The sequence below is a fragment of the Accipiter gentilis genome, chromosome 1, assembly GCF_929443795.1.
Source record: "Accipiter gentilis chromosome 1, bAccGen1.1, whole genome shotgun sequence".
Taxonomy (NCBI): Eukaryota; Metazoa; Chordata; class Aves; order Accipitriformes; family Accipitridae; genus Astur; species Astur gentilis.
Window position 1 is genome coordinate 38920624 of NC_064880.1, and position 143259 is coordinate 39063882.

The 143259-nt window shown below is 45.2% G+C and overlaps 1 protein-coding gene across 1 annotated transcript; it reads left to right on the plus strand.

Moving 5' to 3' along the window:
• The first annotated feature begins 451 nt into the window (after positions 1 to 451).
• BIN1 (bridging integrator 1) lies at positions 452 to 104506 on the plus strand. Its single transcript, XM_049802371.1, has 18 exons — positions 452 to 749; positions 45262 to 45342; positions 52966 to 53020; positions 53480 to 53574; positions 55469 to 55564; positions 60119 to 60226; positions 62909 to 63001; positions 68264 to 68349; positions 70179 to 70254; positions 72269 to 72351; positions 80010 to 80160; positions 84227 to 84355; positions 87218 to 87325; positions 89164 to 89187; positions 92787 to 92879; positions 93665 to 93775; positions 95200 to 95301; positions 98790 to 104506. The coding sequence occupies exons 1-18, from the start codon at positions 666 to 668 to the stop codon at positions 98895 to 98897; spliced, it is 1683 nt and encodes a 560-aa protein (XP_049658328.1). The 5' UTR covers positions 452 to 665; the 3' UTR covers positions 98898 to 104506.
• The last annotated feature ends 38753 nt before the right edge of the window (positions 104507 to 143259 follow it).

A 143259-nucleotide genomic window follows, 5' to 3' on the forward strand; every position in this document is an offset into this window, starting at 1 on the left:
TAATTTGAAGAGTACCTGTGTTGTATAAACTTAGGAGCATGGACAATTGGTGATAGCAATTAGTAGTACAAATCTCTTAAAACACGGAAGAATGCTACTTTGCTGCAGGATGAAAGACCTCTAAGTAATGTTCCTCATTCAGCTGTTTTTTGTGTTTTTTTATTTTTTTATTTTTTTTTTAGCGTGTGGAAGGCACAGCTCCTTTTCACCGGGAGGCTCCTGGTTATCTCTCCCTCCATCCCATCTCCCTCCTTGCAACGCTTCCCAACTTTTCCCACCTTGCCCGGTTCCTCTGGGCCAGGCTGCGGCGGGGGGTACCCCCCGCCGCAGCCTGGCCCAGAGGAACCGGGCAAGGTGGGGGAAATTTAGCAAACGCCCGCCTCCCCCGCAACCAGCATCGCAGACGAGATGCCCAACTGTGCTGCTGCTGCTGCTACTACTGCTGCCCCCTCCCGGGGCGAGGCGCGGCCCCTTTAAGGCGGCGCGGGGCGCACTGTCCCTTTAAAAGGCGGCGGGCAGGAGGAAGGCGGGAGGCGGCGGCGGCGGCGGTCGGGGCCATCGCCTGCCCGCCGGCTTTTACCCCCCCCCCCCCCAACCCCCCTCCTTTTTTTTTTTTTTCTTGCCGGCCCGTCGTTCGTAGCTGCCCGTTAAAAAGAGGACGCAAGATGGCCGAGCTGGGGAGCAAGGGGGTTACCGCCGGGAAAATCGCCAGCAACGTCCAGAAGAAGCTGACCCGGGCGCAGGAGAAGGTAAGGGGGGGGGGCTGGGGGTTGCTGCTGTCGCCGCCGTTTCGCCGGGATGCGGGGGGCGATGCGGGTACCGGGAATGACACCCCTTCCCAAAGCAGAGACGCGTCTCGCAATGGGTGCAGCGGCGACCCTGCCCCTCCCTACCCCCCCCCCCCCCGCCACCCGGGGGGGGGCTGTCAGCTGCCTTCTCTGCCTGCGGATTTAGGGCCCCTCTGCATCCTGAGAATGCAAAATATCGCCGATGTGAGCTGTAAGGGTTTACCATCCGTCTGCACGCTCAGGATAAGCAGAAAGATGGCATCGGATTCAGCTGGGAGAGGGGAGGGAGGCACGTTTGTGTTTGTTTTTTTTTTTTTTTTTAATATGTAGATGCTTATCGTTTCAGCAGGAGGAGACCTTTCTATGGTATTTAGGTTGTGCTTCATGCGACGATTTCAAGAGCCGTACCGTGTTTTGCGGTAGCGCTAAATACGTAACCTCAAAGGTTGTGAGGAAGAGGAGATAGGTACTGGCTTCCTTATCTCCTAACAGCATAGCGTGATAGCTGCTACTTGCTTTACTGACCTTGAGCTCCAGATTTTGAAATGGTGGTAAAGCAAAAGCCATACGGTCTTTAAAGATTGTGCCGACGTCTGCTGAGAGAGGGGTGGGTTTTGAGTCCCGGGAGCCCTTTCGCTGCTCTCCACCCACCCCTGTGCCAGCAAAAGGTGCCAGGAATATGCAATGGATACTTTTCGTGTTCATCTCTCTGGCATGCTGCATCTGATGCCAGCTGCCTGCTCTGTGTAGGGATTATCGGACATTTTATGCAGGGACATTGATCAGCTGCTTTTCATCTCAGGCACGCTCGTCTTGGTTTTCAGTGATTTGCTGTGAGATGACATTGACTGAATAAGGACTGATGCATCTTCGAGGGAGGGAGGGTGAACAGATCTGCCCACTGCTGCTCTTGTTCCCTGGGAGTTATCTTTAGCAGCTAGATTTAATCTAGGAGGTTTGGGATTGGATGCAGTGCTGGCCTCAGCCTTGTACCAATCGCCGACACTGTTACAAAATGCTGCTGGGTCAGAAGGGCAACCCAAACCTGTTGGGCCTAATGTTGCACGTGCTGCTTCCACTAGTTTAAGATCACTTACTCAGACTAGAAGCATGATTTGTACTTGCCTGACTGCTTGGAAAAAACCCCAAGCGAATAGCAGATCCAGCATGGAACTGGCTGCAGCAACAAGGTCCCGGCTTCGCTCCGTACATGAGAGGGAGCATGGCCGCGTCTGTGGTTTTTCCCCTTACTGCGGTTTCAGGAGTGGACAGGGCAGGGAATCTGTCTCCTGGTATCTGGCCCACCCTGAACTCATCATAGATGCTAAATTCATTCTGTGTTAGCCACCAGATGGCAAGCATATTTTTAGTTAGTATTAAGGTAGGTGGTAAAGTCTGAGCTCCTTGGCCTGCTGATGAAGTTATTGTATTTATCGGTGCAGCCTGGTGCCAAGCGTGGCCTGCCAGGCCCTTTCCCGAGGGCTTCTTATCTGAACGCATGCAGGTTCTTTTCCTAGGGAGAGTTTTCCACAAATTCCTCTCAACTGGAGATCCAGTTCACTTCCTTGCTTATTCCCTGGTGGGTACTGGGGACGTGGGAATGATGACAACAATAATAATCAAGATTTTAGCTGCATATTGCAGGTGATTTGCACAATCTGAAATAAGTTGTTTGTCTCTTTACACAAAAAAAGCACAGATCGTTTCCTTCTAAGGAGAAAAGGAAAACAAAATGCGGAGCACTTGTTTAATAAGTTAACACAAATTCTAGGCCCTTCAGCTGTTTTTATCCGAAAGCAAACAAAATAACTTTGCTCTCTGGGCTCTCAAAAAGGAAAAAAAAAAAAAAGTCATTGCTTGCTTCATCATCTGACTTGCCCCTTCATACTGCTGCAGCTTCATCTCTAACAGTGGAGTGTTAGGTATTTTAAACTTGTCTCTAAGGGATAAACGTTCACTGAGGCAAACATGTGAATGTTACCTTTCAGCTGGTGAGGAAAGATACAGCTGAATAAAAAGTGATGAGGAAGGCACCACAGGTTATGGCACTATATTGGTGTTAGTCTTGTGGTATTTAAACTGTGATACTATGTTTAGCAGGAAGGGTAAACCACAAGTCTGGAGATAAGGACCAGGTGTTTAAAAAACAATAATAAAAAAAAGAGTAAGCAGGAGTGTGCAGGGGTACATCTGGGTATACAACAGACCAAGCTCTTAAAAATGTATTAGATTTTTGTGAAGGGATGTTGACTGGTGTTGAACTTTCCTTTTTGAGGCTTAAACAAGCTGACAGTGTTCCTTTTAGGTATCTTCCTTCGATTTGAATCTAGGATAAAAATTCTTCCCTTCAGAGTCATATCTCCCTCCCAACTTGAGCCCTGAGGCTTTGACTTCAGCAGTTTCCTTCATGGTGAATTTAAGCCTTATGTTAAGTAAAGAATGATGTCTTTTTGTTCAATGCAGAATTCACACTGAAACCCTGTACACATCCTTTTTTCCCTTCTGAGATGGCTATTATGTAAAGTATGTAAGATATTCCTTCAAAAGTACTGTTTGTTTTAAGCCTTTCAGCAAAACTATTGGCTATTTTTGGAAGATACTTTCTCAATTCCACAGGAAATGTGGGGCAGAATGGTTGACTATGCTGTTTGCAAATGGGCTGTGCACCGTTCTAACCTCTCTTTCTATTCAAAGGTAGCCTCAAGTACAACACTTGGCAATAATTTGCCCATTGTCCAGTGAAATGTATTCAAGTAAGTTGATGCCTCTGTCCAGAGGAGCCCACCTAGCAGAAAGGACCCATGCAACCATTGCTTACTCGATATATCATCCTTTGCAACTAACAATTAGGAGATTTAGGCTGGAAGTCGTGCTTTGTTCATCCTGTAGTTAGCTGAAGGATTTTCAGACCGAGACGTTGAGCTCTGAACCTTTCATAATTCTAAACTTCTTAAAATGGAGTAAAATTGTAATGCCTCCAATGTCATGGTGTCTTGGAGAGTTTGCAAGCTCTTTTAAACTGCCAATAAGGATTTGAAGTGTTTCTTTTTCTTTATGTCTGTAATCCATCAACTTGGTTAAAGTTTATGTTTCTGCTATGTGATCAAATTTTGTCAACTTTTGAAACTTTTAAAAACCTCTGCAATTTCCACAATTCTCATTTTTCTCAAAGAGTGTCCTGTTTCTGGATGTGTCAGACTGCACGTGCACAAACATTTCTGCTTTAAACAAAATAAAACAGCATCTTGGTGACTTGATGCAATCCTGCTGCAAGGGTAACTCCTCTGCAAGGTTCCAGGAAGGGGGTTGAGCTTGAGGAGCAAATGGATGGGGGTTTTGTTGCTTGGCTGGCAGTGAGGGTCCTTGTCACAGGATCAAGCTCTTTGCTTTCCTCCAGCAGCTTAGGGAGAGATTCAGGGTGGAAGGATGATACTGGCTGTGCGGGCACTGACTGACGATTTAAATTACATACAGATTAATAGGCATGTCTGAGGAGATGAATTGTAAAGTTGACATCGGAAAGAGAGGGTTTTTGTCAGGAGCTTTTTTGCGTGGAGAAGAGTAGAAAGGGATGAACTTATTTTTCCCTTTCTAGACTTAGTCTGAGAGTGGGAAGTTCCTATCCTATAAGAGTGGTGGTCTCTTGCTCTCTTTTCATTACAAAGCTGGGCAAAATGAGGAGTCTGTGTTCCATGACATGAATAGGCTGTCATATTTTTTTCATGTTTTTACTCTGATGCACCAACAAACCAAGGCATCCCCTTTTCTCCATCTCTGTCCCTAATCAAAGGGGAAAGCTTTGTTCTAGGACCTGGCAAAGTTTAGTCTGGACATCCCAACTTCCTTGCATTAGGGGGTATCATTTAGGTCGTAGAGTCTGCCACTGACTTTCCATGTTGCCATGAGGTGTCACTTCTGCTTTCTGTTCTTGGCTTGCTTTATTTATCACACCGATGTTTACCCACATCTGTATTTGCAAAGTTTCCCTGATTAAACCTTCTGTCAGAGCAAAGTTCTGCTCTCCTGTGGTTGCACAGTCCAAGGAGGTTAGGCAGTAGTCCTGGTTTCACAGGGCTAGCGTGACCACAGCTGTTGGTAGCCAGGCTTGCTGATGCTTATTGCCTGCCTGCTACAGTGCAAAAAAAATTTATGTGCTAGTAAACCAAAGGAAGGAACTTGCAGTCCAGCAAGGAGAAATAACCAAGGACAGTGGCCCTGAAAAGGAAGGGGGAGGATTGCTTTTGGCAAGCCTCTGTGGCATGATGTCTCAATGCTTTTTCCAATTTGTCTCACGTAACAATTGTAGTAGCACAGACTGTGTCCAGAAAGGATCTTTTCCTTTTCCAGAACCTTAAGTTTTGTTTCTTTCCCCTTGTAATCCTTTGCTGGATGTGAGGAGGTTGTGATTTGGGTGGAAAGGGGTTTGCAGGAAGTGTGTCTTGCATTTTGAGTTTGCCCTGACAAGACTCCCCCCCCCCCCCCCGCCATGTGCCAATAGGTGGGGTATGGCATGTGAGAACACCTAGAATGAAATCTCAGCCCCGTTGAAGCAGGTGGGAGTCTATATGAATAAGCAGCACCCAGGAACCTTAAACCAAATTTAAATACAGCTGTCTCCAGGATTCAGCTGTTAGAGGCTGCCTTATCTGTAGAACCTCTGCAGGTGGGGAGGGAGGCTTTACATAAAAAAAGGTAGATGCAGAAGGCTCTGTTATTGAGAAGTAAGTATCACATCTACCTACTTGGGAGAAGTTCCATACTGGTTTTCCTTCGGGATCCTTCTGTCTCTTCAAAGCTTCCATGGTTTTTGCTTGTCTTTGCGACCAAACCATCCTACCCTACGCAATCTGCCTTGTTATGCCAGTGAAGTACAAATAGCCTGAAGAGCTACAAGAGTTGCTGTCTTGCTGATGTGGCAGGAAACTTCCTTTTTTTTTCCTGGAGGACTCCCCAGATGACAAGTAAAGGGCTTTTTACTTTGTATCTGTTAGCTTGCTTTCTCAAGAATGCAGGGCTTAGGTGACAGGTAGAGTCTCAAAGGTACTTTCTGCCTAAAGGTTGCTGGAAACCAGGCCCTGGATAGAGATCTGAATTAATGCCCCTAATGTACAGATGATTCCAGTATGAGCTCAGATTGTATTGCTGGGTATCAGATAATCTGCATGGGGCAGGGAGGAGGTGAAATAGGAAACCAGGCTCCACATGGTTCCTTGCCCATGGAATGGTTTGATTGGCAGGGTGCTTACAGTGCCCTGCTGAAGGTGCCCGTCTGGGTATTGGCAACAGGTTTCTTTTAAGCAGCAGAATCTCACAGATAGATGAATTTTCTGATTGGAGAAGGCTCAGCTCTATTCCTGGTCACTTTATCTTCCCTATAAGTTCTAGTCTTACAGCCAGTCCCTTTCAGTGCAGTTCTTGTGAGATCAGGTTCATAAAGTAGGATCTGGAAGATCTCTTGTCATTGAAGACTTCTGGTGAGGCTCTAGGCACAATGGAGTTAGTGTTACAGAACTCATCTGTCAGGGGGGCTGCCATCAAACTTTTCTGTCCTCTCCCTCCATCGTGCATGCTGATTGATAAGCAAGGTTTTGTGTTTCCAGGCACAAACGTTTTTTGCAACATCACGAATGATCTTGGCATGTGACTAGCAAATGACATGGCTGGTGGCCAAGCCATTGAGGAAAGCTGTGTGCAGCCTGAAGTGTTCAGCATCTAGCTGGACTGGGGGCTTCAGGAATAATACAAGTTTTCCTTTGTTCCTGGCTCTTTGGACAGACAGACAAGACCCTGTTGCTTGCGACCAAATGTTTTATAATGTTCTGGTTCTAGAAACTTTTGGAGTGACAAGAGGGTGGCTTAGGTTGACAGGTATTAAAAGTGGGTTTTTTTTCCGCTGTTGTGATGGTGACCGGACACCTGAGCTGCCTGCTGTGCGAGTTGTGCAGCTTTGAAAGGATCATCTTACAGTCCTGGCTGTCCACCTGTAAATGCAGGGATCAGACTGTCTTCCCAGAAGTGCTGTACTGGCAACTTGATGTTACCATGAAGAGAGACTCAGTTTGCCCAAGCAGAACAGACTTGCAGCCCTGTCTTCTTCAACTGGCCACAGCACAGCTCAGCTGCCTAAGTGGGCCAGGAGACTGTGCATTCTCCAATCCATGTTCTCATGAGGTGATAACAAATATTAAAATGTGACTAAAGCCTCGCCGGAGAGCTGCTGGCAGGTGGAATAGTGCATTAAGGTCCATTTTGACATCAGCCTGTGTTTTAGCCTCCTGTTGAGGGACTGTATATTTGCTTTTCTCCAGCAACTGCAATATTGAATGCACGAGTGCCAGCAAACCTGTACCATTCTGGCATTCCTACTGCTGAGGTAAAAGGGGACATCTCTCACAGGAAGGGGTTGGAAGAGAGAAGAAAGTCATTTACATTGTCTTGCTAGTTAAAATAAATTTTAAATATGGTGTTAATTGACTGTTTAATACTGTGAGAACAGGAGCAAGGAACTTCTGCAGATTTGCCTGAACTATTTGCAGTGCTGCAAGGGATGAATAAATCTTGGCAGGTGTTTTTTCAGCAGGTGCATGCAAGTGAATGATGGACAGTTCAGGTTTCCCTTGGAACATTTCCTGGCTTTGCTAGCCTCTGAAGCTGCTTGATCTTCACAAAGCTGGCAAGTACTGCAGGGTAGGTCTCATCCACATTCCTGGAGAAAAATTGGAAATACAGTTATTAGCAGAAAATAGGATTAATGATTTTTTTGTTGTTGTTTTAGGTTACATTTTCATTATGCCAAGTTGTTTGCCTAGTTTTGTTTCTTAGCTGCTACTCAGAAAATACCTCTCTTTACATTTGTAGTTCTGTGGTCTGAAGGAACAGCCCCGGTAGATGGGAATACAAACTCTCCAACCTGAATAGGTTGTACAGTTGTTTAATTAATTTTTTCCCTCCACTCTTTTTTCTAAGTTTCTACTTGATTATGTTGGGAGCTTGCATTCAGGAAGGGTTTGGACACTAGTTATATTTTGAGGAAGACGTGGAAGCCAGAGCTTGGGGCACTACACAGACCTAGACAGAGGTCTCACAGAATCACTATGAAGCAGCTTTACGAAATAAGGAATATGTACTGTGTTTGCTCAGACGTCTGCAAGTACACATGTATGACGTAGATTTTTCTATTATTTAGGCTGTGCTGGAGTAAAAATTTGCTCAGACCTGTGGCTGGCAGATTAAAGTTTTTCACAGTCAGCATTTCCAGAGGGGTGCAGTTACGGGAGTCATAATGGCCAGACAATGTTGTGTTTCTTTTTGTCCCTTTCTTTAGAAGAAAGGAGAAGTCTGGGTGGCAGTTTGTTCTTAATATAGGCTGCCAGGCAGGATGGAAAGTGCAAACTTTACCAATAAGGAGGAAAGCAGTACTTAACAACAATTAATCCCTCTGTGAAAACCACAGGCCACATTTAATCTCTTGATGATACACAGATATCAAAGTCTGAAGTACTGGCCTCTCTGCAAGGATTTGACATGCAGATTCAGAAAGCTGGTAACCTCTTCTGAAATAATTTATTTTTTGGTAATTCTTCATTGATCATGTTTGGTTTGTCTCTTTTAAGTAGCTTTAGAACGTTTTGTTAAACTCGCTTTAAGAGCCATGCTAGTTTCTCAATTTTTTTCAAAGTTACCTTTTCAGGAGGGAGATTAGAAGTTGATGTAGCTGAAGTACAAACATTTTTCACTGGGCAATTGTTAATACCCTGCTTTGAAACTGTGTTAGACAGAACTGCAATGCTTGTTTGCCAGCAGAGATCGAAAGGGAACTTCAATGGTACAGTAACTACAGTGTTTGAAAACACAGCTAAAAGTGTTCATGCTTTTTGGGTTTTTTGCCTTTATGCTACGTGGCCTGATTGCACATTTTATCAGGCCAGAAACAATAATGTGTGACTTATGTTCAAACTCAGCTGAGTTGGTTATTTGCAGAGTGAATTAGCAACTCTATCCCATTGGACTTATTTGGAATGGTGCCAGCGACAGACGTGAACATACACCGAATGAGGTATAAAGAGGTATATTTGAAGATAAAGTAGATCTCTGCATCTTTTTCCTTAACAGAAATGCTAGTCCGGTAGCTCTCTAGTACCCTTGTAGGTAATGCTACCCATTCCTGTAAATTATAGTAAGTCTTGATCCTACGAGCTCTGGGAGTCTTGAATGTGGAAGGACCAACCTTATTTCCATTCCTACTTTCTCAGCCATTGTGGGGAAAAAAAGGGCAAAAACTTGAGGGGAAAGAATACTATATTTCAAAAATGCAGGGAATTCCTTTCCTGTAATTTGAATGTTCAGCTCATTAATTTTGAATTTTCAGGCAGTCAAGCACTGTCTTGGGGAGATACTTTCTTCCCCCTCTGTCTGTGGGTGCAACATGACGCCTCTGGTCCAAATGTTGATTCTGGCACAAGAGACCAAAAAGGGGATTGAGTTACTGTGGCAGGGGACAGCATGTTTCAAAGGTTGCTTTGAAAATATATTTTGGAAGAATTCTGGTGGGAGGAATGTCAGGCTCTGAGAGAAATAGTGGTCATGAAAAGTTTAAATTTGTTCAGAAGGAGAAATATACTTGGGATTCTGCATTGAAACGCTCTTTAAGGTGTAGGTTCCTCAGTGGAGGAATGAAATGACTATTCTGTGTATTGAACTGACTTCTACAGTAGGAGAATACTAGGGATTTTTCTCTTTTCTGTCTGTTTAGACTGAACAGTCATTTCAAAAGGCCAAGCCTAGCTGTGTGTTAATAAACTTGAGCCATTCAAAGAATGTACCCACTCTGATAAGGTTTCCCTCGTCATGCATACACACAGTATGATTATTTGTTAGTATCTGCAGTGTGATTGTATTTATAGATTACCAAAAAAGGCCATTCCCTGTCCTGAAACAATTCCAACGTAAATACTGGACAGTCTCAGTTCATTAAGATACTTCTGGTTTGTTTCAGTAAAATTCTGTATTCCAGAAAACTTAAAAGGGTTTTCAGATATTTTTGGAGAGGTTTAGTGAGGATGGTTTTGTAGGCAAGGGTGCAGGGGTGGTTTTGTACAGCAAAATTTTTATGAAATACATCAGCTGAAGAAATTGGAAAAAGAGATTGGCTTGCTTTGGAGAGGAAGAGCAGCTGTATGTGCAGGGCTAGGAGAAGAGGGTTTGGAGCCTGACTGTGGTGTAGTGGTGGTGGGGGTCAGAGAAAGTCAGAGGGGTGATGTGATCAGTCGATCATAGTGCCCTGTAGTGGTACACTACATCCATTTCCTCATGGTCTGGGACTTGCAAGTGAATCAGTATCAGAGCCAGTTGGTAGACTAGAACTTTTTGCCAAGCTGGAGGCTTTTGCTCTCCTTATTCCCTGACCCTTGGTGAACGTAAATAGTTCGGGGAGGAAGTGTACATTTTCAGGGCTGGATGTCCTTACAATGAGGCTGTGGGTATATTAGGAGAAAAGAGCTGTGTTGCTCTGCTGGAGGAAGGTGATCGACTTAAAGCTAGGGTGGTTTTAGGTGGAATGTCTTCTAAGTTGTCAATCCCAAGTCTCCAGTTGAGGCCTTAACTTTTGAGGAGGCTCTTTGGGGGTGCATTGTGGTGCTTTTCCTCTCCAAAGACAAGGTGGCCTAGATTCTCAGCAACTACTCTGGCAAAAAAGCTGGTGAGCTTACATCCATTCAAAGCTGGAGAACTTGCCCTACCAAGCCCAGTTTTCAAATCTGCTGTTACTCATCCTTCAGCTCTTCTGAAGTAGAAGTAGTTCTCTCAGGTGGAAAGGAAGAAGAGCGGTTCAAAAGCCACCTGGGGAGAGCCAACAAGAGCTGATTGTCTGTGTTGTTCCCTCTTTGATGGGACAAGCCACACTGTAACCCAGCCTGGCAGTGGAGGGCACGGTTCCTAAATCTTTCCCCCACGTCTGATCTCTTACAACTAGTGCCTTCTGGCTCAGGGAGTCCCAACAGCTGATCCAAATGTCTGTGTCTTTTCCCTTTGCCCCATCATGCATGTTACTTGTCCAGCTCTGTCCTGCCTTTGAGAAACTCCCATTCTTGTTCAGTAAGGTGGTTGTGAACCCATACAGGAGCTTTCCTAGCCTCTTATGGGCTCTGCATCCAGCCTGTCCTTTCCAGAGCCTCCCCTCTCACGTTGTTCTGCCTTATAAGACCACTTCTGCCCCTCTCCGTCCTTCCTAGCACACACCTGCTCCTTTATCTCTTTCTCCAGCTCAGGCATAGCCCCAGATGCCTTTTATGTTTTGACCCGATTTGGTTGCTTCATTTTGCATTAGGGCCTGCATAAAAATAAAAATACTTCTTGCAAATATATCAACATATAACATGAGTGTTGCAGAGGAGGAGGCGGAGGACTTGAGAAGGGGGATTTGTACAAACAGCACTATTTATGCTATCTATTCCTCTTACTAGTGTTACTGTTGGCTATAGATAGGGTTTAATTAAGCTATGCTAAATGCCTACCCAAGTAATAGACATTGATGTTGCTGAAGTACTGTTGCCTGGAATGTCACATTAATGCCAGCTGAATAAGTGATGCCATTTGGCCTTATTAACTACAGAGCTATGATGTAGCTACTATCCAGCTCCACAGTTGTGCCCACTTTTTTTTGTCTCTGATTTGGTGTCTGCTTAAGACTGGGACAGATAAAAGGTAGGGTGGAAATTTACCTGCTTTCTTGGAAACTGTTTGACATTTCCTGCTTCTTTATTTTCAAGTTATTGATAGATACATATTTGTCCCAGTCTCTGGTTTGCTGAAAAGCAGGAAGTCTGGGGAATTCAGTGTTTTTACCCACCTGCTTTGAATAAGAGCAAACCAAGTGGAAAAAAATTGCCCTGAAAGTTATGAATTAGGCACACAACCGCATATGGCCAAGATGGCTTGGTTGCACAAGCACACCTAACAGCTGTGTGTTCAGTGGTCTGTCTCTTGGACAGTGATGTGGTAGAGTGGTAGATGTGCAGCTTTTGCACCCCAGACTCAACAAACCAAGGCTGACTGGTCCAGAGGACCATAATGGAGCCTGTGTGTCTTCTGGTGAAGCTGTGAGTTTTCACAGGCAACCTGCTTAGGCTGTCAAGGTTGAAGCTTCAAAGTCTGAAAACTCTGGCTTAAGCTCTTAAGATTCTTAATCTCTCACACTTCTCGAGGTAGGTGTCTGCTTCTGGCTCTGGGTTTGTTCTAGTGGAAGAAGTCACCGCTTCTGAATGGTTATCCCGCTGCCCTGTTTCCTGCTCCGTGCACCTGCCGCTGGAGCACTTTGTGTGAGTCTCCATCTGCTCGCCTGTAGATAAAATCTTGTCTTCGTCAGACCAACAGTTTCAACTGACCTAGCTACTCCCACTGGGGCAACAGTTTCACGTCACTTTTAAACCACATCTACCACAGAGATGTGTCATCTTCAGCTGCTTCTTTTCTCATCCTTTCTGCTGCTCCATTACCGTCCCTCTGGTTGTGCTGCATTACCCGTTTTTCTTTCAAGCCTCTCCTCACAAATAGGTGCATTTGACAGTAAGTTCTGGATGGCGGACTAGAGGGACAGCAACAAGTACAGGTACAGGGGATAGAATAGCAATCCAGGGTGCTCAAGAGAGGATCTGCCCTTAGGTGAGGGCAAAATGGAAGTAATCCCAAGTTTGACCTGGTGCAGGTATGCCTGAATCAAGCAGGACCATGGGGCAGTGGGGTGGTACCTGAGCCTGGGGTGTTGGCCTTTCTCGCAGGACATTTCCATATCCTTCTTAAAGATAAATAGGGGACTGAAGAGTAAAGGGTAGGAGAGGGAGACATCTATGCTTTCTTTTTAACTGCTAAAATCTGTCAAGCAAATGAAGAGATAAATGAATAAAACCCAGTATGTTTTCGTAATAAACTTTCATAAAGCAAGGCAAGATCAAGCATTTATAGAAGGGGGGGGGGGGGGGGGGGAAGTCCACAAAACAACACGATGAGTTAGACCTGGAGGGAAGATGATGTATCAGTCGAATGTTTGGGGGTTGGTGAGGGGGTGGGAAGATAGATATATCTGAGGAAGAAAAAAAGCAAGAAATAATTCTTGTTTCACTTTCTTGTATACTGTTGGTTATAGCTGAGAACCAACCCTTGAATTTATGCTAGGGTACAAGCTTAGTGTGTGGGTTGTACCTATCATATAGGGCAGGTTGGTACCTATCGTACAGAGTAACATAACAAGACTAAATCAGCTAATGTAGCAGAAGCCTTTAAAAGGAATGTGGTTTTGAAGGTGCTTGGATGGCCTAGGGGTAGGCAGACACTGAACTACATGCGAGTGTGTGAGCCTAGCACGTGGCTGCAGAGACCAAGCTATGATGTCATGTCAGTGAGAAGAGAAATTGCTTTTCTATAATGTCTGTCACAACACAACTCCTGCTGTATGTATCATGACTTAATTTAGACTTGAATGATGCTAGAAGCTGAACTGCAAAAACTGTGGGTGGAGGGGGAGGGAGAAACAACCTACAATGTTGAAAACCGTCAAGAGGCTAAAATCATATGAAAAATCCTGGAACGTCAGGATTTGGGTCAGTGCTGTATGTACACCGGGGGGGCCCAGTGAGTTCAGCAGCTCAAGACTTGTCCCTCTTCTAAGTGCCTTGCGTGGGAGAAGAGATGGTTTGGTTTGAGCCCATGGTTACATATGTAAGAGAACTTTTCTGCTTGACTGATTTACCATGTGCAAAGATAGTGAAAGATAATGCTTGCAAAACATCCGGAGAACCGAGGATTTATTTATGTGTTTTTGTAAACATGCTGTAGAGTTGCCTTGAGGAAAATAGCTCTTGCATGGTGGAGATGTACTCTGTATTTTCCTAAACTGCCAGGATGGCTGTTTTCTTGTGGAAAGCAGTCCTTCTAAAGGCTGATGTTAGAAATATAGAAGGTGTATTAATTTTCTTTTGCAACAATGAATACAGATTTTTTAAGCTAGAGCTTTGCTGCTACTCAGATTTCAGTTTAGATCAAACAATTAATATTAACCTATTTCCACAGCCAGCTTTTTGTTGCTGTGGTGTTGGGGCCAGTCTCCCACTTGTACTGGCCTTTTCATTGTTGTGAGAGCAGTTTCAAAGAGGTTTGTGCTACATCTTGGTCATTTCTGAAAGTCACTTGAGGGATTTAAGTATTTATCTAAGTAACCACATCTTTAATGTTAGTAGCCTGTCTGAACAGGAAAGGCTCTCCCATCACCCCTATTTCATTTTGTTTCATTCTTAATGTAACAGGCAGCACAAATCAGTTGTTACTGTCAAATGAAAAAACTTTGTCTTTACTGTTGATTGTCAGACTCCTGGCTGAATTCACAGTAAATCTCAGAGCTTGGGCTGGCAGGCATGGGTGAAAAATCTCTCCCCCCCTCCCAGCCCGTTCATGCGCATGGTAAGTTGACCGTGACTTACTGCACGTAAAGGGGAATGAGGAGTGAGGCTATGGCTGCACAGATTAATGAAATTTAACGGATTCTCTTTCTGGGACAAAAGAGAAAGCAAAATGATGTTGCGGTTCCTTGCTACCTTAATTTAATTTCATGGTATTTGATGGATGCTAACAGCAGCTTTCCTTTCCTACTAGTTCATGTTGCACCAATGTGCCTTCTCCTGCAATGGGTGCCAAAGCCTCTTTTTCAGTTCCTGCTCAAAGGTGAATGCTACCGGAGAGTGATTAATGTTCAGAAAAGCTGCTGTGATAGTAAAGAGTCTGAGTGGCTTCTCTTTCAGTATCCCAATGTATCAGCTCTGATAACTGCAGTGCAGTATGGATGCCAATGAGCTGAACAACTTACCAGAGAAGGAGGGGAAAATGATGCTGCTAGCACTTCTCAAGATAATTTTCTTCCACACAGGGATAAATGATTCATCGGAAGTCACTCTTAAATTAGGTGAGAAGATGCCCAGGGTGGTGGGAGAGGGGAGGAAACCCTTCAATTCAGGACTGCAGTAAGTTGCTATCCAGCTGGGTATCCCTGGGTATGCCAGGAAACTCTTTCAGCAAAAGTGCCCTTCCCGCAGTGCTCATGTCCTGTTCTGGGGAGCTGACTCCATAAATGGACTATTTGGAGGCTTCGGAGCATAATATTCCCAATTACATTACCTGCAGGGTCACCATGCCCTCTAATGCAGCTTGCAGCCAGAGTGGCTTTGCTCTGTCATAGTTACATGCTTAAAGAGCATTACTCTCATTATCCAGGAGGGTGTATTAATAGGAGTTGATGGATAATTGGAGGAAGGGAGAGGTGCTCCCGAGGTGAATTTGAGTTGGCAGACTTGTTATGCAGAACAGCGCAGTCTGCTTGTGAAAAAGTAAACCAAAGAAACGGGTCTGAGGGAACTGTCCTGCCTTGAAGAGCTTAAGGAGGCAGATAGCAAGGTGCTTGTATGGGAAGTTGGGTCATTAGAATTGTCACTAGTGAGTTGTGGTGGTGTATGAGGTAAAGTCAATAAAGTCTTCTGGAATAAAATGTGGGGGAAAAAAAAAATTAAAAATTCCTTCTGCCCCTCCAGATCTTGGCAGCTAAATTGTAATTGCTCTAAACCCCTCTGTTTTCTAGCTCCAGCCTTCTCCCATGGTGTAAGAGGAGCAGAGCCCTATCCAGTGGGGCACGGGGATCACAAATGGGAGGCAGTTAGACATTGCACAGCAGCCTGATCTCTGTTCCAGCCATGAGCGGGCAGGGTTGGTGAGGAGTTGCCCATCTCAGTGGTGGACAGAGGAGGCCGTGTGGCAGAAGGGAATGAAGGAATGACCTGGCCATCAGAAACCTTTTGATGTCCAGTGGCTGAGAACAGCAGTGTGTTGGGAGTTGTACAAGCAGTTTGATGAGGAAGGGAACGGAAATGTTCTCCTGGTCACAGAAGAAGATCTGATTGTGTAGAAGGAACAAATGTGTTTTAGGGAGCTGAACAGGATCCAGCTGCACTAGGGGTAATGAAGAATGAGAGAGAGCAAGGGCTGGAGTGGGGCTTCCAGAGGAGGAAACGAGACTTGCTGCGGGGGAAGTGACACTAGTGCCAGTTCTTACCTGGAAAAGGGCTACTTTAGCAGGACCGGAAAAAAAGAGATTGTCAAAGAAATCCCTGGAGAGTGATGTCTGCCTTGTCTTTCTGGAGCATGTGTTTGTAGGGACTGAGTCCTGCCCTTGAACAGGCTCTTAACAGCACCGCTAACCTTGGCAGGGGCTGCATGCGCAATGCTAACCCTGTCTGTCCTCAAAGTCCAGGAGACGCAGATACGTGTGCCCCTGTTCCAGCGAAGTGACAGTAGCACAAGTTGGTTTCCTGGGTGAGTTAAAGTTTCATCATCATGAATGGGGCTGTGAATGAAAACCGGGATGGGACAGTGGAGTGGCAGGCCTTGGAAATAGTCTTTCTTGAGAGCCTGCAGTACCTGCCTGCCAACCTCTGGTGATGGGCAGCGGGAGGCAGAGGGACAGCTGATGGCTCTGAGGGACGCACCCTGCGGCACATTCTTCAAGTCCGGGGATGGCGTGGGTTCAAAACCAGTCATGCTGTGGATGTAGAAGGGTATCAAAAGCATTGATGGGTATTTTTAGCCAGAATGAGTAGGGACAAGGGTTGAAGGGGCCAGAAAAAAATTAGCTATTCTTGTGTTTTCGGTCTCCTGATGCTGAGGAACCAGGTGTCCTCAAGGGATGACTAATTCCTTGTTTTGTGGAGTGGAGAACAGAAGGCAAAGCATTTTTTTTTCCTCATCAGATGAAACTACTTGTTTTTGGAGGTGAATTTGTCAGGCTCGGAATCCGCTGCCTTCAGAGCTTCCTCCTCTGTTCCCTCTTAAGCTGTTAGTGGATCTGTGGCACTGACTTGTCTTTTTAATGTAAACCTGAGCTCCCTTGCAAATTGTAACATCACAGACTTGACTAATGTCCCTTTCTCTTAAAAAAAAAAAAAGAAAAAAAAAGTTGGGGGCGCGAGGGGAACCCTGTTCAGGCAGAGTGCATTGTTCAGTTGCTCTGGTTTGTTATTGTAGGGTTGCTTATCAGAGCTGGGCTGTGAGTATTTATCTAAGGCCTTCCTGTTCCCTCCCTGCCCCCCCCCCACATTGAAACAGCTGGGGAAGATCTGGGAAGGGGAAACCTGGGGTCTGAAAGATGTGTAGACTCTTGTGCTGTGCTTAAGTGCTCACCCGTAAGTAGTCTCTGGATGATGAAGGTTAAAAAATGGAAAAGGGTGTGTGTGGCAAGAGAACAAATTCTTCCTTCATTTCTTTCCCCCCATTGCCACCTTCCTTAATTCTCTGACTGTAGTAACCCTCCGACAGTATTTTTAATCATAGAATATTGTCCCCAGTGGTAATGGTAGCTCTTCTACTAACCCCATGCACATGTACCAACCTGGATAGATTTTTTTTTTTTTTTTTTTTTTTTAGTTTGTTATCCTGAAGCTGTGGCCAGGATGAGCAGGGATCTTAAAAATTGGCTGGAAACTTGAGGAAGATGTATGAAAACAGAATCTGTTTTCATGGTGACAGGCTGAGAGATGAGAATTCCTGTATAATGCTTTCTGCTGCCTTTGCTGTCTGGCTCTACTGTTTCCTTACTAAAATCCCTCGATCTGCTTTCTGTTTGTTGCTGTCATTCTCTCTAGTGTTTCTTCTAGCTGCCAGTCAGGGATGGCTTGGATTGCTTTTGCCATTTGTGTAAAGAAAAAAAAGGTGCAAGTCAGGATATCCTCTGCTGAAGTCAGCTGTGGCTGCCCTGGGAGAGTCTTGCTGGTGGGGAGGAGACGGTGCGAGGTCAGTCAGTTCCCCTGTCCTTGTGCTTTGTCCGTGAGGCATGCTGGACTGAAGCAACTCATTTCTTTTATGCTTCAGAACTAGTTCTAGCGAGTAACACATGGATGGCAAAAAAAAAAAGAGGCTTGGAGAAACTGTTGTGTATTTACCTGTGTTAGTATATCTTGGGACTAATACTTAGGCATCCTGGATGCTTCAATCCTGTCTCTCTCAAGCAGTAAATCTTACTTTGGCTGAGAATTACTATGTAGGAATGTTCTTTTGAACCTGTAGACGGGCTTTCACTGTGCAATTGGTGTCCTTGTTTTTCAGAAGGAAAAGACCCTGTGTGGCTGAGATTCAGCCTATGCAAAGCTGACTCAAGGTTGCAGAAGTAAACAGTTTTTCATCCTGCCTTCACCATCACCCAGTTCTTGAAACCTGGAAGGCTGAAAGAGAGCCAGCAACACAATGAACATCTTTGTCTCCTCCAGCAATAGCTGGGCTTGCCTATGTGTCAGAAATCTTAACCTTGCAAGTGTGTAGTGACAATGCAGTGGTCTCAGCAAAGTTAAGGAACAATGTTCAGGCGTTGTGAAATCATGCACTTGATTTTTATCGTGCCTCCTCAGGGGCTATGTGAGAATACTAGCCCCGCTACGATAGAAAGGAAAGGTAATGATATGGAAAGGTGTCATGATTTGTACAAAACCAAACAGAGCATCTGTGACAAAGGCAATTTTTCAGAGCAGCTTTTCCTGGTTTTGAAGGGAACTGTGACAGTTTCTCCATTCCTTCTGTAATAAAGGTTAATGCTTAGTATTGACCTACATGTAATTTAGGGTTGCTTCATACCACTACTGCAGACTCCTTGTATAGGCATGGGCAAGTTACTTGTTCTCTAGAGGTCTCATTCTAACATCTGCAAGTGATAAAGAGGAAGTGATTCTGTGGTGGGGTGAAAAAAAAATATCTTTGAACGCATGCATATATCACACATAGCCTGCTGTCCTCCTGACAGTGCTGTTAAAATGCGGGTAAGACTGCCCTGCTCTCTGTAGCAGAAGTATGTTAGGCTTGTGTTGTCTGTGGTGGTGAAGATTGGCCTAGACAGACTGCCTGCTTTCAGCAAGCTTCTTTGGCTTATTTATGTCTGCTCTGGAGTCTGAGATGAGAAAGTAAGTGTGTTTTGCGCTTGCAGTGCAGTACCAGTGCTTTTCTGTGATGCACTTGTTTCTTTTGATACAGAAGAAGGTTCTGTGTTTGTTTCAGAGGAAGATGTCTTGGCATTTCTTGCACACCAGCAGGTGCATCTGGAAAAATAGCTGCAGCTGGATACTTGTTCTTCACAAGATATTGGTGATCAGCTCTGATTCTGCATACATTTCTCTCCTTTCACCTGCTTAGCAAAGCACCTTATCTTCTTGATAGCATCAGCTGCACATCACTGAAGTTCCTCCTTCCAAACACATCTTCCTTTCAATCCCACACAGTAATCTCCAGCCGGCACTGTACTTGGCAGGAAGCCAAGTGCTTAATGGCCTGGATGCCTTCAGCAGACAGCTATCAAGAAGGGGGGCTTTCCCCGGTGAGATCCAGGGGAAGCCCTAAGGACCTGGTCGCATTGCTGTGCTCCCAGCTCCTTTTTGTTGTAGGAAAAAGTGCCCCTGCTTTTGACTGTATTTTCCTGCTTTTGGAAAAACTTAAGCTGTCACATCAAACATTTCTTCAGATTTTCTGTCCTCTGATTCTAGACCAGCCAAAACACAGGCAACCCTTCCTCTTCCAAGCTAAGACTTTTTTCTCAGGATCCATGTTGTTCCACAGTAATATCTATTTAGTTGTTGTTCTAAGTCCTTCTTGCCTAATTTTTCTTTCTCTTCCCATCATCTTGAACCTTTGCCTGTGGCAGCTGTGCAATCAGACCAGAATCAAAATGAAGCTGCCTCTTTGATCCTACCCTGCATTTAATAATAGGGCTGTGGTTGTTACTGAGGAAATAACATATCAAGGTGCATTGGCTCTTCTGTCATCCAAAAGCTTAATTAGAGATTTGGGCAATATACAATAGTCTCTGTGCTCTGGAGTGGTTGTATAGAATTAGGGACCCTGGACACTCAGGACTACATTTCCTGCTCAGTAATACCTGTTACTTTTGGTACTTACTATACTTAAATGAAAGGCCTGTGGTAGGTATGACAGAGTTCATGATGCCTACAAAACCTCTGGATTCTGAATTTTTGCCCTCCCATAAGTTTTCCTGGGAGCATTTGATGCATTCTAGTACAAAATCCAACCAGTTTTGGCTGCCCCAGATCTGGAATTTGTTTCTGTGGAGCAGCTAGATGGAAGCTGGGCACACAGAATTGCTTTGGAGTTTTGCCATTGCAGATTTATCTCCATAATTTTGGGTCATACTGTATGTGGCTTAGAACAGGGGATTCTCCCACTTTTTTTTTTTTTTTTTTAAACACTTGAATCACAGTAAACCTTGAAGCATTATAGAAAGTGTGCAAAAACTGAGGTTTGGAAATGACTCTTGGTGAGTGAAGCCAAAGTTTTCAGTAAATAAACTAGTTCCTAAAACACTTCGAATTTGAATGAGTTTGTCTGCAAATGTGGCTGATTTATCTGCATATCCCTTGTATAATTAAGAGTTTAAAAAAATTTGAAATGCCAAGACCAGAATTCACCAGCTTATCTTGAAACAGAAAAAGGCTTGGCTGTGATTCTCCCTCTTTAGAAAAGGAAGTGAATTTTTAGTTCTGTTGAAATACGAGTTTGGCAAGTCTAAACCTTGGTGTTTTCCAGGGACTTCGTGGATAAACAGGACACATTCTGTTCAAACTGCCCAGCCACTGTATCTAGTCCTTTAGCCAAAGATCCACCCTCACAGTCGGTGTGACTTAGTGAAAACAATGGCCCAACGCTTTGTAAGAGGGCATAAGTAGGCACTGCTGCTGAGAAAATTGGTTCCACCCCTTGTGAGCCAGTCTGGGACAGCAGAAACCATTGGTTACTTTTAACCTAATCTGTGTTGCTATTTTTAATTGAGGTTCATTTCTCAATCCTGTTCAGCATATGGCCACTCAAATTCTTGGGTTAGCACAAGGGGATACAGTGATGTAGCGTCAGGAAAGAGAGTGGGAAATGAGACTTTTTCAATGGCCTTGTTGGAAAGTCTTTTATGTATTCATGAAACTGTGGCCTCTGCAAAGACTCCTCTGTGCTTTGGGGAATTCTCCAGTCCAAGGTAAATTTTCTTTTCATCCCCAAGCAGGATAGTTCCGTTCTAGAAATGAGGGTGGAGGAGACGCTCTATCCATCTGTGCTGGAGAATGTACTTCAAAGGAAGGTCCTATTGTTTCTTGCAGGAGATGAGAGCAGAGCTTTCACCCTGGAAACTGCGACCATCAGATCTCTCACCTGGAAGTGATTAGGTAGCAGTACTTCTGAATGCTTTGTATATATCAGCTGTCTACAGAAGATGGCTTCCACATCTAGCCAGTGCCTGAAGGTTTTTAGGATGGTAGCCTTCTTAAGAGCCCGGGTCCCTTTGACACGCAGCTCCCCTCAGTGCAGGTCAGAGGTGCACAGAAGGTAGGAGCAGCCCAGCCTATTCTTTCCTGCCCCATCCTGTTTCCTAGCGCTGCTGGAATCAATCCCTGTTGATTCTGGCGCAGCCATGCTGAAAGCCACCAGGGGACAAAGGCTGCTTTTGTTGGGATCTGCAGTCAGGGGCATAGACGTGCTTCTCGGCACTTGCCTTTTCCTGGGGTATCACGCAGTGATGTTGCTGCCTCCTGGGATGCGTGTCCCTCAGCTTGGTCTTGCGGCACTGGCCAGGGCGTGTTTCCCATTGTTGTATTCTGGGAGAGGGAGGAGAAAAAAGGCATGAGTAAAGTGAAGTGGTGGTTGAGGTTTGCACAAGAGGAAGCTAAATATTGGGTGAACATGACCCTTTATAGCCAAGTGCAGATAACAAACAGTGAGTCAATAGGGACAAATAGACTTTGTTCCCTGTTCTCTTCTCTTTTCACTCTTAAAGATACTTTATACAGCTAAATCTCGGTTGTGTGGTGTGTTTTTTTGTTTGTTTGTTTTTTCCTAAAGCCTGTCTTTGTTCAGACAGTATTAGTTCAGGCAGTTCAGGCTTCCGAAGCTCTGCAGGCTGCACATCACTAATACTGGAGTGCAGTGGTTGGTTACTGGGGGGAGGAGTTGGAGGTGTAAGTTGGGATCAGAGGCATGAGCCGGGGAACACCTACCCGGTACAAGAATTCTCCTCCCTTCTCAGGTTTCTGTTCCCCTCGGTGGGAGCACTCCAGTTCCTGTCCTTGCTTGGCTGTGGTTGCAGAGCTGTTTAAGAAGGGGGAAGCGAAACCTGTGGCAGGCTAGGATCCCAGCAGGGAGGTTTTATTCTTTGACTATGACTGGTGGGGAAGGGAGGCAGCAGAGCATGCCTCTTGTCAATGAGATCTCAAAAGCTCATGTTTAATCTTCAAAACACTGTCTCCCATGTCCAGCAGGTATCTGTGGCATCATCCAGTGTGGTGGGGAATTGGGCAGCTGCTGCAGCAACTGTTGATGGCAGCCTCAATGCCTACACCTCTTTCTTGCAGGTGATAGTAGAAGTATTTAGGTGATGGGCACTTGCCTCATGGGAGTGAAGGCACAGATTGGTGTGCACATGCCATGTTTGTTTTCCTGAACTATTAGTGTGGATAGCAGCAGCTGTGGAACACTTGCTGGTTGCTGTCATGATTAATTTTTATTAAAATCATGCCAAGCCAAAATTAGTATATAGGAGCTGCCCAGGAGGCTGATGTGACTGTGCTGGAAAGACATCTGTGTGGGTTAGCACGCGTCATGCTGACGCCCTCTGTACTGAGGAGGGAGGTATGTCTTCGCCTGCTCGCAGCAGTTTGCTGCAGTCACAACATGTGTGTTGCTGAATGTGAAAGTTAGTGGCTGGGTTAGGAGCCTTACTGGGTGTATAACATGGGATGTGCCATGTTTGGACAGCTGTATTGGCAGACCTGGCATGGCTCTGTGTTTGAGGATCAAGAAAGGGATATTACTCAATTCCCCTGACTTCTGCCTGGGAATTATAGAAAACAGAGAAGCCTTTATAAGGTTTTTGGAAAGAAAACTCCTCATCACTATGGTTCTTTTGTTTTTTACCCTATTCACTCCAGGTTTAAGTCTTTAGTCATAATTTGAGTAGATTGTCTCGTGTTAGTCTAATGAGGTGCTTTTCTTCTGCTAGACACACTGGGTACTGGCTCCTGCTGGAGGGGTTAGACCTGACAGACGGGTGTCTAAGGTGAAGTTTTTTTTTTTGTATACCCATAGCTGGGTGGTCTGCGAATGTGTTGGTGGGATTGAAGGAGGCTCCCTTACAAACCATGACGAGGAATATACCTCATGAAAAAAGTCCCATCCATGCTCTAGATGAACTAGGGCAGGGCTTCAAGCCTTTTCTTGAGTCACGGGGCCTTAATTTTCTTTTCCAGGGGTTTGGCCTTCTCTGTAAATGCCAAATATACATCTTGCTTTCCATGGTGCTTCTTCATGGGCCTGGAAGTCTGCAGACCACATGCTGAAATTCACGCAACATTCTCTTATGTTTATTACCAGACCTGTAACTTCAACCCAGTATCTTCTGGCCTTGCTGTCTGTTTAACTCCCTGTGCTGTTTACACTTTGAGATTCTAAGCAAATAGTAATGCGTAGGCAGGCATCTATAGTTCTTCCACATGTGCTTCAGTTGTCCTTAGCTTGCTTGTCTGAGCAAAGAGTTTTCAGCTTCCCTCTTTTGAAAGGGAATTTAATTTAAAAGCTGAAGTCTTTGCATGTGGTGCTGATTCTGTGTGTCTCCACTTGAATTCTCTTCCCCCCCCCCCTACTCCAAGCCCAGATCTTGAGATCAGCTCTCTGTGCACAAAACTGTTCTTCCAATTTACGCAGGTTGGCTGGCAGATACAAGGTTTTCCCTCCGTTCACCCTCCTCCTCTCCCACCTCCCTTTGTTCCGGGTGGCCTCTCACCTTGTGATTAGGACCCAGTGGAACCAGTAGCTTGCCTCCCTTTGGTTAATGTTACAGGCAATTCTTTGAACATTATCAGGCTGGGAGCAGCAGTACTTGATGGCTTCTGCAGCACATACAGTATCTGGTTACTCATTGTGCAGGGGGATCTCAAGGACAGGCAGCCTTTCTTTCCGCAGCTGCTTCCACTGCCAATTTTTTTTTTTTTTTTTTCCTCCCCAAGATATTTCTCCCCTCCTTTCCCCTAAATTCTTCCCTCCTGGTTCAGCTAAAAAGGAATGAGAGAACAGTGGAAGTGTCAGCTTTGCTGTCCTCTCGTTGGCAGGTTTTGGGATATAGAGCTGGGCATGGCTTGAACTCTTGGCAGCAATAGCTCTGCAGAATAGCCTCATCCCTGGACAAAGGTGCCTCAGAGGTGCTATCCTGATGGAGCTGTGCTTGCTGAGCCAGCCAGGGATCAGGGTGAAGGCAGGCATGGAGCTGGATGCCAAAGCGGCACATGTCAGCCCTGAGGATGATGCAGGGGGGAACAGCTCTTCTCTTAGCCTCCTTCTCAAACTCTGCCATTTGGTATGGCCTCCTTGGTCCAGGCATAAAGCTTATGATGCTGTACGTCACTCAAGTGAACTTGCTTTTCTTTGCTTGACAAATTTATACATACAGGAAGATTCTGGAGGGAAATGTTTTTAGTGGTTTGCAAACTGAAAAAGGTTGAACCACCATCCCAAAACCTAGCATGGCTGTTGCAGAGTGAGCTCGGACCTTTATTTGGTTCCTAACATGGTTGTCTGCATCTGGAATCCTCTTGGCCCAGTCCTGCAGTGATCAGCACCTGATGTAGCAGGTTTGTTTGTGGCGATGGTCAAAAACCTCAGTGGGCTTTTCTCTCAGCTCTGAAGATGTTAGATGGATGCTGACAGTGTACCTTTCATGAGTCCTTTGTATTCTTGGAGGTACTTGCTTTATTAAAGCCTGGTGACCCTGATCCAGGCTGTGTTGAACCACTAGAAGCACAGTATGTTGTTGAGAGCTTGTCGCTGGGCCCATCCAAACATGGGCAAAGCTAAATTGCCTGCTCAGATCTGGCTGCCAGAGTGGTGAGATGGCTTTGCACCAAATGCCCCCTCATTGATCCCCTTGTCTGTGCTGAGAAGGATGCTTCTTGGCAATGCATGGTGGAGATCGGTTGGCTGATGCCTATGTCTTCCTGGCTGTCTTGGTTCATCTCACCTCCTGACTGATAATTGCCCTCCCTGTTCCCCTTCAGCATAGATCTGGACTCTGCTCTGCGGGGTTCATTCTCTGGGAATATAGTTTCTGAGTAGGTGAACAAAACCTTAGATTACTACAGTCATTGAAATCTTAATTCCCTTCTTTTGCTGGTTCTGCCTCTTCCCTGACTTCAGCAGCAGCAAGAACAGGAACAGAATGGGGACCCACCAGCATAAGGAGGGGCTGTGTCAAAACAAAAGTGAATCTCAAGTTAACAATGGAGCAAATCCACTGCAAGGAACTGGGCAAGTGGAAAAGGCCCCTGCTGTATTTCATGTGTGGGACAAGGGAGAACAAACTGACTTGCACATAATAATCTGGAATAAAAATGCTTAAAACACTGACTTTTTAATAAAGATTCAAACATGGTACCCCTGTTCCAGAGGCAGAAGGTTTTCAAAAAGCTCTTTAGGAGACTGATTATTACCCAAAGTTGTACATGACTGTCTGGAGACAGTTAATGTTTAAATGAAGCAGGTTTTAAAATAGATAACTTGCCCTGTTAGTTGTAACAAAGCATTTAAATGCATCCTGTTGGATAGAAGCACAAAAGCTTGTGTGTTCCTTTCTTTCTATTTGGATTTCACGTTAAACTTGGATGATTGTGCAGCAGAGTGAGTTGAATGGAGTGCTGGCATTTAAGCGCTCCACTGCTGAATCTACCTCAAGGTCACGGCTTGGTGCTTTTGTCACTGTGGTGGTGAACTGGCTTTTCTTTTGCAGTACAGAAGATGAGCTGGTCTCAGAGCACAGTCTGACTGGTCAGTGGACATGGTTGTAACATATCAGATATGAGATAGAAAGTATACTACTCTGTTTACTCTTGTTCCAATGCAGCAGTCAGGTCTTTGTGTTTTCCTTACAGTGCAATCGTGTCTTGTGGCAGCACTGCACAGCCAGTGCTGAACAGAAAAGGAGTATGACCACCTTCTTCTTAGGGCTAACTTGCTGCAAGGCTCTGTGAGTGGCTGGGACATGAGTGTCTATATTGTTGCAGAGTGAGTCCAGGACTAGAGATGTATTAGCAGGCATACTTGAATCCTTCTTGGTCACCCAGTGTAGTGCAAGGTGTCTATTGCATATCAATTTTAACATGTTGAATATGAAATGAAATGTAAGAGGCTGTTAGTGCTCTTAGATATGAGGAATGGCATCTCTGGTTCATGTACTGTTTCTGTGCTTGAGAGTTTTGGGTGATGTTTTATGGCTGGCAGCTCCTGTGGTCTCTGTCCTAGGCAGGAAGCATGCTTGCACGCCAGCTCTCAGGTAGTCTGAAAAGCTGCTTCATCTGCAGTGAGACAGCTTTGTAGTAGCCAGTGGGCCAGATGATGTACAGTCATCTGTTTGGCATGGTAAGTTATGAAGGTTTGTTAGTCATGAAAACATCCTCTTCTCCTGTACTGCAGAGCAAAGACGGTTTACAGCCTGTATGACCTCAGCTGATTGGATAGAAGCAGTCGGATCCACCTTGAATCTCTTGATTTGCCCTAGTATACACATGCCAAATTAAAACCTATGTGACTTAAGCTATGTAAGGTGGAATTTCAAGGCGCTGGCTTTTGGTACTGCAAAGGAAATCTAGAAAAAGTTAGTGAAATACTGAAATCTTGGCATCAAAGACAGATTTAGTCACTGGAGATAAAGGTATCCTTCTGGTAGTGCTCTCACAGCCCATGTCGAGTAACAGAGGGGACTTCACTTAGCTGTGGAGATGGTGGTGATATCATCAAGGGTGGGCAACAGTGAATGGGCATGACATCTACTAAACAGCAGTGATGTGGTTAAAGAGTCTTGCTGTGATCCAGAGACTGAGTTTGAGTTTTACCTGGATTTACTCTTGCCTGCCTCCTGGTAACACTTTGCCAACAAGCTCATGGGCAAGAACAAATAAAAACAACTAGATGCAGTTCTGGCCTTCTTTTCCCATGAGTGCTACTAGCTATAGAATAAGTGTGCTCTAACCACAGAAGGTCAGCAAGGCCTTTAGGCTCTGGACAGACATCTGATTTTATTGTTAGCCTGTATAACAAGATTAGCACCAAATCACTCGTAGAACAAGTCAAGTGGTCTTTAATCTTCTGTAACTGGGTTGGTATGAAGGCATTTGCATTATCATGACAGAATGTGGCTGAAAACTTTGACAAAATCAGGTCTTCAGTGACAAGTGTTTTCTGTAGCAAGTCTCAACTTTAATCAAAACTAAACATTGAATGATTGGTGTGGGTTTTTATTTTTTTAACAAAAAGCTGAAAATTCCCATAGTGAACCCATGATAAGGATTTTGTCACTGAAGTTTTTGGTGGGAGAAAAAACGATGCTTTCTCCTTGGCTCTGTGGTGAACCCAGAGGTGGTCCTGAACTTCCTGATGGAAGGGGCAAGGGACATCACAGCTGAAGCTAAAAGTTATACCAGATTTTGTTGGGGAGGGCAAGTTACTTTCTGACTCCTGTGCTGTTTTCACTTGTGTATTTACAGGTTGCAAGCTGCTAACGATTGCCCCAGCATGAACTAGTGTTCATAGTATTAATAAGTTGGTGAATCTCCATAATAAATGAAATCTATGCTGAATAAAGAGTATGTGTTACAGCACAGACATTTCCCTTTCTCTTAACCGCTTCTGTGATCGTGGCTGGCCTTTATGCCACAAGTATGGAGGGCACAGCAGTTTGCTCCCGTAGTGGGAGGAGCAGGCTAGGGTTCAGATTAGAATGCCTTTATTTTTGTCTCCATTTCAAGCTTCCTGTAAACAACACAACTGGCACAGTCAAAGGAATAAAATCAGAGCCACCCTGCAAATATTGGTTTATATGTCATTTTGAAAATGTTCTGGAGTTTTCCTTATGCTGAAGGGAAGCTAATCCTTTTTTGGGTTGTTTTTTTTTGTTTTTGTTGTTGTTTTAATGAGAAACATTAACCTATGTAAATACCAGGGGGCTTTAGCTTATCAAGTAGTGGGATGGGATGGGATGGGAAAGGGAGTTGTATTTTAAAAGTGGAGATCCTAGCTTGTTAATAGAAATGTGACCGGAGTTAATGATTTCTGACAAGGTAACTTATCCTCCTTGTAACTTTACATCTCTTCCTTCTTATTATCTGGCTTTGATAAGTTTACGGTTCTGCATTGTAACAGAAGAGGTTCAAAAAGGACTTGGATTTGCATAATTTTTGCAGGAGGAAACAGAGAAGCCTAGACTCTGATCCTTGAATTTTCAAGAGGCCCCTTGAATCATTTCTGAAAATGTGCTAAGGGTGAAGTCAGTTGTACAGGAAGGGTGAGAACTGTGTGCTTGACTCTTTGCAGGAGCTGGGACCACTTAGAACTGTGGCACTACTTCTGTGTACCAGTTGTATAATAATAGTGTGTGAAGATGGTGAACAGAAGATCACAGAGCAAGAGGGAGGCCAGGAGAGAGAGTAGCTGGGTGGCATCACTTGAGCGCACGGGTGTCTTAGCAGCCTTTATGATTCTGGCTGATATTTGTTTCAGTCTTACGATGACAGAGAAGGATTGAAGGAATAACTGTGATGTCTGTAGACGTGCAGGTGCTTTTTAGTGGATGATCTTCAGATATTGGATAAACAGAAAGATGATTAGTACTCTGGTGGGCAAGTAGTGCTCAGGCGCTGGTGGCTGTAGTTTCAGTGATATGCATGCCTAGGGACCAGGGAGTGGGATATACCGCCTCTCCTTTAGGTACTGCCCAACTTTGCTCCATGCAGAAAGCCAAAAATCACGTCGGCTTTTCAGCTACCCTGCTTTTTTGCTAGGGACTGTTTCTGCCCTGCCTTAAAAGGTCTGTATCGGAAATTTTAAGTCTGTAATGTATAACAAGACCTACCCTTCTCTACACCCTTTCATGTCTGAGGTGCAAACAGAAGTGAGTGGGCTGGGTTTTGTCCACAAGCACTGCCACAAACCTGGAATCATTCATCTAAAAGCAATGGGTTTTGCTCCCAGATCACTGAGAATCCACCTGTTTCGCAAAGAATCTTACATTCTCAGAGAGCCCTTTTGAGAGATGGAAGACTGCGGGTGCAAGGCTGCCCCCCTCTCACTCCATAGTAGGATGTGACTGGGGTGGTGAAAAGCAAATGTTGGCTCTTTGTGGCACACACCTGAGCGATGATGCGGTGAGCTGAGCACAGGCTAAGCTTGGTCTGCTTGTGTGTGCTGTTCTGCAGACCAGAGGCAGGCACATCGATTCGTGTATAAAATGGTTTTGTTTTCCACAAGTGATGCAGGTCCACTTACAGTTTCAAGCTTTTCCAAGTGAGGCTGTAACATCAAGTGGTGGCGTGTGGAGCAGGGCCTTGGGAGAGCTGCAGGTTGCTGACAGTTCCCCTGGTTATTAATGGCCACAGCAAGGGCTCGCAGGCTCTGAGAATAGACTCTGCATTTGCTTTAGAAGAGACAGCTGACAATGGTGTTTGATACAGCAGTATGTCTCTGCCTGACTTTTGACTGACAGTAACACAAATGCGCTCTCCTCCCAGCCGTGGCTTAAACCTGGTGACATTTACAGCAGAGCTAACTTCTCCGGTCTAAGTTTAGATGGTGATTTTTGTGTTTTTCTGCATGTGTGTGCTTAATAAGATAAAAAAGCAGGAGACGGCTTCTACAAATAAAAATGGAACAGGAATTTCAAACCACAGCAGAATGTGAAAGAGGGAGATGTTAAACCTGCATGGATTTTTCATGGACTGTTTGCTGTGGATCCTTGTTCAAGATATCTGAGTGTTGAAGGGTTATTACCTACTTTGGCACTTTTAGTTTGCTCTCATGAAATATGTGGTAAATATCTTAACTATGGGGCCATCTGTTTGATGGGGTGGTTTTGGTTTTTTGGGGCAAGCTGCACTCGGAAGGTAGCCTTAGCCCCACCTGTGCTCAGCTAATGACATATATTGTGAGTGTATGTCCATAAGCCATTTGGAAATAGCATGTGATCTTAGCTGACTGCTGAGACTTCATTTCTTGCCATGCATCCATATTACTCTTTCAAAAGCTTCTGTTAATGAACCCCCTCGCAAGAGAAGAATCCTCCTCCCGCCCACCAGCAGACGAGCCCAGGAGGACAGAGCTGGCAGTGTGCTTCTCAGCCATGCCTTGAAGGATGAGCACTGTTAGGAAAGCTTGTCCTATTTGATCCTCAACTCAGTAGTGCTGAAGCGCAGTGTGAATGAGAGAGTAGATCTTTGTCCAGTGATGGCTGAGCCAGAGGTGTTCTGAGCTTATGCATAACTTTACGCTGTTAAATGATGGTTGAGTGGGAACAGCTTTTGGTCACTACCACTTAGAAGCCTATTTCAGATGAATGACCTAAAGGGGAATTGTTTTGTCTCCCATTACAGACCTTTGGTAAGCCTTCATTCTTTCAGAAACATGACTTCTTCTCCAAGGCCTGGTCTGGCAGCAGGTCATAAAACCCAAATAGAAATAACTGCCTTTTAGACCTGGCCTTGAGGGCTAGACACTCTGTATCCTACAGTACATGTAGATGCGTGAAGGATTTGCACCTATGTTCCCCTGGCATTACGATGAAAAAGGGACTATGAAAGCTGGTGGAACTCAACCCTTCGTGAACATCATGAGCAGCTTTATTGGCCATGTGTTTCTAGAGAGTTGACCTCTGACTTCAGACAGTGCTAACCGAGTTACTTAGCCAGAAAGGTCTGATGGCAAGTAGCGTCCAGAGAGGCCGTTTGCATAAACCAGAGGAACCCATTTCAGAACAATACTAGTGTTTAGAAAAGTGGTTTCACCCATCTGTTATAGGGAAGGAAATCTCCTGGGTTTGGCTCCCTCTTCATCTAAAATGAAGGTGCAACTGTATGATCAGGGCAGAGAGACTTGATTGCATTGACCCCTTCAGAACTGCTCCATCATGTCAGCAGTCCACGTCTTTGCATCAACCTTACCTCGCTTCTGAGTTCCTTGTGAAGAACAATTGGGTACCTGTGATGGGTTGGAAAAGATTTGCTGGAAAGGGTTTTCTTTTAACATTCCTTTTCCTCTGTGTTTCCACTTCCCTCACTCCCTGCTCTTAACGTTTGCAAAACTACACTTACATAAGCAGTGCTAGCAGTGTTTTACGCTGTCACTTGATATTTGTCAAGTGAGCTGCATCTTTTGTCTGCAGGAGACTTGGGGATTTTCAGTCCTGTGTGCTCTGCAACCCTTCTGCCCTTTGCTAAGCCAGACACGTGGTCCAGATTGATTCTTGTTAGTGTGATAATGCATTAGTACTGCAGCAGTTCTGAAGGGTAAAACCCCAGGGTCGGGATCCCACTGTAATCAAACAAATCTAGAACAAGAAAAGCCTCTTGCCTTGAGGTTGCATACAATGAATGATGATGCAAAACAGACCAAGCTTGCAGCTGCTCTGGTGCTGTAATCAGCAATCCTGGTTGCCTGGGTTTGGGATTTTTCTGGGGCATGGTATACAGGTGCAGGTGAGAGGGATGAGTCAGTCCATCAGCACTCCTGTGAGTGAAAGGTGCAGAGCTCTGCTGATCTGATGAATCTTATTATTTCAGTAGCTACTTATGGGATAGTACCAAAATCCCTAGGTATTTCATGTGACATCTATAAAGACTTGAGTGGTAGATTGGTACTGCCTTTCTTGGAGGAAGATGGAATGGGATTTTTTTTTTTCTTTCCACACCCCATCAGATTAAACAGATGTTTTGAGCCATTTCACAGTAGCCATTTACCTCCCCAATGCTTTCCTTAATCTTTGGCAGCAGTTTTAAATGATTACCCCGTATTGTTTCATGGACCTGTTTTTAATGCTGATGAATGTATGGTGTGTAGCAGGAATAAAAGCAGTCTGAAGATCTTTTAACAGAGCTCTCTCCAATTGATTTGTAGTGACAAAGTTTCCTCAGTGTGCCTTTTCCTTCCCCTTTGGGAGCGACAGCTCATGTCCACTTGTTCGTAATATATTCAGCATCTGTCGACACCCTTCCAGCCTGGAGCTGAGCAGAGCGCCTTCTTGTCCAAGGCTGGTAAGTGAGCTCTGAGACCGCTATCAAAAATAAAAGCTGCTGAGCTTGAATCAGATCTGGTTATCTGAGAATTGGAAACTGTGAAGGACAGAAGGGACTGAGCTGATAATTATTAGGAGCACTTAACAACGCTTTGCCTTGGCTGGGAGATCTTGATGTGAAGGTTTGAGAGGAGAGGAAGAACATGAAAAGCCATTTTCCTTGAATTCCTGCATCCTGTACCCTTTTTAAGGATTGGGCAAACAATGCTGCTGCTTTAGCATGTGAAGGAGCCCTCTCTCTTCTGCTCCCCTGCCTTTTTAAAAAAAAGAAAAACACAAAAGCACCCTGAGGTGCCTCCTCTTACTCTGGCTTCACATGCCAAATTCACAGATACAGACACTCAGCAATCCCTGTTGTCTGGTGGAAGTGTGACAGCTTCAGCACAGCACCCTTTCTGCCCTGTGGCAGAAAGCCCCTGCTGAGCTGGGCTCTCTGGGCTGGCCCTCACACCTTCTGCCGCATAAGAAAAAGACACTTGAGAAGTCTGGACAGCACTGTGTAGAGGACATAGTTGTGATCAACTGGGAAGAGGGGGCAGCTGAACTCCTCATGTGGGAACACATACATGACTGCTAACACGGCGATTGCATCCCCTTTCACACGGCCGGTAAATCTATGCCTGATGTAGGCAGGACAGCGAGGTGCGGAAGAGCCCTGTTCTCCACAAACGGTGATAGCAAGCAGCGTGTCATTTGTAGGGTACCTGATATGCGTACGTCAGGTGTCCTTGTGGCCTTCACCTTTAATTTGTGCTTTTGGGAGAAGAGAGTGAAGCATTCGAGATCTGACCTTTGAAGTGGTGAAAGCATTTGCTGCCAGGCCGACCAAGTTAGTCTTTCCATGGTATCTTCCCTCTAAAGATCTCCAAGTTCAGTGCCCATCTTGCTGGTACCTAAGAGGGCAAACCTGCCTGCTGTGGTTGTGTTCACAGTAGTAGCTGTTGGAAGGAGAGGGCTTGTGCTTGGCAACCTGTTCTTATACTCTGAAGAAAATCTGGGGACTGGTTGTATGACTTAAAAAACCTGCTGCTTTGTTCAGAAATGTCTTTTCACTGTTGACCACTGAGAGGGTGTTACTGTAGGGGCTCTTATAAAAGCAGGCTTCTACATTGCCAGTTTTAACAGTCCTTGCAGGCATATTTTGGACTTTTCCTAGGACAGCCAATAAAAAAATACTGGACATACTGTTCTTAGGGGAGCAATTCTATTTGTGACTTTTTTCTTAAAAAAAACCCCAAACTTTATGTAACATTTTAGGTGGAACAATGTGCTTGTGGTGTAACTTTTAAATATATCCCAGGGCTATTGGGAAGATCTGAGTTTGGGGGTTTGTATTGTTTTTCTGTTTAACATCCCCCCACTCCCCCCACCCAAAAAAACCCCAACAACCAAAACTTGGCTGGATCCATTCAAAAGTACTGTCCTGGTTTCAGCTGGGATAGAGCTAACTGTCTTCCTAGTAGCTGGTACAGTGCTATGTTTTGAGTTCAGCATGCGAAGAATGTTGATAACACACTGATGTTTTCAGTTGTTGCTCAGTAGTGTTTAGACTATAGTCAAGGATTTTTCAGCTTCTCATGCCCAGCCAGGGCACAAGAAGTTGGCACAGGACACAACCAGGGCCACTGACCCAAACTGGCCAACGGTGTATTCCATACCATGTGACGTCCCATCTAGTTTAGGAACTGGGAAGTGGGGGGGGGGGCAGGGAATCGCCGCTCGGGGACTGGCGGGGTGTTGGTCGGCGGGTGGTGAGCAATTGCCCTGTGCATCATTTGTACATTCCAATCCTTTTATTACTACTGTTGTCATTTTATTAGTGTTATCATTATCATTATAGTTTCTTCTTTTCTGCTGTATTAAACCGTTCTTATCTCAACCCAGAAGTTTTACCTTTTTTCCCGATTTCCTCCCCCATCCCACTGGATGGGGGAAGTGAGTGAGCGGCTGCGTGGTACTTAGTTGCTGGCTGGAGTTAAACCACGACAAGTACTATGAACAAGGGTTTTTTCACTTAGTGCTATCTGAAGTAAAAGGAAGGGAGTGCATATAGAGCTTGCCTGTTTCTTCAAAGATCTTGTTATTTATAGGCTTTTTGCCAAAGCTGATGCCACAAAAAATTGACTGAGCCCCTGGGCTTTGTGTACACTTGAATGTCATCTTTATATCTTTCCTTAATGAGTCTGTACAAGGCTGGAATTAGCAAAGATTAGCTGCACAGTACTTTCTGTGCCTTTTGGTTTCAGAACTGATTTGTGGAACAAGTCCCACTGCTGTTTTGTGGAGAGCCAAGAATCAACTCATCAAACTTGCTGAAATTTAGATATTGTAGCTCAGTTGCGTGGGAAGTAGCAGTGAACCTTTGGAATAAGGTAAAAGACTATGAACATTTTTTTAAAGCATCTCTGTACTGGCTGGGTATCTGTACTGCACACATTAAACTGTCTGGAGGCCAGCATGCTGTGAATCCTACATAAGAGGTATAGAATAAACCATCTGTTAGTTCAGGTTCCTGATGATATCCTGGAAACTTGGAGAAAGTACTGAAAAGAAGAGGACTAGATCAGTAAATGACCTTTCTGCATCAAAGCAAAAAAATACCCATAAAATGTCAAACACTACATAGCTCCTTTAACCTGTATTTATTGGAATAAAGGCAAATTTCAGAAGTTTCTGTGCATTATGCATGTTTTCACAGCTCAGATGCTTCTAATATATAATGCAAAACTGTTCATAAAGTAGCAGCAGGAAGCTGCAGGGGTGTTGCAGTGGGAATCATGACAGGTAGGTGATAGGTTTAACCTTGGTTTCCTGCCTACTTGTGTAATGCTTGCCAAATAGCATCGGATGTGAGGTACTTGTATGGTCAAAGATGGGAGGATGAAAAGGACTGTCTTGTAGTAGCCTGAGAGATATTTCTGCTCTAAGTATGAAGTTTTCGGAGAGAGGTGAGATAGAAGCTGTTGGCTTGTTGCTCTTGAAGTGCTCCAGGCAGGGTGGTAGATTAAAGAAGCAACGGAGTACTCAAGCCTACGCCTAGGATAGAAGAGGATCATGGAAATCAGTCAGCAGACAGCTACTTCAGAACCACCCTAATTCCTGACAAAAACCCAGTTCTCTAGTGGGCACTAGCTAAAATGTGAGTTGCAGCCATGTCTTGTTTTTCATTTGTAAATGCGCAAGCCTTGGATACTTGATTACCTGTGCTCAGACCTGTAGGCAAGTGGACTCTCAGGCTTTTCATAAGTAGTCCAGAGTTACATGCAAAGAGAAGAAAATCAAGACATTTGGAGACTGGAGATTTCAGGGTTCTCAGTGGGTTTTTAACTTACTGTTTTCAATATATGACTGCTTATTTCTAGATCATGAGGACTTGCCTGGTTCTGCCTTCTTTCAGAGGATTTGTCTTTCTAAAACCTGGCTGGATAAGTTCTGAAGGCTGGCTGGATAAAATAAATAGAAACACTTTGGATGTTGTTGGTATTGTTCTGTATAACTTGCTGGAATATTATGGCTTTGCCTTCCATAACAGTTTGTATAACCTTTCATGTCTCCAACAATGTTAATCAATGCTGACAAGCCTTCAATGCAGCTGGTACAGTCTGTGGACAGACTAAACTCATATGATACTACGTGCACAAGTGAGTTATTACAGGTCTCTGGACTGTCTCTTCTCTAGTGTCTTCTGTTAGCAGCCACCTACAGAGGTTCAGATTGTTGGTTAGGGTCCTCAGGTCTTGGTGAGTTGTACAGAAATGTACATGTGTGAATATATGCACGTTTAGAAAACTTGAACAACATGGGCACCGGCACAGTGACCAACTCTTGTAGCATGCAGGATTTTGCCTTAAGAAAGGGGAGGGGAGAGTGCCTACATCCAGAACCTCAGCTCCGATCTTTGATGTTTGGAGCAGTTACACTTTACTGTCTGAACAATGTGGCTTGAGCTTGCAAAAAGCTGCCTGTCCCACGTGCAACATTTGGAAAGGCTACATAGGCAGAATGTTGTATATTTTGGTGGTGAAGGAGAAACCTTCAACCTGGGCAAGTATCTAAGAACAGGGTTTCTGGAATTACTCTCCTGACTTGAGGAAGCAGGAAAGAATGAAGCTGGCAAAATTATTCTCTCCATCCTCTGAAGTCAACATACTTGACTTCTGAATAAGGAAATACCAACTTTTGGAGGAAAATACTCTGCTCAGGAGGTGGTGGTCCTCCACAGACTCCTTTTTCTAAGAGGGAGGGATTTTGTAAAGAAGTTTGTGCCACCCAGGTATGGAGCTTTTAGCCTGTCCTGTTGTGCTGCTTCTTTTCCTTCCTACTTTATTCCCATAGTTTACTTGTTGACAATATACTATACTTAGAGACAGTGTTAGCAGATCCTGGTAATGAAGGCTTCTCAGAGTGAGTGGCATTAAGGCAGGGAAATGTCAAAGCCCAATTTAGAAAAGTGATTTGATCACAGGGTGGAAATTGAAAACAAAATGCTTAGTACCTCCCTCAGAAAGACCTGAGTACTGTCAGTAGGGTGGGAATGGGCTGGGGGGGGGGACCTCTTGCAGGTTCTACTCCAGAAAAAAGAGGCTCTTTATGCTGGTCCTCAGAGATGTCAGCCTCGCTGAGACAAGGAGTGGGGGCAGCAGATATTATTGCAGATGTTGAGAGCAGTAGAAACAGACAAAGTGGTAACCAGGGTAATGAAGATCATCCTGGCCTTTTTCCTAGTGCAGAAGATTAACTGGGGTTCTGGCCCCATGTCCAAGAGGGCTCTTTATCTTGGGCACAGGGCTCTCTACCCGTGGGCGTAGCAATTTTGGTTTGCAAAGCAAGACGACAATTTTCCAACAACAGCATGGGAGCCAGCTTCTTGAGCTCCAGGTCCAGGAACAGCCTGAGATCTGCTAGACTCATGGAGGTAGTGTGGGAGGAATGTGAGTCTCTGGACCCTGGGCACCCTTAGCAATTTTGCTACTCCTGTGTTGTGCCATAAAGCCATTCCTTTAGGCTGTGGGGTGGACATGGGAGACCGACCGTTGTGCAGAGCTAAAGTACCCAGAGCCTTTTCTCTCCCCTTGCTGTCTGTCCTGGGCTGAACAAGTTTGAGGGTTAAGCCCAGTTCTTCTCATTGTGTTACCTATGGTCTTAGGACACTTGATAATGTTGTACTATGTATAGCGATGTACTGTTTGATAACCAGTACTATGTGTGATGTGAATTCCTTGTTTGATAGCCTGTAACTTGAGAAAAATGTCCCCAAAGGGAGCCACGCACAGGAGGAAGTTTCTTAAGAGTGAAAGATTTCACAAGCTTGCTCCTCCAGTTAGTCTTCATAGTGAATATTGTGAAGTAAGGTAAGTACCTTTACAGAACAGGGAATGCAAATACGAAGGTGATATCCCTCCTGTAGTAGTATTGATTAGCATGTTTCTACATGTTTTTGATTTTGAGATGTTTCAGTGCAGCAGCTAGCTGAGTCTGCATCCATTTATGGTGGATACTAGCTGCCTCAACCCATGGGGAGAAACCAAGCACAGTAACTTTGATTTGCTTGAAGTCTTGGGTTAAGAACATGGTGCAGTTGGGAATAGGTTGTCCCCATAGGGCCGTCGCTACAGGCTTGTACCCTGTAGTTGCTTCAAGGAATGTCTCTGAGTATGGAATGAGGATGGCAACTGCTATAGAAGAATCTGCTGCGGCCAAACAATCCTCTTTTTATGCTTCACAGAAAAAGGGGAGTCTTCAGCAGTGTATTCAAGGGAAAATGCTGAAATAAAGCAGGCATTCTTAGATGAGCATGGTGCAACATGCAGCTTCAAAAGTGGGACAGGTCCTTTGGGTACCCCCTTCTTGGGGACATTACTCATTACTCATGACTCAGCCTTAAGGATAAGCTGACCATCGTTCCAAGCCACCAGACTTGAAAAAAGTCCTGCACCTGCTGTGTTTATTTCTACATCTTGTCTTACACCTGGCATGATCAAAAACAGGGGTATATTCTTTAGATGCTGACTTCAGTCTGGTGAAACTTGTTGCCATGAAGTCTGTCTGAGCCCGTTATGGGAAAGCAGTTTTCTCCAGGAAGTAATTCAGAATGAGAAAGTGGGGGTCCTGTTTTTTCCCTATTGACTACAGAGTGAGGGAGAAGGATGAACCTTGTAAGGCAACCCAATGTGTCCATATTGAGTCATGTTAAACACGAGAGGTGTGTCCTGAAGGTGCGGGTCATGGTGAGGCTGCTCTTTAGTAGCTGTCAGAGGCAGATATTTGAGTTCAGCCTTCAAGGCAATGCAGTGTGACTCTTGCTTCTACAGAAATTTTGCAATATAGTGCTGTTTAGGGAAGGTGGCAGTGACGCGTTCCTTTGACAATAGGCTATGCATGCCATTATTATCTAGTCGTGCTTGGATGTATGTTACACTTTTGTGATATGGAGGAAGGAGTAAGGTCTTTCTGTGAAGGATATTTGTTCAGAGACAAAGTGATTAACCTTCTGCTGCTGTCATCGTCAGGATTTGAGAAGACTAGATCTGGAAGGGCCTTACAAGATCCATCCCCTATATGGAGAAGGATCAGTCTGGCTTTTGTCTAACTTTTTTTAAAGTCTTTCATTAGCAAAAGATCTCCATGCAATTTATTCTAAGGATTTAAATTCTTCACTGTTAGCATATTTTGGGGGATATTTTGAGACTTCAACACTGCAATGTAACCAGAAAATTATATTTTTAGTTGTTCGGGTTTTTTCTCCTCCTAGTCAGGTTGGGGTTTTAGGATATGGCTAAGCATGCAAACCCTCACATACTTTAATTAGAGGGACACCTGTGAAAATCAAACGCAGTGTGTCTTGAGCTGAGCACTCAGAGCTATTCATGTCATCTCTCTTTCCTTTTTGCCAGCTGGAAAAGCCAGGGGTAAATTTGGTGACTCTGACATGCTGAACAAACACTCCTCTTTACAGCTGGATGGATGTGACATTGGACATGGCTTTTCCAGGTCATTCAGGAAGTCTTTAACAAAATGCCATGTTGAACCCTATTTCCCAACTCTTAGCCCAGTGACGGAGGCAATGTCCTATCTTTGCAGGATCTATTGAACCTTGTTAGCAAGTAAGAAGCAAACAAGAACTGCTCTGTCTGCATCAAGTGCGACATTGCCCTTTCCCATCTTCCAGTGATCCGAGGCTCTTGCTGATTGCTCAGCCATGGGAATAATTTTGTCGATTTAAAATGAAGCATTAATATGTTTGGAGTTTCTTCCTCTCCACCCCCATCCTCCTTTGTCCAGTTGTTTCAAAGAAAGACTTAATTGTGCCAGGCTTGCATGAGGAAAGCTAGGCTGTCCCCAAAACCATCCTAGAGGCAGGCATGGAGGGCAGGAGGACATGCCCTGCTCCCAGGGGAGGGTCGGAGGGGGAGCAGGACTCCCACTGCCCCTTTTGCTTTTCTCCCTAAGTCTGGGTGCAAAACCCAAATTATTCCATGAGCACAAATCTACTTCATTGAGCAAGTCACATTTCATTTGGGTAGAGAAGAAAACAGGCTTAAAAAAGTTTATGAAGTTTCCTTTATTTCTACCTTATTAAGTTACATGGCTTTGTGCTTTCCATCTGACTTGGATACTATTTTCTTCTCCCCCTCTTCCAAGTATAATGTCTTCCATGGAAGAATAGGCAGCGGCCGGAGATCAAAGATTTATTTGTTCTGTTGCTAGTTGACCCATTGACACATGCCAATTTGTTGCAATTCAAAATTAGTCACAGTATTTACTGGCTCTGTGCCCAGTTGGTAGTTGGAGGTTATGCACTGGAGTTGGCAGATACAGCAGAAGTCAGAAGCATCGTTTATGAGGGGTGGAGAGGTCAGGAGATGGAGTGATTTAGGAGCATTGGGACCATATTGGTAAGATGTAACTGCAGCCCCTTCTCTGATGCAGTGGGGAGTAAGATGTGGACCTGCAGGGCTCAAGTTCTCTGGCTGTGGACATAATGACTCCCCCTTCATCAGGGCTAGACCACCCTAAATTCAGATGTTTCTGATGCAGATTTAGCTTGTTTTGGGATCCACAAGCTGCATTTATTTTTTGTCTTCCTACTCATCACTTGCATTCTCTAAACTGGTCTTTGGCCTGGGTGACCCATATGCCATGGAAAGTAGAGTTTTATTAGGTTACTGGTTCACATAATGGGTCTACATGGGGTTAGCTGAGAATATTTGGGTTTTCAAGGCTTTTGTTTTGGCATTGGTATTTCAGAAGATAGCGAGGGAAGGTGCTGAGTGAGAACTGTGGATGTATTAAGCAACTGGTGTATATTTCCCTATTAGAAAGCATAAATCTGAATCTGTTACAGTTGCTTTTTAGGGCAAAGCAGAACTGCATTTTAGTTGGTCTGATACTGCTTCTTGATGCTAGCTGCTGTTGTACTGCCGGCAAGGGTTTGTCCCTAATGGTGATTGCTCTTCTGTGACAGGTGGTCACAGGGCTGATGTCCAGATCTCCATTTCCTTCATGCCCAGTGCTCAAAGCAGAGCATGGGAGACCTTGTGCTAAGTAGTGCTGGGGTTTGCTCTTCAGGAATGCTTCCTCCTATGAACCTGAAAAAAAGACGGTAAAGTGCAGCCAGTTAAGATGCTTCCTTTTGAGACCTACAAAGCTGCAGTGTTTAGGTAGTGCTCAGTCATCCTCTGAATCTTAGTCTTGCATTTGAGAAAAACCTGCAGCTTGGATTTCCCTAAGCAAACTTTCCATTTTGCTGGGACAAGTTGCTGTTTTTAAAGGCTATTTCGTGACCATTGCTAGCAGAATGCCAGATTTCTGGTACAGAGGATTTCCACATTTCTCTGTCACTTCTTCTGTGTTATCTCACTTCTCAAAGTATAGCAATTCAAAGCTTACTGCAAATAGTTCTGCCTGCAACAGCAGATTACAAATACATCAATAATATGAGAGGAATGTGATAATTCACTTATTTGTTAATAGCATCTTGCCTCCTAGGATCTTAGTGCTTTTAAAACTAAAGTGAAACTCTGAGTCTCCTTGTTCCTTGTTGCTTTTATTCAAATGCAGGGGAAAACTGAGGCTCCATGGGTGGAATTTGGCTCTGTTTGGAAATGCTGCAGTAGCTGGTCAGGTGCCTGTGGTCCTAGTTTGAGAAACACAGAGCACCTGCAGATCTAGCTAATTGTTGGAAGAAATCTGGTTTCTGAGCAACACTGGAAAATGGTGTCCAGTGCCTGAGGCCGAAAACATTGGCTGGGATGACATTCCCGTCCTATCATAGTGAATCCATGGTGAGCTAAGACTGAAAACCACAGCAACGCTGGAGCCCCCTCTGAAATCCATCCCACAGGGGCTGGGTTTTGTGGGTTTCATACAACGTATTCCCTCCTTCACCCTGGCTTGCACCATCTTGAAATGGTCCCTATCCTTATGCAGGGCCAGGACTTCTCAGGTCAAGGGCAGACCAAGGAGCCTAGCCATGGTTGCTTCTTAATCTTTTAAATGCCAGATCCATGCCTGCTGCCTGGTGTGGTTTGCCTCCAGACAGCAGCTGACAGATCACACCATCTCTGATCCACCCTGAGATTTGGGAGCTGTGGCGGGGTCCCGACTCCTACCCTGGTAAATCTGCTCCATTAATAGCTATCAAAGAGCCTGAAGTTTCCATCCGAACTTTATCTGGCTTTGCAGTGAGCTGGAGGATTAAAGACTGTCGCAGGGGAAGGGAGGGAGCAGCCGCGGCTCACCCGGAATAGCCTGACCTATGACGGCACCTACCAGCCTGGGGAGGGGAGTTGTCCTGTGAGCTCACGGGTTATTAACAGTGAACACAGACATGCCTGCAGTCAGCAGCACGCCCAGGGCCATCTGCTCCATCCCTGGCTGGTTTAGGGGGTCCAGAGGGACTCGTTAGTACAGCTTTCCTCTATGGCTCTTTGATGGGCAAGCTGGGAGCAAGCTTGAGGACCAGCCTTATGCTGCTCAAATGACTTAGGGTTTTACCTTTGGGCTGTTTGTATGGGGTAGATCTGTTTTTGAGGGAGAGTGGTATGAGAAGATAACCCCTGCCCTGCTGCGGCCCAGGGCTGTTGTCTCTTTGCTGTGTCATAGCAAGTAATAAAGGGATCAGGGGGCTGTATGGCTGGGACTTGCCTATAGGGGCAGCAGGTGTGGGGCAGAAGCCTTCAGTACCAGATGGTGGAATAGTGTAGGAAGCAAGAGCAGTTTTTTTGGTGTAGCCAGAGATTCACTTCTCACAGCCTTTCTCTTGTAACTGGTTTTGTTTTCCTTGCCTTGTTCTTCTGCTGGTGTCCCCGAGTCTTCTGTTTCACCTCCCCCATGTCATCTCTGGAAAAATGCTGGGTTTCTTCTTACTTCCTCCCCCCTCATTCAGAGCTGCTCCTCAGCTGAGTATTGCTGTTGCACCGGGAGTTTTTGCCTTAGAGATAGGCTGTGAGTTAGGGCCCTTTCCAGTGCCCAGCATTTTGCAGGACTTGTGCAGAGCACCTCAGCATATGACCCCAGACTCAGTGTGCATGTCCCCCAAGGAGCAGTGGAACTGCAGATTAACTTATTGGACATGTGGGAAGCAGGCACGTGGCTGCTGCAATGAATAGTCTGTGGGTGCTGCTCAGTGTTTTACACCAGGAAGTACTGAGGCTGTTCTAAACCTTTGACCCTGGCGACATACTCCAGATTCCTCCCAATTAAATGGTCTCCTTCCCTCCCCTCCAGGCGTGAAAGCATCATGTCTGCTGCCTAGCCAGACAGATGCATTGCTCCATAAAAAGCTCCTTTATATCCCCAATAATTCTATTGATCTGCACTTTGGGAACATCATTCTGCCTTGGAATTTGCAGTTTGTGTACTTTGTTATCAGCGATGGGCACTACTGGTGTGATGGCTCTTTGGACATCTAGGAAGTCACCCAGCAGGTGGGAAATCTGTGCTCCATAGATCTGGTAGCCTAGGGCCTGAACACAGGGCCTTGAGCAGCAACCTTTCTGGCAGAGGTTCACCATACCACCTGATGAGAAAGATGAGGCCATACTGGATCCTTCCCTCCTGCTGGCAGGGCAGAGGAATGTGTAGCCTCAGCAGCAGTGTTGCTGTGGCATGCACTCCTCTTCACTGGAGCAGAAGAGCAAAGGAGGCACCAGTAGCTGGTGTACAGGACTGCCTGTCCAACCAATGTTGCTCCTTGTGCTCTCCAACAAGCTCTTATGTCCAAGGGTTTAAGAGGAAGAAGGGAATATTCATGCTGTGTCCTGCTGCATGGACAGGTTTACCAGGCATGTTAGGCGCTTATAGCTGTAGTGCTTGTTGCTGTCACTTGAGCCGTAGGCAAGTTGTGCTTCTAACTCTGGAGGTTTTTGGTTCAGCCCTTGGACACAAAGAAGGCAGTCTTCATCTGTATGTGTCCTTTCCCCTCCTTTTGCTGACATGTGAATACCTCAGCAATTCCTGGAGGTCAAGAAATGCTGTTGAACAGAGGGAGAATGAAAACCAGTGATTCCCTCCTAGACGTTCAATCCCAGCCTAAATAAGGGACTTAGGAGCTGAGTGCTGAATGACTGCACTGATTTATCATGTCTAGTGCTAAAGTCAAGTATTGTGGTCAGGGGTGACCTGGGGATATCCGTGCTTATATGGGGGAAAGGGGAACTGAGATTAGCCAAATAGACATAACACAAATGTCCTCCACCTTGGCAGTGTAAAAAGACAGGAGTGAGCCAGTAAGTACATTGGCAGTTGGACTAGATGATCATTGTAGGTCCCTTCCAGCAGAAAATATTCTATTCTGTTCTACATCCTGTTGCATGGACCTTCTCAATGCCGTTTTGGGGACTAAACATGAAAGTCTGGTCCCTGCCCTGCAGGGGAAAAATCCTCTTTACATTCTCTGAGAAGATCCCCAGGTAGCAAAGGGAGCTGGAGGAGGCTGGTTTTGGTGGCTGTTATGGCTACCTGGCAGTCCGTCAGAGCGGCTGGTCTGGTGACACTTACTAGTGGCCTTTCTGTGGACCTGATGGCTGTAACGTGCACCTGCTTTTCCATCTTGACCCCCTCCTCTCCCCAAGAGGAGCTGAACGTGATGGCTCAGATCTGTAGCTAAAGGACTGCTGTGCTCAGCAGAGCAAGAGAGACTTCAGCTTTCCAGGGCTTTCTGCTCCTTGGGCAGTCATGCTCTTGCCAGCCAGTGCTCCTTTGCTTTTCGAGGTGTTCCCTCAGCACCCTTTCTAGCCCACCTCTGGCTCCCCAGAACCTCCCGTGACTGAGGACTGGGTGGGCTTTTCTCTGTTTTTACTGGCCCTGTGAGACGAGGCGCTTTTTTTTTTTTTTTTTTTAATAGTTAGGTTTTATTTTTGATTAACAAGGATGTTGTAATCAAGCTTAACCAGCTATAGTGTACATCCTTGTCTCCCTGCTGCTGGAGTTGCTTGGGGCATGACGACTGCTCCACAGCTGCAGTTTGCCCAGCCTTCTTGTGATGGACCTACCTTCCTGCCCAGAAGATGAATCTGTTTGTTGGAAGCCTGGGAGTGATCCACTTAGCTGCATGGAGAGATCATTAAGAGAGGAGGGTGATAAGGGAAGTAGTGTGATAAGGATTTTTTTACAGGCTGTGGGGAGGTGTGCCGTGCAGGGAAGTGGTGAGAGGAACGGGACTGTCAGCTGACGCTCTCAGACGTGACACTTGGACTGAGTGTCACATAGATTCATGGTGTAAGGTCCCCAGCTGCTCTCAACAGCCAGCTCCTGCCAAGCATGTGCACAGTGAGGAAAGGTGGAAAGAAGTTGGGGCTTTAACTGCTCCAGCCACCTTCTCTCTCTAAGGAGGCCTCTGCATGGCTTTCTGTGTTGGACGACAGTCCAGCTGTTCTGGGAGCAAAAAACCCCACCCGGTCTGGACCAAAGACGAGTGTTAAATCAGGGCAAGTGTAACCACGCAACTCAAAGCATATTAAGGAAGTGTGGTTTGTTTCTTGCTGGTCCAGGAGATAAACAACGGGGTTGCTATTGCCCTGTCTGCTAAAAGCATTAGACCAGGGAAGGACAAACCTTGGTTATGCTCTTTGGTACAGCAACATATAAGAGGTCTGAGTTCATACTGATTTGTCTGCAAGTCCTTTTTTCAAGCTATGACTGTGTGGAGAAATATTCCAGAAATTCTGAGCGCAAGAATAAGGGAGACTTTTTAATTTTCCTTCTGTCAGCCTCATGAGCAAAATCTTGTAACTGTTTCTTTGTCTCTGCTTTGCTATATCTGTGTTTGAAGTTTCCTATCTTTGTCCTCTCTTTCTGCAGGTCCTTCAGAAGCTTGGGAAAGCAGATGAAACAAAAGATGAGCAGTTTGAACAGTGCGTGCAGAACTTCAACAAACAGCTGGTAAAATAATTGGCGATATGTAATTACACCTGGCTTTCAGTATTAGCTTCCAGTCATCTGCTGCAATATGCAATTAAAGCCCATTAGATTAAATGATGCCACAGGCCTACTGAAATGACCCAGAACTCGTAGCTGTTCACTTATGAGAAATTACACTGTGTCTTCTAGTGCCCCTATCATGGAGTCAGTGACAGTGTATGCTGAAAAATAATAGTTGTTATAGACCCAAGTTTAGGAAAAGAAATAGCTCAACCAGAACACTTCCTTGAGTTAGCAGCTGCTTTGTAATGTAATTTTTCCTGCTAGGCTGGAAGCACAGATATAAGAACAACATTGTGTCTCTGAAAGATGGGTAGGATGGGAAAGAGATTAGAAATACAAAATAAAATGGAACAAGGCAGTTTCAGTTTCTGAAGCACAGTGGAGGGCAAAAGAGGCAAAGAAAGCAAATGGTGAAAAGGAAACATCCTTCCATGGCTAAGATCTAAGTCTAACTTCCTCCCCATCCTCGCACAATCACTGTGTCGGGCCTGAGTCATTATTCTTTCACATGCCTGCTTCATTGCTATATTTTAGCGCACAAAAATATTTTAACAGTGTAGCAATTTTCCCCCACCCTCCTACTTAAACAGCAGTAGGTTTGTATCTTGAACTGGGTGTGTGGTGGTTTTTTGGTGGGTTGTTTTTGTGGGTTTTTTTGGTTGTTGTTTTTGTTTGGGTTTTTTTGTTGGTTTTCTTGTTTTGTTTTGTTTTTTAATCTGGAGCTTTCAGCCACCCAGAGGAGGGGAAAACATCAGTTAACCCAGGGGATTTGCACACTGGTGCTTGGTGTTAGGGGAAGTGTTGTTTCTCTTTCACGGCACGAAATGTGTGCCACACCAAAGCTCAGGTGGCATTGAAGAAATCTTTTAGCCCCTTTGTGCCCTGACATATTTAGAACCTTTTTCTGGAGCTGTTAGTGGCAGCTGCATCATGTCTGTTAAGACTCAGCAGATGTGGTTATGTGTCGCAAAACCAGCTGAGAAGGAATTTGCCACAGCTGAATATAATGAAAATCTTTCAGTCTGACTTTGACTTATGTCTAACCAGAGCTGACTGCAGATTCCTGGAGACTAACGCTCATTCTCTTGGCAGTGATAGTAGCTGCTGTTCCAGCAGTTCATGCAACATCTCTGTAGCGTGTCCACCACTGATATCCTCTTGTACACAAAGGAATACAGTTTGGCTTCTTTCTGATGACATGACATTACCAGGTGTCACTTTTCCATATCATTTTCAATATTGGTAGTCAGGAAATAATCTTTTTAAAGGAGAAATACCAAAAAACTCAAATCCAGACTTCTTGATCTGGCTGTCTGGGATGGCTTTTCAACTTCCAAAGCCATGAGTTCCAGTGGTGCACTGAGAAGCCTGTTAGACAAGCACTGCCTCTTGTACCAGTTACAGCTGAATTTCTTTTCCTGTCTTGCAGTGGTAAGCCATGAATGAAATTCTCTAAATAATTTATCAAAGGAGCTGGAGGCTGCTGTGCATTTGCTGCTTGGGGTCTGTTGGTTTTGCTTTGGCCCTCAGTTTCCCTGTTGCTAAAATAAATGCAAACAATGCCTGTTTTACAGGGCAAACCATAAATGTGAGTTAGCTGGATTGTTAGGATATCCAGGGCTCAGGAGTTGCTACGATGCCAGGTAGACTAGGGAAAAAACTTCAGCTATATGTGCATATATACACATTTGGTTTTGTATGTGTGATATGCGTGTGTAGTATAGCTGTGTGTGAGATTTCTATGGCTTTCCTTACTAAGTCTGCTCCATTTGGAAATGTAGTCTGGAGGAAAGCGGATCTTTTGCTGCAGGCTTGTGACATAACAGCTCTCCTGTGGAACTGGCTGGGGTATGACCAGGCAGTGGCCTTGTTTGCTGTTTGATTAGAGGCTCCACTGGTGCTAATGACTGTGTTGGGCCACTTTAACACATGTTCCCATGCATGGGCTGTTGATGAATGGAGAGCAGGTCTAAAAATCACTTACTCATTTTCAACCAAGGCGTCTTGTGGTTCTCTCAAATGGTGGTTGAGTGGCCGTAAGGGAAAGCATTGCACTTCCCAGCTCTCTGTCCATTCAGGTTCATATAAGAGCACCCCTCTGAGGGCTCTGAATGGGAAGAGCTTTTCAGCTCAGACAGATGGATTTCCTGTGTGACAAATGAACTGGACGTAACCATGCTTCTGCAGGGCTACAGGCCTCGCTCTGTCTCTTGAAGGCTTGACAAGCAGCACAACTGGCCCCCATATTACTCCCTCATGACAGATTACCTTTGGCAACTAACCTCCCAAAAAGTTCATTCACCTTCCCTTTCCCGGTGTCGCTTGCGTTCAGGTACAGGCACAAGGATCTGTCCTGGAAATTCTCCTCGCAAAGCTGGGAGCAAGAGGCCTGCTGCAAAGTTGCAACGCAGCCCCTGCCAGCGCCACGCTAGGCTTTGGCTTCTCTTCCCCTGCATTTGAAATACTCCCTGGAGAGACAGAGTGGGAAGCTGGTGGCAGCCCTTACACCTGGCACTGTGTTGTGTTTCTGCCTGGCAGAGCAGCTGGGTTTTGATACCTTAAGTGAGATGTCACTAGTGTGGAAGTTCTGGGTTGGTTTACAGTGTTTCACACCAAATGCATGAGATGCAAGCTGCTGCTGGCATGGGCTGCATCCATCTCTACCCGTACCCCACGGTGTTCAGCGCAGCCTCAGTGTGCAAGGCAGGCAGTGTGGACTTAATCCTTGCTCTTGCAGCATAGGTTTGGCTGTGGACCATTACAGGCAGTAGCTCAGAGACTTTCTTCCCAGGCAAGAACCCTTCACGCTCAGCAGTTTCCACTTCAGCCCTATGTAGCAAAACAAGTTTAACAGCTTGCCTGTTATCCTAGGATAGGAGCTTTTCACCAGTTGTTCATGCTTTGTGTTTTAACAGCTCTGAAGTTTTGCTGAGTGGGGGCTTATCTGGAGCTGTTCTTTCAATGCTCCCCCCCCCCCCCCCCCCCCCCCTCCTTTATAATTCCATAGTCTGCTCTTCCAGCCCTATATTAATCTAATCTGGAACAGGACATTGCCTGCCACTCTCAGGTGTAGAACATCACTCCTGATAATAAAATTCCTTCTCATTGGAACTGCAAAACCAGGGAGGTTTTGTAAGGAAGGGGTTGCAGACTAATATTGATGAAAGAATTTATTCTGAAGATTGGGGAAAAAAGGCATTTAGGAAACCTGTCTACTACCAAGAAACAGCTCTACAGAAAATCACATACTTAGCTAGGGCTCAGTGAAAGGTATTGTAAGTAACAACCCCCCAACAAAACAAGAAAGTACAAAAAGATACCAAATTATTATCAATTAATATGTATAATATGATTGAAATAACCAGGGAGCTGCTGAAGTCCTGTGTACGGCCCACATCAGTTAATATTTAAAGTAGAGAAACACTAACTAGACATGATTTAGGGTTTAGGAACTAACTGTTAGACAATGGGGCCTTATGTTTATGTCAGAAAAGGTAATGGATTGTAGTCTGGTCAATAAACCTTGAAGAACCGCTTGGAACTGCCAAGATTAGCAAAGAATTAGGCAAAAGGCAATTCCTAGGGGGAGATTGTGACCACCTCCTCAAATGATACCACCTCCTCAAAAGAAGACAACGAAGGAGGAAGACAGTCTGTGCACTAATTTTCATGAGGGGTGAAGAAGAAAGAACCAATCATTAAGGAAAATAACAATATATATTAGTTACATGTATAAATGTAAGAGTTTTTGAGACAAGGGTGTGCTGTCTTGAGACAGGCACCCATTCATGCGCATCAATTAAATTAATTTGAAAATACCTCAACTCTGTGTGTTACTGGCTTGCACACTGGGTGAACGAACCCTGTTTGTGGGTCAACAAAACTGCTCTTGTGTCTTCCTTTCACAGAGCTGTAAGTAAGAGGTGTTCCATTAGGTCTTTGGAGAGAGAGCTCTTCCAGCCTCCCAAGCATAGCACTTCTATTTTTAAATATGCATCTCCCTGTACATACTGTCCTTTGTGTTATACCTGATTGTCTTATAGGCTCACAGCGTTGAATTACACTGTGATTGCAAGTATGGCAATATCTGCTCAAACAAGATGATACTTGTGTGTTTGAGTAGAATGACTTATTGTGGTCACTTCTACATCAAGACACAGTGTCATTGTCCCTGTGTGAAGATTTTAAGTCAGTTTGTTAGTGCAGGGATGAGAAATGAATATGGGGTTCAGAATCGGCACTGATCTTCCATGTTTTTTCCTAGTTCTACTTTCTTCTTGTGGAGTTTTTTTACTCTGAGAGATATATATATATGCACACTAATTCTTCTTTCTTACATTTTTGCAATTTAAAAATTACTGTGCTATTAGATTTTTTAACATCTTTAGGTTCAACCATACCTCTATAATTTCCCTCTGCATGCCCTTAAGCTCTTCAATAACTGGGATGTGGATTAATTTGCCAGATTCCAGTTTAACTCTCTTCCTTACATTTTTTTTACCTTTGAGTTTAGGAAGCATCTCTTAAACGTGCACTCAAGGGTGTTGAAAGCTTCTGCTCTATACAGTATTTGACGGTGTCTAACTGCATTGCAAGAGGTATTTATGCAGAATTGTGGCTGTACTTGACAGCTTGCTATAGCCTGCTTGAAGAAAGCAGGTGCTGCATGCACAGAGAGAAAGCAGTTGCCAAAGTTTCTTGGGAAGGCATTAATGCTTAAAATTATAAAAAGAAACCTTTGTAGTAAGGAAGGGAGCTGCTTTACTGGTAGACAAGAAATAAAGCAATGGAAATGCCAAAAAGGGGCTTGAATGGGAACCCCAGGTGCCCAGGGGAGCTGGGGAAATGGGATTCATGCCAAAACTCTGAACATGGGCCTCGTAAAATCTGAAGGCAGAAAGATTTTCAAGGCTGTAAAATCTATTCACTTCTTCTGGCAGGCTTAGTACTTTTAAGACTTTAAACATCAGCAAGAGGTGACAGAGAAAGACCACTCCAGTTGCAGGATGCAGCACTGCATATTGGCTGACTGTACATCATAGCGAGACAAGTGGTGTTGAGGATGCATGGAGAACACAGAAGGCTAGTTGTGCATTGCTGCAATTGCATGCTCCAGTATTTGGGCCCTAACTTGCAGGTTTTTCAGGTGATCTGTCTGAAAATCTTGATTTGATGTTTAATTGTGATGCCAGTGTACCTCTCGGAGGATTCTTTTGTCCCCATTACTTTGGGACTGGGTATCAAGACTTGAAGAGTTCCTGAGTTTGGGTTGTGTCACGTGCTGCTGTGGCAGGACTTAGGCAAATATGGGCACAATTTTAGAGGCAGTTTCTGATTTTAGATGCTATAATTTTGAGAGTCACAGTTCTAGACATTGCAGTGCCCAACTGTGTGGTGGGCAAGTTCTGCAGAGGACTACCCTGTTGATTAGTTTCTGATAACCTCAAAGTTGTGTGTTCAAATTTAGTCATTCTTAAAAATGATACAGCTGCAGGATGATAATGTATCCGTCTGAGGGATTTTGCATGACAATTTCTTCTGTGCCATTTCCTCTTGTGTTCTGACATCTCATCTTTCCAGTTCCGGTCTGTGATTTCTAGCACGGACCAATTCTAGGCAGACAGCACTGCTTTCCTCTAAGACTTTTTTGCTTCCTGCATTGGGCACAGGCAAACACATGTTACAGTCTGATTGAACTGCTGCTTGTCAGCTCAACCTCCCTGACAGTCCTTTGTGTATGTGCTCTTTGATTACTCTGGTACCTCTTCCCTGGTGGTTTCTGATTGCACTGTTAGGAAAGTCTCACCTGCCCGGGTTTCCACATTCACCTTAAGCCAGCAAAAAGCTCTACATTTGTTTGCTCTGTGTTTTAAGAACTCCTAGGACTTTCACAGCAGATGTGGTCATTATTCCTTTCCTCTTGTACTGTCTTTGGGTCAGTTCCAATGCTTCTCCAGAATAGGAATCTGACTTTCTTTTATAAAAGTGGCCAGCTCTTTCCCGTCCCTCGTTTCCTTTGTTGATGGCAGTAGGAAAAGAACAAATGTGAACTCATCCAGAACTTTTGAGGCAAGAAAAACAAATTGGGCCATAGTGTTGGAAGCAGATGGATTTATTCACAAGGCTATGCTAGCACTGCCACTTCCACAGCTGGGCAGATTTAGCCTCTGCTTAGAGAGTGCAGCTGCAATGAGAGGACAAAGGATCACAGCATGAGCTCAGTTGAGGCAGGAGTTTCTTGAGTGGTGGCGAGGGCTGATGGGAAACATCTGCTTTTGAAGCTAGTAGCTCCAAGGCAGCTGTCAGAGATGTCCTGTGAGCTCCCCATCTCTGGAGTTGTCTTTAGCTGTCAAAATTCATTATGCTGCCCCTCCCCCCCACCCCCACCCCCCAATGGGACACAAGCTGGGAAAGAAAAGGAGGAATGGCAGCAGGCTGTGAGGAAGGTGTGAGGTGTAGTTGTTGCTTTCCTGCATTGTTATTTTTACAGCTAATTTGGGGGGTAATGAGGATCCAGTGAGATCCCACAGGGTAACAGAAACCCTTTTATAACAGAGATCTCTCTCAAACTTTTTTCTGTACTTCTTACTCAATGTTTGCTCCTTCCCTTGCTTTGACATGCTCTGTGGTGGTGGTGCTGAACTCCAAGCCTTGCTTTTCTCTTCCTTTTGTTTCTGTTTGTATAATGTCACTGTCTGGTTTGGGGAGTATTTCCCTCTCTGCTTTGCACTGTCAATGACATATGGCAAAGTAGAGAGGGGAGGTGGACCTGAATGTGCTTATCCAAGTACAGAAGAGCGGTCATATTGTGAGTGCCAGAGTCAACTGCCGTAAAAATCTCTATGACCCTTTCTAATCTGGGTTCTTGTACTGTACTCGCCTGTGTCACCTGAAGGCTCAAACTGGCAAAACTTGGCCCAGCTTCTGGTTTTAATCCTCTGTTTCCTAGTGAGTGAGATCTGCTGCTGGTAGGCCACCTCCACAGTGAAAGCTAAAGAAAAAGATGATTACTTCTGTATTTGTTAGCCCTGCTGCACAGGACAAGTTAGACAGGATGTTTGGGCAGGTCAGAGGTCCCTTGTACCCACTTTGCATTGGGGTTTTGGTTTGCAGTGTGGCAGGAAAAAGTGGTGAGCTGAACTGCTCCCAAACCAGGACAAAATAAATCAATTGCTTCTATCTTCTATATCCTACAGCTTCACTTCAGTTACATTTGTTGTACAGACCCACTAGCACTTGGCTTATAAATTAATTGTTGCCCTTAAGACCCTCTGTGGTTGCTTGTACAAAATCAAAACACTAAAGCTGGCTCTGCTGGGAAGAGCAAAGCACAGCTCTACCCACATCAAGTTATCTTGGTGGCATTGTTGGCTGAATATGCCTGCAGGTCACCCTCTGTGGGCTTACCAAGTCAGAGGGCTGTGTGGTCTCCCTGTTAACATTTATGTGTTGTGTGGTCATAGGGCTGGCATGTAGCCCATCTGCAAGACCATTTTTCTTAATTTAGAAATGCTTGATGATTCTGCCTTACACTCTCTTTATATGGGAGAATAAATGATGGTCTTCTCCTTATGTTCACAGTCCGAAGGTACGAGGCTGCAGAAGGACCTCCGAACTTACTTGGCTTCCGTAAAAGGTAAGGTCTGCATAAGCAGAGAATAGTTTCGTCTCTAGTGCTTACCCACACAGTGAGGTTTCTGCAGCCGTCCTCTCTTTGTGTTTCCTCAGGCATGAGTTGTAGGAAAGGTCAGCCTTATCTGGGTTGGGGATCTTTCAGAATCCTTCAGAACCAGCTGGGGTGGAATGGGGTTGTGCTTTGATGCCAAACAGGTGGTGCTGTCTTAGGAGATAGACTCATATCTTGCTAGGGGAGGAACGAACGCAAAGGATTTGATGTGACTGCATCCTCGGTTCCTTTCTCTGCCTGGTTACTTTCCATCTTTTTTATCAAGGGTCAGACATTCTGTAAGGAAGAGCTTAGCATTTGTTATAGCCCATTCAACACCTCCTGCGTCCCTGTTCCTCAGGATGAGTGTTAAACTGCGAGGAACATGCTGTCTCCCTCTTTCTGAAGCAGTTCCCTCTTCTTTCCTAGCCATGCACGAGGCCTCCAAGAAGCTGACAGAGTGTTTACAGGAAGTTTATGAGCCGGATTGGCCTGGGAGAGATGACACAAATAAAATAGCAGAGGTAAGACTCTGTCCAGGATGTGGGGTCGCCAGGCTTGGTCTGTCAGCAGTGATGAGCTTTGGAAGCTGTGTCTGTGCACCACGTTTCTTCGGGCATATAGCTTTGCGGAATAATTGGAGAGACAAACTCAGCATTGGGAAGAAGGGGAAGCTGAAGGGATGAGGACTGCATTTTTGTCTCTGTAGAGAGCACTGTTCCCAGATGCTTGAATGCTATACAGAGCCATATGCTTATGCCCACAAGCAATTTGTTCCCCCAACAGTGCCTAAACAGGGACGGAGAATGCCAAAAGAGAGTCAACAGGGTTAACTGCATTTGTTGCTTATCCTCTGTGCAAGAGAAGGGGGAAGGTAAATCTACGGCCAAAGCGTGGTCAGAGCAGCCATTGTGTAGCTGCAACAAGGTCCCGCTCACAGCAGTACCACCAGCTGCCATATTTTAGTTACCACCTTGTTCGGCTGAGCCACGTGTCACCCCAACCTGCTGTTCTTCTCATCCCTTAGTGAGGTGATGTCTGTCCAACTTGCCCAGGTGTTTTCTGTGGAGCTTAGGGCACAGCCTGTCGTCTGACAGCTTGGATCCCCCTTGGCATGTGTGTGTGGTTGGTCCAGCTGGAGGCAGGTGCCCTCTGCTCTCTTGCTCAGCTGTTCTGCTGAGCAGCAGCTGTTGGCAGGTCAGCACCGTGGATCCATCTGCCATGAGGCTGCAGGACTGGGCCTCCCTGCAGCTGTCTCTGGCATGGGAGCTGTGGGGAAGGAATAGAGAGGAGATCAGGAGAAGGATTCTTCCCTTCCCCAGCTTTCCTCTGGAGAAAATCTCACGTGAAATAATATCTGTTTCTTGCCTAGGAAATACTGACTTCAAAGCAGGTAAATCAAACAAAACCTGAACATGTCCAGGTCAGTGTTTGCATTAACATGGAAACTTTCCATTAGGAAGTGCTGTTGCAGTAAATAATGCAGTTGTAATTCAGCTAGTTTGGCTTCACATTCTCTGTTGACCTTTTTTCTCTTCCTGAGCTACTCCTGGGAGACCGTCCCTTCAGAGAGTTTGAGCCAGGGAACATGAGTCCTGAGAACGAACTTCAGCTACCCTGTGGGTCTGCAGGAATATTTCCAGCCTTCCACCTCGCCCTTTAATGCCTTTGTTTATGTTTCTGTCTTTCAGGAAAAGTCAGGCAGGAGAAAAGTGCTATTCCTGCCCCCAAAAGTAATAAATACCCACACAAAGTAGGCATATTTTTCTGAGTGTTTTAGCCAAACCCCTTCGTTCAATTGGAAAAACAGGAGAGAGAGGCAATTTCCACCTAATCCAAAATGTTGACGGGAAGTTACTGAGCCCAAGATAAGATCAAGGATAAAGCGTGCGCAGGTTAGGGTGCAAGCCTTGGATGTGACCTCCATTGGGCTGTGGAGGCAGGTGGTGTGAGGGCTGAAGACTGCTAGAATAGCTTTCTGTTATTGTTCATTATCCTCCAGAAAGCTTCATTGTAATAAAAAGCAGAAAATGGTGCCTCGTGGTGTCAGGTGTCCCGCTTCTGTGGCTGCTGGGAGAAGGTAAAGCCAGCCTAACCTTCATCTTCCCTTCTGTTGTATAGACTTGGGCTAGCACTGCAGGGGAAAAGACAGTCCCTCAAAGAAAGGTTCACAAAAGGTGTTGTGTCCTTGTAGAGGTCACCTGAATTAGCAGCACCAAGCTTTCTTCTCTGTTTCTACACTTCTGGCATGATCTCTGTTTTCAGGTAACTTCTCTGCTCCTTAGGTTTTTTTCAAAGAAATGTTTATTTCTTAAGAGCTCTGGGGAACTGAAATCGTTGACTGTAGCACTCATAGAAAAAAACAGAAATGCAGAGCTCTGTGTTCTTAATAGTTAGCTCATTACTTTTTTTTTTCAGAACAATGATCTACTCTGGACGGATTTCCATCAGAAGCTGGTGGATCAGGCACTTCTGACCATGGATACGTACCTTGGCCAGTTTCCAGATATTAAAGTAAGATTCTCTGTAAACCTTTTGATCTACAGGGTCACAGCAGGTGAAACCTCATAAGAACCAATTTCTTGCATCCCCATCTTCTTAAGGAGGATGTGTGTGCTGTGCTACTGCAAGCTCTTCTTTTAGAGCAGCCAAGATCTTTCCAGCTCTAGGTCATGTGAAAATGTTATGTTCTCCTTTGGGCTTGAAATGAGAGTGAAGAATTCAGGAGAAAGATGCTGAAGAGAAAACATAAGTGCAACACAGGAGGATCCATAAAATTTCCTATTGTATCACAGTGCCGGAGGGCAGGGTCAGCAATAACTCACAAGCTCTCAGTCTCTCTTTTCAGTCCTTTGGTTTTTCAACTTCCTTGTAAGTACAAAGCGTTGAGGAAGCAGTTAGGGGCAAATGTGCTTTATAGGTGTGGACAGCGGATTTCTGTGTGATCCCTGAAGTCCTGCTGTGCATGTAACCAGCTTGTTGTAGGGAAGGGGGAGGGCTATCCAGGCGTCTTTTTGGGGGGAGATTGTATCCAAGGTCCTGGGTTTGCATGATGTCCTGTGAGCTTCCCTTCCCCCACAGTTAGCTCCTCTCTCTTCGTTTTGAGAAGGTTATGCAGGAAATGTCTTCACCATATGGAAGCACTAGTAATGATATCACCATATGGGAAGTATCAGCTTGGCTACTTCCCAGTGAAAACAACCCTTTCCCCACCACATGTCTCTTAAAACGTTTGTCAATATTTGTTGCTTCCAGAGGATCGTGCTGTATCAAGGAGGGACGGGTCACAGGCTTGTAAAATGAGCCCTAAACAGCAGTGTCCTTGCCTCCTGGGGCTCCTTGTTTTTGGTTAGTTTTTCCAGCCTCTTCTGTTCCTGGAAGTCTGAAGTGGGGAAGGTTGAAGAGGCTTGCTGTTGCTTTCTACCCGCTCAAGGCTGTAGAGCTGATCACTCCCTGAGGCGTGACGCCATGTGCCTCAGCAGCGCGGGGGCTCGTGCACTGCTTCCTAAGCAGAAGGTTTTATTTCAGGCTCACTGTAGACTCAGAGTTCTGCACTACTTCAGTCCAAATCACATTTTACAAGCCTTGTTGGCTTTGCACTGGGTCACCTCAGAGTGTCACTTTTTTCCATGCTGAGTATCTCCAGGATTCCTTAATTCTGCTGGGGTCCCGCTGAGGTTTTACGGTGGGATTTTAAAAGGAGTGCAAGACTGGGACCACCCAAATGCCACCAAAACTCAAGGTGTTAGGCACTGAGCTCCCATGGATCCTTTCTGACTTGCGAATGGGCCACTAAGGTGTTTATTACTAATGTTCCTTTCTCAGTCTTCAGATGATGCTCTAGAAAATGGGAAGTTAAAGCAATTTTATGCACAATTTAAGTAGTGCTTTAAAGAGAGTACTACTCACCTCTGCTTCCCTTCCTAAAACGAGTGAGAATTTGGCTTTCTGTTGGTTCCTACAATAAGATATGGATATATTTCACAAGAGTTGGCTATTTGTTTAGAGTGGACTTTCAGTGGTATGAATTTAAAAAGGTTAGTGTGTTTTTATTGGTAATTCAGCCAGATGCATCATCCTCCTTATCCTGGAGCAGTGAGAAGTGCTCAAATCAAGAAGTGGCTCAAATCAAGTATGTTTTCTTCAACTGGTAGAAACTCCTATAAGTGCTGTCATTGAAGGTTGCTACAGTTGTACAGAAGTGTAGTTTGGCTTCACATAAGGAATTGGAGTTCTTGAGTTTGGCAGGCAAAAAACCCCCAGCATTATGTAATTTATGGAATATTTGAGTTCGTTTTTGTTATGGTAATAGTCTTCTGGTTTTTGTTTTCCACAAAAGCAAATTTTGTGCTTTTCCTGGAATTCTGGCATTACTGTGATAATGAAAGATGATTTATGGAGATAAAATGATTTTAATTTAGTTATGTGAAGGCCTGTTTTTTGTTAACAGCCCCGTAATTCAAATGTGTAATGAGTTAGATCATGCATGCATTATTTTTTGTTAAATTCTAACACATTCTAATCCTTCTTCTCTTGAGGGGCTGGAAAAATTCTCTTGAATTTTTTGGATTTGCAATGGGATCAACAGCAGGAATGTGAAAACATAGCATTCCTTTAGTACGGAATTTTTATAAGTTAAAGGGAATAATTTTAAAATGTTGGGTGGGGAGGGGTGAAAAAAGCCTCTCTATCTTCTCTAACTTGAAAAAGAGGAATGCAAAAAGTACTTTATCCTTCATTGCAGGTCAATATCTGTAACTTCTTGGAGTAGGACTCTTGCATAATCTGTGATATTTCTGAGTGAGTTTTTGGTTGAGGTTGCAGAGTATGCAATAAGAGTACAGGTCTTTGCAGTGACCCCAGAGAAGATGAACCATAACCCAATTGTGAATAGCTGTGGAATTGGTGATTTTCTGTCTTGCACTGAAACTGGTGCCCTCTTTCTACTAGGTTTAAAACCAAATATCGGGGGGGGGGGGAGGGGGGGGGAGAGTGTTTTGTGGTGGTTTTTGGTGTTTTGTTTTTTTTTTTAAAGGAGGCTCAAATTAAGATGGATTTCTCGCAAAGCAGTAAACTCTGTTGGAGTTCAGCTTTCACCTTCAGATAGTGGTGGGTAGCTGCAGCTATCCTAGAGTCATACAAGGAGGCTGCCCTGCAGCCTTCCAGGACTGGGCTAAGTCCCATCACTGCCATCACAGGCAGTCGTGTGATCAGTGGTTACCCCAGGAGGACTAGCACGCAGCGTACCCATACCTCGTGGCATTTCCACGTACTCTAGTAGGAATGTGAGGATAGCGTTTAGAAGATCAGGAGCTGCAAAAAAGGGCAGGAGTTACCTTTTTTGAGAGATAGGTGACGTTGAATCAAACTCCCTGGTGGGGTGGCAGGAAAACCTGGAAGTGGCTGTTTGCCATGTCAGAGGTGGGCAAAACTCTAGCTATCTCTACCAGTCTGGCCTGGGGGAAAAATCCTCTCTCTTAAATCCCAGATCCAGCCGTGTGTTTCATCTGGTGTCTCTGGAAGATGCATTAACTAGCATCTCAGAGATTGTCATGCTGCTGAAAGCCCCCTCCGACATCCCGCCTCTGTGCCTGGCTGGCAGCATGATGTCTGGGAGGTGTCTTCTAGTGACCTTGACTGTGGGGTGGCTCAGCTTCTTCATGATGTCTCTCCTGGAGTGAGCCGAGTGCTTTGAAATCAGTTCGGGTGTGCATGTGGCTGAGATTCTGTGGATCCGCTGTGACTCACGCAGAGCTGCACCAGCATTTGCTGAAAGTGCAGAGGATCATGTGTGGGAGACGTGCGAACTGGTCCCAGCTGGTCTGGCAGAAAGATCAGCCCTGAGCGCGGTTTTGCAGCTTATCTGTAGGAGCTTAGGGAGAGGAGACTGCATCTCCTTGCCAAGTACAGTGGAGGGGAAGATTTGCTTTTGCAAGTAAATCCCAGTGCTGATTCTTCATCTTGCACTTTCAATTTCCCTGGGTGCTGAGGTTTATTAGAAACCCTCCTGGCTCTTTGCCATGCCTTTTCCCTCCAGTTCTCCAGCCTGTCTCTGTCTAGACTGCTGATCACTGATGCTGGACCAGGCTGTCTGAGCTGGAGAGTGCTTGGGTCAGGCTGGAAAGACCTGTGCTCCAACCCAGATAGTCTGGGGTGTTTGTAGAGAGTGTGGGAGGCAAGGGTCTAAGGGGGGTGGACGGCTCCTAAAACAGGGCAGCACAGTGGGCCTGAGCCTCACTGAGGTGAAACGTTGCTCGGGGAGAGAGCCTGAGGCACCTCACATGAAGAAGGGTAATGGAGGATCAGGCCGCAGGCTTGACTGTCTGTTCTGGATTCTCACCTATGGACTTATCAGGACTCCATTCCTGAACATGAGTCTGGTACACAGTTGGCTCCCCCCTTGTATTTGTTACTGTTTCAGTGTGCCTTGCCTATTAGCGACCCAGTGCTACCGGTTTTCCCTCACGCTTCTCTGGCTTAATAGCTAGTTAGAATGGACCACTGCCTGTGGCTGCAGTCACTTCTGTCTCGACCTCCTGTTGCAGGGTCCAAAATGCTGTCCTAGGTGTATCCTGAGGATGTGGATGAGTGCTTTTGCTGTGCTGGCAGCGGAAGTGCCTTCTTGTGTTGAACTTAATCTTTTGAGCTTCCACACGAACCAGGGCTGTGAGCTTGTCAGTTAAAGCCTGGCTGCAGACCTGAAAATGATGAAGCAGGTGCCTGTAGGATGCAGGCACATGGGGAGGCTTAGGAAGCACGGGAGCTACAGTTCCGAAAACATTAATGTCATCCAGAGGTGAGGCCTGTTGTTGGTTGGATCCCTTTGCTTTCCCTGGCTGGGTCTGCTGTCCTCCTGGTGAGCTCCCTCTAGAATGGTGGTTGTCACAGGTGGCTCCCAGGGCCATCTCTCTGGGCAGCCTGTGTGGAGTATCCAGTGAGCGTCCTTGTGTGGGCAGAGCACGGGGTGCTAGGGAGGTTGGGTGAAGAGGAGTGGGGGGGGTCCTGAGAGGCTTTGTGGTTTTGGCTGCTGGGGAAGATTGTCACAATTCTTTTCTCCATCTTTCTTAGTCTCGTATAGCAAAGAGGGGAAGGAAGCTTGTGGATTACGACAGTGCCAGGCACCACTTCGAAGCCCTGCAAACTGCAAAGAAGAAGGACGAAACCAAAATCGCAAAGGTAAAGCAAGCAGAAGGATGTGCAGCCATCCTTTCATTTTGGGAGGTCTACATTTGCCTACTGAGCAGGTTTTAAGTGCGCCTGTACCTCTTCACTGGGTGTGTTATCATAGAATCATTTAGGTTGGAAAGGACCTTTAAGATCATTGAGGTGTTGTGAACTGGTGAGGTTTTGCTAGGTATTTCCTTCTCATCTGTTTAGTTCTCCTAGAAGGGAGGATGGTCTCTGTTGTGTTGGTTCAGACTCTCCGTCATCGGTCTGCATCTCTCTGTGGCAAAGGCCTAGGTATGCATTTCCTCAGATACTGCAGGACCAGCAACCTTTGTCAGAAAAGCCCATGTGCCTCTGGGGGAAGCAAAACCTTGGAATGCCCCTGAAAAATTTTCCAGTTTGCTTCTTGGGGCTCTGTCTCCCCATCTTAGAGCAGTGGTGAGAGTAAGTGCTTGAGGTTGGTTGTGTTTGTGAAGTCCTCTAATATTCTAGGACAGAGATCTTAGGAGCGTGAGTTTACAAATTCATCAGTGGAAATGTACCCTATGCACACTTGATGACTGTGTTCTGTTGTCTGTTGGTCACAATTACTGGATAATAAATACAGCTGAAAGCAGAAAACCAAGAGTTTTGTTAGGGTGTGGTTTCTTTCATGCCTGTGAACATCTTGATCCAGGGTTAACCGCAGAGCATGCCCAACATACAAGTAAATAAAAATTAGATTTTCTTTTAAATGTAGCTGAAGAAAGGTAACCTTGTTACAGTGGTAACATTGTTCTAGAGGAGGCACATGGTTTGAATACCTGCCCAGAAAATGAGCTGTTGATTACTCCTGTACCCTGAGTGGATTTGAACCCATGTGCTCCACTCCCCAGGACAGGTCTTGACACAACAGAATAGTCCAGGGCTGGGGAGACATCTTTAATTCTCTTGAATGTGGGCCATGGCACATCAGGACTCTTCAAGCTAGAAGCAGTACAGGAAAGAAAGAGCCTGGATCTGTATCTTTTAAGCAGGCTGAGAAGAGTTGTCATCCTTTGCTTAGAGTTATTTCTGGTAGGGGGGAGATACGGGCTATGTAAGAGATGCTGGTGTTTCTCCTGCATGGAAGAAATAAAGATGCATCTCTCCCCCAAGTGAAAGATCTGCATTTAATGGCCACAGTACTTTTATTTTTAAGCTGCCAAGTCATCTGCTCACTCAGTGTATGTACTGCGATTAACCTTGATGGACAAAGGGGAGAGAGGTTGATGGCTCAGGTGTTGTTGCATCATTTGTGTGGCAAAGCAAGTATTGATTCTGTATGCAAGGCATGAGGCCCAGCTGGTTGTGCTTTCTGTTCAAAGCAGTACTTTACTGTGTTTGGGGGTAAGAGCAGAATTTCCCTGGGGCGTGGTATTATTATTATTGGTGTGTGCCTGTGAGATCTTTGCTGCAGTGGAAATGTTTTTTGTAGGAATTAATTTACTCAGGTTGGTACTTGGTGATCCACACCAAAGAGGCTGGCCGCCCTTGTCATTGCTGCACTCTCTTGTGTCGCCCCAAACGCTCAGATAAGATGTTATTAACAAGGGATTCTTTGTTGCTCTTTTGTTAAAGTATGAAGAACAGTGCAGTTTGAAGAGTGGAAAGTTGAGATTTAGGAGTTGGTGCTCTGTTCCTGATTGAGCCTGTGCAAGTGTTTCTTAGTACTTGATTGGACTCTTCTCGTTGGCCAAAATGTGCGCTGGATCACATCTTTCTGCACAGAGTTCTTTCGGCTGTAAGGCCATGCACGGGATAATATGTGACACATTGCACTGTCCTGATCCTGTAAAGATGGGAGTAGTGAGTCCCTGAAAATTATCTATGTGTGTTCTTCACAAATGGGCAGGTTTCACAGCCCAGCCTGTGATCCCACACTTGCAGTCATGCAGTTCTGCAGGGCCGTGGGCAGCAGCCAGGGCTCAGTGTGCCCTAGGCTGTTGCAGAAAGGTCACTTCTCTGTTCCTGTGACTGTGATTTTGCTCGTGTGAGATTTGAAGTAGGGTCCTTCTGGTGTGAGGTACTTTGGAATTGGATGACAGGCCCCTAGGAAAGAGAAATCATGTTTATGACACAGCATACAAATGGGAACTGACTTGATTGATGTTTCATGGTATAGTAACAGAAAGAGCAATGCAAATACTTTTTGGAGCTATGTGGTCTCTTTTTTTCTTCTCTAATATATGGATGTTCTTTTCCCACCCAGGACTCCTGCCACTTACTGCTAAACTCACAACCTGCCATTAAAATAAAGCACTGTGGACTTTCAGCTGTTGCATGCAAACAATTAAAATGGTTAATTCATCCTGACCTCTCTTTAAGGAGCTCCCACTTCACAGCTGTGACTCGGAGTAGGGTTGTCTGTGTGCTAGGTCACTAACAACTATATCTGTTACTCTTTGCAGCTGCCTGGCTGGTCTGCAGTGTCCCAGCCCACGCTGGAGCATTAATTGCTGCTAAACTTGGCATGTTTCAAAGGATTCATAACTGATCTGTCCTGGGATGTTTGTTTTTTCTCTCACCTTGGTGATACTGGTTTGGCCCAGCCTCTAAATACACTCTCTGTTGTGATTTTAATTTTTTTATCCTAAAAGATGTATGTTTGTGTCTCTCTTGTTCTCTGTTTATTTTTTTCTCTTTTCACTCAAACATGCTCCCTCCCCCCAGCCTGTTTCGCTGCTTGAGAAAGCTGCGCCTCAGTGGTGTCAAGGGAAGCTACAAGCTCACCTCGTTGCGCAAACTAATCTGCTCCGAAATCAGGTGACTGCTGATCTACCTGGCTCTAACCCTGCATGCGCTATTTTGGGCTCTAGATTGTACCATGCAACTAATCTCTAGGCAACGTTCACTCTAGTCCTCTCTCTTAAGTGTGTCCTGAGTGGACACATGGAAGTTGCTGACCAATGAATGAATCTGTGCCTGCCTTATTGATTTCCAATCACATGTGTTAATACTGGACTATTGTTTTCTCCCCCTAAAATGAACTGTGGATGAAGAAAGGCTATGGAATAATGCCAAGGCAGAGGGTGATGTAGTAAGAGAAGCAGTCAATTTTTATTGCTGCTGTTTCAAAAATGAAAAAAAAAAAAAAAGAGGAAACACTGAAAAATTGGCTTATGCATTTGTGCTGTTGAGTAAAGCCAGAAAAAAAAAAGAAACATTGCTTCAAAAGCGATTTCTATGGCTGCTCAGTTAGCTTGCAGCATTCTCCTGTGGTAAAATCCAAGTTTTCAATATGGGCACTGTCCTGCCGCTTGTGGTCTAAAAGAGCCGTTTCCAGATACACAGAGTTTCAATCTGCATAGGAGAAGAGGTGGGCCCAGATCAGGGAATTTGCAACCTGTGTAATAGATATGAACAGCTCCAGGTTGAAGTCATGGTTGCATCGTGCGGCAAAACTCGGCCTAACGTTTAGGTTACAGCATCTTGAGGGACATGAGAGCAGTTGAGAAACTCCAGGGACTAAGAATTTCAATCCTACTTGCATACGAGAAGCTTGGCTTCCTGATGAGATCTCCCTTGGTATTTACCTTGGAGCTCCTTAAGGGATAAGAGGGAGCTGACAGAAAACAGTGGTGAGAAGAAAATGCTTTTAATGGGCAAGGGATAGTAAATCATTACCCAGACTGGGAGAGTGCCAGTTACCTGCTCACAAGTTCCTGGTGAGCTCATCTGTTCTCTTTCAAATGCTCCTACGTTTTCACATTCCTTGTCAGTGAATGAATTGCAGTTTAGAAACACTAAATCGCTCTCACCTTATAAAGCACCTGGGTTTTTCACAGTCAGATTATGACTGCAGATCAGGGGAAAGGCTAGATTACCACATTAATAAAGCCTGGGGAAGGAACAGCTGTTAGCAGTCCTGCTTAAGATGCATAGCAAAGGGAGGAAATATGTATTCATTCTTGATCGAAGGGAGAAGGACATTTGTCAGGCTGCCAGGGGCTTTTCCTGTGCCTTGGCTGGCCGTGCTGGGAACGATCTGCGTGGTTGTGGTTCTTGACTGGTCTGTTTGGCTGGTGATATTTCTGGAGGACTAGAAAGCAGGTATGGGAAGTTTCTTAAGCCACATGTAAATAAGTAAATCAGCTCTTGGGCATTTTTCCTCTTCTCAGGCTGGCTGGGGTGACTGGTAGTAATACCACCGCCCACAGATTGCCTAGAGAAACAGTACCTACGAATGCTCCCTCATCCACTGCACTATGATCTTAAACAGGCTACTGAGAGTCGTTTGATAATTTCACTGTACTGGGTGACTTTGCCCTAAAGCATGTGACAAGGGGGTATGTAATCTTTCCACCCACTTTGTTGAGGGGTGTTAACCTCCTGCTACATAGCATTAGTATTTTCAGTCACTCCAGATATTTTCAAATCAAGTCCTCCTTTAATTTTTTCCTCTTTCATTCTTGAACTAAATAATACTATTGCCAACCTTAATTTTTTTGTTTCTAATTGTGCGAGTCTTTGAGGCTTGGCTTGGTTGGGGTTTTCTTCTTTCTTTTTTAAATTTTTATGTTGATTGGGGACTAACAAAAAAAACCCCTCCATAAAGAAGATTAGTTTGTATTTTGAAGCTCTATGTTTTCCAGCTTTTCTTCACAAACATGAGCAGGCAGGAAAAAAAAAAAGGCTTCCATTTTTATATTTGCATGACTTCAAGACTGACGGTGTTTCTGACAACCCTTAATCTCATTAAGCTCTTGATAAAAGCGGGAAGGCTGATGACACTGCATTAATTGAAAAGCTTCTGAATGTTAAGCCTAACAGAAAAGTCCTTCCCCTTACCAGCAGCTGTGTTGCTGTCTCTTCTTGCCTGATAATTTTACAACCCCCAAGCAAAAATGGGGTCAGCAAGACCTATTATTTGTACTGTAAAACCAAGTCCCTCCCTCCAGTGTGCAAACTACTGGCTTATTAGGCCTTTAGCAGATACTAACAAAAACAGTACAGCAAGGGTTTTCTGTAAAGTCTCCTGGGGGGCTTGCTATTGCATGCTCTCAGTTGCAAATTCTGGTGACTGTGCTTTTTGAAACAAAAGGAAAAATGGCTTAGAACAGCAAATTCTTGCCTTTTTGCTAAGCTCCCTGAAATGCTGAATACACACTAAAAAGCAACATCTTTGGTGCTGCAGTGATAACAGAATGGTATTTCTGTCTGTAGGAGAAAGCCAGCAAGTTGAGTCCTGGGCCATGCTGCCCTTCTGAGAGGCAGGTCTGGCTGGGACTGGTGGGGGGCTTGGGCCTGGGGTGGGACACCCAGCTCTCCTCCCTGCCCCTGCCTGGTGGATGTCTAAACTGTTTACTGAGAAGTGTGTAATTACCACAGTTCACAGCAATAGTGTTTGAAGAGAAATGGTCACCAGATTGCCTGAAAGCACCAGGCTGGATATCTCCAGACACTCATGAGTGCTGGGATACATGATGGTAGGAAACATAATGGGGAATAACTGTCCCCCATCATAACTGAACTGGTTGTGCTTGGCACTCTGAGCCTTGGCTAGGGGGGAGGTCAGGAAAGCAATTGTGTTATCCAGCTCCTGCTCAAACCTTCCCCCTTTCAGGCAGGGAAAAGAGAGGAAGAATTTTTTGAGATCACATTTCATGGACCTGGACATTATGTCCTTCTGCCTCAGTTTTCCATCAGGTTGGCGATGATGACAGCTGAAATAGAAAGTGCACAGATACAGTAGCAATGGGCTGTGGCCCCGAAACCTATGTCTTTCCTCCTTTTCCCACTGTACTGCACAAGCTGGCTTTTTTTTCTAGCAGGGCTCATGGCCAAAGTTGACGTCTGTCTGGCTCTGGCTGGAAGCAGTTAGGTCTATCCATTGTCAGGACCCCTGCTTCCAAGCAAAATAAATCCCACTGGTGGGAAGATCCCTGGGCTGCTAAAGGAGTGAAGAATTAATTCAATACTATACCTGGGACTGAGAGCACTAGGTGAGCTGCAGGCACTAGATGGAACCCTGATTCCTACAGCTGCTCTAGAGTGAACATTGCCTGTTGCTGATTTTGCCTTTGCCTCGGGATGTTACAATATTCACACGTTGCTTTCTAGGTTCTTTGACCTTCTGAACAGGTAAACGAGAGAGGGAAACACTATTATTAATATTCACTGTGTCTGAAAACCTAACAGCATTCAATGGTGCCTCATCTCCCAGCTATCCCATCTCCTGGGTTGGTTCAGGTTCCAGTCTAGTTTGGAAATCAGAATAAGATAAAGCCAAAGGATGGACTAGAATGTTTTTTTTTTTCTCCCTTTAAAATGGTTACACTAGAAACATTCATTCCTAGAGGGATTTTAAGGCAGAATGAGTCTTTGTGACCATCATCTCTGATCCAGCATAAACTGTGTCTCTGTTTAAATGGGCTTTTTGTTTATTTTCTGCAAACTCTCTTGAAATGTTGGGTTTTTCAGTGAGTGCAGCAGTGAAATACAGGGTTTTCTGGGTGGAAGCATCATGGTCCCTTCTCCCCCTGCCTGTTCATCACAAGGTCTGCTTAACTTTTGAATACTTCCCAGTTGTGTCTTTTTCTGGGGGAAACTTTCTCTTCTGACCTTGAGTACAAAGTCTTAGCCTTGCCTTTGGCAGCAATGAGCAACCCTTTGGAAGCTGGAGCTAGCTAGAAGGTAGGAGCTTCTGCGGTGTGCTCATAAGTCAGGAGAGAAAGGAGAGTGTAAAGATCCTATGCAGCACTGTGAGGAACAGGACTCTGAACTGCAAAATATTTTTAAGTCCTTTCTCCCATCAGTCTAATCTTTGCATACCTGTCACTTTGCATACCTGTCACATTAATTTCTTTAATTAAGCTGGCACAAAGAAGGTAAAACTTCATTTCATAGAAGAGGTAGGAATCTGACTGCAGGCTCGTAGAGATCCGGTTCCCCAGTGGCTTGCGGGCTTTTTGCAGAGCCCTGTGGCATTGTGACATTCCTGCTGTTGCCACACATGTAAGTAGGCACTCTGCTGACCTTCCTGTTAAGATGTGTTGTCACGTTGCTCATGGAGGGATTTGCCATCCTGCATCCCACTGCACAGGGTTATGAGAGAATGCTGTGCTGTTGCAAATTACAGAATAGAAGTGTTTTAATTAGCAAGCTTTGAGTTTTAAGTCAGGGCACTGAAAAGAAAGAGGTCACCTAGGACAAATATGGGAAAGGGAATGTGCTTGTTGCTGACATCTGCTGTCAGCATCAGAAAACAGGATCATCCTATTCATCACTGAAATCTGGCAGAATTCATATATCAGTGTTGGGGTCTGTCAAATGAACAGATCAAATTTAACTCTCAACTGGGCCGAGGTCCTGTACAAGGCATATTTCTTTTGGTGTTGGTGGCCAACAGCCAGCCAGGGGTTGCTCTTGTGTTAGATCCTCACCAATTAGAGTATGTGAGACTGCTGAAACCAAGACCTGCTGCTCAAGCACTCCATCCAGCCTGGCCTCCTGCTGGCACAACTCATGCTTTGCATACCCTTCCTTGCTTCCAGCTTTGTGAGAGCTGTATCAGCCAAGGATGCAGACCTCCTCCCTTCCTCAGAAGAGATGGGGCTTTGGCATGACCTTACCCGAGCAGAGAGTCCCCATGAGGGAGGGCTCTTCTTCAACGCCATTTGGGATGGATTTCAACCCTTTCAGAGATGTGGCAAGGGACAGGGGCCACTATTATCTTCATCTGTAGCCAAGCTGGAGGCTGAATTGCCTGACCAGCTCCATTTGGTTTTTGAAGCCAGGGAAACTTAAAGAACTTAAAACGCATTAGTGGATGTTTGAATTACTTTCTGAGTATCCAAACAGGGAAATCCATTGAGAGAAAACCTGAGAGTAACACGTGCAAGCTGAAGGGGCATCATGTCACTTGTGATGCAACCCTTGTTCCTGGGAGACTCATTTGGAATGGGGATTACCCCATGCCAGAATTTTGCCTGGTCTCCCAAGGAAGTCAAAAGAGTCACAGTTGTCCCAGCCCTGCAGGGTACTTGTCTGCACTGGAGCTGACAATCTCCCTTCTCTGTTATTAAGGCTGAAGAAGAGTTAGTAAAGGCTCAGAAAGTGTTTGAAGAGATGAACGTTGATCTGCAGGAGGAGCTGCCTTCACTATGGAACAGGTGAGCACTGAAAGTTTTGCCAAGGGCTGGTTGGAAGGAAGCAAAGACCCTAGCTCTTGTATCACTGTTCTCCTTACCTTGGGCTGGGTGTCTGCTCTTTTTTTCTGGATCATCTCAGGGCATCTGTCCTAGGATTCCCTCTAGCCAAGTTCAGCCTGGGCTTTCTGTGCTTTGTGTCATGATCCTCATGAAAAACTCAATTTTACCGCAAAAAGAAACTGTGTTTCTATGCTTTGTCTGATTAATCCCTTTGCCCCACCAACTCTGCCCAACTTCCCTGGGCAGTGGGCCAGCTACTAAGATTTTGGATGTGGAGCTGGCTGGAAGGAACATCTGCAGCTGAGTGGGTATGTCAGCTGACTGATTAAAGGAAGATGAGATGTCAGAGGGGTTTATACAGTCACTGGGGTTGAAGAGAGCCAAGAGGTGGTGCCTTGATCACTGTGTCTCACCATGCAAACCTAGGAGCACCCAGTGAAACAGCAGGCTTAACACAAGAGGGTGGATGAAAGGACAGGTTGCTCTGCTTTGGATGCCACTTTGAGGTTTGGACAGTTGCGTGAACAAAGGTGAGGGAAGGATCCTCGTGTGGCTGCCCCTAGATGTGTTCCTGGCTATGTGACACGGGACTCGGTGAGGAACTAGTGATTATAACTGTGCTTTTGTGCTCTAATTAAGAAAACATAGCCTGGGCAGAGGAAGATGAGCTGAGAGAATAGGAAGACTTGAGAGACCATGGATTTGCCATACCAGTGATTATGGTGATGAAAAGGGAGGAGAAAGAAACAGACCAACACTTAGCTTGGAGGATGAACTGGAGGGCAGCAGAAGCTGAAGTATTGGGAGGTCACAGTGGAAAGCAGGCAAAATCCTCCTAGGAGTGTCCCAGTTTCTTATTTTTAAATGCAGTGATCGCATTTGGGTTGGCAGTGCTGGTCTGTGGAGGATGGAGAGAGTGGGCGGCAGCAGGGCTGGAAAGGAAAGTGCTGATGTCTGCCTTCACTCCCCTCTCCTCCCAGCCTAGGTCAGGACTCTGCTCAAAGCAGTGTGCAGGCCTGGCTGAGGAAGGAGATGGGAGGGATACAGGCATCTGGGTGGTTCCACGTGCAGAATGGTGATGCTGCTGGCCTTAGAGAACATCTACCTCCTGCTGTTGCTCCTCCAGCTGGGTGCTGGTATGGCACTCTCTGTTGGCAGCTGGTGGGGTGGCTGGAAGAAGGAGGACAGCAGGCAGACGCTGGGATTTTAAGGTGCCACAAGTTGTTCACAGCCTCCTGCCATCTAGCTGATCCTTCTGCTTTCCTGTTGCTCTCTGTACCTATACTGTGCTTTCTTACTCTTCTGCCCCTGAAGCAAACAGTTCATGTTTTTTGGCTTCCCCTGGTGCTGAGGGACTTCAGAGTGAATTAATATCTGTCCTCCTGCCAATTTCCCCAGCTCTCCCCGCAATCCATCTGTGTCACAGCCTCTATCCTTTTCCTTTCTATCACCCTACCAGTGGCTTTTTTTTTTTTTCTTATTTCCTTTTTTTTTTCTTTTCTGTCCCTCCCCCCTAGCTAGCACAAATTCAGATCCTATCCCACCTGGCCTTCTCCTCACCTTGGACATGTTTGCCCTATACCTGGCCTTTGCTCTATCACCCTCTTCGTGCTTCTCTTCTGCCCCCTTCACGCTTCTCTGCTGCCCTTCTCTTCCAGCATGTACCAGACCTGACAGAGTTGAGTTTGAATGGGAATGGTGGGTGGGAGGTAGCAGAAGGGGCAGGATTGAAAGTTTTTGGGAGAGCATTGTGTCCATTAAGTTCTTCTGTCTCATTTTTCATTTGGCAGTCGTGTTGGTTTCTACGTCAACACATTCCAGAGTATAGCAGGCCTAGAAGAGAACTTTCATAAAGAAATGAGCAAGGTAAGGCAACTAAAGCTTATTCTGCTAATAAACTCTCTCCTCGCTGTTAATAAAAAAGCCCACCAAACCCCCAAACAACTGAAAAAAACAGCTGGAGAAAACAGAATGTTTGCCCTAAGTCAGAGGAAAATGTTAACCCTTAGTTTCTTCTGAGCCACTTGGGAGAAAGGCTGCCTGAGATGGGGATGGAGCACAGGGAATTGACCATAGGGCCATGCAGCAGTGGGGAGTTTGTGTCACTTGACAGAGCTCATTTGCAGATCCACAGAGGGAAGGAAAGCCACTTTCAGGCCTATCTCTTGTTGCCTTTTTTAGTTCATCTACGTTATGGATCTGTAACCTATAACCTGGGCACTCTCAGCCTGGTATCTATTTGCCTCCTTCTCTGCTGCCTTGGCAGCAAGTTGCTGTGAACCCTCATCAGTCTAGCTGTGGGGATGAAAACAGCAGGGAATCTGCCCAACTGCAAGTCAGCTGAAGTCTGAGACCTGCCTCGCTCTGGTCCCTCAAGAAGGCACTTCCCAGCAGTACCCCTCTGCTTTGGCTTCTTTCCTGCCCTGTGACGCAAGAGAAGGCATTTGAGTGCTTAGCGTGGCCCTTGCATTGGCTACCAGTTGGCCATGAGTTGGGAATCGCAGCAGTAAGCAGTGTTGTAACCTGGTTGTGGGCAGGCTGGGTCCTGGTGCTGTGTGCCAGCACCCAGCAGAGACCTCAGGAACAGTCTCTGGCAAAGCCCCCCTTTGCCGCTTTCATTTACAAATACGTTCTTGTTCTTTCACTTAAAAGCTAGAGAAGTCTTGAATTCCTTAGGTTTGTACGCTGCTCCTAAGAGTTGCACGTCCTCTGTAAAATGTTGCACTAATCTTGATGAGTGACTGAGAGCCCAGCTGGAAAACTCTTGTATTCCCTCCCCTCCCCAATGTCATCCTGACAACAAGACAGCCGCTAAGCAACAAGCAACATTATAGTCCTTCAATTCCCAGCACTCAGGGGCCCTCTGCCTTGGTGTAATGCATCAATTTTGAGCCCTGCTGACATTTCATGGAGACCTTTCCAATTAATAGCCTGCTCTTCTCCACTGAGGGACGAACTGATTGTTAAGAATAGGGAGGATTGTTATAATTATCAGTTTGTTGCTGTTAATTTATATTCAGCAAAACATGGGAAAGATGCTTATTAGACAGGAATTCTCTTTTTACATCATGTCTTGGATGTTTCTTTCCTGAGGAGTTTCATATGAGGGCAGGTCTTTTGCTTTGTTCCGTAAGAACCATCTGTTTCTTATTACTGCTATAGCATCCAATTTACTGCTGGTATTGCTGGCATGATGCCTCCAACATTGATTGCATTGGATCTCCCCTCCTACCAATGATAAATCTGGCATCTTATCTTGTTTATGAATTGGCTGTTTGAGAATAGGAGTGGCTGGAGTGAATATTGCAGCCTTAGGCGCTAGGGAGAGTTTAACCCCTAATATTGCATTTCTGCAAAGATAGCCAGGTCCTGCCCAAACCTAGATGGCATAGGCAGCCTGTGAAGTCAAGGCTTATTGTTGACTGGAAGTCCAGCTGCCTTTGGCTCCACAGCTTAAATGGCCATATCCCAAGGTTTATAAGCAGGTCTAAGGAACAGCTTTGGCTACAAATCCAGAGTGAAGCTTCAATTCTAGCACATAGACCCTTAGGTAAACATTCTGCCCGCTTCTTCAATGGTACCTGCCAGCACACTGGTGGGGGCAGGTGACAAAGAAACAAAGAGGGTGATGTATAAGGGAGATGGAGCATTCCCACGAGGTGCCAGGAGCTCTTGAACAGTTTGAGTGCTCTAGTGTTTCATACCCCATGGAGGAGTGGAAACAGATGTAGGGCTGTCCTCTCTTGGGATAGCTGAGTATGTGCACATGTCTGGGCACAAGCCTGTGTTTGGTCAGCCTGTGCAGGCTGGCCCAGACTCTCTTCTGGCACTTAGGCTCTTTTCTCATTCTTTTTCTTTCTTTTGTTTTTGTATTTTGCAGTTGAACCAAAACCTCCATGATGTCCTGCTGGGTCTAGACAAGCAGTACTCAGGCAATGCCTTCCCCGTTAAAGCACAGCCCAGGTCAGTAACTGTGGGAGTAGTGTCTTTCCCTCATCAGGGGAGGAGGCACAGGGATGTCTTTACCAGGGGTATTGAAACCTCCATATTGTCAGTTGGGGAGTGATTTGACTACCTGCATATAGCCAGTCAGCGCCCTCCTGAGACTCCCTAGAACATATCCAAGATTGCATTTGGGGCTGGGTGACACAATGCAATATCTCTCACTTTTCTAAACTAGCATCTGGAGGCCTAAACTTTCACTAGGTGCTGATATTTAGGCACCTGACTCTCAGCTCTGCTTTTTTAAAGTCAAATTCCATGCACTAACATGTAATACTGAGCTGCCCTTCTTTCTGGGTCCAGTTGCCCACCACCTGCCCTGTTCTTTCCCTCAAGAGCTTCCACCATGTACCTGCAGCTTGTGAACTTGAGCACCAAGAGCCCATTTGTTTCCCCAGCTTCCTCTCTGGCCCTCCCTCCAAACTTGCAACCACTTGTTTGCCAAATCCTCATGCCCCTCCTGTGTACCCAGCTGAGGTGTGTTCCTTTGTGTGTGTTGTGGAAGTAGTTGTAGCCTCACTAACATGAGGCCTCCTGATCTCAGAGCACTTGCAATCTGCACGTATGCAAGGAGTGAGCGTCCTCCAGGCCTTTAGTTTTCTTTCCTCAGCTGGGTCCAGTTCTGTATGGTTAAGTGCAAGTCTGCACATTCTCTAGCACTGAGAGGGGAGGGAGAGGCTGGGCTCTGGAAGAGGCTGTCTGGCTCCCATCCAAATGCGTGAGTGATGAAACAGTGTCGGGCTCTGGCTTCCAGCTGCTGCTAATCCCACGTGCTGGGTGAGCAGGAGCACGGCCCAAGTCCTCAATTGGTATATTGATGGAGGGAGGAGGTGAAGTCAGCATGAAGTAAGGGCAAGCTGCAGTCTCTGAGTGCATTGATTTGGAAGGGCTAGATCAGCTGTTGAGACCTCTGTGCTCCCTTGTCTCTCCTCCCAGTTTAACCTCCTATTGCTGTCATGCATAGATGACTTGAGTGTCTTGTTCCAGCAATGTGCGGGGTGTTTGCCAGCTCTAAAGAAAGAGGATGTCTGAGCTGAATTCGGCCCCTGAGTTTTGGATTGCCAACACCAAATTTCCAACATGCTAGTAGGAATGTTTCTTGTGAAAATAATATCTTCTTCCCAAGTTAGCATGTAGTGTCTGTTGATCATCACAACCCAGCAAGACTGAAGCCTCGGGAGGAGGCTGTGGTGCCCTTCCTCTTGCTGCCATGTGCCGTGTTGTCTCTGATAGCAGCATCCTCCAGGGCCCTTGGAAGAGGATGAGGTAATGGGACAGATGAAGGCTGTAGGCTCCTTCCTGCTCCTTCCTTTCTTCCTCAAGGAAGAGATTGCAGGCTGTAGTGACAGCCTGGCCCAGACATATTCATTGTTGTTGTGGCTTGAAGTTTCTGGCCTGAAAGAGCTTCCAATGAATAAATTACCTGTCCTCACGATTCCCGCCCCCACAAACTGCTAGCTTCATCTGGGGCTGTAATGGGTGTCTCAGCTGCAGTTCTGTGCTCTTCGGCTGGCTACAAGACCTAAAAACCAAAACCAAGCACACACAGAGAGGTCCCAGTGTGGGTATCAATCTGAGTGCTGCCGCTTCATCACATACTCCCTGCACTGCAGCTGAGATGCCAGACCTGCCCCAGAGCAACTCTCTTCCTCCTGAGCACAGTGGAGCAGAGTGTAGTAGAAGGACGTAGCAAAGGTTTGCGGGGGTAGTAAATATGCTTTACAGTGCCCAGGAAATGCTGAGGCACTCCTGTTTCCCCTGCACATCTGGCCTCTCATTGTGGCACAGGGCTGGAGCGAGAGTGTGCAGGAGGAAATAGCCCTTGCTGATCTGATTGCTTATTGTGGTCTGCAGTAGGAGCAGATGCTTCCCTAACACTTCTCTACTGGGAAGGGGATTGGAGATGGATACAATGGCAGGAAATGAATGAGGAGGTGTGAGAAGAGAGGCAATTATCTGTGCACATCATTATGGCATTCATGCAAGGCCCTACAGAAATATTACTGTGGCTGATGAATATGATGCTGGCTGTGTAGCACAGTAGCACAGAGCAGCTGATGTATTTCTGGGAACCTCAGACATATGTTCAGGATTTGTTTCTGAAAGAGTTTGAACATTCAGGGCTCAGATGCCTAGAAGACCTAGGACATCTGTAGTGTTATTCTAGTATGATTGGACAAACTGGAAAAAGATGTAGTAGGAAAGCTGCTGATTAGGTTCCACGTATACAACTGCGCACAGATTGCATAAGTAAAGGAGAATGGGGAGCTTGTTTCTTGTGTACCAATATTTACAGAGGAGAGTGAGGACCTGTGATTACCGGTGAAAAAAGGACATTTACAGTTCTCTGCTGGTCTATACATTTTCCTTTTTCTTCTTCTCCATGTGCACCCTGGCCCCATATTCCAAAGAGCAGGGAAAACACTAGTTTGCTCACATTTATGTAGATCTCTGACAGGTACAAAAAGCCCTCTCTTACCCTCTTCAAACAAGGCCATAGCTTTCTAGGAACCAAGGGGAGTGTGTACATGTTTGTGTGTGTGTGCGTATGTGTGTGTATCTGTGTGTGTGAAAGGGAGAGAGAGGAGAACTTGCCATCTTGATTACAGTGAGTTTTGTGGCACGAAGTGAATGGGTGCTCGGAAGCTTAACTTTTCCTCCCTGGTTTGACTGTGCCATCCTGTAACGGAAATGATTTGCGTGCCATCCTCAACAGAAAGAAAACTAAACTGTTCGCCAGGCTGAGGAAAAAGATGAGCAGGTACCGGTACGGGGAGCAGTATTTTGATACGTGTTTGGTTTAGTTCCTAAAACTGGAGAGGCTGTTGCTGGACTCTTAACAGCCTGGCACGTGTTAACCCTGTGATGGGAGAGGGGTCCTTTGCATGATGAGATGTGTTCATGGCCTGCTGGGTCCTGCTGAGATCTATCTGTGTCTGGATAATCCCATTAACTGCTTGTGTGCCTGGTTTGAATCCTTGCTTCTTTTCCTATCTAAGAAGGCAGCGTGAAAGCTCAGGCATTGTCTGTTCAGTTGTTTTTCTGTGACTAAAAGCGTGGTGCTGGGTTTTCCATGGGAAATATGGGCAATTTTGGTGATTAACAACTTCTAGTTTTACCTAGTGGGGTTTGCCCTTTTGAACAGGTCTGAAATGCTGCATTCTCGTTCCCTGCCTGGCTAGGGAGGACCATGAGGCAGGTCTTTCACATTCAGAAGTCCTGTCCTATCTACCTGTTGCAGTTGGGAGGATGATGAGGTGGGAGAAGGACACTTCCCGCTTTGCTCCTTACTTGCTCTATTCTTGAGAATCCCCACTATCTTGCTCCATCCATTTAAAATTTTGTGCAGGACTGAAGGAAAAGGAAGCCTGTTGTCTTGTATAAAGACTAATGTAAGCATCTTGCATTTCAAGACAGTGATGGCATTGAATAACCTGGATTGCTACAATGCCTAGAGTTACCATAGCTGAGGTCAAGGACTCTGACAGGAATATGCTCTGGAGAAAAGTGGGAATTGCTGCATAAAGGCATGGAAACTTCCACTATTTTTTGTTTTTCTTTGTGTTGGTACTCCTTCCATGGGGTCCTTATAGGAAGAAAAAAAAATTCTTAAGATGATATTCTGCCAGCAATAAAAGCAAGTGCTGGTGGATTGGGATCCTTGCTTTTCTGATCCTGCCTTCCCGTTGACTGGGGCAAGTCACACAACCCTTCTCTTTATCTGATATGCATCCTTTGTAAAGTGGGAGGTTGGAGCATGGAGAAGGGGAATTTCATAGGCAAGCTGCTGGGCAAATCTTGATTTTTATATCCTCAAATGAAAAGTAGTGAAGGAGACTGTCTTGTGTTGTTATTATTCTAAGGTTTTCTACTGTAGGAAAAGGAGGATTCACTGGAGTACTTCTCTGGATGTCTGTCTCTGGTCCTTGGTTGGACCAGTGTTGTACCTGCACCAGGCAGTAGGTCTTATATTTCCAGTCACTGAGAATGGATGGATGCTATAGCAGGGGGAGACCTAGTAAATCTCATCTCAATCAGCTCTAGCCACAGTGTCCTCCTGCTCTGCCCTGATGAAGTCCAGCTGGCCCAGCAGTTAAGGTGGCTGACCTGAGCTGTGCTGGGGGTTTCTGCTGTCAGAGCAGCTGCTGGGGTCACAGAAGTGTGCAGCTTCTGGTGCAGGGAAGGAGAGACTGAGACTCAATCACTCTTTGATCTGCAGCAGCATTGCACATTTGTGCCACTGTATGTTTGTGTATGTAGGTGCTTTTTCTTCCTTTCTCCTGCTCTCTGCCTGCCACTGCCTCCCTTCCCCCCCCCCTTTTGTTTTTTTTAAATAATTCTCCAGCCTGCTTTGGTGCTGAAAAATTAAATTACTTTTGGCTAAAAGGTTCTGTCTGAGCCTTAGCTGAGATGCCAGCCTTTTTTTCTTTGTAACTTGAGAACTTGGCAGGAGGTGACTAGTCTGTTTTTACCATATTGGAAAGTAGGTTTCATCCTCTAATGTAGGATTGTTACAAGCACACGGGAACCCCATCTGCAGAAGTTACTCTGCTCTTCCAGAACAGATGAGGCAGCCCCATGAGGGGTCTGGGAGCTCAGCAGCATTAAAAGAGGCTGGGGGATTTGGGCTTTCCCTTCAGCTGCAGTAACTGCATTAGACCCTGTTCCCAGCTCTCTATTTGCAGAAGAAAGTTGACACCCTGTTCCCTTCCCTGCCTGATATTCCTGGATTTGGCATCACTTCCCAATTGCTCATGGGAAGGAAAAAGAGAGAGCAATGACCTTGTCGTTTTGACTTTCTTTTACTGTGGTGCTCATGTTTGGTCAGTGGGGACAGTACCCACGCTCTTACTTTTCCCTGTGTTTCCTGGAGCAAGCAGTCAGTTTGGAGACAGGACTCTGCTCTGTGTGGGCAGTGTGTGCTCCCTGAGGACCCATGAAGGACAGAGGATCCTGGTGACAAGCTTGCTTGACACTGGTTGCACTGGCTAAATGCATGCAAAGTAATGAGTGCAGGAATGAAGGTGCCACTCGGGTGGCTGGAAAAGGTTCAGCCAAAATTAGCACTGGCATTTTCCTAGGGGGATCAGCCAACACATCAAACAAGCTGTAAATAGTAGTGACTTAATGAAGGCCTTGGTGCGGGCCCCTCTCAGGCCTTGTAGGATGAGGGGAAGAAACTGGGCTCCCTCTCACATGGGAGCCTTTTACCAATATATCTCCAAATTAAGTCAGTGGTAGGCACCAGATATAAGGCACTAAAAAGCTGTTTCATGGCCTTTAGAAATAAGCCTGAATTCCTTTCCCACTGGGAGAAATGGCCTCTTCAGGTCCCTAGAAGAATTCTACCCTTTTGTTGGTAGGCCAGCTGATAGCCAGTAGTCCCAATAGTCCCAGTGTAGTCTGGGCATTTGAGGAGTCCTAGCAGTCTACCTGTAGATTACTGCTGCCCCCCATCTTCTCTAAAGTGCTTTCAACTCTAGGGAAGGTAGGGTGGGTTTTTTTTTTCCTCAACTCTAGCATCAGAGGACATTTTCTGTCGTTTCCTGCTGTTCCCTGCTGACTCCCATTTAGAGCAGAGCTTCCTTACCTTCACCCTCCAACCATTACTTCTTTTAATCTGTAGCACAACCACGTCAATTTGGCAGAATCCTTCACACAACCCACTGTTTTGAAGTGATTTTTGGGGACCTCTGAGCAAGGACACTGTAAGCATATCCAGTCAAACTGAAGAGCTGCAGGGGTTGGCGCACATGTTCTTTAGTCCCTCGTCTTCCTTTTTTCCTCTTCCTTTCCCTCTTTTTCCCTTGGCGTGTGTGGTCCTGGTTGAGAGCTACTGGCAGAGAACATCATTGGGTTTGTTGCATCATGTTGGTGTGCTGCTGGCATTGGTGTCATCAGAAACATCTGACCTGCATGCAGACCTGAGAACAAGCGCTTTGTGGGGAAATGTGCGTGTGGTTTGTGGACATCGATATGGGGAGAGGGTGGGGGAATGGGTGAGGGTGAGGTGAATGAAGAGGGAATGGGATGGGGAGCTTGAAAGCTGGAATGCTGAGCAGGGGGAGATGCTTGCTTGGAAGGGGAGGTTTGTTGTAATGCCTTGCTGTCCCTTCCTCCTCTCGCTGTCCCCCTACTGTGAGTGTTTAGGAATGAGGCCATCATGCATGTTAGCCAACAACCACCACACCTCAGGCATCCAAGTGTGAGTGGATGTACATGTCTGGAGCTCTGGGCTGTCTTGGGACAGAGCAACGAAATAATCAACTTGATGTCCCTGAAGAATCAGGTCTGCATTGCTCTAGTCCTGGCTTTATGCCAGGATTTATTGTCTCAAGTTGTAGGAAAGGATCTGTTCCTTTCAGCCTCCTCACAATGACTTTAACTTCACAAGAACTGCAACTTTGTAAATGGGGCCAAATATCACTCCCTGTAGATGAGGTTGCACAGCCCTCTTGCAATATTCTGTAATACTCTGTTTTCAGCTGCGTATAGTTTTGCCAAACTGTAACCACTTCTGCTAAAATATCCCCTACCAGTGTCTGTGCTTCTGCATGACTTGAGATAAATTGATTAGTTTGGGGAGCTGAATTTCAGCCAAGATGATTCAGCTGTTCTGGAGAATTAGGCTGGGAAAATGGTTTTACCTTTACCCCTGTTGAAATTCCCTGGTAACCAACTTTTTACTAAATCTGTCATGATTCCATACTTTGAAGCACAGACTTGACACTTGGCCAGGACATGCCCTTGGGGAAAGGTGTGTGCCTCTTGCCATTCCTTTGAAAAATCTGTCCAAAACTGGCCAAGTTATGAACCAACAAATGCCGTTGGGATATGCTTCTTGCATCTTAATTCCCTGAAGAATCTCTCTTGACTGTGTGTCAGAAACAGTCCTGGAATAAGGACCAACTGGAAAAGCAAGGGCAGAAGGGGTTCATCATTGAAAACAAGGCTGGGGAGACTTCCCATAATAGAGAAATGTTTTTTTTAGTAGCCAGAATCTCACTGTTTCTTTGCTGTCTGGAATGATCTGTGAAACCTCTGGCTACTTTGCCCCTCTTCCAGATTTCCCAGTTTGTACCATGTAGTGGAATATGATATTCTATGATTACAGCCTTAGTTCAGGTGTTGCAAATCTATTAGTCATAACCCACATGGGTGTCAGTACACTACCATGTAGAAAAATTCCTACCTGTAGAATTTAAAACTAAATGAGCTGCACAGAACTCCTTCCCCCATCTGCTTCCCCAGTATTAAAAGACTATGACTTAATGTCAGGCACTTGTGTTAGAATCTAGCAGAATTAAGGATGCCTGGGTTTTTTGTTTTCATTTTTCTGTGTCTGAGGGAAAGTATATCCATGCAGTAGGAATTTAGTGAGTAGCCTGCTGCACAGTAATGCTGCTGCAGTGCGTTGGACTGCAAGTGACTCAGCAAAGATGCTTCTTGGAAGCTTGTAGAGGCTTCAAATGTCTTCATCATGTGTCTGGGCAGCAAAGCAAAGAGATAATGGAGGCCACTGATCCGTGCTGGTTAGCACAACTCCTCTTAGGCCTGGCTCAGACTTCTCTCTCTTTCTCTTTTCCCTCTCTCTCCCTTTCTCTCTCCACTTCCTTCAGTGACAGCACCCCAGCGAAAGCAAATAAAAGCCCCTCGCCTCCACCAGATGGATCTCCCATCACCAGCCCTGAGACCAAGACTGTGAACCATGAGCTGGAACCGTCCACTTTGGAAGCGCCTGGTGCAAGCATCCCAAAGTCACCATCTCAGGTAGTGTCCCCATGACATTGACCATGTCTCTGCAGTATGACTGCTGATGGCACAAGCCCTGTGAGTCAAAGACATCCATCAGTTGCTTTTTTGGATCTCTTCCTGCTACTGAGCACAGAGAATGTGACATGATGGTTGTTCTCCTTCACTGGTTCCTGAGACTTCTTGAGAATGCATGTTGCTCATTGATCATTTCTATATCATATAGGGAAGAACTGAGCTGTCTCTGAATGCCTCTACAGAGACAAGGTCAGTAATACATTTTGCTGTCTGGTAGGATGACAAAGAAGATCCAGGGAGGATAGAGTTGTAGCTAGGCAAGGAAGTTTGTTCTTTATATTTGAATTAACCTGTGGAATTCAATGGTCCAGTTTCTTCTCAAGAACTTCCATAACTGAGGAAGGTTCAAAGAAAAAGGTTTAACATTGATAAGGAGAACACCTGTACTTTGCATGATGTTTTACTTTAATTCCAAGATAAAATATTATGCTAAAGATAAAGGCATTATATGCTTATGCTATGAAAAAAGTAGGTGGGTACCAGGAAGATGACTGCCCATTATATGGAGTCTGATACCTTCCATGTGGACTTTGTTAGTCCTTTCCTTACACAGCAGGTACCCAGCGCCATATTTAAAATAACAGATATAGCTCCTACAACTCAGCATTTCATATGATCTGTTTCACTTCAGGATTCAAGGAAAATAGAACATTTACTTCCTCTTCCCACCCCTCTATTGATGAGTGGGAGAAAAGCTTAGTAGGGAAAAGTAGTAACTAGGCCAAATTTATGTCTGGTGCCAATCCTTGCATTTCATTAAGTGGGACACCAGGGAGGAGTCTTCCAGGTAGAGTTAAAGCTGAGAGGGGTTCTGGCCAAACTGGTAAGAGAAAGCCTATTGCTTCTGAAGAGACAGATGCGGCCCAGAACTTCTTGCTGTTGTCATACATAGCATGTGATTCCCAGTAGTGTGATTCCCAATCCAGGCCTGTGGTGTAGGCTTGTCTCCTGTTTCTGGATAGCCTCTCACAACACTTTTCTCTCCACTGCATTTTTGATTTTCAGGATTAGCTAGGGACAAAAAGGGGCTGTTTGTACATTGGCAAAAGCATCTTTTCCAGCCCTGTGAGACGTGTGGGTGCCTGGCAGTGTCTTTTCAGGACTTCTCCAGGGTCTCTGCACTGCTCAGCATTGCACAGCCTAGAGCAGCTTCGCCACCACGCTGGCTAGGACCTTGGAGTAGGGTATGTGTACGGGGGAGAGAGGATAGTGCATCCAGAATTGCCTTCCTGTTTTTTCAGAGGTTGACAAAACTTGACTGAAATTTGGAACAAGAAATCGTACAGATTTATTGAGCTGTTCACTGCAGACTTCACTCACCCTGCCTGTGGACTTGTCTTGCTGAGTTTGGCTTCTTCCCTTTCCTTTAAATAGCACATATGAGCCTTGTTTTTGCCAGCCTGCAAGTGCTTTCTCATTCACTTGCTGCCTGCCTGCCCGCAGGAATGGGGCTGGAGGCACCCCTTGTCAGCAAGCAGAATATTCCAGGGCAGCCCTGGCTGGAACCTCGGATGGGCCACTGGCAAGACTGAAATGGTATTTGGCTAATGCTGCCACCGTCTGGCAGCTCTTTTCCAAGAGCTGTATTTAATTCATTCTCCCAGGTCTCACTACAGTGAAGAGCAAGAGCTCCACTCTGTATTCATACTAGGCGCTAAGAGGTGGAGCTGGCTCCAGAGGGAGGGAAGACAAGGACAGGGGTTTCATACTCAGAGCCTGGTGTCTATATGGACAAACTAAGTGTGTGTCAGCTTGCCACCCAGCTGGAAGACACAAGTGTCTACTCTCTCAACAGTGCTCGACTTTAATACTGAAATTTTCACAGTTTTCATTACTTTTGACCTATGGGTAAGTGATTTATTCTAGGGTCCTCCTAGGGAGGCTATGGGACTCACCCTCTGGGGGAGGATGGAGCAAAAAGCAACAAGCAAGTGCAGTTCTCTGGCCTCTTGCTGTTTGAAATACTAATGTAAACTATAAGCAAAGGGTGTGGAGAAAAAGACAGCAAAACAGGAGAAACCAAATAAATACTAACTAAATTTTGAGCTGTTCCCTATGCCAAAAAAATAGCTCTTTTACTGTCCTTTAATTCTCAAAACCAGCTTATTTCTGTCTTTTGGAAGAAGCAACCGCTATCAACTCTCCGCACTGAGTAATTTGATGATGACACCGGACTTCAGGGGTCTGTGAAATTTCAAAGGTCAGACTTTTGCTCTCAGTTACACCACTGCAACACTGTAATGACACTTTTGAAATTGGTGCAACTATGTTGAATTTAGACAGGTAAAGCTCAGTGGGATCCAAGTCAGCAGAAAATTTTAGAGGACTGGTTTTATTCTAGGCAGCAAAGTTATTCATGCTTGGTGAATTTCCAGGTATAACCCAACATCAATATGCAGTCCTGTTGTCTTTGAAATGTGGTTTTAGACTGCAGTTGGAGGTAATGCTGGACACTGTGGTAGTGGTGGTCTACAAGACAGTAATGCAGTGGAAGGAAGGAGACTGACTATTTTAGAGAAATAAATAGAAGAAGATCTATTTGGGATCTTTTTTACTCTAGAGTTTGTAATTGGAGCGTCCCATTTCTGCAGATGTTGGCTCTGTTCTGAGAATAACTTTTCCCTGAAATTTCTGGTCCCTTCTTGCAACTGGCAAACAGGGGATTTTCAGGAAGGGATTGTTCTCAGGGAATATGGACATACCACCTTCTGCAAGCTGTGAAAATTTGGAAGTGAACACACTACTTTCACTATTTTCCCTAGCCAGCCATTCAGTGGAAAATGTGTTTGCATACTCAACTCATACTCTCTAAAGTAGGTTAATCCAGTAGAAAACTGGGTGTATCCTTAGCAATCTGAATAAATGCCTTGTAGAGCTCAGTTATATGCTGGAGGAGTGTGAACACAGGACTAGGAGTTGGGGATTGCTGTGATATACTGGTTGCCCATTGTCAGGTCTCTGGGTCTTGCTGCCTTGGGACCCTAGGTGCAATGAGAAGTTCAAGAACTGTGAAACATCACTGTAAATGGAAAGTATTGTCATTGCTGAGCATTGCTGTGGTGCTGGGAACTTGTATAGCTGCTTTGTTCCAACACAGCAGTAGCTCCTCAAAGATTGATTTGATCTAGAAATGATCAGTGGGCCTTGGGCACAAGAAAATGTGAAAAAGATGTGGATGGGTTGATCTAGAGAGGGTATACCACAGCTTCCCACAGGGTTGTGGATGCAGTGTCAGGCTGAGTCTTTTAGTATGATGGTGGGTATTAGAATGGGTTAGAGTTACAGGGTCAGACTTTTATGTGTTCTCTGGGATCTCTATTTGGGAAACACAACTTCATTAGTGTCAATGGTCATTGGTGAAACTGAGAGCAGAGCTGGGCCTGCAGCAGTCACGGCTTCTCAAGAGTCTGAATTGTTCTTGCCTAAAGCTGAGAAGTGGCGAGGCGCCATCGAGAGCTCCTTCAGACCTTTCTTACACTACACTGATAAACAGTGCACCAGGGAACCAGTACTGGGCAGATCAGAGTCTGTCCTCGTGTCACCTACCCATAATAGGACAAATTGAGTCTGATCTCTGATTCCCTTAGGTATGGTAAGTACAGCAAAGGGAGGCAGTGCTGGCCTGGTCTATTGAATCGTGTTCTCAGTAATTGATCTGCTCCCTTCCCAGTGGTTCTTTTGAAGGTTGCACATGCTTTAATTATGTATGCATGTCCTGTCAATGCATATTAATTGTGTTACGCTTCTCCTCTGCAGAGGGAAACTTGCCCACGGCTGAAGTGTAACTAATGATGCCAAACCTTCTCTGGAGGCGTGTGGTTGTTTTGTTTCAATTTAGCCCTTCACCCTCCCTCAGTCTCTCTTCAGATGGAGTTGATTGGACCCTGCTCTGTGCCTGTGGTTGTGATTTCCCCCACCTTCAGTTTTTGTGGCTAACCTGGTTCCTGTCTCTGGTTTTTTTGGGTGTCGCCGTCTGTGCTGTGGCCGTGTGCTCACTTGCATGCAGTTGAGGAAAGGGCCTCCGGTGCCTCCGCCTCCAAAAGTCACCCCCTCCAAGGAGATCAAGCAGGAGAACATCATCAGTCTGTTTGATGACAATTTTGTCCCCGAGATAAGTGTGACAACCCCTTCGCAGGTTAGCTGCTATGCCCTGCCTTACATTTGTCTGCCTCTGAACTTTTCCTTTTGACCTTTCTTCTCTTTGGAGCTGTCAAGCCATGAAACCTGGTCAGGTGAAGGAGGAAAGCAAGCTCAGCATTGGACCTCAGAAGACAAAGGGTTAGATAGGAGGCCAGCTTGGAGGGGATGGTGGCTAGAAGGCAGCTTTGACCAACGTGTTCCCCTTTCAGAGCTTTCATTCATAGAAGAAACACGAGAAATGCCGACCGGTAAAGATGCCAGAAATAATCACTGCATTTGTTTAGCAGCAATGCACATGGATTATGGCTCCCCTCATATCCCGTGATATGCTCTCTCCAGACCCACTGATCCTGGGTGTGGATGAAGCATGTGTTTTCTGCTTTTGTACATCCCCAAGTGCTAACCCTGGCATCTCTGCCAATTCTGGGAGAAGGCAGTTCTGTGCTCTCTATGTCTTCACACGTGGACTTTGTGGTTTAAAGCCCACACCTGCACAGGAAAGGCCAACAGGAATTACATGAAGTTCTCTTTGCAGAGAATAGGTGCCTCCAGTTTATATGGGCAGGACTGTGCCTGTTGTGAATTCAGGACTGCTGATGTAGTCTGTCACTCTTGACTAGCCAGTGGTTCCCAACAGAGTATTTCTTTCTTGTCATGTGGCACCTTTTGAAGCCCTGAAAAAGGAAGAACATTTTCAAATTACATGTTTTTCTCTTCACTTTCCTTTTGATTTACATCACTGCAAGAGAGGATACCCAGGTGGGGAGTTCTTTTTTGGAGCTAGGAGAATGGCAGTGCTTATGTACGTAGGAGCCTGACCAGATTTCTGGCTATATCATGAGATTCCTGCATCTACTTTTTATATATATATATATATTATTTTTTTCTAAATGCTTGTTAAAGCAAAGCAATGTCTCTATCAGTGTTCATCTGCAACTCGTTCCCTAACTTTTCCTTATCTTATGCTGCTCCATTGCCTCTGGTTTGCTACCTTCCACCCAGCTGCTGAGGAGCAGAGATTGAGCGGGGAGGGAAGGAAGTCCATGTCAGATTTCTCATTGCAATGGATAAAGTTGCAGATCTTAGAGTGAGCAGAGAGATGATTTGACAGCAGTGTCGGAAGGTGGGGACCACAGGCAGCTGAGCAACTCTGTCATTTTCTGTGCTTCCTTCTCCTTTATCATAGTGGACAGCTCTGTCTGTCCCATGGTTTGTATCATGTATTTCCATTTGAATGCTAGCCCTTAGTCAGATGTACTCTGACCCAGGATGGGATCTGCTGTGACTTTGAATCAGATGAAAGTTCTGAGGGAGGACTCTGGTTGCCAGAACAATCTTCACTGAAGCACCCAACAGCCACTAGTATTCAGTGTGTTGCCCAGGGCCGTTCCTGTCAGATGTCTTAGCTCCAGTGAGCTGTCATGTGGGAGATATGGGTAAAGGCAAGGGGTGCTAGCCCTTGCATGTAAGTCTTGAATGGCAGGTAAGATTATTCCATGACTGGAGCCTTTGATGTCTCATTACCAAACAAAATTAAAGATTGGGGTTGGAGCCTCTCTGATGGGTGGCCTGGATGTGCTGCAGGAGCGTACTAGAATGGCAGTTGTTTTTTGCATACTGGTCAGGGTTTATTATTGTGAGACAGGAGAGCTTGGTTCCTTGTCCTCATCTCTGTGGAACTCAAAAAGAGATGTTCATAAGGGAGAGAAAAACCTGTAAGAGAATTGGAGTGACAGAAAACTAGAGGAGGTGAAAATGATGATGGTGTGGGTTGTATTCAGAGAACTTTCTCTTAAATGGTGTCTCTTGTTACTTTCAAGGAGTTTTTCCATTGTGGGGCTATGATATAACTGTGGAGACCAACCTGCCACATTTTGGGTGTTGTTGGAAAGGTAGCTGAAGCAGTAAGGCCAGTGAGCTGGGAGAAGCAAATCTTGCTGGGCTTCCTAAAGAGAGCAACTTCCTCTGAAGCTGAGTAGAAAGGAGTGTCTTGTAGTGGTTAGGTTAAATCTGAAAACCAAAAGTGATAGTTCAGTTTCAAATACTAATGACTCAAGTCCGTTGTAGAGACTGTTTTATTAATGGCAATCAGCAAATGTGCCATCATTTCCTTTAGCTAGAGCATTAATCGGTTGAAGGGAGTTATTCTGCTGACTTTGAAGAGAGTAGCAAAGCTTGTCAAATTTATGCTTTGTTAGAAGACTCGTGTGCATGTTTCTGGGATGTCCAGAAATGGAAACCGTTGAAAACAGCATTTTTTTGGACTGGGGAGTGATTCAAATCCCTTAGCTAGCGTGAGCTGCACCATATTCTGTGTTTCTGTCTCAGAAGGCAGGAGGAAATTAGGAGCTTTGGGAGTTAGCTCTGAGGTCTCTCAGACTTGCCTTCCAGCAGTTTGAGTGGTTTTCTGCCTGGATCTATGTTCCTGAGATAAGTGGGATGGGTGGCAGCTCTTCTGTATGTGGCTGAGGGAGTCTGTTCTGGGCCTTCAGTACAAAGGCAGCTGGATGAGCTGTGTGGAATAGGTATAAATCAAAGAGAAGCCCTCCTGAAGTGGCAGTGCCAGTGATCCTTTGGACCACAGCAGGTCAGGTGCTTATACCATGTCAGCTCATTTGGCCAGGTGGGAAGATGACTGACTCCTGTGGAAAAGGCTCAGGTTTGGTTTACAGTGGCACCTATGTGAACTGCCCGTGATTATAGGCACCAGGCAGTCAGGAGTCACATCAGGTGTTTGCATTGCCACCATGTCTTCTGCGCTTGCAGCCTTAGCTCCTGGATATCACATACCCTCCCTCTACTGTGCACGTGTGTGTATCTAATGCTCGTACTGCTTTTCTTCCTCACTGCTGCCAAGTTTGATGCCCCTGGGCCTTTCCAGGAGGGAGCCAGCCTGTTGGATCTGGATTTTGATCCCATTAAACCAGATGCCACTGTGGGGAAGACCCCCACACCTGCCTCCCAGGTTGGTTCATATCACCATTCCTTCTCCCTTCATAACTGACTTGTTGCCAAGTGTGGCGTGACCTGCACCCACGTGAACGAAAATGTGGACCTGAGCTGTGGGTGGCCGGGCTGGGTGCCCAGACCTGTGCCTTGCAGACAGGCACCTTGGTCTTCTCTGCTGGATGTGTAAGTCCAGTGAGAATCAGGTGGCTATTAGCCTGGCCACAGTCTGGCACTAGGTGTCTGTGGGATGCTTGTGCTTTGCTCTCATGATCTACTGATTGACAACTCGTTCAGCTTCATGTATGTCCCTCCCTCGATTAGCATCCTCTGTATGCTGTATGGATTTAAACTGTTACTCTGTGGATTGGAATTCAGCCTCAGTTCTGGGGCCCTGCTATAAATTGCTCTCAAAGGGATTTTTAATAAACAGACACTCTGATAATCTGCAATTTCTTAAGGTGAATAAAGCTGTAGACAGATATTCAAGTGATGTGAAGCCCTTCTTTTTCTGGCTATAAGATAGCCTCTGTTCATAGTTAAGAAGTAGCTTCCTCCCTGAGCATAGTGCTGCACAGTGCAGTATCAAAAAGGAAGATGCCTATGCCTGGTCTGGCCTGTACCTGGTCCTGTCCACTGTCAGAGGCAGGTAGACTGTGCTTCATTTTATGTCTATAAATGGCTGGAGGCTTTGAAGGGCATCCTGAAATTGGCTGTTGTCCTCACCAAGACTATCCATTTCATATATACAAAATGGTTATTTTTTTGCCTGTGGTTGCTATTAAAATTTGTAATAAACATAATTGGGATGTTTACAGTATTTCTCCAGTATCATCATGTCAAGTAGGCCTGTATGACACGGATTTTTGTAGCACTAAGACCGCTTTCATTGGAGAGTTCAAACAGTAGGCATCTGATTCTTCTAAATTAAAATACTCTATCTGTAAGATACTAGTTATTGTCATAGTTTGATGCACACCAATATGGCAAGCTACCACTTTCTAGAATTTAAAGTGGGCAGATTGGTATTTTGTGTCTGTGTGCCTGACGGAACAAGCTGCATGCCAGGATAAGCTTTTTTTTTAAAAATCTATTTACTGGGATTTTTTTTTTTTTTTCTGAATCACCAGTTATAACTTGAGTAATTTGGTATACCTGCGTAGGATACGAGTATAAATTTGACTTAAAATGGAATTGTTTGTTACCCTTCCACCAAGCAAAAAATATTACACTGAGTGGGTTTTTCAAAACTGCTTAGCAATAGCATATTTGGTGTTTTAATGTATTTATTATTGGCTTCAGAAGTCACTAAAAGAAAGAGTCTGAAATCAATACTTTCTAATGGTAACCACAGTACAAAACTTAGTGAAAACCATCTCGTTTTCAAAGCAATCAAATTTATTTCTTGTAGGGTGGCACTGTGGCAAAGAGGTTAAGATATTTCACTACTGATCTAAAGACACCAGTTGAAGTCTTGTTCTGAAATCATACTAACTCTATTGGGTGTGGATATATGGGAGCATATTTAACCCTGATGAACCACAAACCCACGAGGTGGTTTTTTTTTTTTTTCTGGCTATGTGGTCTGCCACTGATAACTGAACGTGGCTTGGCTGTCTCCTTTCATACCAGAGGTAGAAAAAAACATAACTCAAATGACTTGGTACTTAAATTTGAATATGCAGTGGGGAGGGTTGTATAAATTCAGGTACTAAAAAATATTTTTAAAACACGCAGAGTTAAGTGCTGTTGAATGTGTATGTCTGCTTCAGTCTGATCAGCGTCTGTAATGTTTGTACTCACTGAAATAATCACATATAAACATGTTTTATTTTTGTTGCTCTTTGACATGCTTAGTCTTTACCTTGGGATTTATGGGAGGTAAGAACTTCATATGGCTTTCATCTCTCATCATGTACCGTGCATGTGCCAGTGCCATCTCTGTGTGCATACCTGTCTCCTTTCCCTCGCTGCTTTTCCTTTCTGCACACCCCAAACCAAGTTGCTCCATGTGCTGCTGAACCCACTTCTGCACCTTCTGTGAAGCCCCAGGGGCAGCCTTATGTTTGCAAGTCAGGTCTGGCAGTCTGAAACTTATGTCTCCACCAGCACACAATGCCGTTGCCTTTCCCTGCCAACTCACTCATCTTTCCTTTGGCATGATGCTGTGTCATTCTCTTCAACATTAATCCCACTGTGGCATCATCCTCACCCTCCACTCCCTAGTATTTCCTAAAATCTGTACATCCTGTTGGTCTTGTGTGCGACGCATAAATGTCTCAGCTGCTCCTTGTCTTTACTGTCTCTACTGTTGGGTGTACATACCCATTTGGAATTATCTGTGGTGTTTGCTGTTCATTGACCATTGTTGCCAGAAAGGCTAATGTGAAATAGCTCAGCCTGTGTCTACACTGAAAGTTAAGTGCAAGCCGAAGACTCACCTGGCATCTGCTTCAACCTCAGCTTTGGAGCTTGCCGACAAGGGAGAACCCTACACACGCTCTGCATCTGAGCCAAAGCCAGACCCTCATTTACGCCCTCTAGATATATTGGGCCAAGGAAGCTCTCAGACTGCTGCAGATTAGTCCACTGGGAGATATTTCAAGCACAACTACTTTTGAGCCCCTCTGGACAAACAGCCACAGTATGTACAGAAAACACTTGGTGGGGGTAGTCAAGCCTGCTACTTGAGCTGGCTGTATCCCGTGGTGTAGATGTTAGCACATGTCCTTGGCTTGTGCTGGGGAATTGAGTCCTGCCAACCTTTCATTGTCAAGGGCCAGATCACCACCTAGAGTCAGTACTTGGGAGGACATGACTCAATCCTTCCTGAGAGCCTGGCCCAAAGACTCACTGTGGCTAGCGCTTTCCTTCACATGTTGAGAAACATGTTTCCCTTCTATGTTTTATCATCCATCAGTGTTTAACATCTGTCATTCCCCTGTATGTGCATTGTCAGTTTATCTTAGAAAAGTCTGTGTTTTCGCAAGGAAAGATCTCGTGCCTTTCAAGTGGATAGGCCAGGGGTGAGGTATGACTATATCTGAGCTGTGCTTACAGTCTGGGGTGTAAAAAGTGTTTTGGGCCATTTCTCCCATCCTGGAAACTGATTTCACACAAGGGACAATTTAATCTACTGGGGAATGCTACTAGCCAAGATGTTCTCACCATGCCAATCCTCACCTTGGCATACCGTACACAGTTAAAGAACAGAGCTCCCTATTACTGGGGAATCCTCCTCTTGCTCTTCAAGTCTTCCTCAGTGTTTTTGCTCTAATGTTGTTCTTAGGTGTTGATGAAAGAAGACTTGTTGCATGGTTACATAGTCCCATATGCCATGAGGTTAACAACTGGAGAGAAACTTGGATGCAGCAGAACTTGCTTAGTTCTGCAGACTAGGAAACTTGCATTTGGTGTATATGATGCTGCTGTTGGAATAAGCAAAGCTTTCAAACCTGGCAACAGCAATGAGCAATTCTTCCTTTCCTCCCTATAGTATCTTTTCATGACTGTAAATGCTTTTATAGGCCTTGGGGTGCCCATAGGTACATAAAATAGAGAAATAAGTAGCTGACATGAAAATGCCCTTTGTTGAAATCCAGGGGATTAATTTAGATTCAATTTCTCTGGTTATTAAATACTGTTTTTGCAAATTAGCTGCTTTTAAAAAAGGAGCTCGCTTTGAGCTCCTTTCCACTTGTCCACATAAAAACTGTGCTTGGCCAGATAGAGTTGGGCTGGCATCTGTCCCAGTTCCAGTTTCACTGAATCCAAATAAAAAGCAACCTGGGAGTGAATCTAATTAAATAGGAGAAGTCTTTGTAGCATTTCATATGCATACATTTACCTTAGCACTACCAAAGTTGCTGTGGGAATTTTCTGCAGGATGGGAACAGCTCTGCTGTTTATAATATCCTCTGGCAGTATAGGCCTGTGGACATGGTGATGGGGAGACATGAGGAAGGATGTGATAGGAGAGGAAAGCACGTGTTAAATGGCACCATTGGAGCAGCTGAAGGTAAAGTAATAGCTTTTTGTTAAATCAAGGATTTATTTCTTTGTTATTGCTGCTGTTGTCAGAAGACTACTTGGAGCATTGTGCCAGTGCATGGCTAGTAGCCAGATGGGTGTAGAGTTAAGGGTTACCATGGGTGTTGCTTTACACTGGGCTTTTGTAGGCTGGGACTATAAGAATTACATTAAGAAATCTGGACAATGCCTTGTTTTGAACATGGTTGTATTCAGAGGTACATGTGTTTACCAAATGTATGAGGCATGTAGGCATGCAAAACTGGTTTATTCACATGTATTAAAAATGGGAAATGTCTGTGTAGAAATCTCTATTGTGCAGGTATGAAATGGGTATCTGGTTGGATTCTGCAGAGAGGCACATGTGCTATCTGGTATAGAGAACAAACAGAGATAGATTGGCCACAAGGACACTCGGGCCACAAATTAGACCCCTGAGATTCTTGTCAGGAGTCTTCCCAGCTGCTGCCTGGCCAGTCTCCCAAGGGGCTGATCTGCAGCATTGATGCTACCAGATCCAACTTACCTCCTGCATTGCTGCAGTTTCTGGGAGGGGCAAATGAATATCTTTAATTTTGTGTTAAAACAGAGTTAGCCTGACTTCAGGCAAGGGAGAATAAAAACTTGAACCACTGGAAGTGTATCAGAGGTGTTTGGTTGGTCTTCTGTTGTGCACAGAAACTCCTGTCCCTAGGCTTCTTGGAACAGTCCCTGCCAGGCAGTGATTTGGAGTTGACGCTGAATATTTTTCCCTGGTGGGAGCAGCTTTTGTGCATTAGAAACCCCCCTCTCCACCAACACAAATGTGTGCATGTGTGCACACACCATGTGGAATATTCATAGCAAATTCTTAGTAATAGGATATTCACAACAGAGTCCAAATTCATGACCCTTTGGCCCTATTGAAACTCAAATTGGATGAAAGTTAGCACAGTTTTCAGTTCAGTTTGATTCAGTGCTAATGTCATGTAGATGCTGGGTCCAGACTAAGTTCCATATCGGCACACATTATTACCGTGCTCTTCTGCAAAGGCTTACATATTCCTTGATTGGAGATCCTTGTCTCTTGGCATGCAAGCAGACTTGCATTCACATACAAGTAGGCAATCTATGTGTAATAATAGACACTCTGCATGTGTAAAGTAGGTCTGCGATTTAAATTGTGAAAAGAAAGAGGTGCACAGGATTTTTGGCATTTCTTTGATTTCCTCTGGAGCTTTGCCTTCTGCGTGGCTGGATTGAGGGAATGCAGGCTTTACTGTGCTTTCACTGGGTTGCAGAGAAAGAGGGAGATGGGAACCTAGCAATACCCTGAGGTTTCTCACTTATTTGTCAGCAGATGGCAGCAGTCAACAGCATAGAGCATTTAGACAGACTGAGCTGTACTTTTCTGCACGAACATGTAGCTGTAATGAGCATAACTCTCCACCTGGATGACTTTTGTATTGCAGCCTGCAGAAGCAGCCCATGCAGGAGCTGAAGCAGCTGGATCAGAAGCAGCAGCTGGAGCTGAAGCATCTAAAACTGAAGCCGATTCAGGATCGGTAAGCACCTCGAGAGACAGCAGTCCCTTTTCTCCATCACATCCCTTTGTCATACAGCATATGTGGGAGGCTGGGCTGGGAAAAGAGTAGTGTGGCCTCTTGGAAAAACACATCCCTGCCACTCCAGCAGTTACAATGCTCTTATTCAGAAGCCAGACTTAGCCATTGCATTTTGTCTGTCTAATGCTTAGGAGGAAGCTTTGTTGGAAGATCCACAGAAAGAACTGTCCCTTCACCCATGTTGTGAAGCCAGCCCACAGCCCATGCTGTGCTAAGCTTGCACTGTCTGCTGGATTCCTCCTTGCTCACCATTTACTTTAGCTACCCTGTCCTCTGGGCTCTGCCTGTGTCCCCTGAATACACAGGATTCCTCTTTTTTTCCTGACACTGCCACTTTTTTAGGGGACTGGAGTAGGTCCCATCTCATGGCCGCTTGCTTCCTATAGGTTGTCATGTTTGAGTTGTCTGTTCCACAAGGGCCCTACAAAAACTGTGTCGTGACCACAGTGAATGGGAAATGCCAGGCATTGTGTTCCCAGAAAAACTAAATCCTCTCTGCCCTTCTGCAGCCTTAAGCAAAGGAAGACAGTGGTCCCCTCTCCTGCCTTCTCACTGCTGCCTCTTCTGTCCTTTGGGGTGTTTTTGTCACTGACTGGTGTGCTGGGAAAACCTGCTGAAGACATGGGTAGGGTTGGGATGTGGATCCTCCAGGGTGTACTTGGAGCTGCAATTTTAGATTCTCTTTTCTCAATGGCTTTTTTTTCCTTTCATGGCTGCTGCTGCAGAGCTCTCTGCCTGCTGTCGTTGTGGAAACTTTCCCTGCTACCGTCAATGGCACTGTGGAAGGAGGCGCTTCATCTGAAAGAGCTGACATGCCCCCGGGATTTCTGTTCAAGGTGAGTGCGTGATGGTGGGGTACTGAGTTCCCGGTGTTTTTTTCCTGTAATGAATTAACTGCTTTCGCTCAGCATGGCCATGGCCTATGCCATGTTGAAAGGGAGAAAAGAAGTTGAAGGAGAGATACACCTTCCTCTCCAGCAGCCCAGCTTCACGCAGTTCCAGATGCTTCAAAGGACTGTATAAGAGCATCAGTGTGTAAACATCTGGCTGTGCTGTATAGCAAACCCCCTCCTTCTCTCTGCTGCAGTTATTTCTATCTCTGGTGGTGTGGTAGTGTCAGTCACAGATTCTGGATAGTAGATAAGAACTTGTGCTCCAAACTGGAAAGGTTAAACTTTGATGCAAGTTGTAAACGAAGAAGAGTTGGAAACACCAGTAGGGACAGGGGACTTTGTGTTTGGGGAAATTGAAAAGCCAAGATGAACAGGGATATAATTATAGAATTAGACAGGGAAGTCTGGTGGGTATTCTGAATATGCTAAAGATCACTTGCAGCTTGTTTCATAGGTGTGGAGGAAGGAAGTGATTCTGGGTGAGGATAGGCCACAAATTTAATGTACATAATGGAATATGGTAGCAAGACAGCACAGATGCATCATGCCCTGAAAGTAAGAAATTACAGTCTTCTGCTATAGGAATGCTTTTCTTCTCCTACAGTTACATCCATGCATCTTCTTTTTTTTTTTTTTTTTTTTTTTTTTTTTTTCTCTGGGAGTTCTACCAAAAGCAGAAGAATGAAAAAACGCTGAAGAACAATAGGAGGCTCATCACATTTAGACTGGTTACAGGCAGCAGTATAGACTGTAGTGCTCAAAGTGGAGACCTGCGATTTGAAGTAGAAAAGCTGTAACGTAGATGTTGATAGGAATTAGACTGAATACCAAAGACAAAATATGGCAGGATACAATCACTCGAAGATCCAAACTGATACTCTTACCTACATTTCCTCTCCCTGCTTGCTCTGACAGAGATGGGAGGCTATAATCTCTAATACTCTTGCAGTCCAGATGCAAAAAGAATACAGGGCACCACTCGAGTGAATACAGGCTTTCTACCCCATGATGTTTTTAGGCCCATACCATGGGAATTCAACCCTCCTAAGGAAGCATGGGGAGGTGCTGATGCATAACAAGTTAAATGAGACTCACCAGGATGCCCTTGTGGCACAGGTGAGCTGCATGCCAGGCTGTATGAACAAGCATGTAGCCATTAGATTAAGGGAAGTGGCTGTTCCGATAGATGTGGCATTTGTGATCTAAGCATGCCCTGCCTTGAGCAGCAAGTTGGGTCAGATGGTCTCCAAAGGTGCCTTCCAACCTGAATCATCCAGTGCATCAATGAAGTGGAAAGCCTCGTCATGCGTTAGAGCTGGGTGAGAGAAGGCTGGCCTCACCCAAGCTCTCCTGTCCTCTCCCCATAGGTCCAGGCCATGCATGATTACACGGCCACCGACAGTGACGAGCTGCAGCTGAAGGCTGGGGATGTGGTGCTTGTGATTCCATTTGAGAACCCTGAGGAGCAGGTGAGTGGGGAAGACAGGGTGTGAGCCTGGGCTGGGAGAGGAGCAAGGGGATTTCCAGAGCTGCTTCTTCCTCCACTAACAGTCGGCTGGCTGGATGCAGAGCCATCAGTTTGTGGCCGGGAGCTGGCGGGAGAGCCGGTTGTCCTTGAGCTTGAGATTGGCTTCCTGCAACAGAGGGGAGGACTCTGCTTGTGATTGGAAAGTGGAGACATTATCCTGCATAAAGCATGTGAAATAGCCATGGCTTCCTGTCCTTATCAGGACATTAGAGCCATTACAATGGCTTCCTTGATCAGGGAGCCCAACAGAGCCCATACTTTGCCTCCTCATTGCTCCTAAACTTGATTCACATTCCCTGTGACCACTGCAGTGCAGACTGTGGCATTGGCAGGAGTGACCCACAGCTTATGATGATGTTTTCTCCCCTTTTGAGAAACGCTGGAGCTCTGAGAAGGCAGCTTGCTGTGAATGATGTCTTGCACTTCAGCATAGCAATGGCTATTTCCAAAAGACAGTGTTTGGTCAGGAGATGGCAGCAGAACCAAAGGCTGGAGCAGGTTGCTTAGCTCCAGAGAACAGTCTTACTGTCCATCTCCAACCTGAATTTAATTGGCCATGTTTTTCTTTAATCTGAGCTATTTCTAGGAGCCTTGAGTCAATCCTCCTTACGTGCTGTGTTTGAGGGCTTCCAGCTGATAAAATCTGCAGCAGTTTTACTACTTTGGCTGAGGGAGGTGGTGATTTTATAAAATCCATGCTCACATCTCCAGGTTTTTGTTTGGAAAAGGTAGGGAAATCTCCAAATTTATTCAGTAGTCACCAGCTATTTGGGTTTGGCCAAGCCCAGACAAGATCTGGATTCACAAGGGGTAAAGGGAGGATCACGTAGTTCACTGACCACAGAAAATTTGGATCCTCTTTGTGGTTCAGCTGTTGGCTTTGTGAATTATGGAGGCAGATCTTGCTGCTCCTTGTGAAATGGGAGCTATAATGTGCCAGCAGTTCCTACAGAGCTAGGTGCTCTTGGGGGAAGGGTTGTATGGGGAAGAGGCAGTGGTTCCTTCTGGAGATAAGACTTTTCACTGAGTGGGACTGCCCTGCACAAGCATTTGTGAGCATTTCTTTCTCAGAAAACTTTCTGGATGGGAAATGAGTGGCAGCTCCCCTAGTTTCTGTGGTAGGAGATGGCATTTGTGGAGCAGAGTTTTTCAATGCCCTATGTTTGCACTCTAGCTGGATGTGGGTGCAACAGCCATGAACTTGAGACTCTCCAAGCTGCAGAGGGTGAGCTCTGAGTGTTGCTAACACGATGCTGTAGCTGCACTGAAGCCTTCTAACCTTCCTACAGTGTATCCTGTGCTACAGCTCATTTCCCTAACCTCTACCATACCCAGCCAGAAAATGTTGGCTGTTAACATGTGCATGAACTGTGCACGTGAGTGGAGGAAGCTTAGGGTAGTAGACTATGATCCATGTCCCCATCTTGTAGCTTAGGTGTCAGTTTGTGGGTACATCAGCCAGGCCTGGATTCATTTCTCTTGATGGAAGAAAGGGTTGAGGGCAGCAATGCTTCTAAGCTGGCACTTCAAGTGATGTGGTTCAAAATCGGCAAGGGTCAGTCTGTGTCCTCGTGTCTAATCCTTATAGCTGAGAAGACCCTTCGTAGCAGGATGCAGTGGGAGTGATGCATGCTGTATGGCACAGACGCTATGTGCAAATGGATGAGCTTTTATGCTTGCCGTGTTGTGAGCTGGAAGCTGCCTTCCAGACACTTGGGCCCAGCGTCTTCTGCCTAGTCATTTGTCTTCCTGATTTATGGCATGTCAGTCCTTCCGCAGCCCCTGCAGCTGGCTGCTGCAGATGGGCTCCCGTCTCATGCCATTCCCATGACATCCCCTGAATGCTCAAATCTAAGGCAGCAGCAAGGGCTAACTGAGCCTGCAGGCACTCAGTACAGCCTGCAAGGAACAGGGAACTCTGATACAGTGGGTGGTCTGAGTTCCTGCCACATGAAACGTGCAGAAAACAGGACAAGAGGGTAGAAGCTGCAAAAATGGCAGCAGAAAGTGATATGTGCACCATGGATTGCTCCTGGTGAGGGCTGCATCGCTCCTGTACTGTGCAGGTATGTTTTTAAATAACATGTTTCAAGGGAGGCATTGCTTGGCCTTGGGTAGATACCCAGGTATCTCCTGCCAGTTCCAGGAAAGCAGAAGTGTCAGAACAGCTGTGTGAACCACACGGACATATGCCCCATTTCCCCACAGCTTGGAGCATCTGGTTGCCTGAGCATTTCTGCCCTGGCAGGTTATGTTGTTGAATGGGATAACATATCTCTAAATGAGCCTGGTGCGTGCTTTGCCCAGAGGAGTGGATGCAGAGCAGGCTGTTGAGTTTGGAGGCAGCATTTCCCCGTGCAGCTCTCTTGCCTCATGCTGCAGCCTTAACCCGTAGGCTATCCCACTGCAAATGACTCACATGAGTGGGTGTATTTGTATGCTGAAGGGGTGCTTCCATGGCGGCAGCTCCAAGGTATGCAGAGAATAGGGTGTTCGCACACCTGAGCTGCACGCAGTGTAGCCTTCCCACCTTGAATATCTCATCTCCCTCGTGTGTTTCAGATGGAGCAGAAATCTCCATGCTAGATAACCTGCAGGCAGAGGGTGGGAAGTCTGGTTCTCCTCCTGAGCAGGTTCTACCAAGCAGGACTCCATTTGCCTCAGTGAAAATTCATTCCTGTTTATAGATGTATAAGTTTGGTGGCTAGGGAGGACTCTTGTGAGAGACCTTGAGCCTTTACATCACGTGTAGCACAAGTTTGGGAGTTTTGCCAACCTCACCTTGCATCAAGCCCAACAGACTAGTGGATTTTGGGAAGATGGGTTGAGCATCTTGGCTCCCAATTCTCATAGAGCATAGCAAACAACTTACTTTGCCTGTACCACCTCTCGAAAATGCTAATCATCTAGGTGCCCTGACTGGAACAGGGGGCGAGCACCTCCAGGGAATGATTCATCCTTTCCAAAGACCCCTGCCCAAGATAAATGGGATGAATCACACTGTGGAGGTGCCCGTCTCTTTTATGACTAGAGAATGCTAGACCCCTCATGTTGAGATTGTGAAAGGCGAGATAGGTGATTACCATCCTGTAGCTCTAGAGACTTTCTTTGGCAGAATTTTTCCTGCTTTGGTGGGTGTAAATTATGATATGTTTCTATTACACTTGCTAATTGTTTACAATTTCACTGTCTCTAGACACTCTGGGTCAGACAGGAGTTTTGGTACAGACTCTGGGATGTAGCCATCTCCCTGTTTTAAAGGGAATGAAAGCATTTTTTCCTTCTCCTCCATCCTCTTCCTGGATTGTCTCCAAGGCAAATATGAGCATGGCTTTGATAGTGCCTTGACACCTCCTTGGCCTGCACACTGAAAGAAAAATCCCAGCTCACATCTATCCCTCAGCATCTGATCTCTGTCTTCTCCTCCAGGATGAAGGATGGCTGATGGGTGTGAAGGAGTCTGACTGGATTCAGCGTAAGGAACTTGACCAATGCCGAGGGGTTTTCCCAGAGAATTTCACAGAGCGGGTGCAGTGAAAGCCCAAGTCCACCAGCTGCATTTCTGCTGGAAGAAAGCAAGTTTTCTGGTAGATAATTGAAAAAGAACAGCGGAATGAAAAGAAGAGAGAATTTTAAAGGAACAGAAGCCTGAAAAAAAAAGTCAACTTAAAGAGTGTGTTCTTCTCAAAGGGCAAGGTTTCAGAAGTAAATTGAAATTAAAAGTGTTATCAAAATATATACATATTAATAAGGCAAGTCAAATACCCTCTTCCGCCTTTGGTTTTAACAGCATTTGGAATCAGAGGACTGATGCAGAAGCAACTGAGTGTGGTTCTCTAAATACTGCATTGACTGAATTGGCGAGATGTCAGTTTGATCCCTGGAAAGGCAGTATTTGTCTAATGGCTTGAGAGTAGAAAGCTGCATTTGCTCTTGGGTGGGTTCATCTGTTTTGTCTTGAAGGTGGCTTGCATGGCAACCATAAAAATTCAGCCTTCCCTATATGTTCAACCTACAGTAGGCCAACCTTTCTGTTATGCTGTTGAAAAAAATATTTAGTGTATAGTGTTCACCAATACAATGTATGTGTGTGTGCGTTTGTGTGTATTTTATTTTCTTCCTTTAAAACAATGTTACACAAACTGTGATTTTGTACATGTAAAGATAGAACAAACAACATGGAAAGGGCATGGAGAAGATGAAATGTATGAAGCTGTGCTCAGTCCAAAGTTCTTTCAAATGCAGACACCTGAATTCTTGCAGTAGTATTGGCCTGTGAAATACTAAGGGGAATGGACAAATACAGGAGGAGAAACAAGACAAAACAAGCAGAGGCCATTTAGATGGCTCTGAAATTTAGAAGAGGGAATCCTCAGCCCCCCAAACCCTGTAAGCAGTTTCAGAAAAACTTAGATTCATGTAGATGGAAGAGAGCTCTAAAATCTGGCTGGTTAGAAAATTTGCTTTTAAAAAAAGAGATAAGGGAAGAAAGTTTTTGTTCTGAAAGAATGTCTAAGAAAAAACACTGAGGAAAAAACAATTTGCTTTCTGTGGTTTTAGTTGGCTTTGTTATTTGTGGAATTGTATTTCTTATTTTCCTTTGAAGAGTTCTGTAAGTGAAATACTGTTAGATCAGCTTTCTCCAGTGTTGTGCTGGTGATCAAGTTAACCTCTATGAAAACTGGACTCTTGAAATACTCATTTAAAATGGCTGCATGACTTCATGATATTTTAATGCATTAGAAAGGAAGGCAAGAATATCGAAGTGTCAGTGTCAAGAAGACACTGCAGTCTAATACTGATACTGAGACCTTTCCTATACCTTTCCTTTGCTCCTGTTTTGTTTTTGCGTTTTGTTTTTTAGTTTAAACAAGCAGATGACAAGGCTATTTCAAAGTGCATATTACACTTGTTAAAATAAGCCCGTCTGACCCTCCAAGACCCTAAAGTCCCACAAAGGTACTTTAAACTTTACTTGAATAGTGACGCAGCGGGCTATTATCATTTTTTTTATGGCTTTCCCCCTGTGCCGCGCCCCACCCCGCCCCCCTATCTTTTTACCTTGAAGGGATTTTTAACAGTGAGGTTACCTCCTGCTGTAAAGGGACAGGATCACTCTGAAATAATCTTCCTCACTGTTAGGAGCTGGCTTTTGTCAAAGATACGTGGAATGCTGACACACACTACTGAAAATCTTACCTTTTCCAATCTGCTTTGATTATTCATAGGACAACAGAAAAAACATTGTAGGGCAAAATGGATTTTTTTTGTTTGTTTTGGGTTTTGTTTTTTTTTTTTTACTCTTAGTTCAGAAGGACAGATCAGATTTTGATTAGAGAATATATTCTTATATAAGCAAGATTTGCTGGAGTTCCTCTTGCCTTCAGCTTGGGAGATGATCTGTGCTAGTTATTTACAGCAATGTAGCAGGAATCAAAATCTGTCCTACATGCCCAAATCCCTTCTCTTATTTTTCTGGGGGTTTTTTGTTTTTTTGTTTTTGTTTTTGTTTTTTTTTAAATAAACGTGCAGAAATTTACATTTACATCGCTGTTACAAAACCCAATAGTATTTAGGAGTAACTGCTCACAATACAGAAGGACTGGACTCCACAAGTTATAGTATGGTGAGCCGTTGCTTTAGAATACTGCCCTGTCTGATTCCCCCCAGCCCCGGGGTTGTCTTTACTATTACTTTTTTTTTTTCCCAAAAATATCTATTTTTATGCATTTGTGACTCCCATTTAAAGAATATTCATAGAAAAATTATACATAGAAATATATATATTAAAAAGCGGGTTGATCCAATTAACATAATGCTGTCAGCTTAAAATGTTTATTTTTATGCAAAACCTGTGGATTATTGTTTGTTTGTTTGTTTGTTTTAAAAGACAAGATTCTAAGCACCAGAGCTGTGATTTTTTTTTTTTTTTTTTTTTTTTTTTTTTTGTCTTGCAAGTAATTGTTCTAGAGCATTTAGAAGGCTGTGCTGATAGCTAATTTATTGTGGGGTTTTTTTGCTGTTGTTGTTGTCTTCTGCTGTGTTTGAACCAGATGACTGTTCCAGCAAAGATCCCCATAAGGCCTTTTCATTTTATTGAGCTTGCAAAGCAACTATCCAGTACTGTATTGTCCCTGCAGAAGTGGCAACACTCTGCAAAAAAGGGATGTTGTTTTCAGGTCACATGAGTGATGGTCAAATATTGCTAGTGGGAAGGATGTTGCATCCCTCTCCATTTTCTTTCCCCCAACCCAAAAATCCCAACCCCTAAGGCCCCTTGCTTTAGAGCAGGTAGGGTGGGTTACCTGGATCTTGCATTGCTCGCAAATAAGTGGTGTCAGCACATCTCAGATTCTGAAAATGCAAGATAGGACCCACAGCTCATAAATTGCCTTATATGAGAGTAGGATCATAATAGCAGGAAGCTTGTAGATGGCAGTGTTTTCTGGAGCCAGGACATCTCTTATCTCCTGGGTCATGTTCAGCCCATTGTAAACAGCCACAACTTATCCATACATCTGCTAAATACCTTGATTCTGGTAGGTATTACCTGGTGAAATGAACTTCCCATTTTCTTTGGCTTAGGATTGATTCAGATAGAAAGAGGGACAGTAAACTCCTAAGTAGGCTGTGCCCACAGTGTTTTTTCAGTTTGCGGGCTGAACTGAAAAATCTGGGGAAAAAAGTTGTAAGGGTCACCTGCAGTTGTAAGGGGGGTGACCTGAGACTTTTTTTTTTTTTCCATTTTCTCAGTAGAATGAAAAAGGGAAAAATTGAAACATTAAAAAAAAAAAAAATCTTTTCAAACCAAACCGAAGCATTCATTTGTAGGTTTGCTTTTTCACTTTTTTAAAAACATTATGACTTGGGCTACAGTAAGTTGCTTTGAAGCAAAGTTGTGAAACCTTCTGTTTTGAAAATGCTGAAAGAAAATGTTCTAATGTTAATAGTCTTTTTGCCTTTGCCTTTTTTTCTTAATCTGATGACTGGTTTCAGTTAACCCTAAACTGCATTTTTTGGTGAATACATTATCCACTGAAGAGAACCCAAAGAAGCCTATTGCTCAGTTCTGCTCCACTGACAGGTACACTGGACACATTTTGGGGATTACCTGGTATCTGGCCCAGCAAAGCTACTGTTTCCCCATCTAATAATTTTCCACTTGATTGTTTTACTGGGTGAACAATAAAAGCATCTCTCATCCCATGCCATTGACTGGTTTTGTAGCCTGGCTTAGAAAGACATTCTTGCTCTGTCGGTCTCAGTTTGGTCACAGATTTATGACTATAGATTTATGATGCTACTCCAATTTGAGCCTAATCCCATTGTGCAGTGGGAATTATCATTTCCCCAACTGATAAGAAAGAAATAAGGCATTGCTTTTTCTCCCTTTTCCTATCTTAGCAATGTCAGTAATATATCTTTATTAGACAGAGTTAGGGAAAGGTCCCAGGGTAAAGATGAATGTGGTGTTCCAGGCGAGACCCCTGCATACTCTGTGCTACTTTCCACGGGCATTCCTCAACTGTCTGCTTTACCACCTTTGCGTTTGGCTATGAAGGTGATGCAGCAAAAGGGATTGTGCAGGCTTCATTCCAGCTGCTCAGGGCTAGTCCTGCTTTGTGATCTGTTTGCCACAATCCTTGAAGCTTTGTTCACAGTTGCAGAACCCTTTCCTGTCCCACTATCCAAAGACTGTGGCCAAGGCAAACACCCCCAAGTCAAAAGGTTGTCTCTTTTATGACCTGGAGCACATGTGAGGGCTCTATATTCTGCCTGGAGTTGGGATGTCAGCTCAGTTAAGTTTTGCAATAGCCTCTTGAAGGGAAAAGGCCCAAGGCTAAGGAGATGCTGGGGGAGGATGGAGGGATGATACATTATCTTCTTCATTTGGGGTTGATGTGCTGACTGCCTCACCTCTTGGTTACAGGGAGGTCCAGAACCTCCTTATTTAGGGCTGAGAACAAAATGTGAGTAGTCAAGATGTGCATAGTCAATACAACAACAGGTCTCTCTCTCTTGCAAAGGACACTGAGTTCAAGAGTTTCCTCTTTCCTGCGCTGTGCCAGACAGATTGAATGCTCTCTGCCACTATTGTAGATGTTTTGGATGCCATGTAGTCCATACCCCAAAACAGTAAATATCCTTTGCTGGAGGATGCAGAGGTGTCTCAGCCCTTTCTAGAAGGAGCTACTGATCTTCCACAGACAAGGCCTGGGTGCTTCTAGCACAGTAACCTCTCTGTCTTTCAGCAGCTGGTCCCACTCTCCAGCTCCTCCTGTTTACCAGCCTCTCTCCCATGCTCTTTGAGGATGACGGTAGCATAGGGTACTTCCCACCAGCCTAAAGTGCAAAGCTAGAAGATGCACAAATGTGTCCATCGGCAAATCCTATGCAGTGCAGCTTGATAATGCCGGTATTGGGAAAAACAGCTTTTCTTCTCTGGGCTGCCAAAGGGAAGCTATTCCTTGCCACACAGGTACCATCACACCTGGCACTGATGCAGACACCTCTCTTCTTGCATGCTCTGGTTTAGACATTTCTGAGTAGCAAACTCCTGATGGAAAGGGGTCCTGTGTGGTGCCCAGGGCTGGATTGTGCCACCAGCCCTTGCAAAGCTTGGGGTCTGTAGCTGACACACAGGGGCTGAGAATTAGAAAGCCATTTCAGAAATTTTGTTTATGAAACTAAATGGAGAAGCTACAGCTGTGAAGACTTGTCTGTATGAACTTGTACTTTGATGTGTCTTATGGCTATAATTCCTTCACCTGTTTTTACAGCTTATTCTGCCAGTCCTGTCCCTAGTCTGCATTTCATGTAGATGGTCACTACTTGAAACTTGCCAGATGCAGTCCTGGGCTTATTGCTTCTCTTTAACTTAATCAAATGGCAACAACTTTGGCAATGTGTTTGCAATTTCTTTTCCTTCTGTTAATTCACTCTCTGAGTTTAACCACAATGACCTGAGAAATGTTTGGGGTTTGAGTGTTTTTTTAATTATTTTAATTTTTGTTTTGTTTAAAGAAAGCTGAACAATTTCTGTTGTATTCAGAGCTGTGACGCCCAGTTCCAGTGACAAGTACTAGATGGATTTGTCCCATTTTGTTTCTTGGCAATGTTCAGAAATATAATTTGTGTCATCTTAAGTCCTGCGTCAGTTTCTCTCTCCTTCTCTCTCTCTCTTATTTTTTTCTTGCCTTTATATTAAGAGGCTGAAACAATTCAGGACTTCTTTGTCATCAAAGAGGTGAGTAGCTTCAGATGCTTGGTTTGTCCAGGCACCATTAACACTGGGAGTTCTTACAAACACATGGGATGGAGGGGGTAATGCTGGTCCTTTCCTGACCAAGTACAACAGCATAATGAACTCTTCTAGCAGTCATCTTTGTTCAGGTCTGTTATGAGGACCTGACACCAGATGAATGCAATGTATGGAAGGATTTGAGACCTGTGCTTTTTAATGGCTACTAACCCCAAGGTGCCACTCCCTCGGGGTGCCTCATTCCAGACAGGCTCAGCACAGCTGCACACTGGACACGGTGTGTAAATAGCAAGTGCTGGCCAAAGGTTGGAATATGATCTGATGCAAATCAGTGCCAATTAGCACTTTGATGAATGGACTGCCAGAGTTCTCCACTTTAGTATGCGGGTGTGCAAGCCTCAGAGCCAGTGCAGGGAGCTGGCCAGACTGTGCTTGCACGGTTCCTTCATTTCCAGATGGCCCAGAGGGTTTAGTGCCTTTTAGCCTCTTATCTCTGTGGCACTGGGATGGACCTGAATCAAATCTTGCAGCAGAGGAAGGGGAAGAGGCAGGCTGTGCCCCTGAAACTATTGCTGCAGTTGGTGACTGGTGCTCAGCTATGCCTTGGCGTGATGGCTCCTGCCAGGCTGAGCGGGGCCAGCTCTGCCGGGGCTGGAAGCTTGCAGGGCAGGAGCGAAACCCTGAGGTGCGGGGGCTCTGTGCATGCCTTCTGTTTGTCCTTCCTCATGCAGTTTCATTCCCATCACCCAGAAAGATTAAAAAAAACAGGAGGGGAGAAGGCAGCCGAGGGGGAGCAGTGTGCATAATTCATTGTCTGCCGCCTCTGCTCAGCTGAATAATTCATTCCCAGTGATGTCTTCTTGCTCCAAACAAGTGACACTTGGGCTCATTGGCCGTGTGCAGGCTGTGGCCATGTGAGCCCTGGCAGCACGTTTGAAGCAGGGACAGGCTCACAGGCCCCAGGGTCCAGCCCTGAGAGCCCTCACCGTGCTGCTGGGAGAGCTGGGCTTCACACCAGGAACACAGCTGGAGAAGGAAGCCTCTACAGATGGAGGTGGCACACAGTACCAGGTGAGGCCGGGGTGCCTGGGAGTGGGCAAGATGGAGGCAAGTGCATTACGTGCTGCAGGGGACTGGTATTGACTGGTGTCAGTCGCTCCACAGCATCCCCCCGTGAAAGAAGTAGTTGGTACTAGGGCTGTCCTTCAGTGGCAGCCCATGCCACCTGGGAAGACCCTGTGGCAGGGAGTTTGAGCCCCAGAGTGGAGCTGGGAGTCACTCTGCAACCCCGAAGAGGAGAGAAGATGGGAGTTTGGGGCAGCTCTCAGTAATTTCTCCTGTTAGCTGTCTGGCTGAAGCCGGTGCCTTTTGCAGAGCAGGATTGCTGCTTCAGCAGGTGGAGGAGCCTCTGCTGCCCGTCTGCTGCACGGCCCAATCCGCAGAGCCATTAATAATGGTGCAGGAACAGGAATTCAGCAAGTGCCCGTGATTAATTAGCTCATCACAGGCAGTTAATGGCCAGCCTGCTCTCCTTGGCCCTGTGGTGCAGGTAATGGAGTAGGCATCACTTCTCACTGGGCAAGGCACAGCCGTCTGCCAGGAGCAATGGGCAGAATTTGCAAGCTGTTTTGATGCACGGCTGATAGGTATTTGGTGAGATCGTTTTTTGAGATGCTGCGTGGATAGATCTGTAAGGGGACTTGCTAGTTATCGCGGCCAGGTATCCAACTCTTTGGCAGGAGCCCAGTCTAATACCAGCTTTTCGTTTCCTAGCAGCAGCATTATCCCACGTCTTGCTTGCATTTCGGAGCACTCCCTATTGCTGAGGCTGAGTGACTTCTTCACATGTACTCTGCTTGCCTCAGCACTTTCTCATGAATTAATATATAGAAATTCAGGTACCACCTATGCTGCATCAGGCATGGGGGCCTGACAGCCATGCAGTAAAGAGGACATGCAAACAAGGCTGTTTTTTGAAATCTAAGCAAGATGAAATGATCCACTCTACAGGTGACCCTGCCAGGCAGGGGGCTGAGCTCTACCAAGCGCAGGTCATCACCTCCATCTCAGCTGCTTTGCAATGCGGTAAGAGAAAGAAGAGCTCTAGCAGGAGTGCAAGGTATTAAAATTAAATTGCACACATTCACATTGTTTGGTCAGCATGACACGGCCCAAGGTGTGAAGTGAATGTGATGGGACTGGGCTTGCTGCTGCACCAGTAAGAGGAGCAGTCCAAGTCTCTTGTCCTATGTCCTAAAGGGGGTCATGTTCCACTTTAGGGCACCTTCTGTGATTGCCACAATGTTGGCTATTATGGCAGAAGTCAAGTGTGTGCGGAAACCCCTGTGCTACAGACTGTAATTTCTCCTATCTCCAATTCAGGGACCTGTGAGAGCCTCCTGGAGTGACTTTCCCTCTCTAATGTCCAGGACTGCTACTGTACATCTCTACTAGAGGCTTCCAGGAGGGACCTGACTATTGATTTTGCAGAATGTGCTGTATTTGCTGTTGAAGGTGATGCTGTGGTTAGGTGTGCAGCGATCCAGCCACGTGGAGGCACTCATGAAATCTGTGAGTGCCTTACCTTAGTACAAAACATCCCGAATGTCTGATGAACACCCTCTGTATGCCAGACTTCTGGTTCCTCTAAGGAAATCTGAGGAAAGCTCATACTGAGAACATCTGTGCTGGGAGCAGGCAGGGTGTTTTAGTGGCCTGATCATGGCTTTACTCTTGCTGATCACAGAAAGGGTCACATTAGCCAGAGATGCTTTCAGCGCTCTAAGAGCTTTCCCCATAACCCACAGCAGAGGCTGGCTTTGCTCCTCTGTGACAAGTGGCCACCTTCCTAAGTCCTCAGCAAGTTGCTTCCGGAGCTGTCTTGTGAAGTCTCGTGCTCATCTTCTGCCTCCTAAGCTCTCTTTCCCTGGGGCAGGCACATCAGGGAAGGCTGGACATCCTGCTCCACAGAGGTAGTGATGTACCAGATTGGGAGGTCAGGTATTTTATTTTGCTCTTCCCTCTATCTGGCAGCTCCCAGCATTGCTCACTGTGTCTCAGGCTTTCTGCTGTATCTACAAAGCATTGTTGCTCTTTCCCATACAATACAGATGTTTTTGCAGGAGCGTAAATTACTCCCAGTAACTCTTTTATGAAACACTTTTTCTCTGCACAGCGAAGAATAATGCAACTGAAGTTGGTAATTAAATGTTTACTGTTAAGTACTTTATATATTATATACTATAGATCATTCCATCCATTAAACAAACCATTTAACTCCCCTTAACAGCATTATTGTCTATTATTAGGTTAATCAGCATTCATATCCTGTAACTTTGCATTTCTATCTAATTAGCCTTTCTTTCTTACTTCATATTTCTATTTAATTAAACTCAGCATCAGAGCTGAATTCCCTGTACTCAGCACTAGGAGAGGACTTGATCCCCAGAGGGGCTGAGGGGCCCAAGTTCTAAGCAGTCTCCTTGGATATCTGCTAAGGTTTTCTTCCCCGAGTGAGCCCCTGATTAAGTCTAGGGAAATTTGTGTCCATGTAAGAAGCTGTAGGTGTGACACCTTCCTGATTATCTCGGATTATCAAAGAGCTCCCCTAAGCACTGTGGCTGCAGCTGGTGTAAGCATGCTGCAATGATTGCGCAGAGCATCCAGCCACCGCTCCAGCAAGAGGAAATGGTGGGTTTGCCGTTCTTGCCTTTGCCTCCAAGTCTTTCTGGCCCCATGGATATTCTGCTAAGAGGTCACTGGCAAATTCAGTGTCATACAAATGACTCTGTGCGTGGCATCCCTGGGCAAAGGCACCGAGAGTCTGCAGTGCTGGGAGTCTGACAGATGCCTGTCGAAAGCTCTCCTGTCCCATCACCAAACCAATGTAACCTGCTGTTAATGTACTGGCTTAACCACTTAGCCTTAACCTAACAGTTAACCACTGTTCCTTACTAACCACTCTGGCATTTGGGTGAAATCTTTATGAATACATGGCAGTGCTGGTGATAGACCTGGTGTCCCCTCAGAAGAAGACCTCACCCTGAACCAGTTTGTGCTATCGCTTAGAGCAACAACGTGACAGAGGGTTCTGGCACTTCCCCCCCCCCCCCCCCCCCCCAATAAAGACAAGTTTGTTCACCAGAAAAGAAGAAATACTGAAACCAAGTCAAAAGGAGGTTCACAGATTTTTAAATCTGGATCATGCCATTTCACTGGGAGTTTCATTCTTGTATGTGTTGGGTAAGGAGTTTATTTTCTTCTTGACTAGAAAAGAGGAAGTTTGAGCTGTGAGGGGCTCACACTTCACTCTGGAGGTCAGGGTAAGGATCAGCAACTGGGAATAGCTCGTATCTTACCTGACCAGGGCAAAAAAAAGTGCACGCTCATGCTCTTCCACTTGCTCCCAGGCTCTGGCTGTGGGTGAAAGCTGGGGCTGGTGGGACAGGACAGAATACCTGCCTGCGCATGGGGTTTTGTCAATGAGCATCCGTTTTATATGTAACTCTACGGGCCTCATTTGACAAACCTTTGCAGAGTTGCTCAGGCTTTGATCTCCACAGGGATGCACTTTTAACTGTTTTGCTAGTTAGCTGACGGCAGTGACCTGTGAAATGGGTGGGTCTGAGGAGAACACGATACTCAGCACCAAGCCGCATAAGGCTAGGCTGGGTTTTGAGCGCTGTTGTGACACTAGCTCATATCATGCCTGCTGATAACATGCTCTTTTGGCATAAGTGTGTGCTTTGTTCTCTCAATCCCCATATCCTGGGGTCTGCTACGGGAGGCTGTCAGTTGTAATCTCTCCCCCTCAGACATTTATGGGGATACCCAAGGCACCCAACATGACAGCATCGCTGGAAAGCAGATTAAACAGCAGGCAGGGAACACCTTGCTTGTCACTACTTAGCATCCAAGCTGCAATGGCTTTGAGGAATTGTCTGGGCCCCTCCAGAGTCCCTGAGCAGCGCTTTTTGCTAGTACCAGTCCAGAACAATCAGCAAATTGAGTTCTTTTTATTAACTTTAAAAGAAGACATTAGCCTCAGCCAGGAGAATAAAACCAATTTATGAGGCAATTAGCTCTGCAAAAACATTTCAGTCTCCCCAGAGCAGCCATCTGAGGAGCATCTTATTCCAGCTGCACAGCTTCTTCCGGCCTTGGGTTTATAGCACACTCCATTTATCATAAATAATAATAATGTATAAACAAATGGTTTCCTGATGTGTGTGTGAGACAGCCAGGAAGGTCTTCTCTGCCTGAAACTAGACTGTGTTGTTGGCTTCCTCCCTTCTGGTGCCATTCCTGTGGCCCGTTGATCATGATTCATTCTAATGCTCAAGCTCTTTATAAGCAGTATTATCTTACGTGGGCTTTTCATGGGATTTGCAACAGGGTTAATTGCAATCCAAAGAACTTGAACTACATGAAGAGGCCATAGCAGCAGAGTCAGAGAGCTCCATGTGTATTTTCCAAGTCTCTTTGCAGGAATTGCAGCTTTCTTAAGCCACAGGAATTGCCTGTTAATGCTGGAAGTTTGGGCAAAAGCCCAAAATGGGGTCTTCCCCTGCCATTGTCCTGATCAAATAAACTCTGGATGATGAAAGTGGTGCAGGGATGAATATGGATTAGAGTTGACACAAAAGTTTGATTTGCTACTTGTGGGCTAGCCTGAGACTTCCAAATTTGCCTTAAAAGCAAATTGAGATGAAAACTTAAAATTCAGTTTCAATAAGCTGATGCAAAATATCATTCTGCCAAACACAGAACTGCTATTTTCTGTATTTTCCTGTTTCAACTTTTCCATTTTATTATAAACATCTGTTTCCTGATTTTAATTACATGATGCTGTTGTGGAAGGGAAAACTGTACTAGCAAACCCAAAACTCTAGACCATAATATTTTTACTACAAATATTCTCAGCAAAATTAATGAAGTTCTACAAAGCTTTATGATTCTGTTAAATCAGCATTTTTTGACAGAAGGTGATGCAGCTGGAGGAGTGCTGACCAGCTTTGTTTGGCTTATAAAAGGAGCGCTCTTCAGGAGAAGAGCCCCAGGCTTGCACCATTTTCACCTCCATCAGCAGAAGGGAATCCTGTAGGGCTTAGTGCGCTTTAAGAAACCCAAGGGGAAAGAAAGTGCAATTGTCTTCCCAATTATATGTGATCATACTAAAATGGCCAGAAAAAGAAAGGGCTAACCCCCAAGCTTTTCAATATGAACCAGGGTGCCCAAAAGTTTCCTATGGAGACTTTTCAGGTGTTAAAATTGGGGCTGCCTGTACCTCTGTTTCTCTCTGAACCCTGTTTCTGAATCTCAAGAAGGATGTACCCAGCCCTGAAGTGCAATAGTCCTTATATTTATTAGGCTAAAGAGCATGAAAGTGCAGGGGAAAATCGATGAAAGGCAATGTTCAGAGTTACAACCAGCACCAGTCCTGTTGGTCGCTGTGAGTCTTGGATACAGCCATGGATACAGCATAGGAAGCACAAATTCCAGGTAGACCTTCCCAGCCTTGAATGTCCACTGCTGCCTTTGGTAATTGGATTAAAGACCTCACAGGACCACTACCTCAGGCGTGGTGGCTGCAAACCCTTGAAAGGCGAGCTGCTTGGAAGGGGACTGTGTGAGTGACCCAGCACGCTCAAGCCTTTTGCAGCAACTTCCCATACAATTTCCAGTTGTGCATTTTCCTCATACTCCGCACTGCAGATTAAGCGTGGGATTTACAGCCGCTTAGAAGTACTGCTATCAGTAGCTTGACCAGCCCAAGTCTATCAGTGGCTTTGAAGGGATTTTTTTCTTCTTTATTTTTTAAAATCCTCTCCTGCCCCACTTCTTTCTCCATCATTGAGTTAAAGGTCTGGTTAACATCTCCTTTAGAATAATTCTGTCTTTAAATTTTGATGACTCAGTGAGTCCAGCCAAGGCTTTTTAAAAGCTTTTAAATCTAAGGTTTGGGGTTTTACACAGCTGGTTGAATCTGTAATGAGTTTTCTTCATTCCCACTTGAAGTTTCTACTGTTCTAGTGCTCTTTAACTCCTGCAAGGCCTCATTTAGGTTCCATCAAAGCACTTGTACAAGGAGAGGAATGGTTCTTCCAATACCCCCTTTTTATTAATGTATGAGTGCATAAATAATGCTGCCACTGAAGGGATTGAAAGTAGCCTGAAGACAAAACCTCCTAAGGTATTAGCTATCATGGCTGCATCAATCTGTATGGAACCTGTAGCAACTGAAATGCTTCCTCTGTGTAATACACCATGCACACAGAGCAGTAAAGTCATTCCTGCCTCTGGCTTCCCTAGGCCTGTGCATGGTACTGTTTATTTTACATCCAAGCAGTTTTCACATCTTGGTCTGCAGATGAGGGACATGGATGCTTCAACAAGCCATTGCTGGCCTTAGAGGAAGGAATGGATTCAGCCTAGTTTTAAAAACTGAGGGCTTGGTTTTATGGTCAGGACTGGTGCCAACCATCCCACTTGCTGAGCAGAAAGATCTTGAGCTGCAGAAAACAAAATTATGCTCTCCATGGCTAAAGGTGAAGGGACACATTGGCACAACAGTAGCAGAGAGAGCAATTTTTCAGCAGCCCTTCTCCGCAGGACAGATAGCCAGGGCAAGCCTTTGTGACACACCACCGCTGCTGACAGCCATGGGATGTCTCACAACAATGGCAGTCCTAAAGGCCCACTGCTTTGCCTGCCTTCAGGTGTGAGATAGTCACTAGGCAGTTGCTTGAGTAGAAAACAAGAAAAAAATTAGCAAAGAAAACGGGGAAAAAAGGGTGAATGAATACATTGTGTTGTACTTGGAAACCATCTTCTGTTATCTGTGTTGTTACATGCATCAGCTTTGATAGGCTGCTTAGTCATCTCCTGGCCAAATATTCCTGTGCTGATGTACAAAAGCCATCCCACTTTGATACTCGCTCATACAAACGTTAGCACTGCTGTAGTGGAAGCAGCTGTCAGCTGGATAATTGCACGGAGGCTGCTGGGTTTTCCTGCTGATTATGAAACGATTCAGACATCCTAGTGGGAGGCTACAGCGTGATGTTTGGGCTGGATTTTCAAAGGTGTTTAGGTGCTGGAAGATTCAGATAAGTGCCTGTGGGGATTGACAATGCCTGAGAGCCTCTGTGCCTAAATCTTGCTGAAATCGTGGGCATTTTGGTCTCAGAGGTGCCAAGATACTTCTGGAAAGTCCCATTTGTAAGAAGAAACATTGGTAACATACCTTGTGTCATGGAGAGGTGGCAGCTACAAAAATACCTGATGCCAAGGTAGAATAAACAAGATAAATGTATAATATGATGCCTTTGCCATTGAAAAGGGATTTGGATCAGAGATTTGAAATATCGGAGATCATCTACAAGGAAGGGTAGATGGGTTAGGAAAGAAAGTTCAGCTGCAGCAGGCTTCAGGAAAGCTACCTTCCATCTTCACCCTGCCCCAGACTTGCTGTGTGATCACAGGAGGTCATGGAGGCCCAGCCTCTTCAGAACATAGCAGCTGAGGCTGGTTTAGGGGTCACCCACCCCAAGCCCTGTTTAATCCCCGAACAGGTTTTGGTGGCCACTTTATCCGGTTTCCATCAGGAGTTACTAGCACCTTGGTCTCCTTTAGATGTTTGGGTAGAACATGGTTTTCTGTTACAGAAGGTTTCATCTGCCCAGTTGCCCTGGTCTGCAGGGGGAGGCCCTGTCCCATGCCTGGGCTCAGCCCCACTGGGCCGGCAGCAGGCCGAGGAGCCATTTTGTACGTGCGACACCCGCCCTCGAAGGCCACATACCTGCACAACAGCCCTGGGTAGCAAGCGGCTGTGTGTGGCATCTCTCACCAGTGCATTCAAGGGTTTTCATCAAAGCAGACTTGGTGTTCCCTACCTTGGCACCTTCTGCTGTGGGTGCGGGCTGTGGGCCGAGGGTGATGGTTACTCTCTGCTGGCTGGCACTGGGCAGTAGCCAGGGGCTTCCTGTGGGGTGGGGTGGGGTGCGATGGGCTTCTTCTCTTCTCCAGAAGTGATACTGTTCATGTTTTCTCAGCAGGAAACCTGTCACAAAAAGCCCAGTATCGTGTGTGTCTCCTAGGGGTTGATCTTCCTTTCAGGACAGGCTGGAAGAAACATGTGTCTCTTGTAAATGCCATTGCAGAAGGGATAAAATGTCTTTCAGCGTTACCAGAAACAGCACTGTATGACTTTGCTTCTTCAGATACGAGGTTACAGGGCAGCAGGCCATCTTCAGCTGTCAGACACGACCAAGCAGCGCCTTCCTCTTCTGACTTCTCTCAGACTTGATTCTTCCTTACGACATTCAGATCTTGGTCTCCTCTTGCTACAAGCAGGGTCGCAGCTGGCTCACGAGCTGGGCTTTGACAGGGGTGAGTCCTTGCTTGCCAACAGTTCCTTTACAGCTCTTGTAGGACTTGCTGCTATGGCATTCGGGGCTTTTGATATGATCCTACTGCCGCCACCATGTTGCAGTTGCCTTCCTTCAGCAGAAACATCTCATGCAGATCTCAGCTCTGCAGTGTCTCAGCCTGGCTCTACATTTGGGGGGAAAAAAATCAGAGTAGGAGGGAGGCAGTGAAGCCCCAGCAAGAGGCATGCCCCCCACATTCAGCCTCATGCTGTGGCTGGAAATTGTCTTGCAGGTGTTACTGGTCCGTGGGATGGGATGGAGGAAAGCTAACAGGCCTTATCTCAGCTGGGGAAAAGAGCACTGTAATTAGGATAAAGCCCTGCAGCTGTCAGCTTTGTAATTTCTTTTCTGCTTTCTTACTATGTAGAAAGGAGTTGCGTTGCCTGCTCCTCAGAGGATAAAAGTTTTGTTGTCTGGGACTGGATTGTACCTAGGAGTGTGGTCTGGTCATCAGATGGAGAAGGGCAGAGGTTAATGACAGCCTGGGCAGGTTTTTCAGCAAAAAATAGAAGACGAGGCCACTTTTTCCAAAGAAAAGGAGGGAGATGAGGAGCTGGGGAGTTTGCATTACAGTCATCAGCCCAGAGTTTAAAAGAACCAGTAGTGCCCTGTGTTTTAAAGTCCAGTTGGTAGCACTTAATAGCCCTGGCTTCCTGCAGAACTCCCTCAGCCTGTTTGCAGTCGCTCCCAGCAGTGAGGCTAGTAGATTTATATGATTTTATGGGGGTACAAAAGAGTTGCTTTGCAGTGTGGCACCATTTCCCCTTAATGGACTCTGTGACAAAACAAATTTTGGTGGTGTAAAAGTGCCTGGGCTGCTGGACCAAAGTAGTCCATTTGCAACACCCTGCAGTGAGTGAAAGCCATAGGACTGGTTATGGCCATGCTGAAAGGTAGCAAAAGAGCTGATCACACCAGGCACTTATAAAAGGATAGATTTATGGCAGCGACCTGTGCATTGTAAAGAATATCATTCTTTTTGCTCCTGAAATCAGCCTAATGTTAAAGAGCCAGTGTGTTGAGTGTAGCACAGGACATTGCAGACAGAGTATCTCCATGAACCACCCTTCAGGGAACCTGTGTGTGTTACTGACACACTTGTGCAAAGGCATATTTCTTCCTTTGAAAGAGGGAAGGGCTCAGCCCCTATGAGGAAGTAAAATAGTCCCTGGGATGTGGCCAGGTCTCCTGGGAGCAGTGTGGCATCTCAGCCATGGAAAAGTTGCAGGAGGCAGGTTGTGAGCAGGGAAGGATGCATGAAGGGTGGCCCTGGCAGAAGAGGAATAGCACGCTGTGGTGAGGGAGAGGAGATCTTACAGTCAAGGCTGAGACACAGCCACAGCTTATAGTTAAATACCCAGGTATGGGTAAGGACCTTTATGTCATGGTGTCAAACAAAGTCTCTTTTCCTTAAACACTTCACATTTCATCTGTTTTGGAACTGAAGAATTTCTCCTCTTGAGAAAGGTTGGGAGGTTCAGCAATAGCTCTGTCAAATTTCCACTTCACTTTTTGTCTATGCAGAACAACAGCTAGGGAATCTGGATTGATGGACTGGTGTTATAGCTGACACCTGACAGACTTTTGTCTAGACAGCGCAGATGTGGGTGCAATGTCTTGTTGACATGTTACTTGGCCTTTAGGAATGAGTTACATCTAGTCCACCTTGGAAACTTCTTATAGAAGATGTCAACAGCTAAGCTAGCAGTCCAGTGCCCAGAACGGGAGAGGAAAAGCACCTACAGGTTACAATGCCTGGCGTAGACCAAAGTTGTCCCCATTGGCTGAAGAGGAACTGAGCCAGCTAGCTCAGATATAGATAGCACCAGCAAGGTGACCTTGGTTAGGTGTGGGGAGCTGAATTGCACCATGTGTGGACAGAAATGGTTTGAGTATTTCCACAAGCATAAAGGGGGATTGAAGTTTCCCATATTCAGCCAACACCTCCGCACCCTCTTCAGTACCTACACTCACACAGAGCAGGAGAGCAGCCGTACTACCTTTGTGGACACATGACCAAAGCAGAAATTAGGCATGTCAGGTCTATTCAGATCTAAAGCAATTTAGACCTGTTCTCCATTCAGCCCAGGGGGTATCATTGGAGAAAGGTGACTTCTAATAGTCCTGTTTATGCTCCAGTTCAGCCACCTGATGCAAGACCACCTGATACTGAGCTGAAATCTCATGTAAGTCCCCACACATGAGTGATCAGCCATACACAAGTACCCTCAGAGGACAGAAGATCAGCCATATGGATGCTGGATGTGTGGCATTGCAATGACTTTGAATGAGTGGGTATACGTAGAGGGGCATGATCCCTGCTCAGGTCTCCAAAACAACCCAGTCCGCAGATGTAGATGTCTGAGAGTCTGCAAATTGTGAGTAGCCAGGCTGAGAGCATTGAATATACCCACACCACTGCAAGTAGGTGGGGACTGGAGAGTCATTCCTGGGGTCCCACACCATCTGTGGCTTCAGTGGTGTAAGCCAAATGTGATGCAGAGAGGAAAGGGGCTTCCTGAAGCTAGAAGAAGTTTGAGAGCCTTCTTTATGGCTATGGGAGCTGCTGCCTAAACCAGGAGACACAACGATCCTGTTGCCTTATGCAGCTAAACTTCTTGCTCTGCCTTGCTGGTCTGCATATCCGCAGGAACAGCTCAGGGTGGCAGTGCTGCCTTGTGGTTTGAACCATTCCCTTGCTTGATTTCTTTTTCTTGCTGACACACCGGGAGTTGTATCCCCAGAGTGAGTGAGCATCAGGGGTTTCATATGAAAAAAACACAGATGCAAACTGCAGAAATCTGTGTCCCACCATGCTGGGTTTAATTAAGGGCACGCTGAAAAAATCCCTGTTCAGTAACACCTCTCTGCAGTCACACTGTGTTGGAATTCAAGTGGCTTTATGGCAAAGCTGAGTTTGGGCTCACATCTGGCAATATTAAATCACTGCCCTGTAGGAAGAGAAGGTTATTTCTATTTTCTGCGTTTGGAGTGACTACATGTGCCAAAGACACATTTCTGCTACAACTGATAGAAAGAAAAAAATATGTAACCGCTGTAGGAAGCATCGGAAAGGAGCAATATAAAATGCCACACCATTGATTGTTAGTGCTGCCTAGTCCCAAAGGAAAATGTAGCCTTTGAAGGACAGCACTTCATCTCGACATCATCTGGCTGGGAGGTAGCAATGGCACACGTATCTGGTATGAACACAGCCTTGTGGTGTGCCAGTTGCTATTCCGCTTGTGCTCTCAGCACTGACCTGTCTCCTGGGAATGACTGACAGTGTTTCATGTATTTGAGAAACTTCAAGCAGCTGATCTATGGATGCAAAATCTGCCTACTAAATATGTTTCATTTATTTGCCTGTGCAATTTGTTATCTATGAAATCTATTTATCTAATACAATCTACCTACCTACCAAATTAGACACAGTTGTATACATAGAGATTAAGGCAATGGGACATCACATTTTTTCCTAGGCATGTGCACTTCATCCACCCCAAAATCATTGTCCAGGTTTATCTTAAGAATTTCCATTATTTTTCCTGGATTTCCAGTGTAGTTTGACTTAAAGTACCTATGCTATATAGTTACTTTTCCCCTGAACAGCAGGTCTGCTGTGGGGATGCTCTGCACAGTTTATGTGGAACCTGTGGCCTGTGTGTTTAAAAGCACATATATTTGTCCAGGGGTTCCCAGACAGAAATAAGGCAGCCCTCAGAATGTGTAAAGAGATACAGAAATACATTTATGTATCTATATATGAATCACAATTCCAAACACACCCCCTCTTACAGTGGCTCTCAATTTTGTCACGGGGAATTTCAGGAGCCCTGGTAGGAAGGTGTCCTGTCTCAGGCATCCTGCTGCAGAGCACAGCGTATAAGCCAGTATGTATATACAGCTGTTTGCTTCCTCTCTGTAATGCATCACTCAGGATTATTTCAGCCTCAGAGGTAACATCCCATCCTGGCACAGTGGCAGATTTAAGGCCTGAAATATCCTTGAAGCTTTGTTGATTTGGGCAGAAAAGCATCTCCACGTGTTCTAGGCAGCATCAGGGCTTCCCCTGAGCTTTGGCAATGCCCAGGGCAGTTAGTTGGCTTTTGAATCATGACTTCTGCTCCTTGTCCAGCTGGAGGCTTTCCTTGCCAGCTCCTTTCCCCTTGCTGTGCTTTGGATCTGCTCTTTGTTCAGTAAAGTAATAACCCTGAGCCATAAGGGGGTTAATTATTGTGCTTATAAAGCAGAGTCTTAGCAGTGCTTAGGCAGAGTTGGTCATGGTGGTGGATGACCACCTCTACTTACTTCCAAATCTGTTTTCTACAACTCTATGGCTCTGTGGAGTCAAACTTGGTATTGCCCAAGGGGAAATGGCTCCATCAGAGAGAAGATTCACTTTCTGCTCCTGTGCTTGCTACCCCTAAGCGTAAAACAGCAGTGCTATTTTGCCAAGGCTTTGGAGACTCTTTGGCTTGAACTTAAAAAAAAGGCAAAGCACAAAGAGTAAGGAGAAGTGCAAAATGGAGCCAAACACAGTTTTCTAGGATTTGCAAACCCTACAAAATCTAGGCAGAGCGTTTTATCCCTCAGAGCAGAGACAGCACTTGCCTTCTTGGAGGATGAGAGATTCTGTTGACTGTCTGCAGCACGAGTCTCCGCTGCTGTGCTGCTCCCGCTGCTGCTAGAAAGGGAGCACAAAGGCTCCTGTTTAGTAGACATGGCCAAGAGTTTCTCTGAAGCATCAGATGTCAAATCAACATTTTTCAATCTCTTCTCTCTGCCTGAGTTGCTTTTCCTTCATGTTTCTTTCACTGCTTTTCTCCTTCTAAATCCTCCCTCTCCTTCTCCCTGATCAAACCCTTTCTCTCATGGCAAACATCATTACTACAGCAGGCAAGATGAAATACGCCTCAGTCTACCTCAATCCCAGTGCAGACAGAAACCCAAGAGAGAAGGGCAAAGAACAGCAAATAATGAGGTTTGCAGAATGCCAACACAGCAGTGGCAGTGAGAAATACAAGACAGAGCTGTTAACCACACAAGGAAATAAATGCTCCTGTGGGAAAAATCATACACTAAAGCCTATTAGCTTAATAGCCCTGTGGTTTAGGCAGAGGGCTGAGAGACAGGGGGTCCGGGCTCCGCGCGCTGCTGTGCTGCAGCCCGGCTGTCACTTGGGAGGCTGGATGCTCGCTCTGCCCTTGGTTGTCTTTGCTTTCAGCTTTGCCACTTTCCAGTGTAAAACAGGAACCAGTTTCTTCTGGGGCTGTCAGACAGTGGCAGAGGCCAGCAGCACCTGGAGGAGCCATGGCTGTTGGATGAAGGAGTTCAGCACGTGTGTGCGCACACTTGTGCAAGGGTCAGATCTCTCCCCGCGTATGGTTCCTCCTCTCCCGTCTCACTCTCTGTCCGGATGTTGGAGCTGAGGGAAGGTCTCCAGTACTTCAGAGAGAGAGATTGCACACAGTGTGCGCAGTCCAAACTCAAAGCACTCTGCAGGTGTTTTGTTCATTGTTGGGAGTTTGGAGACTGAACGTCGGAGCTAAAAGGCCATGGCAAAAAAAGAATTAAATGGAAGCAAATGGCAAAGCCAGTCCAACAGAGAGCAGGAGATAATCAACAGAACCAGTTTACCAGGAAGGTTTATGAGGGAAGGAGAGCAAAGCTTCCCTTGGAGAAAAGATAAAGAGGCAGATTATGATATACTTTATTTCATAGTGCTTCCTGAGGGCATTGTTTCTGCTTTAATATTTTGTGTTAAACATTAAAAGGATGAAGGCAAGGAGCCTGAGTAGCTATGAGTTAATCCAAAAAGCCGAGATTTTTAGGCTGGGTAGCAGAGGGACTTTATTGTTTATCATTAGACTTTTCAGCTCACAATGGACAAGTCAATATTTTTTTCTTTCGACTGCTGCTGTTTCCTCCTTCAATTGTTAAATCCCCCTTCTGCCTAGAAATGCCCTACCTTGAACAGAGTCTGCTTGTACCTGGCAAATGACCTAAGGATGGTGAGCATTGAGTCACTGGGGCCACAGCAGGTAACTCAGTCTGAACACTGCAGAGGCTAGATTTGGGGAGGAACAGGGTTAGTAAGAGATAAACCTCCTGCTCCAGCTGTTAACATGAAGATTTGGGGCAAGAATGTATCGGCTCCCAGCATCCTTTTGCTGTGGGAAGGATGAGATCTTAGGGAGGAGAAATAAGGGGATGAAATTCTGTGTTACAGGTTATGAATGTTCTGGGCGAGAAATTTTAAAGAGTGGTTGAATGGAGGTCCTGCTAGTAATTCAAGTTATGAGACCTTTCTCACTTCAGATTTAGCCTTCTAAGGCTGCCAGGAGTTAACACTAAAGTACTTATCAGGCAGCGGGTAGATGGTGATGTGATGAACAGGCTTAGGCACCCTAGGGGAAAGAAGGAGCTCTAACCATAAGGGTGTTGCCAAACACTGCAAAAGGCTTCATCAAGCCAAAGAATACAACTAGCTGTTGTTTGCTACTGCTCCTTACATTGCTTAAAAAGGAGGGGCAATGTTCCCTATACCTGGAAACTTCTGCAAGCATGGGGGTGAATTTTGAATAGATATTGAAAAAGAAGAGTGAAATTTAATGTTTTTCCTCTTATGACCATGTCACATCAGATTTACTGCCCTGCAGTGGCTGGCAAGAAGCTTATTAGGAAATAATACTGCTACCTCAGAGCTGGGGTATTAATTTTTAATTGATTACTTCTTTGTGACAATGATGGAACTGGAATATCAAAGATGGGCAAAGAATGTAGCACATGCCCTTGCTGTTCTGGAAGCACACACTGAGCCCCAAGCTGTTCTCAAGGCTTTTCTTTCCCAGCTGGCCGAAATAAGCCTGCGCCAGCCCTCTCCTGCATCCTGTTAGCATGTGAACATCTCCAAGTCTCTAATGCATTCATTATCACCATGCCACCACAGGGTGACGGATGAGGAAGCAAAGGCAGGAGGGAGGCTTAAACCCTTTGGTTCTAGTGGGAATGAATCACGGAAAGACGTTTTATGGAGTTGATGAAAATGAACAGAAATCCCCTGGCAGAGGAAGGGAGCTGAATCTGCATCGCTCCATGATCTGAAAGGGGCAACCAAAACACGGCATTGAACACCCAGGGCATATAGGGATGTGTTGGGAGAGGACTGCTGTGTGCAACTACTACCAGAGAGGCATGAGCACACATGCCTGGCTCCTGCAAACGTCTCGCCATGACTGCTGTGCTGACAGCCCTGTGCCATTCACTTGTGCGTATCACCAAGATCCAGCTCTGCCGCTTGAGTCTCTCTGGGCCTTCCCATAAGGTGGTCAACCAAGGCTCCAGCCTGCCTCAAACAGTCCCCGAGGGTTCTGGTTGGAAAAGGAGCTGCTCTTCCCCCAGGCTGCCCTCTCTACCTGCCAAACATGTTCTTCACTACAAAGGGGAAGCATCTGTTGCCTACACATGGTAAGACTGAAAAGCCAGCATCTGAGGATGAAATATGAAGGGAAAAAAATTGTTTCAGTTGCAGCTGCCGGTGGGGAGCAGCATGTAATCAGGGAGGCCGAGAGCCAGTCGGAGGAACGCCAGCCCTCAAGCCCTCACTGGGTTACGTCCCTGGCAAACCACGCTTGCCGCAAATGGTCAAATATCTTGCTTTTTAATATCCCACCCGAGGAAATGGCCCCCCCATCCCCCCACCCCCTCAAGCTGGAACAATTTTGCCACTAATATGAATCACGAATGCCATTTTCCTGCAGCGAGCTGTGTTTCTCCCTAGAAACTTCCCCTGCAGTTGTGAAGCAACAAACTTTGGCTTTCAAAGAGTAGGTACAATCACATTCTGGTGGTGGGAGGATATTTGTGTGCATACGTATATGCACAGATGCTACTTACAAACTAGGGTTTGCTTTCCAAAAGGATTTAAGGCCTGATTTTAGTGTGTTTGGCTTTTTAAACTTAACAAATCTTTCTAATGTAACAAATTCACAAAAACTTTTCAATCCCCCTTAGGTTGAATCTTTTATCTCAACTACATCACTGTTTACTTCAGTGTGGGCTGGAGAAAAGAGTCCCCAGCATTCTCCAAAAAACGCAGGAGGAAAGAGCCTGCTGCATTTGACAGATGCAATAGATTGATACTTTGTGAGTGTGTGTGTGTGTGAGTGCCTATGCAGACTTCATCCTCAGAAAACACAGAACTGCAGCCTGTTTGATGAAAGAACTTTGAAGCTCAAATAGCAAAGCAAGCAAGCAGCAATGGGAAGTGTAAAACAATTTTTTCCTCCTTTTTTTTTCTTTTGGCCTTTCTAATTCATAAAGAAATTCTCTAGTCAATCCTAGTGCATTTGTAGAAGCTTAGCTGGCAAGGAAAACACAAGTTAAAAGTAGTGCAGTGAGTTGCTTTCCAAAGCTTGTTTCATTCATAATGATTATTTGCAATATACTGGATTGTACCAATACCGTGTGTTTCACACAGGTTCACGCTGCAGTCTCTCTCCCTCAAAGGCAAGTCTTGGAGCTAAAAGAAATCGCAAAGCCAGTTTTGCTCCCTTCTTGCAGATGAGCTTTTAGGGGTCGCAGGTGGAGGGGAAAGTTAGAGGTAAGTGTGCTTTCAGTCTCTCCTTCCACAGGGCTCATAGCGAGCACTAACCAAGGTTGTGGTTCCTTGCCTGTTATGCAAAGCAAGTACTAGTGCATCTTAAAACAAATTATATGCAGTCACAGACTTCAGCTTTAAAAAGTTCCCAGCGGGGCTTGTGATTTAGCACAGGCAGAAGGCCAGACCCAGGGAATGCAGGGAAACAGTAGCCCCAGTCCTTTGGGAAGGGGCTCCCAGATTTGGTTCCACCTGAAAAGGGACGGAGAAGAGGAGGCAGCTTGTTGCTTTCTGTTTTCAAGAAATGGAGAGATGGAAAAGGCTTCCAGGTTCTCACCAGTCTTACCTCCTCGTCTGACTACTTGGTGCTCATTGAGGGACTGAAACCAGCATGTGAAGTGGAGCACCTGACCCCAGTGGGAGCTGGATTTGACCCCGCTGATGTACTTGAGTTAGAATTTGTCTCATAGAAACTGGCTGAGGGCATCATCTGTTACCGTCGCATTTGGGTTTGAGTGGATGAGCGTCATCTCTGGCCATAGGGAAAGCTGTCACTGGCCAGTCTGGCCTGGAAGAGAAGGAAGAAGTCTGTGACTTCAGCGAAAGAAATGCCTATTGGCTGGATGCTAAGTGTGCTAGGCTCTTCAAAAGTTTGCCTCTTTTTACCAATTCTTTCTCTGAAGGATCAAAAACAATTCAAGAACACAGAAAAGAGGGAAATAGAACTAGGGCTTATAAGCAAAAAGACTCTATTGTGTATCAGGTCTGAACCGATCCCCTGGTTTACATTTCACTGCTCATCTTGGAAGAAAATTCAGTCCTGAGGTTTGCCTTCTCCTCTGCACTGAACACAGCGATTATGTTCATCCTATTCAGATTCTAAACTCAATTTTTCTTCCTTTTTCTAAGGCCTGTGCTGTTATTTTCCATCCATCCACTCTTACAGTTAGAAAACGTACATTTGAGAGGCTGACTTGATTTGCTCTTCCCCTTGGGGAATAATAGATGTCATGGTGTTTAGAAAAATGAAAAGAAAAAAAACCCTTTCCATGCACCAAAGGGTGTGGAGAGAAAACCATATAAAAAAGTCCACATCCTAAATACTGTAATCTAAAGCTGACAAAGATGGTCACGGACTTATTTTCTTCTTCTGGCTCAACTTTAGCCGATTCGAAAATTTCTTGTAACTCCAGTCTCTCCAGGAAGCTTGACCGGCATTGTGTCAAGCTGTGTGCTTTCCCCACTATTAATATATACCATTTATAGAAGTTTTGACTTTATTTTTTAATATGCTAACAACAAAGATTTTCCAAACAATCACAACTTTTTTGTCTCTTTCAGTCCTGTCTAATACCTCATTGTAGGTGTCTGTGAAAAGCAAATAGACATCTGTGGAGTCTGAAGAGGAGCTCTCGCAATTTTACACAGCTCTCCCTGCCCACCTCCCCCCCCGCTGCCCCACCTGCCTCCGTAATCTGACAATAAAATTGGATTTTTGGTATCTCTTTAACACTCCAAAAAGTAAACTCCTTTCATAACATGTATCATTTTCCAAGGTAATTTGAAGATAATACCTTTCACTTTCAAATTGCCCTTTAGCAGATTTGAAACCACTACTGTTTTGTGAAAGCTCTTGGCATTTAAAACTGCTTTGTAAGAAGGAGGAGGAATTAAAAAAAAAAAAAAAAAAAGCTCCCATCCCTGGCTACTTCATGTTCCTTCTGATCTCTCCAGAACTCTTCAAGTGAGTGGGAACACACTGACAAATACATTCTGAAGAAAATCTCATTTTGACCCTAAATGGTGCTTCACAATTTCCAATTCATGCTGTTGCCATTTTTACAGGACTTGATGGCTGCCATTGTTATCAAAGCTGACAGGTCTCTGGTAGGTTGCACAATCAGCGTAACCTGCTCGAGCCTTTCATTATTCCCAAGTGGCAGATTCTCATGATATCTCTCTTTTATAGGCACTGCTCATTTTTATTTTGCATTTGACATGGCTCCTCCACTTACTCGCTGCTGGGGTGCTGAGATAAAACAGCTCCTCTAAAGTTAAAGGAACAGCTCCAATGCACGCCGAATGTGGTTGGTGGCTTCTGTCCTTCAAGCGTGTTTCAGATCAGATGCTGCTCTGTTTATTGAAATTAGCAGTTGGGTAATTGCCCAACATGCAGGTCCATTCTCCTCAGCCCTGGCACTCAGGCAGCATTTTGCAGACATGCAAATGTCCTCTGAAAGCAAATCCAAATCAAAGGTTTTGGGAGCTTTTGTGCTTGAAAAAATAAAAAGGACAGTGTTCTTGTTGAGCTGGTTTTGTCTAAAAGTCTTTCTCTCTCTCTCTCTTATCTCAGCTGGAAGAATCTGGAATGGTGCTGAAAAATCTCCCAAATGACCAAAGTGGTCATCAGACTGAGAAACAGGATGAGTGGAGGAAGGGTGACCAGCTCTCCGGGAATGTGAAGGAGCTGAATGGAAGATGAAACTCCCTGCAGCCAAGAGGTGTTTCCCTGCACCGAGTACAATTTAGGCAACTTGAAAGGATGATATCCCCATCCCTCCCATATTTTCATATCGATAATACTCCAGCTAGAGGTTCTGCTCAAGCCTGTGTAGGGCCTGTGAATGCCCCATGAGTTCCTTGTATGACACAGACAGCACTAAAGGGTGAAAAAGAAGGAAGGCCTTTTGACTAAACCTGCATAAAACTAATTTTTCAGGATTTTACTGAGTAAGATTTGCATAATGTCAAATGGGAGATTCCTGGTAGAACTGGGAAGAGATCTACCAAATCCTCCAATGTCATCCCAAAGACTTTGTGTTTGTCCCTACCGGATTCCCATAGGATTCTCATCTTGCCTTTGCCTTCAACCCCAGCTGTGCTTTCAGCATGATTTTTTCTATTATTTACCCTGGATTTGCTTTGAAGTTCTACTTTATGAAGATAACTTCTCCACGAGGAAACCACTGTGTTTGCTGGCTGTGTCTGTCCTGCTCAGAAGGTGATCTGCAGTGGGTTTCTCCCAGCCACTGGACTTGGGGCAGCTTTCTGAAGGTATATAGACACCTAATGGCATCCACTGGGATATGAGACCAGCTGTGTAAATGTAGTTCTGTGGCTGTTATGTGCTAGTACTTACACAATTTAGAGGGAGCGTGAGGGAGGAGGGATCTGTGCTTCTGCACCAAACCTGGCTTCTCTAGATTTAGTTCAAGTTTAACCAGCCTGTGCTAAGTGTTGTAAGTTAAAATCCTGAAGAAGTCAAATTTCCCTGTAGGGGAGGGCCCAGTGAGAGATGTGGGTAGATGCAGCAGTCAGTGAACACCATAGGCACAGGAATGCAAGGGAAAGTGGGGCACAAAACCACAAAAACTACTGTACTAGAATAGGCAAAAGAAACATCTCCCCCATCTTCTTGCCTCGCACCATGATGGCAGCCAAAAGCAGGGTCTTTCATGGTGTGAGCCTTCTTTCCTGCTTCTGGTGCTTGGGATCATTGTCATAAGGGAAGATCTATTGCTTAATAGAAATAAAAAAGGAGGAAAAACCAGCCTTGAAGGTAAATTAATAAAAATATTATGAACAAATAAATTAGTGAGCAGATATTGACAGATAAGTAACTCTACAGCCCCTAGTAGCATAATCGCCATAAATACTCAAGACAAGATTGACAGACAGGGATAATATCTTTTATTATTAGATAAAGAGCCATACCTAAAAAAAAAAATAATCGAAGGATCTTGTGGGCACAACAGCCTTTCTTTGGGTCTGAAACAGAAGCAGCAATCTTCCAGGTAAATAAACATTAGGGACAATTGTCCTACTTTGATTTAATTACATGAATCATTGAAACAATTAGAGAGGAAAGGTTTGCTAAAATCTCAGAAGCAGGTGGGAACATTCAGGTTTGATTTCCCAAGACAAGCTTTCATGATGATACTGAGTCAAGTATTCAATCCTTTCCTTCCCCTTGCTGTTTGTTCCTGGTCTTATCTTTGCTGCACAGCCAACCACTGCTTGTGCAAAGGTGCTGTGAACAGGGTCAGGAAACTGAGTGAGTTCAAAAATAATTCCTGAAAAAGATTATCTTTTAAGCTTTTTTCTTTTAGGTCACAGGACAACTGTAGAGGTAGAAGGAGAGGGCAGTCACTGCTAAAAATTTCAACTCATGGCCCTACTGCTTCTGGAACTAATGCTATGAATAGCTGATGTCTGTTTGGCTCAGCCAGAGCCGGCATCACTAGAAATTAGCAGAAAGTGGGAAAGGGCTGCCTGGCCACTATCATGCCACATAGGACAAGTAGTATTGTATCAAGGGCATGCTGTCCAAAGACTGTTTGTCATATAAGCTGGAATCTTAACATGGGACGTAGAAAGAGCCTGAGGATCGGAGGACTTCTCATGGTGCATGGTAGAGAAATAGATATATTTGGTATCTATGGGTAGGGCTTACGATGGACTGTTACTATTTGCTTTGTTAGATTTGAGAGTTAGATTTGAAGAATAATGGCTCTCCATGTAATTGTGCAAGGCTCGATTTCCATAAATGGCTTTGGTATCACTGGAGGCCAGATGCGCTATGAGGAGAATGCGTTCTTACCACCATGGTGCCTTGCAGAAGCTTTAGACAAACCAGATCTTGCTCTTCTGATAAAACTCAGAAGAAAACACATTACTGACCAAGCAAGACATTGAATACATTTCCTTCTTAAGCAGAGATGAAAGACCCAGCATGAGAAAGGTTCATACTATTTCTCATCTGACAGGAAGGCATGTAGGTACCAGCAACAAACACAGACTAAGAGCCTACAAATAAACCAGGTGAGCAGACAACCCTACACTTGTATCCCCTGCCTGTTTCTCATATATGGAAATTCTTGCTTCTAAATCTCCAAAGGATATTCTGGAGTCTCACAGCCTGACAGAAAACTGGTAGAGGATGCTGGTTTGCAGACTCCTGCTACCCAGGGCACTCTGCTCACATCCATGTTCCCTACCGTTCTTGCTGGTAGGTATCACAGGAGATGAATTTCACACCATTCACCATCACAGAACAAAGTGGCAGCTTCTTATCTGATGTATAAATTATCCTCTTTCATTATGTTGGATGCTTAAATACACTATCTGAAGACACATTCTTCTTTGTAATAAGATATAAGAGGTTTGACTATTTTTAATGTGACAGACGATCTTGTTTAGAGGATAAATCCCCTGCAGTGCACACTTGCCTGGAAACAAGACAGAAAATATTTTTTCATGTTAAGTTATCCAAAAGCAAGCCCCCAAAGGCTATGGATGCACATCCAATGTGTGGTTCCAGTCCATGCATCCCAAGCAAAACACAGTGGCCAGAAATCTATTGCTTTCACGGACATCTCACAGCAGCCACACGGCTGTTCTTTACTTTTTACATTTTGGGGGGAAGGACAACCTCTGTGCTTTGTGTTTTTGTCCTGCCCCAAAGTAAAGCCCTGACCCAAATTTTATCTTTAACTTGTTTCGTTGTGCTGCTGAGATGGAGGAAGCCTTTAATGTCAGAGCTTAGTTCTTCCTGTCTTGCTGAAGCCTTCTGCTTTATGGGAAGCATTATTTAGATGAGTGACCAAAAGCTGAGTCAATGGCAGGAGTTTATCAGCCTTTAGAGGTAAGGACTCAAACAAGCTGGTGCTGTGTATTACTCCTCCTGCGCTGCTGGTCCTTGCCTCATTCCTGGGGATTTGCTGTCGTTACTTATTGTCTTTTCTGCTTAATCTCTCACTGTTAACGTGAATGATGGGCCATATATGGAGCCTGTTATCTCTTCCTGTGGTTTAAGCAATATAATGTCTAGGTTGAAATCACCATTAGATGTTTTTTTGAAGGAGTGTAATTTATATTGGGCTAGAGGCAGAGTGTACTGTGCCCTGCTGTCTGCCCTCTCCCTGCTTGGTAGAACAGCTCCTGAGCCAAAATGATTCCTGATTTACCCTCAAATACCAGAGTTTTAATGGCACCTGTTGAAAAGTGACTTTTTATGGGATGAAGCAGGTAGTGCTGCAGGGTGACATCACCAGCCTTCTCAGCACATTGTCCCCATGGGTCTGATTTTTTTCCAAACCAAACTGGAATACCGTTTAGATCATCTCCAACATGATTCTGTGATGTCCCTTACAGCTCTCTGGGATTTTACCTTTGTCATCTCTTAGCGTTGGAAGCTCCTACTGCTGATCGTAGCTACACAACAAATCCTGCCTGTCGAGTGCAGGTCCAGAAGCAGATCTCACTGTGATGATACTAAATTTCTGTGACATCTTGTTTTTAAGATTAGAAGGTGTTGTGGTTTAACTCCAGCTGGCAACTAAGCCCCACGCAGCCACTTGCTTACTCCCCCCATGGTGGGATGGGGGAGAGAATCAGAAGAGTAAAAGTGAGAACACTCATGGGTTGAGATAAAGACAGTCTAATAGCGAAAGCAAAAGCCACGCATGCAAGCAAAGCAAAACAAGGAATTCATTCACTACTTCCCATTGGCAGGCACGTTCAGCCATCTCCAGGAAAGCAGGGCTCCATCATGTGTAACCATTACTTGGGAAGACAAACACCATCACTCCGAACATCCCTCCCTTTCTTCTTCTTCCCCCAGCTGTATATGCTGATCATGACATCATATGGCATGGAATATCCCTTTGGTCGGTTGGGGTCAGCTGTCCCGGCTGTGTCCCCTCCCAACTCTTTGTGCCCCCCCCAGCCGCTCGCTGGTGAGGTGGGATGAGAAGCAGAAAGGGCCTTGGCTCTGTGTAAGCACCGGTCAGCAATAACGAAAACATCCCTGTATTATCAACACTGTTCTCAGCACAAATCCAAAACATAGCCTCATCCTAGCTACTATGAAGAAAATTAACTCTATCCCAGCCAAAACCAGCACAGAAGATACTGATTTTCTTCTACAGTGTTTCCCATCATTAACAGTTAAAAAGAAAAACAGTAAGTAAAACAGGAAGAGACATCTGTCCATCCATCCATCCAGCTACCCTTTACTTCTGCACTCTTTAACATCTAGCTGATGCTGACCAGCCCATAACCTCCCTAAGTTTGGATAAGGTATATTTAAGATATTTTGGCCTTGAACACAGCCTTTCAAGCCATAGCCCTTTGATCTTGCAGCCAGTCATGCTGACAAAGGGGCTGTACTTGACTTTGTGTGAAATCCAGGATGGGGGATGTTAACCCATGTACGTCTGTTCCATATGCTGCCTGATTCATTGTTTTGGGGGAACATCTGAATGGGAAGAGGTTTTTAAGCTTCCTTCAGATACTTTTAGACAAACCCAGGAGGTGTTTTTAGAAGATGCTAAATAACATACTTCAGCAGTACTACTGTGTCGGCAGATTACAAATATTAGCTCTTTGTAGTTACTGCCTTCAAAGTGACAATAAAAGAGCCAGATAGGCACATCTATAACTCATTTGCATTTTGTGTTATTTTTGTACAATTATGTGTTTCAAGAGAGAATGCTTTTTTCTTCTTCTTCCCCCCCCCCCGCTTCCAAAGCTCCCTTAATTACTTTTGGTTCAGGTTGACTTACCATCTTATTCTAGGTAATGAAAGTCAGATCGGAAATAGTGAAACTTAATCTAAAGCCAATCAGTCCGTTAAGATGAATACAAAACGCACTTGTGGTTCATTCACTCCTGGTAGGGAAACAGAGGTGCAGGTGATTCCCACTGAACACCCAGAGAAGAAATGAAAAAACATCATTAAAGCAAGTATCAATGCTGCAGATAAGAGAGGGAATGAACACAATGTGCGCTCTGTCTCTGAAGTGCTGCTGTGTTACAAAAGCACAGGAAATAGTTCACATGAATTTCAGAAGTTTTTATCTTTTCTTTTTTTCCTGCCTCCCTCTCCAATAGCTCCATCAGCCCAGATTTTGAATGGAGTGACACAAAGCAATGGTACTTTTATTGCAGTTTGCATATTTGTGTGGGTGAGACTAAAGTGAAGTCCCCATGAGTTAACCTTTCCAGAGCTGGGGAGCAACCTGGGAAGGGAAATTGTTGTGTGGACGAGACTCAGCTCTATCCCCTCTAGTTCAGAGGCTGGTGCAGAGCTGGGAGAGGCTGCAATGTTGTGGGCTGTTGCAAATAACCTGTGTGCTCTCATGCTTTTGGGCTCTCTTCCCTACCGAGAGGGCTGTAGTTGATTGATAGAGGTCTTGAGCAGAGGTTGGCAGCTGCAGCTGGACCTCAGCAGCTTGCCAGGCTCTTCACCACCAGCATGTGCCTGCTTTTGGCAGCTAGGTCTCTTGGTTATTCCTGTCTCCCAGCTCCCTCACAAAGCAGCGTGGGCTAGTGGGACTGCAGACTCTGCCTGCTTGTCCAACCCTGATCAGCTAAACAACTGTGTCTGTGCCCTTTCTCAAGGTGAGACTCAGAAGAGACCGATTCTAGGGCCATTGTGCATTTCCTTCTGCGCTTCAATTTCCCTAGCTGTAAGATGAGGGAAAGATTTCCAAAAACTCCCCCAGGCAGGTACTTCTGGACCAGCTCATGCACACAATGTGCCACGATGAGGTTAATTGGGCACTGGCTCCTCTAATCTCCTTGACTCCTTAACTGGGCATATCTGTCTGAGCAGAGAAATCCTCAAGTTCGGTTCACATCCTGCACATTAAAGCTCCAGCAAAATTTCCAAGGTGAGGTGGCAGCATATGTGAAAATACTGTAACTGCTGATTTCTCTCTGGCTTGCAGGTGTTGCGTTTTTTTCAGCCCATTGCCATTAATTGGAATGAATTTTAATGGCTTCATGTGGCTTAGATTGGTGGCAGTTATAATTAATTCCATGTGTACATGCCAGGTATATGTGTATGAGAGATCTCTTGATCAAAGAATTGTCTCCTTGCAGGAACAAAACCTGACAGTGCCAGCAGCTACCCAGCATCAGCCTAGACTATGCAGCCTGAATTACTCCGTGGCTGCAAAACCAGCTCCAGTTATTCCTAATCCCTGAGACCACAGGCAAAGTCCCTCATCATGATACGCCTCAGTTCCCCCTCTCTGCAAGGATGTCAGTGCTATGAGTCACATTTCAAAAAGGTTTTTGAGATCACTTAACAAAGCACGCAATGTGACCAAAACCAGCCGTGTAGGCAAAGTGACTGGAAATCACTCCAGGAAAGGGATGGCGGCGTAGCTCTCCATTACTGTCGTTCAGTGGCATCTGAGAGAGACAGAGCATGGGGAAGAATTGCTCATCTTGACATCTCTCACAAAAGGGGGGCTCTCTTTACAGTCCTGATCAGAGTGTCCTTTCCTCACGTGACAAGAAAGGGGTGGGAAGGTGTCCCTGTGTTAATTTTTCAGGCTTCTCCTGTCCTTTCCTAGTGTTCAATTTTTCCCTTTCAGATGCAGGGGGCTGTGCTAATGAAGATTAAAAAGTCTGTCCATCCTTCCTTGATGCAGGCACAGAACAAGTCAGCCCATGTCAATATGTCTCTGGCTTTCCTCAGCCCCTTATGCAGGCAGCCCGTGGTCTCACAGGGAAGAAGGTGGGTGGCTGGTGGCAATGACCCGTTTGTCTCAGCAGGCAGAAGGTGTGTCAGAAGCTCCCAGATGGCTACAGCACACACGTATTCTTGTTTTAGGAGCTCAGAGTTAAACGTCCCTTTTAATAAGGATGAGACACTTACATTTGCATAAGTGTCAGCCTTAATGGGACTTTAAAGCAGATAAAACAGCATAGGGATCGCTCCTGTACAATTGGAGAGGCTGGCAAGATGGCCTGAGAGGAGCGGTGCATGTCTACCTGGCATGGAGGGTAATGCCTGTGATCCCTCCCACCACCTGCACAGGGTGCTGTCAGGAAACTTAATAAACTGTGCTCCCTAAGAGACCACAGAAGAGCCCTAAGCTACACAGCCTAACAACAGAAACAGCCGCCAGCATGCATATTAAAAAAGATACTATGAAATACGGGGCTTAGACAATTTTCCAAATTAAAGCAGCTCACCGTGTTACTGGGAGGCAGTTGGGCACTGGTGACTGCCCCTCTGTTCACACGTTTTTACCCTGCAACTGGTGCAGCGTGATGTTACTTTTTTTTTTTCCCCCTGGGAATAACCTATGCTGTACTATCATCTGGGATGTTACCATGGGCTATGGAGGAGGACAATTACTGTAGCCCAGCTGTTGTGTAATAACGTACTGATCAGCAATTGATGTTCTGCTCCAATCTGATTTTGAGCCTGAGCTTTGAGTGTGATTCAGTTTGAGCGTCCCTTGGGTGGGTTCACAGTTAGCTCTATTTTAGTTAAGCTGGTGGAGGACTTTCCATGAAGTATCTTTTTTCTTGCTGCCCTGACTCTGTGCTGTCCTTTTTCAGATGGAGGATATGAGAGCCTGCAGCAGAGCCAGGGTGACTTTGACATAATGAACCAAGACAGGTCTCTACAGGGACACTGTAGCTGAACACAATGTTGGTCCTTTGGCAATCCAGTACAGGAGCTTCTCTGAGAAGATAAGAAAGCGAGCATCCAGTGCCGGCCAAGAGGAAAGGATCTTAATTTTGCTACAAAACTCTTCTTTGTAACTATTTACATTCAATTACAAGCAACAGCATTCTTGGACAGGCACTCAACCAGCCTTAGAAGCATGACATCTTTACCTAGCTTATCTTAGCAAAAGGTTCCCACAGAGCTGCCATAATCCCTCTAACTGGACACTGACAGAAACCTGCCATTTTCTCCCCGTGGCTACTGCTGCCCTGACCTACTTCAACCCTTCTTTGTGGATCTCAGCAGGGCTTGGTAATTCTGGCACACCACTGTGCTAACGCAGAGATGTGGTTGCTAAAAAGCACCGGTAAATCAGAGGGTGGTCAGGGAGCTTGGATCCAATCCAGCTGTCAGTGTAGACACAGTAAATAATATATTGACTGAACTTATCTATGTCCCCTTGCAGGGATCAGATCCTGGTTCCTGCTTCACAACAACTAAACCTGCTCTGACAGGAGTGACTGATGCCTTTAGATCCAAGAGTCACAGTTCAGTTCATGTGCATGACCCAGCCAATGGACTGTGGCATGGTTTTTCAGAAAACTATTTCTTTGCAGTCTAGATTTGGTTTCAGGCTCTTACATGGGAATGCTAGTGCCTCAGAAAGGTTATTTCGTAGCCGCCTTTATTTCTGTCAAAACATTTTTTTTTTTAATTGGGCCTGCTCTGTAACAGCTATGATTATAAATCATATTTGATATAACTTTCCAATGCCTTAAAATTCCATTCATCTGGCCCTTGGTTTAGAACGGGCTGATCCCACAACACCCCTTATCCCTTTTCTGGATGTAGGCAGCAGCCCCATTAGGACTGAAGTCTGAAGGGTTGACTGACAAAACCATAATTAGTGAGTGTTTCATCTCCCTGGTGCAAGCTGTGGACACCCCACGCCAGTGATAAGAAGTGACTCCTCAAAAAAGAAAGCTGGGCAGCAGCAAGACAGATTGCTCATCAGCCTGGTAGCCCCATATAAGCTGATAGATTTCTGGTTCTGTATATGTTTTTGGGTTCTGCGGCCTGATCAGATGCCACAGTAAAATTCAGTCCTGCCAAGATCCAGTGGCCTGCACATGACTTGGTCTTGCAAACAGCCTCATTTCTTCTGCAGACCTGTGAGAATCTTCATGTTGATACCTAGTGGGTCCCTCAGGCAGGACCTGGTAGGACTGTCCATCCTAGGAGTGGAGGTAGTCACTGTGCTTGCTTAACCCTGGGTGTTTCTCTGGACCATTTTTGCAAAAGCACATGTTGTGGTATGGATTAGGATGTATGGATTAGGAGCCACACCACCATGCTTTTTCAGATAAGTTTCCAAAGAGTCAACAGCAGCTGGTCCTGATGCATAGTACACTTGACTTTGTGACCTTGAAATGAAAATGCCTGTTGTGGTTTAACCCCAGCCAGCAACTAAGCACCACTCAGCTGCTCACTCCGCCCCCCCCCCCCCCCCCGCCCAGTGGGATGGGGGACAAAATCAGGAAAGGAAATAAAACTTGTGTGTTGAGATAAGAACAGTTTAATGGAACAGAAAAGAAGAAACTAAGAATGATAATGGTAACACTAATAAAATGACAACAGTAATAATAAAAGGATTGGAATATACAAATGATGCACAGTGCAATTACTCACCACCCCCCAATTGACCCCCAGTTAGTCCCCAAGCGGCAATCCCCCTGCTCCCACTCCCCCCAGTTTATATACCAGGCAGGACATCACATGGTATGGAGTACCCCTTTGGCCAGTTTGGGTCAGCTGTCCTGGCTGTGTCCCCTCCCAACTTCTTGTGCCCCTCCAGCCTTCTCGCTAGGCAGGAGAAGCTGAAAAATCCTTGACTTTAGACTAAACACTACTTAGCAATAACTGAAGACATCAGTGTTATCAACATTCTTCTCATACCTAACTCAAAAACATAGCACTGTACCAGCTACTAGGAAGACAATTAACTCCATCCCAGCTGAAACCAGGACAGTGCCCTTGTCACCTCTCTTTCTCCAGTAACAAGGAGTAACACGGTGTGATGCTACACTGGGATTTGCCTCCAGCTAGTGCAGAGAGAAACAAAGGTAATGCCTTAAGCTCTGCAGCCTTTCCCTGTCGAACAGTGAGACTTGGAGGCTGCTGGTGGTGGGGCACATGCTGCCTTTCTGCCGTGAAACTTTGGTCAGAAGTGGAAACACGCGTGGCTTTTTAAAGGAAAGTCTGTAGGGTGGAAAAAATAGAGCAGGACTCTTTCTCTTCCCCCACCCCCCCCCCGCCCCTGCCAAGAAGGGAAAAACAGCTGTCCCAGCCCAGTGGGATACATTTGAAATGCTGTTGAAAGGCATTGTGAGGAGGTGGACTTCTCTTTAACCATTTTCTGCAGCTAAATAAGAGAAAGTAACAAAGCCCGAAACAACAGTGAGGAAGTCCAGAGGCGTCTCACAAAGTTTGCTGCTAAAAGACAAGCTTTCCCTGTGACTTAGAGAGTAGCTACTGGCCAGGACAGCCTTTCAAGCAGCTGAGCAAAGAGATAAACGTATGTGTGTGTGCATGTGTGAATCCTTTGGGCAGCTTTGAGTGAGGAAAAAAGCCTCACTGAAAGCAGGAGAAGGCAGTGTAGGAGTTTTAGCATCTTCAAATGCTACCCCTACTCCTTTGAAAAATCATGCCAGGCTGCGTATTTCCCTCACAAATTAGAATGAAAATAATGGCTTTCCTAGTGAACTTCACACGTGGCGAGGAAGGCATTTTTCTATACATCCATGCATACCTTTATATATAGATACACAGTGACTTTACATGTATAAATAGTCATATACATGTACGTATAGGAAATCTTAGACTTTTTTTAGCCATTTCCCTCTGCTTTTTTATGCTCTTTTTTATACTTCTCTTGCCCACTGACACATTTCCCATCTTTTCTGCAAATCAGAACCTGGGTGGCCAGGCCCTGTCTTTCTGCAGTCAGTCCATTCATAGCCAGAAGAAAAGAAATACAGGCCTTTGTGTGTGTGAAAGATTTTCTCTTTTCCCTGGATAACTGAAAATAAATGGTGATTAAATTAAAACAAACAGCCATGTCCTCCTACACCCCACTACTGAGACTGGACCTGAGAAAGGGAAGTGATTGCTGGCGTGGGGCTCCAGTAATCATAGCTTGGCGTGATGGAGCACCCTTCAGGCAGAGGAAATAGACCCCCAGCTTGCTTCGTGTTTTATTGGTCTGATCCTGTGGAGCTGAGTTGATTTACCACAGCAGAAAAAAACTGTGTTTGTAGACGTGTGTTAGTGAAATCAAGTCACCCACTCTGGAGCACAGGCTGGTGGAGGCTGAGCATAGCTGGGGCTCTGTGCCTGTGGCAGCAGGCGAGTGCTCAGGACAGCAAGAGAGGGATGGAGGAGTCAAACGACATGCAGGCAGCAGGGCTTAGGATGTAATCAGGTGAGTAGGAAACCTCTGCAGTGATTCATGGTGATGGCCATCCTCTCAGCCCTGTACCTGCCAGCTCCATGCAGGCATTGTGGCAGGGCATTTCCAAGCCTGCATCACTGCCGTGTTGAGCAGCCACCACTTGCTGTAACACTGCCGGGGTGCACACCTGGTCTGCTTTGTCCTGATACGTGAAAGACTTGCATGGATTTATTTCCTCTGTGGTCTCATGCTGTGCTCTTTGGTTTCCAGGGGCCTCCTCCAGGCCAGGGCACTGGTGGTGTGGGCTCCCTGCTGAAGGAGGGGTTTGAAGCCTGGTGATTTTTCACACCTGGTTTCCTCTTGGTCAATGGGACAGTTTTAAAATGCTCCATTCCACTAACCCAGCTTGGTGGGGGGAGCACAGCTCAAGGCTATGGCCATACCTTTTGCTCAACCTTTCCAGCTTGGTAGCACTGGTGGCTCTTTGCCTTTGTCCACCCCTGATGAAAAATCAAGAATCTACATAGCCATTTCTGCCCCCTCAACATAGCCTGCCATAGCAGACTTCTTGCCGGGAACATGCTAGGACCTTGCGGACATGACCTTTGTGGAGCCTAATTTTGTAATGAGGGTTCCTTCCTAATGAATGCATTCAGAGACATTTGATGTGAAGGGTCCCCAGCTCCCGTCTCACGAAGGAGTGGCAGGAAAGGCATCAGAAACCAAGGTGATCAGAGGAAGCTGGGAGTGAAAAATCTGAATAAATGAGCAATTCTGTGAGCAATGGAGTGACTGAAATGTTCTTGATAATCTCTTTCCTACTTTCTTGAAACATCTGCAGCCTGGGCAGACTTTCAAATATCTCCTTCCACACAACAGTGCGATGGGGCAAGGAAAAATTCAGCATATTACTGGAAGGGTTAGCAAGTGTGGAGAGAAAGGTTTCTTGAGATGGGGCCAGTGGAGTTTGCAAGTTAGCTGAAAGCACAATGAAAATGCACCACTTAGTGAATGTATAAATAATTCCATACATTATTCTATAGCACATCAAAACACAGAGCCAGCCTCACATGCTTCAGCAATTTTTGCTTCTGAGTGTTTTAAATGAGCTTGAAACTCTCTCAGACGCTTTTCTTCACAGGTGAATGGCTATCCAATGTACCAAAAGCAAAAATGTAATTAAACTTTAAACTCTTAAAATGCCAAGTTCCACTGGGATAACACATGGGTAAAACACAGTAATTGTTTATATTTACTCTATGTCTAGTTAGCATTTCTTTTCAGGTGCCTGCCAGAAATGGTAGCTTGGGGAAGGCAAAACTGTAAGAATTAGTTTCTCTTTGTGAATTCAGAGCTTCAAAGTCTTAATTGACTTTCTATGTGGTGGGATCTCACTACCTGCATGCTGAGGATAGTGCTCTACTTGATGCTGGTAATGCAGTGGGGTCTCTCTCCCATGTATTTCAAATCCCTCCCCACAAACATACAGCCTTCCTCTAAAGCCCTGGTAGCACTACATCCCATCTCAGAGGATCTGAGCATGCTGTGTGCAAGGCCTTGAGGCTGTACTTTTAATGGAAGAACGAGTCTCTGATCTCTTTCCCACGTCCTGGGCATCAGACTAACATCTGTGTGCTATGTTACCTTCTTAATAGGAAGTAAGGAATTAAGTCCTTATTCTTACAAGGACAGAGGAAAGGGTGTCTAAATTGCCATACTAAGAAATTTTTTTGCTGCCAGGTCACATGGAAAACCACATTAAACCTGTTATATTCAAGTGTGAGGCCCTATTTCTCCAGTGTGCTGATACATACACATGCAGCACCTAAATAATCCTACTAAAAGTTAAGGGGTTCCTCAAATGTATGGAGCAGACTTCAGCAATGTTCTCAAATCTCTGCTCTGGTTGAGAAGAAATGTTTGTTACATTTCCAGTTCCGATTTTAATATGGTAAATGTAAAAAAGGTGTGGGAGAGAAAGGCAGATAAGAACTAAACCCCACCTTTCTTGAGCATTGCAGCCGATTCATAGGAGAAGGTATGAACTTGCTCTCTGACCTTTGAAGGGGTTCCTGTGTGTGTAACTGGCAGGGACTGTGCAGGGACTCTGAGGCTAGTAAACACTGCAGGGAATTTTTCTTTTTACAGTTCTTGCCTTTTGCAAAATGGACTTTTCCACTACCAATAAACCATGATTTCCAAGCAGAGGTGTTATGCACAAGATGCCTTTTTAACTTGGCTCCAGCTGGCTTTTGAGCACATGTGAGTGAGTCCAATTTTCATACTAATGAGTGTGTTGAGCTTATAAAACATTCAAAAGAAAACTGTGATAAAACATCTTAGTAGCATTTGTGAATTCATGTTTTGCCGTGTGACTGCTCCAGTTTACTGATGGTTCAGGTAGTCCCACAAGGTCCTGAAAGGATCTGCATTTGCAGAGCAACTTCTTCTGCTAACGCTCAGATATTTTGCATTGAGTACCTTGCAGACTGTTACAGGATTGTATCTTTGTTTTGGGGCACTGAAAAGGTTGTATACCAATCCACTCCAAAGATGAGACTTCCAGTGTATTGCTGTAAACAAGATCTCTGGAGAGATCAAAAAATTGGAAAAAGCTTTTGGAAAGTTTCTGAACTGTGGAGGTTCGATTAATTCTCAAGGCAGAAGATTCCCTTCTGCATCTAGACACTGCCACCCCTTGACATTTGCTCTTTTTCATTTCAAATAGCTGATCACATGGGTAAGGCAATTAAAGCAAAAATAATCCTTTTGCTTGTGCCCCCTTTTTTAACAATGACTTGTGATAAAGCCTTGCAGTAAAGACCAGTGGAATAAGCACTATAATGATCATGAGAGATTAGTCCCTGTTATGGAGGCACACACAATCAAATCCAACAGGTTTTAAAGCTCAGATTTATTCTTCAGTAAAAAGTTAGTTAGAACTCCGGTAACATTTGTAAACCACAGGCTCATTGATGTCAAGGGAATCAGTACTACACACCCGACTTGAGAACTCTTAAGTTTTAAAATGATGACTCAAAATGCGCATATCACTCACCTAGAAGATGAGGGCTCTCAACCTGCAGGACTTACCTCAGGCAGCGTCCCAACCCAAGGGGGAGTCCCGACTGCAGACCCGCTGCTCCGAGGAGGACTGACTTTCCCAAAGTGTCCCCCAGCGGGACCCCATTTACACCCCTGTCAAATCTGACCTGTGGTCATTTTAATCCCCATTGGCCAAAAGGTCACCTCAGTGGACCTGGCACATCTCGACTGGCCAGTTCAATTTTCAGCCTCCGGCCTCCAGGTTTTTGTTTTTTTTTTTTTTCCTCCTCTCCTCCCTGCCTGGAGAAGTTTCGTTTCCTGCTGGGGGTGGGGTGTACTGCCACAGTCCCAAACAGTTTTGTGTCTTTGGGTTTTTTGTTTGTCTGGGTTCGGGTATTTTGTTTGGTTTTGTTGCTCATTTTTTTTTTTTCTTGATGGGTTTTTTTTTTGTGGTTTTTTTTTTTTGGTGTGGTTTTTTCCCTTTCTTTCTTCATTTTGCAGTCTCTAGAGCTCATCTGGCCAATTTAGCCACCCGCAATGCAGACACCTACATCAAACTGTCTGTTTGGACTCCCTTAGTGGTTAGTGAGTGATGAGAGGTGCTTCCAAGGGGTCGTTCATGCTTCAGGGAGTGCTGCCTGCTGGGAGGGATTAAACCAGCCCTGTTCCCTCAGCAGCTTCTCTAGGAAATATAAATGATAAGATCACAAGTCCAGGGCTTTCCAGCTGTTTGGTCTGGAGACCTTAGTTTAAAATGCTATTTGGTAGCAGTTTAGCTCTAGACTCAATGTGCACATACCACAGAGCCTGGAGAATGTGAATCAGCAATTCCTTCGCTTGATCGTAACAAATTTGGGGCAGTTACTGTTTCCTGGTGTGATCTCAGGCTATCCATGGGGAACGGGAAGCCAATCCCTTTAGAAACCTTAGTTGAATGCTGTGGCCCAGTCTTTTATTTCCACCTGGCCTAGATAACAGATGAAAGCCTCGTGCGCGAGCACAGGCATGTCCCCCTCCTGAACACTGTGCTCCAGGGTAGCCAAAGTCAATTGAAAACCAACCTGCAGAAAGGCGGTCAGACGAGCCAGAGAGAACTATCGTTCGTTTTAGCACCAGGGAGTCTGCAGGCTTCCCGTCCAATGCCTTTTGTTATTAACAGCCAAGGAACAAGGCAGAGGCAGTCTCTGCCCTCCCTCCAGGCTGGCAGGGGTTAATGGATGGGTGTGAGAGGTTGCAGTTGGGGTGGAGGTGAAAGGCGAGCAATCTGAACACATCCATCAGTCTTGTTCCGGCCAGCTGCTCTGAGCCAAATAACGTGATACAGTCACAGAGAAGGCAAACCAAGCAGGTCTGAGGAATAGGGGGTTTAGTAGTCGGGTGTACGCATCCCCTGTTGTAGGGAGCTGCCAGGGCTGTGGGGTTTGGCCTTCCTGAATGGAGAAAGTACCTGTCCAAGTCAGAGGTCACCACCAGCTTCTCCCTAGGAGCAAGGTTCCTGCTGTTCTGTCCCAGAGAAAGTAAGTGTGGAAGGTGTGTCACATCTTAACGACCGTTCTGACTTTTTCTCTAGGGTTATGGATGAAGCAAAAGTGGAACCTCCTGTCAAAAGCCAGAACCAACAATGAATGAGGTTGTGAGTGCCTCAGCATATGTCAATCCCTTGACATTCCCAAAGGATCCCATCTCCTGGATTTTAATGGACTTCTTTTTCTTTGCACCCATTTCTTTGTTTCTTACAGCTCTTCCCTACCTTTCTACTGGGAGTTCCTTCTCCTGTCTTTTTTCAACTCAAATTTCTCAATCCTGCTTCTCTTCCTTATTCCATATTTGCCCTCTCAGGCCTCCTCCACTAAGACTCTCCATTGCAACTGTCCTTGTCCCTTTCTTTGACTACCTGCTTGCTCCTCCTCCCATCCCTACATCTTCTCTTCCCTAGCTTCAGTTCAGTCTGTTTGAAATCCTCCCTCAGCTACTCCATGTCCTGGTCAACCTCATGCCCTCCTATATAGCTTTCTTCACCTCTTGGATGGTGACTCCTCCTTCTTCCTCTTTAATTTTAGGATTTCTTTCCTGCACTTCTTTTTGATTCGCACTCTGAGTTCACCTCTCCCATATTGCTTCATTGCAGGGAGGTTTTGCAGACTCTGTTTTGATCAGCTTAGTCTCATCTTCTCAATTTCTCTGTAACAGGGGCTAAATATATTCTATGATGTGTAACGTGGGTTGATTTTTCTCTTACAATGCCACTAAATGATCAGAGGCTCCATAAAGGTATATACCATTATACTGTATTATGGCTCTACAGCATAATCATGTTACCCAGCAGAAAGACTGCAAAAATCTAAGATTACACTTCTTCCTACTAGGCGGTGAGTTGTGATTAGAGAACCCAATGGAAAAATTGGGTTGCTTCATTTAGTCCTGCTCTCAATTCATCAGCCTGAGAGTTAATCTCTTCCCTGCAGCCAAGGCAGACTGAAATAGCACCATTTGTTCTAGCAAGTGGGCAGAGAGGACGTGGGTAACCTGCTGAGCTTCTTTCTGCCAACTGGCTGCTGTTTGGAGATGTGGGCTGAAGTGAAGATGTGCTTGTCTGTGGTTTGGATCTAATTATGTTTGTTGACCTTCTGACATTTTCTGTTGTGTATCAGATCTAACATTGGAAGCAACATGCTATTTTAGTCCTCAGGCAAAAAGGGTGGCTTAGGTCCCACCTGTGTCTTTGTGTGTCTGAGAGTAATGATGAGTGCTTTATTTTCCTAAGCGCACAGAATTAGCCCAATGGGGGCTCTAAGAACGCTTTAAAAGATGTCTCAAATTACATAGCATAGTGTTTGGCTCTTTAATTACTTTTTGGTGAAGTTTCTATAATGCCAAGCAGCATGGATAGATATCACAGGATTGTTATCATTATAGTTTCTTCCATGAGGTGAAAAGCAGAGTGTCCCACTTTCTCTATTTCTTGAGCAACCTTAAATTTAATGAAAATGAGTTTGGCTTCATTCAGTGCTGTATAGTCCTTTATTGAAAAAGCTAGTAGGGTTACTTATCTGTCTTCTAAGAATCATCCTGGGTACATCAGCATCCTATCAAGCAACTAATGTTAAAAGATGGTATCTGGATACCCAACTTCTGAATAGCTTTTGTGCTTTTTATCACACTCCAAAGGCTTTTAATCGTTACCTTATTAAGTTAATGGGTGAGACTCTAATTCCCTGAAGACCTGGGTTGTGCCTCGCTGTATCTCTCTGGCTTGCTTACTATTAGGTTTGAGGGAAGTGACATTAGAATAGTGCTATGGCATACTGTTAAAAATTCAATGTAATCCTTTCAATTTAATATGGAACTTCAATTGGAGTAAATGGAAAAAGGTTCAGACTCTTGATCTGCTCCACATTTATGCCTTCTCTCTCTCTAGCCTGCATCTATTGTCTTTGTTCTGCTTTCCATCACAGATGAATGGGGACTGCCTCAAGCTGGCCGTTGTTCTATATTTTAAAACCGTTACTAGCAAGAGGCTATGTTATGATACATCTAGTTCCAGTGAACTATGTCTGAGGAACGGATAAAGAACTCACAGCTACCAACTAAAGAGATACCGATGTACAAATGTGAATAAATACATGAATACATA

Excerpts from the sequence above, each read along its gene's own strand:
- BIN1 (XM_049802371.1), top strand. The coding sequence starts at position 666 with ATGGCCGAGCTGGGGAGCAAGGGGGTTACCGCCGGGAAAATCGCCAGC. Across the intron at positions 53,575-55,468 it reads ACACAAATAAAATAGCAGAG|AACAATGATCTACTCTGGAC; the intron begins GTAAGACTCTGT and ends TTTTTTTTTCAG. Across the intron at positions 89,188-92,786 it reads TACCTTGGGATTTATGGGAG|CCTGCAGAAGCAGCCCATGC; the intron begins GTAAGAACTTCA and ends TTTGTATTGCAG.